The 103,876-nt window shown below is 38.4% G+C and overlaps 3 protein-coding genes and 1 pseudogene across 4 annotated transcripts; 2 read left to right on the forward strand and 2 right to left on the reverse strand.

Moving 5' to 3' along the window:
• The first annotated feature begins 375 nt into the window (after positions 1-375).
• LOC306852485 (receptor tyrosine-protein kinase erbB-2-like) lies at positions 376-43,624 on the forward strand. The gene is made up of 27 exons (XM_079389360.1): positions 376-632; positions 15,676-15,827; positions 16,551-16,740; positions 17,141-17,269; positions 17,357-17,428; positions 17,818-17,933; positions 18,026-18,167; positions 18,278-18,406; positions 18,590-18,716; positions 20,354-20,427; positions 20,598-20,688; positions 21,668-21,870; positions 23,758-23,890; positions 24,151-24,241; positions 25,135-25,289; positions 25,398-25,442; positions 25,917-26,055; positions 26,837-26,959; positions 32,143-32,241; positions 32,706-32,891; positions 33,211-33,366; positions 33,479-33,554; positions 33,647-33,793; positions 34,143-34,240; positions 35,192-35,380; positions 40,657-41,014; positions 42,336-43,624. Exons 1-27 carry the CDS (start codon positions 548-550, stop codon positions 42,662-42,664), a joined length of 3,834 nt encoding a protein of 1,277 aa, XP_079245486.1. The 5' UTR covers positions 376-547; the 3' UTR covers positions 42,665-43,624.
• Positions 43,625-49,637: 6,013 nt separating this feature from the next.
• LOC306852381 (voltage-gated inwardly rectifying potassium channel KCNH6-like) lies at positions 49,638-61,022 on the reverse strand (the record flags this gene model as incomplete). The annotated part of the gene is made up of 11 exons (XM_079389140.1): positions 49,638-50,348; positions 53,133-53,340; positions 53,564-53,735; positions 54,857-55,135; positions 55,483-55,579; positions 56,461-56,654; positions 56,778-57,030; positions 57,146-57,345; positions 58,344-58,740; positions 58,948-59,373; positions 60,876-61,022. 11 exons carry the CDS (start codon positions 61,020-61,022, stop codon positions 50,082-50,084), a joined length of 2,640 nt encoding a protein of 879 aa, XP_079245266.1. The 3' UTR covers positions 49,638-50,081.
• A 3,994-nt stretch (positions 61,023-65,016) lies between these two features.
• LOC306852382 (translational activator of cytochrome c oxidase 1-like) lies at positions 65,017-77,975 on the reverse strand (annotated as a pseudogene). Its single transcript has 5 exons — positions 77,972-77,975; positions 76,827-76,933; positions 67,465-67,595; positions 67,220-67,412; positions 65,017-65,192 (listed from the first exon to the last, which is right to left on the reverse strand). The product of its transcript is annotated as a translational activator of cytochrome c oxidase 1-like (transcript).
• Positions 77,976-78,549: 574 nt separating this feature from the next.
• LOC306851972 (parathyroid hormone/parathyroid hormone-related peptide receptor-like) lies at positions 78,550-97,888 on the forward strand (the record flags this gene model as incomplete). Its single annotated transcript, XM_079388521.1, has 13 exons — positions 78,550-78,615; positions 84,721-84,826; positions 85,560-85,670; positions 92,224-92,345; positions 92,779-92,873; positions 93,346-93,499; positions 93,599-93,752; positions 93,895-93,955; positions 95,882-95,948; positions 96,127-96,221; positions 96,336-96,477; positions 97,043-97,084; positions 97,451-97,888. The coding sequence occupies 13 exons, from the start codon at positions 78,550-78,552 to the stop codon at positions 97,886-97,888; spliced, it is 1,653 nt and encodes a 550-aa protein (XP_079244647.1).
• Between the last annotated feature and the right edge of the window lie 5,988 nt (positions 97,889-103,876).

Consider the following 103,876-nt stretch of genomic DNA (forward strand, 5'->3'; position numbering starts at 1 on the left):
TTATTCTATTTCTACTGTTATTCCTATGTCTGCATATCATGTACTTTCTTCTGCACTGGAAGCTCGTGTTGTCGAGTCAAATTCCTTGTGTGTGGAAGCATACTTGGTAATAAAACTCTTTCTGATTCTGATTCAGTGAAGAGTAGCCCTGGGCACAAACGCTGGAAATGTTCAGCTTTTTTGGTTATCAAGATAAATAGGATAAATATTTACATGAAGTCAAAAAATATGACAACTAGCGTTGGCCTTGTTAGAACTGCTCCCGACTCAATAATTGTTTTTCGTGAATGTTGCAGCAAAGCCGCTGTACTGCTGGAGTCAATCTGTACTGCCACTCCTCCGCGGGAGCGCGCGTATGATGACACACACACACACACACACACAGAGTGAGAGAGAGACTGGAGAGTCAGACGCACTCGCTCCTGCCATGAAGTTGTTGGTTTTCGGGAAATAACAAACGCATCGAAACTACACGAGGGGGATCCGTGTAACGTGTACGGGATCCGGGTATGAGCTGGAGGACTATTAACTAATGGAGTACTAATCGATGGAGGTAACGTTAGACAGAAGTTTTGGGTTCGTCTGGGTCCTGCTGCTGCTATTGGGTATTACAGGCGCTACAGGGAGAGAAGGTGGGTCATCTCCACACATTCCCACATTATCCCCAAACTCCCGTATGCTATTACATACTACATTTATGTAAAGTGACGGAGCAGATAGAAAGTTTAACCTCAAAAATAGCAGCTGAACACATGCTTGTGTTGTGTAGAAACTGTGCTACTCAAACACCTCATTTACTCGGCTAAAGTCGCAACGCGACCGGCGCGCGGGGCCCACTGCATTTTTACGCGACTGCTCGAGCGTTTGGTTTCGCCGTCTGAAATGTAGACGAAGTGTGGAAAAAAGTTGTTTTGGTATAGTAAACAGCTTTACTATTTTAGCCTGTATTCGTGTACCTAATTTAGACTAATATATAAAGCGAATATGTTCAGAAAATCCCGTCGGGGTGTTTTTTTCTCACACTGATGGCGCATTAGTCGTAGGTTGAAGTATGCCACACAAACTTGATTTGCAACTTCTGCATGATAATAGCGCTGAAACCCGACAGCCCAGAGTTCAGGAGTTTAACTCCTGATATCTTGGGATCAAACATAAAAAAGAGACTAGATTTAAATGTAATATTAATGACACAAAAATGTGATCTAAAATGTAATAATAGGCTACTATACCACACCTGTAATAATGTGCAATCATACAATAACATTTAACTGGGTCATGATCACAGAACAGTATCAACAACATGATAATGACTATGATTCACGTTATTATTTAAAAAACGTTCATAATAAAATAGCATGAATGCAGGACAACAACAACAACAACATAATTATAGTGATGATGATGATTTTAATATTAATAACAAGATATGTACTGAGTAATAGCTATTCACATGGGACTATAAGTGAAAGAATTACATGATGCTACCATGGCACATGCTCAAAAACAGTAGGCCTATACATAAAATACCAAAACATCATAGTACCATAGTAATAATAGTGTGTTATTATTATATAACATATGGCAGACACATCAGTATGTAAAACAGTGGACTCAGCGATCTCACACATTTACAAAATTGTGGACAAAATTGAATTGCTGTTATATTCCGGGTTAAGCTTTGTTAGTTTTTATTCTTTGCTTAACACAAAAATGCCACTATGTCATTTACGATCATTTGTTTTTGTTCAGATTTACACATTGAATTTCTTTTCACTCTTCTGTCTGTACAGTACATGCACTTATTTGGAGGAAGAATTCATGTTCTTAGAAAATCAAAAACTTATTCCTGCTCCCCGAATGAAGTTATTCCAAAGGTCATTTGTCTTAAAGTTCTGTGTAACTGTCTGCTTCCAGTTACACACGTAGCAAAATGAATGTGTATGTGTGTGAGTGTTTAATGCTTTCATGTTCCGTAAATGTTTTCAGCAAACTGTCTGTTGTCTTAAGCATTTATGGTGCACTCAGATTGTCAACAGCCTGGAGAAGCATTCCATCTTGTTGACAAGCAGAATCCATAAACAAGGGCATTGAGACATTTCCATGGGACATTGTTGACATGAGACCTATATAATGTGACTGCATCTGCCATTCTCAAAACTAATCAAGATCAGTCCCTGTCAATTTTGCCATCTGATTCTGCATATGCATAAGTACATGTTGTGTGTCCAAATAGTAAACTAACAGTCAGTTCATTGCTTTGCTCGGTGGGCTTGTCTTTGTTATCAGTGAGTGCGGGTGTGCAAATCTGTCTTAGATATGCTTTACATGTTTCATTGTTGAGTGTTTGGGAGCTGGTAATGGTGGCTTTTAGCAATGCTGTTAGCTGAAAGTGTCACCACACGTTTGCTGGTCCTCAATCTCACATGCAGTATGGACATTTAGTATCAGAGTAGAGGCCTATGCACACCAAATATAACAGCTATAACTATACAATTTTAATAATCATTCTAATTCTTTGAGAATAGAGACGTCCACACCACAATTATAATGATAACAATAACCTTCTTGGTGTGAACAGGCTTTAACAGTCAGATTTGTAACCCATCAGAACTACAACCCAAATTCCAGAAATGTTGGTACGTTTTTTAAGTTTGAATAAAATGAAAACTAAAACACTTTCAAATCACATGAGCCAATATTTTATTCACAATAGAATATAGAGAACATAACAAATGTTTAAACGGAGAAATTTTACACTTTTATCCACTAAATGAGCTTATTTCAAATTTGATGTCTCAGGTCTCAAAAAAATTGGCACGGGGGCAACAAAGGAATGAAACAAAGAAATTTTGAAATGTTTCAGCTAGGAGAGCATCTAGCAACTAATTAAGTTAATTGACTTCAGGTCTGTAACATGATTAGCTATAAAAGGGATGTCTTAGAGAGGCAGAGTCTCTGCATCATTCATCGGCATGATTCTGTCATTGCCATTACTAAATGGGCCCAGGAATGCTTCCAGAAACCACTCTCGGTAAACACAATCCGCCGTGCCATCTGCAGATGCCAACTAAATCTCTATCATGCAAAAAGGAAGCCATATGTGAACATGGGCCAGAAGCGCTGTCGTGTCCTGTGGGCCAAGGCTTGTTTAAAATGTACTGTTTCAAAGTGGAAAAGTGTTCTATGGTCAAACGAGTCTAAATTTTACATTCTTGTTGGAAATCACGGACGCCGTGTCCTCCGGGCTAAAGAGGAGGGAGACCTCCCAGCGTGTTATCAGCGTTCAGTTCAAAAGCCAGCATCTCTGATGGTATGGGGGTGCATAAGTGCATACAGTATGGGTAGCTTGCATGTTCTGGAAGACACTATGAATGCTGAAAGGTATATAAAGGTTTTAGAGCAACATATGCTCCCCTCCAGATGACGTGTATTTCAATGCAAATACAATGCAAAACGACATACTGCAGCTATTACAACAGCATGGCTTCGTAGTAGAAGAGCCTGGGTGCTGAACTGGAAACTGTAGCAGGTATCAAATTTGAAATGAGCTCATTTTGTGCATTAAATTGTAAATTGTTAAATTGTAAAATCTATGTTCTATTGTGAATAAAATATTGGCTCCTGTGATTTGAAATTCTTTTAGTTTTAATTTTATTCAAATAAAAAAAATGTCCCAACATTTCTGGAATTCGGGTTGTAGGAGAAAATTTGCTTGCCTATGTTTTGATATAACACCAGTGTGTGATGTTTCTGTTGATTTTGGTACAGGTTGCAATCAATTTTAGACTGTTGGCTTTGATACTGATAAAATTTTCGATACTGATACCGATTCTATTCTTCGATACTGATAAAAGTTTCGATACTGATACCGATTCTTTGGGTTCGATACCGGTTCCTGAATGATACTTTTTCGATACCAATTTTCTGAAATCAGTTTTAACAAGATTACATTATTGCAAAAAATTTTGGTTTCATTTTTTTCAGCTTGTTGACAACTATACAGACTCAAAGACTCATCTCCTGAGCCACTGCACAAAGGAACAAAATATATCCAACACAAATCAGTGCAAATAATTTTAATAAAGCTCAAATAGTTTTCAGTTTACACTAGTGCGTGTTCGTTTTAAAATGCCTAGCTCAGACAGAATCATCATTTCTATTCATTTATTCTAGGTTGTTAAAGACTTCAAGAAATTGAAAATCTTTATCCACTTTCATAAGTGGGTGTTTTATTTTCTTTCACCATATGTTGTATTGTTATTAAATTCTGTGTTGTAGTATGTCTAATTATTTGAATGCATAAAAACTACTTAGTTTATTAAAATTTATTCTTAAAATAGCCTTGTGAAATGTTATATTTTTCCTCAGAAATTCTGTTCTGCATCTGGTTTTCAAATGAAGGCATAAAACATTAATTTCATTTATATTTTAAATTATTTAAAATCAAACTTTATTTATTTATTTTGGCAAACAAAATTTTACTATTAAAATTAAAACATGGAAGAAATACTGTGTGATCATTACTTAAAAAAAAAAAAAAGTTTTAATAATTTTAATAGTAGCCTAGTAGTAGCAGTATGTACATTCTTCTGAACAGTAGTAATGTATTTCTGCCACAGTGTCTTCCAAGTTAAACCAAACTTTTATTTTGACGGGTTGCCGTGAATACCTTACAGTTGTGTGTGTATATATATATATATATATGACGCTAGTTTTACTCTAATCAAATGGTAAAATGCTCATGAATTGACTCTCAGACCAGTTCTGGAGATGCTGTTGTTCATGTGTTTATGTCCTCATTTAGTGAGACGGCAGATGCTGAAATCATAGCGAGCGTTTCAGTCTGTGTGATAAAAAAAAAAGTGCGATATAGAGAGCGAATCGAAAGCGCACGGCGCATCCGCGGATGTCAAAGACTGATCAATCAGTGCCGCGTTGCCTCACTGACACTGATGAAATTAACCCCTTAGGTATCGAAATTTGGTACCGAACGACAAGACAATTTTCGATACTATCGGTATCGGTCGGTGCCTAAAAAGTATCGAACTCGATACCCGGCCCTACTTATTTGTAAGGTGTATTTGAAAAGTGTATAGCCCAGTGTTGTTTTTTATTTTTTATTTTATTTACATTTTTTTACCAAGGGGGCCTTTGCAAACTTTCAAGGGGGCCTTAAAGGGTTACTTCACCCCAAAATGAAAATTTTGTCATTAATCACTTACCCCCATGTCGTTCCAAACCCGTTAAAGCTTTGTTTGTCTTCGGAACACAGCGCATGCTCTTCAATTGCACACACAAATTCGGCAGCACATGCTGTATACCATTTCATATTAATGCACAACAGAAACTATGAGCATGAAATGTAGTATTTTTGTCATCAGTTAAGTCATGAAGTTATCACAAAGGTGATTAAAGCCTTAAAACTGTGCATGTATGTAAATATTTGTTGTATAAGTCAGATTTAAGAACATTTCTCTGAAATGCAGTGGCTTTCCAAATTGTCCTGGAGCACCCCAGCACTGTCTCCCTCATCTAACATACCTGTTTCAGCTCGTCAGCTCATTAGCAAAGACTTTAAGACCTGAAGTGGGTCAAAAAAGGTAAAGAGTTGTGAGAAAATATGATGTGTGTCAGATCTGTGTCATGGTCACCGGCAGCAGCTCTTAAAGTAATAGCAGCAAAAAAAAAAAATCCTAATAACTCAGCTGCTGCAATGTCTGTTAATCAAAGAACAAAAGAGAAAATCAGTAGCTTTTTTAATGTTGGGTGGGATTAATCATGATTAAATATGCATTATTTATAATTAGTTATTTTTTTTAATCGATTGACAGCACTACTCTGAACCCATTTGATTTTTTGATTTCCATGGAACAGAAAAGAAGATGATTAGCAGAATGTTCATGCTGCTCTTTACAATACAATGAAAGTGAATGGTAAATACATGCTGTAAAGCTTCGAAAATGACAAAAAGCACCATAAAAGTGTCAGAATCTGGAAATACAATCATTATGGCAATCATACAATCATTATTATAAACAATACGATCATTATTTTCAGGAGGATGCTGAAAATTAGTGTGATGTGTAATGCAACAAAGACATATAGCCATAGTGGCGATGCTTTTAAAGAGACACCACCAATAAATATATGTATTACACATCTGATAATATTACATGATCTATACCCCAGATTTTATTTTCATTTTTCCTCCAAAGTAAATAAAACAGTCATCTATTTGTGTCTATTTGTGTCTTTTTTCCCAATCTGTTTGAATTGTGTCTGTTACCTATAAATACAGATCAGATACAAAAGTACAAAAACTCTATAATTGTCTGTCCACCATCACAGTGAATTTTTGATGCGTTTACATTCACAGGTCACTATGGTCTAAATATAAATATTGAATGTTGCAAAATGTTTAGACTTTAAAGAGCTTGAACATTAAAGCGTCAAATGGCATAACTGCAATTGTCATTGTTATAGTTATGGTGTAAACACTGGAGGAACCTTTTCAAAATTCCTAGAACTATTGGTGGAAGTTCCCACTTTTTGGTGTGCTCACACCACAGGAACTAGGAACGTAGGCTATGTAGTTCTAGGAACTCCGTTTGGGGGAACTAATTTAGCTCCTACTTCAGAGTAGGGTCTAAAACTGTTCTATAGGAAGAACTACCAGTGACGAAAGTGTATGCAGATTTGTCAAACACATACGAAACATCGGCTACCTGGCATTTTTAAAAAGCCATGTGAAAATATTTACTCCATAAGCATGGAGTGTTGTGTTCTTTTCTCAGCCTCGATGATAACACTGCAAGTTGTCATAGGAGATTTAGTCACGATTTTCACTCTCTTTTAATCACAAAAATTGTGCTTTTACATTCCATCTCTGTTATCACGAAACCCACGACACATAGATTTTTGATGTATTTACTCTGTAGAAGCTCTAAACCTATAACTAGATAAAAATTTAACCTTGCCAAAATCAGTTTACCAAAAGGGTTTTACTGTCCAAACTGAACAGCTTAAGCATTGGCAATATCAAAACTCCATAAGAAAAAATCTAGATAATCAAGTCAAACACATTAATGCACTTTTCAACTGTGGTGCAAGGCTGCAAGCAGTAAACAGTGGTGTAACTATGGCTGTTGTTGTGTTTGGTTACCTGCAGGAAGGTTTTTGTATGTTAAGTATGTGCAAGGCCATTCTCTCGTCAGCAATGCTTGCATGCATTAGTCCAGCATATGCATGCGTGCGTCCCATCAGTATTTAGCAGTGGGGATTTCTTTAAGACTGCAAGGGAAGCTCGGCTTCCCCTATAATGTCAAAAAATTCATGGTCAAATATGTACTATTGTGTTAACATTTTATTGATTAAAAATGCGTTAGAACACGTTCATCTCAGAGACGAGTTCGTTCAGAATCAGCTACATATAGCAGGTGACTCGATTTCCTTCTCATATATTCCCGTAGCATCAGTGTATTTCCCTGTTGAAGCCCAGCGTCCATTGACTTCTATGGAGCTGCTTTGAACAGTTTTTTTTCAGTGCTTCAAAGCTAGACTGTCATTGGATAAATGCTGTGATTATGTCCCGCCCCCGGACGCTCAGCGTCTCTGGGGGTGAATGGAGGAGTGGGCGGGGCTGGACTCCGGGCTTCTGCGTGATGATTGGAGGGTCTGTCGAAAGACTGCATCTCCTTTTGATTGACAGCGATTTTGTCCTATAAGAAGTCGCTGATGCTGAAGTTATTCGAGCTCAGTCCCATAGCAGATTTTTGCAAGTGTAGTCGAAAGACAAACTGCTGCAACCTATTTCTTGGTATTTGCCTAGCGAAATTGCCAGTTTTCATCATAACAGGAGAAAGCTGTGTGATTACTTGGTGTTCCTTAACCCACCGGTGCGGGCTGTCTCGTTATTTTGTGTGATAGCTAAATATATTCTTAATAAACTACAAAAAATATATATATTATTTTTTCCTCATATTCTTTCTTGTAACTTTTCCTCTCAGTCACATACTTGACTAAATGGCTCATTATGAAGCTCATTATGAAGCTCATTGTGCAGGCCTGTCTTCTCAGGTGTGAATGTGAAGGTTGACGCCTTCTCGCATACACCCTTTTTACTCAAAAAGTGTCTTAGGAAATTTAAATCAATATATTGTTTTTCTGTGAGCAAATAAACAAGATGATTTTCATGTTATTTTGAAGCTAAAATGCTAGGCTACAAGATCCAGTTCTCAGAAGTCTTGTGAATAAATGTTTCGTATGTGTTTTATGGCCTTATTTCAGTGACTTCAAAATTGTAGTTTTTCACTAACCACACATAAACGTTGCTTTCTCGAAAACAAAATCAAGTACATAAATGCTGCTAACATATTATTGCAGCCCAGTTTGTGCTGTTTACAGTGTTATTAGACTTTAGCCATTTATATATTTATAAGCAACTGAAAAAAGCACAAATGTCAGGGCATGTCAAAAAATCTCCAGGCCCCCAAAACACCCTCAGAACCCAGGGGGTTAAAGACATGGAGCTGGACAGTGTTCTTTACAAACTGTTGTCATTAGTGGCAACAATTGGAGCTACATCTGCAGGTGTAGAAAGGAGCTTCTCCTGTTTAAAGCGGCTCAAGTCCTACACCCGTAACACAATGGGCCAAGACCGTTTAAGCAGCCTAGGTCTGCTGGCCATTGAGAGGACACTGGTCAAGTCACTGGAAAAGACGCCTAGTTGGTACGACAGCGTCACAGAGCATTTTCATGAAAAGGAATGAATTTACGTATAAATGAATGGACAATTTGTAAGATGTAGGCCGAAAATGAGCTTCCCCTCTTTGAAAGACCAGCAGCCGTCACTGGTATTTAGGTATGCATGTAGCAGTTTGTTAGAACAGAGTAATACACGCTTCACAAACACAGAGGCATAAGGTCTGGTCCAAATCCTGTTCTTCTTGTCAGTTGAGTAATTCTTGTTTGTTGTGTGACTATGTTCAAGAGAGCAAGAATAGAAATTGCACTGATATGTTTTGTAAAAAGCTGAGAATTATGAAATTCAAGTATTTTCTATGCCCTATTTTGTTTATGCCCTTGATTCATTGAATTCAAAATCATTATGTGCACTTAAATGTTCCCTTTAGTTGTGTTCTTGTCATTGCTGTGTTTGTTTTATTGATTTTAATGCACTGTCTAGTGCATTAAGCAGCATTTGAGGTCAGTGACCAAAGGACATGAGCAAAGTAATAACACCCCTTAGTGACTCTGTTCCTGTGGCCACTGATAAAGGATCATAAGGGACGTGTTTGGGACAAGCTTTGGTGTTTCTTCTTATTATAGCTGAGCACAGGAGCTGGTAGGCAGCAGTTAAACTTTGGTCGCTGTAAATGTTAAGCTTGTACTCTGTTGTTTGTATTGTTGATGTCTGTGAGATCAGTCTCCGTGGCAGCAGCGGTTAACAGAAGTTGGCATCTGAAAACCTATTGAAAGTACACGCTAGTGAAGTACACACTCCACTTCCTGTCTGGCCACACACCAAGAGTAGGTGTGGTGAATTTGCTCACTGCACAGGTGAAGAGCACTGATTTATATTCAGTCTGTCTCTCCTGTGCTGTGCCTTGTGACACAACAAGTATCCAATGACAAGGAATGTGTCTACACTGGCGTGTGGGCGATGGTCTCTTGTTTTACTACACACATAAGGACTCTATGAAATCCGATTTATTTTTTTCCCATATTTTGTATTATTTTTGCCCAATTTTATTTATTTTTTTGCTCTACAACTTGAAATATTAATACTGTAATTTTATAATTACTGAAACAACGTTATTATTATTACTTTTTTATTATTACTAATTTCTCTGAATTCAGTTTTACTGGTTAAATTAAATTGTAATAATCAAAAGCATGTCTTATTAATTGAAATAATAAAACTTAGAAAATTTAACAACAGTTTATTAAATGTTTAACAAAAGTAACATTTAGGGCCCTAAGAAATCTGTTTCAATGTACCCAAATTCAGTGTTTTCCATTCATTCTTTTCTGGATTTTGAGTTAATGGAATTGTAATAATCAAAAAGCATGCCAATTGAATTCATAAATCTTTAATAATTTAATAATTTATATAATAATAGGGTCTTATGAGTTCTTTTAATTTTTAAGTAACTCTGTGTGGTCTTTTAATTTGTCTGGACTTATGATTTAAAGGTGCCATAGAATGAAAAACTGTCTTTACCCTGGCATATTTAAATAATAACAGTTCTGTACATGGAAATGACATACATTGAGCCTCAAACACCATAGTTTTCTCCTTCATATGTAAATCTCGTGATTAAAAAAGACCACTGAAAAACAGGCGAATCAGAACATAACACCGACTGTGACGCAACAGTCGGGATCACTACACCCCCAACATTTGCATAAACCCGCCCTTGTTCTAAGCCGGCCGAACCATCAGAAGCTCTGCAGGTATTGTAAATAAACAAGCGCGGACAACAGCGAAAATAACAAAATAAATGTTATGTTCCAGGCCGTGCAGGGGGTGTGAAGTGCAGGGATGGGTTGGTGTCTGTATTCAGAAAGGCACAGAAAGCAAATAACGCGAGCCACTAAAGGGACATGGTTAGCTCCTTGCTAGCGGTAGCCTGTGACAGTACATAAGATTTCACTCTCAGTAAGGAGAGATGAGGATGATGGCGAATGACTTACAGATCCTGAGCACCACTGACAAGCATCTGATCTTGTGAAATGTGTGGTAAGTACTGTTGCTCCATAATGTAAACATAGTTTGTGTGATCGCGTCTCTTGAAAGTGAACTATAACGCGATCGATGGATCGTTCAAAAGCAGTTTCAATGCCTTGCATATTAATAACGGCTCCCTGATGCCCGCGTTTTATATACAGTATAATTACCCGACGATATAACTGCGAGAGAAAGTATTTAAATATATATTTTCCTCCCTGTGCTTCCTTCTTGCTGATGAGCCGTACTGTGAAACAGCCAATCAGAGCAGAGCTCATTATTATTCATGACCCTGCCAAATAAGACAATAACAGACCGTTTCATTCTAGGGAGAAATCCTAGGGTTGTAAATGGACATGTAAAATCGTTTCTGGAGATTTTTTGCCCTTACTTAAACCACATACCTTCTGTGTAGATATCAGAGAACAATTTAAAATACTGTATCAATGCATTCTATGGCACCTTTAATACAAATGCATTATCAGTTGAAGACTCACTACTTATCAGTATACATAGTGAAGACTTTAAGTATTTGATGATAGTTTTTATCAAATGAAAATGTTAAGATGTTTATGTAGTGACTCTCAGAGCAGCTGTGGAGAAGTTGTTCATGTTTTCACATTCTCAGACTGAAAACACCTATAGCTTCATGTGTTCTTAAGCATCTGTAGTAGATGAAAATGCACCACTCGTTCACACACAGAACAAATAGACATATTTTAATATATTTTTTGTGGCATTTACAGAGGCTAGTTCATATTCCGATTTGATTAAGTGTACAGCCCTGCTTTTATTTATCCAAATTTAGCCAACTTCTGTGACATTCTGTGTGTAAATTCCATTTGTAAATTCCTGGATTCCCCAATTTTGTCCACGTTTTCTGCATCACAGAAATCATAGGGCCCTAAATACTTGTCAGCGTGTTATTGGAGGTTTTAAAGCACAACAGAAGTGACAAAAAAAGTACATCTTCACCAGAATCAAAAGATTTTTAAATGGAGTTTGACTGATATTTTATAGGAGTACCTTAATTAACTGAACTTTACATGTACGCCACATGATGTGTGTCATTGATGATATCAGTCAAACTGAAAGTTCAGTGCAGATTTGTATATGTGTCTGCATATGTGCCGTCTTCAAATTTGGAATGATCAAAATTAATATATATTCGCTGTGTCTTTCAAAGTGTAGCGCAGCACTGTGTTCTTTTACACACAAGCAGCTCATGATGCAGTTTTCTCGGAGTGACTCGTATCACAGTAAATGCTGAACTCATCTTTGTACCTGGTCTTGAGTTTGGGTCACTTATAACATGTATTTGGGAACGCGATATGAATTTGTATTGAGAAGCACCCTATTTAAGCTTTAAGCTGTGCGGTTTTTAACCAAAATAACATCTCGATGGTTTTACCTTTGAAAATGATTTGGTAACACTTTTAGTGTCTCTTAACTAGTTGCTTATTAGCATGCATATTACTAGAATATTAGCCATTTATTAGTAGTAATTAAACACATATTAATGCCTTATTCTACATCCCTAATCTTACCCAATACCTAAACTTAACAACTACCTTACTAACTATTAATAAGCAGCAAATTAGGAGTTTATTGAGGGAAAAGTCGTAGTTAATAGTAAATAAGTGTTCCCTATTCTAAAGTGTTACCAATGATTCCAGCTATAAATATTAGTATTAGTTTTACTGTAAAATAATAATTATTTTATTTTTCTCAAATAGTTGATTTTTTTATTTTAAGTGAAATATTACCATAGTTAAAGTTTTAAAATATATTGATTAAATAATAATAATATCATTTTGATATATATTTGATATATATTTTGCAATTAGATTTTTCCCCCAGACTGTGCAGCCCTAATTTTATCTGTAATATTATTTACTTATAAAAATAGTTTATTTATTATAAGTCAGCTGAGGAGAATCCATTCACCTACTAAAAACACTGAACAACTTTAAGGCATTTTTTTCCATTTTGTTTCTTTTTTGTTTTGAGTAGTGAAATTAATTAGTTATAAGTTATTAGTAAGTAGCACATTTTTCTTGATTTCTTGGTGTTTTATGTAGTCTTATCCCTCTATTTGTTGGTCATTGTTAAGAATGTCTATGCAGAAGTCCACTAAAACAATTTCTCCATGCGGATAAATAAAGAATAGAGTAGGAGTTAAAAAATGATTATGTAGAAACAGAAATACAATGAGACAGAAAGAGAAAGAGAAAGGGCCCAGAGACGTGGACTAATAAGAGTTGTTTTCTATTCAAGACCACCAGCTGCCCCTCACACACTCATGCACACAGATGAGGAACAGTTAGGATGAGGAAAGAGGAGCAACGGAACTTGGAAAGGAAGTGTGAACTGGAGAAAACAGTGACTTATTATTCAGTCCCCATCAGCATGCATACATATGTCACTTCTGTTAGTGCACAAAAACAGCTCTTTCAATAATGCTTCAACACGTTAAAGCAATAGCTTATTCAAAAAAAATAAAAAACCACCCTTATTTAAACATTTTCATCAATGTAGCTCTGACATTTCAGCAGAATTAAGTCTGTGTAATAATGTGTACAGATTTATGAATTATGTACAGGACAACCTGGAATTCACTTACTTTTGTTTAAATGTTATAAAAAAATAAATCAATAGACTAATGAACCTACAGAGAGAAGTTTTTAATCATTTTAGTTTACAGTCCAGTACAGTCAGATGTTACCCTGAAGTTTACAGTACACAGAATCTACAGTGACCGTACAGCAAATCATCTGTGAATGAGAGCAACGACTGGCCAAATATCTCCACGCACATACACAAATCTCAATACAGCACTGCACATGCACACACTCTGTCATGACATGGACACTCAGAGAGAGTGCCAAACACATCTATTTACAGTATCCTGCACAGAGTAGCAGTGTGATAAAGTGAAGACAGGAGGACAGTAGGTGTATTTTCTTCTATAAGTCAAATGAATACATTTGAATTGATATTAATAGTTAATAGGCAGTACTCTGAGCTTGGTTTCAATTATTTTATTTTATAGAACATAAGGGGCCAGTTTTACTAACAGCTTGTGCCAGCGCAAACCATCTTGTGGTACTGTCAGGATTTACTAAAGACACAGTGGGAAATTAGCGCTGAAAAGGCATGCACACAGTTATTTTTGTGCCTGACCTTATTGAATATGCATTTGTAGGAATTTCCCTTTCAGATGCAAAATTTATGAGAGGAGAGTATTCTAATGAATCACGCAACATGATTTACTAACGTTTATGCTCGTCAAATTACTGGTATTTGCACCATTATTTAACGCCCAAAAAAGCGTGTCTTAAAGCAGGTGGTAATTTGCGCTGCTCTTGGTGGATTGCCCTGGTCATTATGGAAATGATCTCGATGTGTCTGTGTTCTTTAATGTGTACCTTGTCAGTAAATCACCTGTAGAATTTTCCCCTCCCATCGGCACTTTTATGGAATTGCGCTCTAACGCTAATTTGGCCTGTTTAGTAAACCTGGTCCAAGACGTTCTTTTTTTGTGGAGGATAGTTCAGATAAGTGATATTTGTAATAAAATTGCCTGAAGATGATTTCACAAAGTTTATGTTGACGCATAGATGACACAGACATAATCTGTAACTGTAGAATTCCACAGAAAAACCATGGAGATTTCCATAGCAGTCAAACGACTGTTATTTACAAGGCTTTACACATGGTTATGCTATAAAAAACGTATAAATATCATGGAATTTTAAAATTGCTACATGGAAAGATAATGTAATATCAATTTCTATTGTGAATATGAAGTTCTGAGTTTTATTTCTTTAAATTCAATAATCGCTAGTGCAATATCATGGAAATTAATTGATTAAAAATGATGAGAACCTGATTCACATTACCTGATTTAAACAAATGAATTAATTTCAACATAATCTCATGACAATCTGTAATTAATTTTACGTTTTTGCAAATCCATTAAATTAATCTCTTCACACAGGGTTGAGTTTAGCATTGCAGCTTCTTGCGTACTTCGTTTAAATACAAATTCTTTGTTTCCGTACAAATCACATTGTACAAATTGATATGAAATAGCAGTTATGTTTTGTTGTAAGATTAGGTTGGTTCATTTGTCGATAATGCTTTCTGTTTCCATTAAGAGACATGGTACATTCTTACATAATTTAACCAAAAATATCAGTTAAAAATGTTCAAGGACATGTTATTTGTCAAATACCTATGAGAAGCTTTCATAAATTAATGGGTTATTTCAAAAAGCAGTAGATTTTAAGTATTTTAAAGGCACACTATTTTCCAGTAATCAGTTATTAAAAGATTTATTTTGCATGGAGCAAGTTGCCTCCTGAGGGCCAATATATACCGAGCTCACATAATCAAATCACTGCCTGCTTTGTCTGGGAAATAGGGCTGCAACTAATAGTTATTTTGATTTTCAACTAATAAAATGTTTATTAATCAAATATTTATATGTTCAAAGCTGTAATTGAAAACCTTTGTGTAATGTTGCTTCCGCACGGCTAGATGTCAGTATGTCCAAGATGCCTTCCATATAGGCCAGTGTGACAACAACAAAAATTAATGATGCACCTTTAATAGGCCTTATCTGGGAAAGAAAAATAATGTGGTAACACTTTAGAATAGGGAACACTTATTAACAATTAACTACGACTTTTCCCTCATTAAACTCCTAATTTGCTGCTTATTAATAGTTAGTAAGGTAGTTGTTAAGTTTAGGTATTGGGTAAGATTAGGGATGCAGAATAAGGCATTAATGTGTGCTTAATTACTACTAATAAGTGGCTAATATTCTATTAATATGCATGCTAATTAGCAACTAGTTAAGAGACCCTAAAATAAAGTGTTACCAATAATCCTTATAATTTTATACAGCCCTGCTGATGTGTGCATCTTTGTTTTTTTTTCAGTATGTCTTGGGACCGATATGAAGTTGGCTTTACCCTCCAGTCTTGAGAATCATTATGAAATGCTCAGGCTGCTATACACGGGCTGCCAGGTGGTTCATGGTAACCTGGAGATCACACACCTGCAGGGAAATCCAGATCTCTCCTTCCTGCAGGTAGGGGTTTTCAGTCCTGTGTCTTGTTTCCCCCTCCTCTCGTGTCCATATTTGGCCTTCCTGTTCCTGTCCTCGTTCCCTGTCATCATTAGTTAATTAGTCCCTAGCCCTGTTTAATTTCTCCGCACCTGTTTCTGTTCTTCCTCTTTGATTTCCCTGTGTTCTTAAGCCCTGTGTTTCCGTGCCTCTGTGTCCGGTCTGATCGTCATTCCTTAACGTCAACCTGTGTGTAGCTGTATCTCCAGCGATCCCTGAGCTTTGTAAATAAAAGTCTTGAGTATTCAAGACGTTCCTCGCCTCCTCGTTTCCCTGCTCCTATGTGTGACGTGACAGGGGCATTTCTACAGTGCTCTTTATTACACAGCAGATATATATTGGAGCACAACTCTTCTACATTCCTGTTCATTTTCTTTGCCACTGTGTAAATAATCACAGTGTAATTAATAATGTGTATGTGCCTGAGTTTGACCGTAGCATAATTCTGAAAGTCTACAATACTGTTTTATATAGATGCATAATTATGCATAATTGCTATGTAGAGGCATAATTATTTTAAAAAGCTTACAGGGTTGTGCATTACATGAATGACCCATCTTAACATGCTACTCATGTAAAACTTATTGGAATAATAGAATTGCTATTTATTTAAGCTACTCACAATGAGTCTCAATGTCAGTCAAATTTGAAAATGAAAAGATGTGCTTGTGTTTTGTTTGTCTGTAGGAGATTGTGGAGGTTCAGGGGTATGTACTGATAGCTCACGTCTCAGTGCGTACGATTCCTCTGGACAATCTGCGGATAATACGAGGCAGTCAGCTTTATAACTCTAGCTATGCTCTCGCTGTACATAACAACATCCACCACAGTCAGACGGAAGTTGGCCTGAGAGAACTACACCTTAGGAGTCTTACAGGTAAGGAGTGTGGGTCAAATTTATATTTATTTAAATGTATAGGCCTATACATTTTTTGATTTATGCACGAAAGGGTATTACTTACTACTCTAATTTCCTCAGTCACTTGAGATTAAATGGATGGTGACCGCTCTAGTTAGGCGATGCCACAGATAAGTTTATAGTCGCTCTGTAAATGAATACAATTTTATAAGTAAATTGTTTTCCTCCTCATTCAAAACTTTCTATTGCACATCTTCCAATTTAAATGACTAGATTTAAAATGTGAAAATTCGCAAAGCAAATATAAATGTGAACGCACTTTTATGCTCAGCTCAGAAATATTTCACTGAAATACTGAAATTGCTCTTAGTTAAGGAAGTGGAACCCTGTGAGTAAAATTATTGCTTTCGTTTCACAGAAATCTTGCTTGGCGGGGTTTATATTTGGGGAAATCCTCAACTGTGCTTTCCTCAGAAAATTAACTGGGAAGACACTGTAACTAAATTTGAAAACAAACTGCTGCACCTGCAAGACATCCCAAAGAACTGTGAGATAAATTCTAGAGAACTACCATCATACATCAGACTGTTTAATGCATCACTGTTATTTCTCAATAATACTTATCTTTTTTCAGGTCCTCAATGTTCTTCAGCTTGTCCTTCAGACGGTGGATGCTGGGGAGAAAAAAATCAGGACTGCCAATCATGTGAGTGTCACTGGAATATTGGCCTGTTTTTTTGGGTTTGATTAAAAAGTGCTTAGAATCATGTCCCAGAATGCTCTAATTTATACAGTATATTACATAATCATATAATTTTGTTGTCAATGTTATAAGTAATTTCTTATTAGTTAATGGGCATTTTTGGTGCTTTATGGCAAAATTGATGTATGTTTTGACTACTGTGTTAATTTTTTTGACAGTATTAAATCTTGTTTAGACGAGAGAAAATTTCTGATCAGTTCAATGCCACATCTCCTATCAGGGATTAAATAGAGGCAATCTGACCACATTAATTATGTAATTATTTGTGTTTTGTCGTGAAACGTAATGAAATTCCTCTTTTGAGACAATTACATGTACATCTTTCTCTACAGTGACCTTTGTGCATTGCTCATCTGGCTGTTTGCGCTGTAAGGGTCCGAAACCCAACGATTGCTGTCATGTGCAGTGTGCTGCTGGGTGTACAGGGCCAAAAGACACCGACTGTCTGGTAAAAATATCATAATTATTGCATTATATTATTCACATGTAACTGAAATGAAAAAATATCTGTTTTGTCCCATTTTGTTATTGCATCTTTAGGCCTGTCGTCACTTCAATGACAGCGGCACATGTAAAGACAACTGTCCCCCACCCAGCATCTACGACCCCAACACATTTCAGTCCAAACCCAACAAGGACAAAAAGTTCAACTTTGGAGCCACATGTGTAAAACAGTGTCCCCGTAAGTCAAACTTTTAATTTACTAACTAAATACCGTGCTGTATGTCCACAGGCCTTGATTTTTTTCTCTCTCTGTGTGTATGATATATGTTGTACTCTCTATGTCTTTAGATAACTATTTGGCAATGGAAGTGGCATGTACAATGGTCTGTCCCAAAGCGAACAAGGAAGTCATTATTGTTGAGCCAGATGGTAAAGAAACACAGAAATGTGAAAAGTGTGAAGGAGAGTGTCCAAAAGGTGTGTGCATATGCTTCTACGTGATGGTTCATGCTGCAATTTAAAGTGGCATTGAGTTCTAAAATGTTTGAAAAGGCATTTCATAACAGTTGATGTGTATATATTTGCATATACTCTATATGTTAGCATCATTTCTCCTATTTTTATCTTATTATATTTATTTACATATGTGATGTCTGTTAGTGTGCTATGGACTAGGAATGGGAAACCTTCAAGGGGTGTCAGTGGTGGATACCACCAACATTGGCATGTTCGTTGGCTGTGAGAAAATCTACGGCAGTTTGGCTTTTCTTTCAGACTCATTCAGAGTGTAAGCAAGGATGGTTGTTCACCTAAAAATTCCAATACTGGTTCTCATGTTGCCTGTCTTCTTGCTTCTGTGGAAAACAAAAGGAAGATATTAAGAACATTTAGCTACACAAAGGCCACGTACACACTGTTCACCTTTTACTCCTTAATCACGTTCTGTACACACATAATTCACTAAAATATGGGAGTGACAACCGTATTCCACAACCGCACTAACTCCTGAAAAATACAGGTAGTGACAACCGCATTTAGAGAAATTCTACGCAGTGTGTACGGAACTGAACTGAACAACTAGTTGTTAATGACATATTTGAACATGTATCAGTGTATTCGTCTGTATGTGAGATGCAAGAAAACAGTGAACGAAGTCTTAACTTAGCACGGGGCTAGCTGCGCTCATGAGCCGTGCGGTAAAGTGACAGTGTTGCCAGATCTTCATAGAACAAAAAACAAACAAACAAGGACAAGCAAAAAAAAAAAACACTAAAACCACCAAATGCTTTATGTTTTATAACACAAAATATAACACAAAATATATCTATAACACAGATATATATCTTATATCTGTGACAGACTTCATAAAGTGCCTTTATGAGCTAAGACCAAACATGCCTGAAAGCACTTCTAAATGTGAGGACATGGCAACATGGCAAGACAGCGTTCTCTAAAGCAGTCTCCCGAGCATAAACAACACACAGCACGTCTATCAGCGGTAGTTTAGTTAAAATCGACGGCCAAAAAGCGTCTTTAGTCAAAAAATGGCACATAACAAACAGCTAAACTTTTATTCACTCCTGCAAGAAGACAGAATGTTGCTATGGCTACAAATGCAGGACTGCTGTTCTGTACACACATGGAATGATAATTTATGTGACTCACTCCCGCATTTAAATGCGGTTGTCACTCCTGAAACTTGTAGTGTGTACGTGGCCAATACGTATTATAAAATGACTGAAATTTAAGAGTTTTCCCCTTTGCTTTAGCTCTCAAACTGTTGTTCAATTTTAGTAATTGTTTTATTCCATAAGGAAATGTGCATCAACTTCGCTGGAAGCATTTACAGAATAGACTGCATAAAACTCACATGAATTTGCCTCAAGAGATCGCGTAATTGAGTAACTGGCCTAACCAGCAGATCAATTCCATTGCACACCATCTATTGTTGTCATCCTGAAATGCCTGAACCAAAGTGATCAAAATGATTTGGTAAATCATTCAAAATGTACAAAATTTTCATTCAAAGTCATCATGTAGAGTGTTTCTTCTGCTCTGTTCTGAGGAGCAAGTATTGTTTAAAAGACACAGGTGTACCTGGTTGCAAGATCTTTTTTTATTATTTTATTACTCATGATTTGTGCAAGAGTCCCAGAAGTAAAGATTTTCTGCTCTTAAACACATCGGATAGAAACAGTGCTTTATATTTGCAAATGTTTGATGCAAAATTTATTTATTTTTAATTTTTTTTACCTTTTGTGTTTCACAGAAGAAATATAGTCATATGGGTTTGCAATGACATGAGAATGAATAACTAGCTGACTTTAAATCGTTTCTTCTAATCGAAATATTCTGTCCATGACTGTGGTATTGTTATACCTATTGTTACACATTGTTTTAAAATCTCTTGTGTTGTTAATACAGAAATGCAGCTACCAATTCATCTGGACTGCAGTTGAGTGACCTGGAAATGTTAAAGACAATAGAAGAAATCACAGGTGAAGATCACAGTTCATATGGACTCACATCATAAAGATTATAAAGGAAATACAAGTCTATACCATAGCTCCAACGTCTGAACTAAAATCTACATAACAATGCTACTAGTTGTACCAGTCATTCATTAAATGAAATTTCCATTTGCAGTAACATTATACTTGTATTTCAGGATATCTGTACATAGATGCATGGCCAGATTATTTGGTTGATCTGAATGTTTTTGAGAACTTGAAGGTGATCAGAGGAAGAATGCTTTACAAGTAAGTATATGTTTGTCTGTTTTTGGTTCTTACTTTAAATGTATCTCTTCTTTTGCTTTTTGTTCCTTATTTCCTGTTTCCTAATTCTGTCTTTAAAAACATGTGATTTGCTAGACTGGTTACCCACTTTTCTTGTTTGACTAATGTCTGGTTAGACTTATCAAACCTGCAGTTTCCTGTTAGTTGTAAAGGTTAATGATTATCCTACACCTGCCTCGTGTTATATCAGTTTTCTTTCCTTTCATTGCTTCAAGTCAATTTTATGGAAGCCTGTTTCTGCCACTGAATAATAAAAAAAAAAGGTTATTGGGACTTTTTATCTCACAATTCTGTGAAGAAAAGTCGCAATTACTAGTTATAAAGTCAGAATTATGATTTATAAAGTCACAATTGCGAGATAAAAACAATTCTAAATTTTCTCAGAATTGTGAGATATAAACTCACAATTCTGCCTTTTTTTCACAGAATTGCGTGATATAAACTCAAAATTACGATTTATAATGTCACAATTGCGAGATAAAAACTCACAATTCTGACTTTTTTCTCGCAATTGCAAGTTTATACCTCGCAATTATGACTTTCTAACTTGCAATTGCGAGTTTATATCATGCAGTTATGAGAAAAAAAGGCAGACTTGTGAGATAAAAAGTCACAATTACCTTTTTCATTTTTTATTCAATAGCGGAAACGGGCTTCCATACAATTCTAACCACACAGACTGAGAAAGGAATGTAAGTAGTTAATTTATGAACGTGTAGGTCATATGTCACACTTTAGAACTCCAAAAAGAATTTGACACACAAATGGGGCTATGATAGATTAGTAGCTTTACCACCTGAAACCCACCAAGAACAATTCAGCATTATAGCAAGGACATTTGCACAAGCAAGCTGGTCAGTTTTTCTGCTTAAATGTATACATCTAGTAATCTACGTAGTGATCTAGTCAATGTATTTAAATCAATGTTCTCCCTCTGCAGGGGTGTTTTCTCTTTGGGAGTTCAGTCTTTGCAGATCAAGTCTCTCGGGTTGCGTTCCTTGCGCAGTGTCAGTGGAGGCATAGTACTGATTCATAATAACTCCAGACTGTGCTACACCTCCTCTCTGCCCTGGAACTCACTGCTCCACCCCACACAGGGACCCAACCTCATCAGCAACAACAACCAAGACCAGCAAACATGTGGTAAGAACCCATTCTTATGTTTGTCTGACTGGAGCGATAACTTGTCTTTTTTTCAAAACAGTTACAACATAATTAAAATATCGGAGTGTCTATTTACACTAAGTGCAAATAGCCCATCTTGTTGGCAAAGGCTATTTACACTAACTCCGCCCACTACCGTGTGATTGGGTTAGTCAACATTAAAAAAAGAAGCATGTTTAACATCAGTTTCAGTGGCGTAGATGGTAAGGCGCATGCTTTTTGACGCGATCGACCCGAATTCGAGCCCACCTTTTGCCAAACATTTTTTTCTCCCTTTTCAAATCTCATATCGCATCAGAAAGGCATTTATTTTCAATAAAAATTAAGGAAATAATCAAAAAGTTGAAAATAAAGTATTGGGTAGGGTTAGGTTAGGGTAGGTGTAGGGAGGGCTTTATTGTCCCAATAATAAATTTGAATTAAAATTATAATTTACACTCAGTACGTTATTATTGCGTACTGTTTTATAATGTACTACAATACTGAGGTGCAGATAATTGCCACGATTTACAATAAGTAGTATAAATAGCAGAAAATCTTGCTATTTTAACAGTGTAAATAGAATCTATAGCTATTTGCACTTAGTGTAAATAGCATATCGTTAAAAAATACTGCTATTTTCACTTGGTGTAAATAGAATCCATTGTTATTTGGACTTAGTGTAAATAGCATCTGTCACTAAAAAAATATGCTATTTGCACTTAGGGTAAATAGTGTCTATCGCTATACACACTTCGTGCAAATAGCCGCTGCCTTAAAATATTATGTAGGCAAATGTCCTTTAAATACCAGCATATTAACCCTATAAAGCCTACTGTATCATATTTGTTATGCAGATTTCTAAGGCCTCTGAATGAACTATTATCACTGAAAAACAGCTAAGGTTTACTTGATATCCATGCACCATTTTTAGAAAAAATGTGAGTATCAAATATGATACATCAGGCTTTTGAGGATGTCCATCTCGCAAATATCACCTTATATCTAAAATATATTATTGTGAGATATAGAGTTCTAAAGATTATAAAGATATAAAAAGTTATAAAGATCTCAGTGGTTAACATTGCAAGCTATTAATTTAATATTATTTTGGCCATATGCATATCAGCAACTAAACCAAATGGTTAGTTTAGGCCTCTGAGTAAAATTAAGGTGTTTTTTTCTGTATCATTCTATATAAGGCTTCAGAGTCTGATATATCAAATAAGATGCTAAAAATAAAAATGCTAACTTGATTGTCTGATACTTGATTTCAAACATTATTTAGTTTACAACTGGTTTAAAAATTCTTAATTCAGTAATTCTTACTGGTTCAAAACTTATCAAAACAATTCAAAATATACTAAAATGTATTTGAAATATTTTTATTTCATGCTCATTCATCAAGTATACTACAAATACATTTAAATATTTATGTACTTAATAAAAAAAAGTCTGCAATTGTAATTTTGGTAAATACACTTTAAATATCTTGCATTTAAAGACTAATATTATTCAAAGATCATACAATCCTAATCAGTAGTGATATTAAAACACATTTTAGGCTTAATATTAAAAATGTGCATTGTGCACAAGTAGTACTCCAAATAAAGTTTAATTATAATTTTTATATCAGTAAGTCTCGAGCAAAATGTAAGTAAATATGTTAATAGATTTGAACTACTGTATACCTAGCATGGCATAAATTTATTTTAAATATGTTACTTTTTACCAGGGTATGCATTGTCTGAATTTATTTTTCAACTTGTGTTAAAAAAATGTGTTTGTTCCAACTTTTTAATTTCTCATAATGAGAATATTACATGTATTTGCATTACATGCTTCACTATGGAATCGAACACAGGGCATTCTTCTCTCTCTGTGTAGTTTCAGAGGGGAGAGTATGTGACCCCCTGTGTGCAGATGCAGTCTGCTGGGGGCCGGGACCCAGTCAGTGTGTGTCATGTGTGAATTACAAACATGGGACGGAGTGCGTGCAGCAGTGTAATGTCCTGCAGGGGTGAGTACTGTATGAATAAGCAGATTTTTCCTTTTCTTGTTTTTTTGTGCTTTGTTATGTTTACTTACTAAAATACATATAGGAATCATATAGATTATTAGAATGTTGAATATTATGAACAGAGCTTTTAGTTTCAGTTTCAGACTTTGTATATACAGTATCAATAACTGCTAAGTCATACAATAGAATGTAGATTTATATGCTGTTGTGGTTTTTAAACTTTTACTGGTTTTTCTGTACTTCAAATGCATTTGCCACAGGTCAGTGCGGGAGTTTGAGGATGGATTAAACTGTGTCCCTTGCCATCCAGAGTGTAAACCAGTCAATGACTCTGCCTCCTGTACAGGCCCAGTAAGATGTTAATGCAGAAACAAATATATTACCCTAACCCCACCTCTAAACCTACCCCTCACACAAAACTTTCTGTGTTTTTAGATGTTCAGAAAACATTCTATGATTTATAAGCTTGTTTCCGCATGGGGACCCAAAAAATGTCCCCACAAGATAAAAAAAAACAGATAGACACACACACACACACACACACACACACACATTCAGACACCAGATAAAATGTTTGATATTTTTTTTTTACTAGTGGGTGCAGGACACTAAAGTTAATTTATGTAAGTGAGGAAAATAAAGTAAACTGTGACATATTATACCCAAACATTCTTCATCCAGTGGACTACCAGTAAAATTCATAAAAATGTGGGACCAAAAATTATTCAGACTCTTTGACCTGACCATGTTTTCCTTAAGTGTTTTTTCTTTAATTGCTAATGCAACCTCTTTACACCACAGACTGAACAAAATTAACTATTGCTTGGTAATTGGTTGACCTAAATTGATATTGTCTAATTGTGTTCTTAAATTTAACAGCTGGCAGCTGTTCAACCTAATTCATTACATACCTCTCTATCAAAGGTATCTGACATTATCAAGATGATTTTGTTCTGATACAGTTTAACTCTTGAGTTCTTGTCATATTTTATTACCATTTTCTAAACTATGAATAAACTGAAAATGTGAGAAATGTTGAAGGTGTCTGAATAAATTCTGGTTTGACTATGTGTATTGTTTGGTATTTGCATTGGAAAATAGTCATATAGGTAGAACAACATATGGTTGAGTTGAATTAGAATTTAATTTTTCTTTAGTATGCACTAGTTTTATTTTGACATGAAGGTTTTTTACATCTTAGCAATCTTATATTAATTAAGGTTTAAATTGTGTTTCTTTTGCAGGGTCCTGAACACTGTAAGGAGTGTTTGCACTTTCAAGATGGAGATGTGTGTGTCGACCGCTGTCCCAGTGGGGTGAAAGAGGACCAGCACACTGTGTGGAAGTACTTCAATGCAACGGGACACTGTCTGCCCTGTGAGACCAACTGCACCGTCTCGTGAGTCCCTTCGCTGAGCCCATGGACTGTGATCCCACCTTTTTATATCAGCTCATGTACAACAGTTTAAGATTTGATATTAATTTTCTATTTTGTCTTTACTGTCAGGTGTCCACTGGATGACAGAGGGTGCCCCATCCAAAAGAAAACTGGGTAAGACTTTATCAAAAATGTGTATTTGTAATAATTACATGCATTAGTAGTGTCTACATCACATTTAATTCTGCTCACGGTTTGAACAAACCTCTAATCTCAAGTATTAATCTGCGTAACTCTAACTTTCTTCTGGTGGACAATAAAACAAGGCAGAAAAAATGTATTTACTTTGAAGGAGGGACCTGAGAAATATTTACAGACCTGAATATCATAGGTTTACACATGATTTTAGGGTTTCGTGACATTCGGGGTGGATTTTTAGCCTTGACTATCACCCACAACCCTAGCAACAATATAGAAATCCAACCGCCTAAAACATTTTAGACTTGTTGTGATGTGTTTTGCACAGGCAAACACCATTCAAATTTAGAAAATGTAAAAATCTAGTTACTAATCATATCTGCAGCATATCTTTAGCTATAGATTGCACAGTCTTGCTTAAATCGAATTGTTTGTTGCAAACCCCTGCAGGCCTGGAACAACAGTCGCAATCACAGTTGGTGGAGTGTTTCTTTTTCTCATTTTGCTGGCGCTGCTGGTGTTTTACCTGCGACGACAGAAACACCACAAAAGGAAAGAAACCATGAGGAGAATTCTACAGGAGCATGAGGTCAGAACTCTGCAGTGTGTTTCATTTGCATGTAGATTGCTTTTCGATCCTTATTTTATAAGGATTTTATAAGGATAAGAAAGCTTACTGTAACTTTCGTAACAAACTCATTACAAAAGAGCATTTATTGAAACTAAACAGCAAAAAACACTCATTCTCAACTTGTCAAACTTTCTTTTGTCAACTAGATCAATGCATTAGGATTTGTCTGCCATCATTTAAACAACAAAGGACCTATTCTATATTTAGAAACACAGCTGATTTTGAGTTTGTCATCAGCATGTTGCAAGCTATTAACTCTAATAAGCATAAACGTAGCACATGCAAATACCGCATAAAATATTGCATTATAATAAGAATTTAGATATATTTTCATACTAAATCAGTTTTTAAATTATGTCATTTACACTGTACAAAATATTTACTTGAAGTTTTCATCATATTTGGTGGATATTTTCACTGAGCTTGTAACAGTGCATTATGGAATTTCCTTTTCAGCAAAAGGATGGAAATGGACAAATAAGGCATCATCAAAGGCAGCAGAATTATGCTGCTTACCTTTTACATTTCGCAAAATGCCTATGATTCGATAAAAGCGAGAACTACGAACTACCAATTATAGTAAAATGTGGAGCTGTCTATCAAACATTGCAGTTTTCCTGGCCCTGTTAAATGTAGTGAATATTGGTTGGTTATTTCTTCTGTTTATGCAGCCTGTTTGATTTGATTGCTTCACATGTTGAGTACTGTAGTCTTAAGGCATCTTATTTTTTTCCTGAAGCTGGTGGAGCCCCTGACCCCGAGTGGAGCGGTGCCAAACCAGGCTCAGATGCGTATTCTCAAGGAGACAGAGCTGAAGAAACTCAGAGTGCTGGGTTCTGGAGCCTTCGGCACGGTCTATAAGGTCGGCTATCTGTTACCATTCCTCAACATTTCAATATTAGTTGTTCAGCTGACACTCATAGCTCCGAGAATATGTGACCAGCATATTGCTATCTTAGCTCATAAACATTTTTTTTTATCCAGTCACCTGAGCAAAGAATGCAATTTGACTAATGCCTCTGGAGCTGCTGGAAAATGACTTTGTGACAGTGCTGACTGGCTGATGGCACCACAAAACCTCATAGTCTCAACACTAGTGCCTATTTAGTCAGCAGACGGGGAAAATATTAATACTTTCGGACAACTTCTTTATGTTTACAAGACATGAGACAAAAACACCAAGATGGCGGCGAGAACACATCGCGAGGCTCAGCGTCTTACCAGATTTAGGAAAATAGTGTTAATTTACCTGGTTATTTCACTCGTGTTCGCGCGATTCAGCTATGCGAACTACAGCTATACTAAACAGTCACTTTTGGACATCAACAAACAGTGTTCCAACATAGTTTTAGATCATCCTTTCGACTTCAGCGAACTCCCGCCGGAGCTACTGAGATCACCGCGGACAAGCGGATCACTCGTACCGGCCGGAAGTGCTCGGCGTCGGCGTCGAGACCGTAAACAAAGACGGGGAAAGCGTGGAGGGCTGCGTGCTAAGCTAAGGCTAAACCCACATCGACCAGCTCTGCCCAGCATCTTCCTTGCCAATGTACGGTCTCTGATGAACAAGATGGACGAACTAAAGATCTGGACCCTCACACAGAAATGGCTTATGGACTGTAATGTTATGTTCTTCACTGAAACATGGCTCTGCAACGATGTCCCAAACAGCGTGGTGCATATGGATGGACGCTCTCTCTTCAGGGCCAACAGAGTAGCAGCAACCTAAAACAAGGGTGGTGGAGTGTGCATTTATGTAAACAAATCATGGTGTAAAGACTCTGTCATTGTTGATACCTACTGCTCTGCTGAGCTGGAGTTCCTGATTATCAAGTGCAGGCCATTCTATCTACCACGTGAGTTTACTTGCATTGTTGCTGCTGTAGTTTATGTACCTCCGGACGCTAATGCTAACGTGGCTATGAAAGAACTCTGTGCTGCTATTAGCAAATTACAAACCCTGCACCCGGATGGAGCCTTTATCGTTGCTGGGGACTTCAATCACTGCACTTTTAGATCTGTTCTCCCTAAATTTCATCAAAATGTCTCCTGCACTACAAGGGGACATAAAACTTTGGACCACGTTTATACTAATGTGAGTGATGCCTACAAAGTCACACCCCTCCCCCACCTAGGTCAGTCTGATCACCTCTCTTTGTTCCTGCTCCCCAAGTATACCCCAGTCATCAAATGTGTGAAACCTACAATAAGGACTGTTAAAATCTTGCTGGAAGTTGCTGACTCCACTCTTCAACATCAATTCCAGCACACAGACTGGAGTGAGTTTGCTGCCCAGGCCACCACAAACTCTCAGATTAACATTGACATTTATACCAACTCTGTCATGGAGCACATCAACAGCTGTGTGAGCAGAGTGACCACACACAAAAAAATAAAAATTTTCCCCAATCAGAAGCCCTGGATGAACAGAGAGGTTCGCCTCCTGCTCAAAGCAAGAGATGCAGCCTTCAGGTCTGGAGACCAGGAGGCTTACAGCTCAGCCAGAGCCAACCTGAGGAAGGGTATCTGCCAGGCCAAACTCACACAGAAACAGAAGATTGAAGATCACTTCAATTCTTCAGACCCCCGGCGTATGTGGCAAGGCATACAATCTATCACAGATTACAAACCACCTAACTCTGTGCCCCCCTCCAGCTCTGCCTCCCTCCCAGACGAGCTCAATCACTTTTATGCTCGTTTTGATCAAAATAATAAGGAGATCTCACTCAAAGCTGAGCATCAACCCAGTGAACTGCCTCTCACACTCTCCACATCAGATGTCTACTCCACTCTGCGTAAGGTGAATGCACGGAAGGCAGCTGGCCCTGACGGAATACCTGGTTGTGTGCTTAAAGCCTGTGCGGAGCAGCTAGCTGAGGTCTTCACGGACATTTTCAATCTGTCCCTGGCCCAAACAACTGTCCCCACTATCTTCAAAACCTCCACCATCGTACCAGTACCGAAACACTCCACTGCCTCGGTCCCTAACGACTTCCGTCCTGTTGCACTCACCCCCATCATTGCCAAGTGTTTTGAGAAACTGGTTGGGTCCCACTTTATATTAGGTGGCCTTAACTACTATGTACTTACATTTAAATTAATCATTTGATACAATGCACTTATTGTGTAAATACATGTTTTTACATTGTACTTATATTTTAAAAAATACCTATATGTAGTTACATCTGTAATTAATTTCTGTAATTACATTTATAATGACACTGACCTATCCCTTACACCTTAACCCACCCTTAAATCTACCCATACCACCAAACCTGTCCCTAGCCTTACCCGTATCCCACCTCAATAGCAGCAAAAGTGTTGTACAATACAATATGACCACAATAAGTCCATTGTACTTATTTTTTTATGTAAGTACATAGTAGTTAAGGCCACCTAATATAAAGTGTGACCACTGGTTGCATCCCACTTAAAATCCTGTCTCCCTGCTACACTAGACCCATTCCAATTTGCCTATCGCTACAATAGGCCAACAGAGGACGCCATCTCAACAGCACTTCACTCTGCCCTCACCCACCTGGACAGTCAAAACACACATGTGAGAATGCTGTTCATAGACTTCAGTTCTGCATTTAATACAGTAATCCCCTCCAAGCTGATCTCCAAGCTCAGCCAGCTTGGAATCAGCACACCCATCTGCAATTGGATTCTAGATTTTCTGACTAACAGACCTCAGTCCGTTAAGTTAGATAACCTCTCCTCCTCCATCATCACCCTGAACACCGGCGTGCCACAGGGCTGCGTACTGAGCCCTCTCCTGTACTCCCTCTTCACCCATGACTGTGTTCCTGTTTATGGCTCCAACACCATAATTAAATTTGCAGATGACACCACGGTGGTAGGTCTGATCAAGGATGACGATGAATCAGCCTACAGGGATGAGGTGCAGCACCTGGCTGTGTGGTGTGCCACCAATAATCTACAACTAAACACCCAGAAGACAAAGGAGATCATTGTGGACTTCAGGCGGACTAGGAGTCATGCACACACACCCATCTACATCAACGGAGCTGTAGTGGAGCGTGTGTCGAGTTTCAAGTTCCTTGGCATCCACATCTCTGATGACCTCACCTGGCCCCATAACACCTCCACTCTGGTCAAAAAGGCACAGCAGCGGAGCCTTAAGAAAGTTCACCTTAATCCCAGGATCCTTGTGGAATTCTACCGCTGTACCATTGAGAGCATACTCACGAACTGCATCTCAGTATGGTACAGCAATTGCTCCGCATCTGACCGCAAAGCACTCCAGCGGGTGGTGAAAACTGCTCAACGGATCACCGGCACCCAGTTAACTTCCATTGAGAACATTTATCATAAGCGCTGTCTGGGCAGGGCAAGAAACATCATCAAGGATGCCTCTCACCCTAACCATGGACTTTTCACCCTCCTTCCATCCGGCAGGCGTTACAGGTGCCTACGCTCTCGCACTAGTAGGCTCAGGAAGAGCTTCTTCCCCGAAGCTGTGACACTTCTGAACGCCACACCACCAATCTAACCTGCACCTGCTTATTACTGCACTGGTCACAGTACTTTACACACATGCATTTGCACTACTCATATTTTGCACAGACTGCACATTGTTAAAGTTATTACACTATAAACTGTATAAAGTTGTTACTATACAAAGCACAGTAAACTATTTCTATAAAATATTGCACTACTGCTATTTTGCATAGAATACATTGTTCTATCAATATTTTGCACACTCATCCAGCTGTATTTATTTATTACCACTGTTCTCACGTTTCTGCTGTTCATAATGTGTATATATAATCCTACATTGCTCTGTTCATAATGTACATACAATCCCTACATTGCATTCCTATTTATATTCTGTATATACTCTGCTCAATACTGTATATAGCAATTCCACTGTACATTCTGTAAATCTTATCTTCATTTACTCTGCACTTATATGTATATAAAACACTATATTCTTGCACTTCTGGTTAGATGCTAACTGCATTTCATTAGCTCTGTACTTGTACTCTGCATAAATGACAATAAAGTTGAATCTAATCTAATCTAATTTAATGACGTAATGATGCGGCTGCATGCTCGAATTTCCAGCGAAAACTTACCAGTACCACTCAAATTAGAAAATATTATTATAAGTTTACCGTTGTGAATCAAGCTTTGGTAAGGAGACAGTTTTGAACACTGGCTGGTTATGTACTTGCTCAAAAATTGATTTTGGAAAATTTTTTACCAAAAAAAGTTACGGACTGCAGCTTTAACAACACATTTACATGTTCATAGTCCTTTAACGTTGTATAATGGTCACATGACATGCAAGTAGCTAGATAAAATTATTAATTTTTTTTAGCAAGGGTTTTAATTTGACTTTGTTAGTGGACTTTAACGTCGAGTCAAAAATCTTTTAGTTGTGATAGTGTCGCAGTCCATATTACTTTCATTCTGGTATTTTAGGAACATAATCAAATTATATTATTAATATTGCATTTGATTGGATAATATGATATCATTTTTATCTAATATTTTAAAATATTATATATTATATATTAAAGTAAAATAATATTATAATTTTGTATTATTATAATGTAATATTATTATTAAATTACTATTATTAGTATAACTCTAATGATTAAAATGAAGACAAGTATATGTCTGTTTAAAATTACTACTTTAAAGTACTTTAAAATAAAACGTGAATATTTATTAATAGTCATTATAATAATTGTATTATTATTTGCTGGGAATCAAGCCACTCTGAGACACTAAAAAAACACTACATTGTAAGCTTCTCGTGTGTCTCGTGTGTAATGAACATTACCGTGCTTCACTCTGAAATATGTAGTGCATCAGACTGTACATTATTTAATTCAATTGTTGCCTTTGATTTGATAATAATCACATTTGTTATAATTAATTATTAGCTTCTCATCAACTTAACAAACCCCCAGCATCTCCCTTTGTGCACCCCTGTCTGGGAAACCTTGCTCTACATTATCATTCTTAATGTAGTTTTACCGCATTCATGCAGAGTTTCTCTCATTTCACCAGGGTATCTGGGCTCCTGATGGAGAGAATGTCAAGATCCCAGTGGCCATCAAAGTTTTGCGTGAGAACACCTCGCCCAAAGCCAACAAAGAAATCTTGGATGTAAATGTTCCTTACATTCCCATATTTTACTGTAATATTAATTTCCTTTTAACAATTTTTTTTCATCTGTGTTACAACGATTAAGAGGACTCTTCTTCCTAATGTTATTAAGTGTTTATTTCATATGAGAATATGTGTGACTTTGGTAACACTTTAGAATAGGTAACACTTGTTAACTCTTAACTACGACTTTTCCCTCAATAAATTCTTAATTTGCTGCTTATTAATAGTTAGTAAGGTAGTTGTTAAGTTTAGGTATTGGGCAGGATTAGGGATGTAGAATAAGGTCATGTAGAATAAGGCATTAATATGTGCTTAATTAGCATTAACACATGGCTAATATTCTAGTAATATGCATGCTAATAAGCAACTAATAGGTATAACCGTAAAATAAATTGTTACCGTGACTTTTTGTGCATTAAAGACTATAGAATACTTAAAGAGTGTTGTGCATCTCTCCACAGGAGGCATATGTGATGGCGGGTGTAGCGAGCCCATATGTTTGCCGTTTGTTGGGTATCTGTCTGACATCAACAGTTCAGCTGGTTACTCAGCTCATGCCGTACGGGTGCTTATTGGACTATGTCAAAGAGAACAAAGACCGCATCGGCTCTCAGTACCTTCTCAACTGGTGTGTACAGATTGCTAAGGTAAGAATGTCACCTTCGCTGATGGTGGCAGACTGTACTTATTTGATTCGCAGACTTTTGCAATTTAATACACAAACTGAGCCACATCACGATTTCAGTTTTAGATGGATTGACAGATGCTTTGCCAAAGAAATGATACAAAGTACAACATACAGATCTTTTGTAAAAATATTTTAGGAGTCAATATGAAAGACTGAGATGCCATAATCTAGGTAATTCATTGGAAACACTGCAGTTACTTGCATTCATTTGCAGACTCTTCTCAGCTATATGTCCATTTTGTGCTCATGTTCTCATTTCTGTTTCTTTGTGTACCTAGGGAATGAGTTACCTTGAAGATGTCAGGCTGGTTCACAGAGACCTTGCAGCTAGGAATGTTCTGGTCAAAAACCCGAACCATGTAAAGATCACAGACTTTGGGCTTGCCAGACTGCTGGACATAGATGAGAAGGAGTACCACGCTGATGGGGGAAAGGTGTGTCTATATGTTGCTTTGGTTGAACTGCTGAAAGTGAATTTGGAAACGGTGTCTGGAAATCCACTACCTGTGTTTATTGAGAATATGATTATGTGTATGTGTTGAATAGGTGCCAATCAAATGGATGGCGCTTGAGTCCATATTACACCGCAAGTTTACTCACCAAAGTGACGTATGGAGCTACGGTCTGTATCCGCATGGGTTTACAGTTTCTCTGCTGTAATTGATAACCCTCTGGTTTAAAATAACCTTTGAGGCTTGGCTCTTTCCATCTCAGGGGTGACTGTGTGGGAGTTGATGACCTTTGGCATGAAGCCATATGACCTCATACCAGCACGGGAAATTCCAGACCTACTGGAGAGGGGAGATAGACTCTCCCAGCCATTCATCTGTACCGAGGATGTATACATGATCATGGTCAATTGTTAGTGTTAATTTCTAATGATAATAAGGATTAGCATAGACATTTGTGTGTATATTTGATTCAAAGATTCAGAGTTTTCCTTTTACTTCTCTATCAAATTGTCGATTACCACACAAAAAAATCTTGACATGTTTTAGATTACACTTTCCTCGAAAAGTGTAAATACTGTCAGGAAATTTCTGAAAAAGAGTCTCTCAACATCATAACTTCTGCATAGTGACTTTTGTTTTGAGAGACAAGTCAAAATAATTTTTTGTGTTAATTGACAAGATGGCACAGAAGATTTTCTTAGGATTTAATATATATTGAATATGTAGGGAAATCTTTTGATCGTATGATCCTATGCCAGGTTGGATGATCGATCCTGACAGTCGACCACGATTTAAGGAGCTGGTGGAGGATTTCACCATCATGGCACGTGATCCCCCACGTTATGTAGTCATTTTGGTGCGTGCATTTTTAATATTTTGCCTTTATGAACAATCGGAATAATGAAGGGCTGCAACTAACAGCTACATTGAAAAGCAAATATATATAATCTGTATATAATAATAAATATTCTATTGATAATATTTGAGAAAAACTGGATATTCCACATCTTGCCCAATGATCTCCTTCAAAAAAAAAAGAAATTATAAATAATATATATTAATTGAATATATAAAGTATGTTGTACAAAAATGGTTTAAAAAAACATAGTTTGAAGTGCTGATATTCTCTTGCATATCTAAGTAAAAATAACATATGCCATAATTTACTTAAAATACATTTATTTCATACTAAGTATGCATCAGATCCATTAACATTTATTGACATATCACTTAAGACTCAATGATATAAAATTATAATTAAACATTATTTGGAGTATTTCTTTATCGCACAATGCACATTTCTTAAAAGTATGCCTAAAATGTGTTTTAATATCACTATTAATAAGGACTGTATGATCTCTGATTGTATGATAATACCAGTCTTTAAATTTTAAATGAAAGTGTACCTGAGGTATAATTGCAATAGTTCCACTTGAGCACAATCAAATGTACTTCAGTATATCTTTAATTCGACCTCAGCACTACTTCCGTACAACTAAAAGTGCATTAAGCACAAAATTAGTAGTTCCAATTTAGCAGACTTTAAGTATACCAGTATACCAAAAGTACAATTGTAGGGTATTTTTATTAAGCACATAGATATGTAAATGTATTTTTTAGTACATTTAGAAAAAATAAATATATTTCAAATACATTTTAGTACGTTTTTTCCACTAGGGTAGTGCAAACCGAGTAATAATGTGGTTTGTTGTTGATCATTTGTATTTCATAATCCTGTCTTTTGCAGTGATGTTTTGACATAGACATAGATTGTGGTGGTTTTCATTTTTTTCCTGCTTTTTTTCAGAATGATGATCAAATGAGTCTGTCAAGTCCTGTTGATAGTGAGTTCTTCCGCACACTGCTGGCAGAAGAAGGGGGAGATGTGAAAGAGTTACTGGATGCAGAAAAATACCTGGTGCCTCAGCCCGGTGGCATCTCCAACACACAAGGAGAAATGAGAGCCAACGGACCCAGCAGACACCACTCTCACCGGGTCAGAGATGATTAATAGAATAATAATAGATCATAATTATGTATGCCCTCTTATTGTAACTCATTTTTCTTCTGTGGTACAAACTGAGAAGGTTTAAAGAATGTTCATGCTGCTCTCTGTAGTGACCAGGGGCTGGGAATGGAAAATCAGCAGTTGAAACTCTTTCAGGAAATTATAATATTCAAATAGAACTGCATATTTTTTAGGTAGCAACACCTATGGTAACATCCAAAACTGTAAAATGACCATAAGAGGGGTGGTTTAAAGGGGTGGTTGACTGGTGTTTTTCTAGGCTTGATTGTGTTTATGGGGTGCAGTCTAACATGCGTTAATGCTTCGTTTTAAAAAAAAAAAAGCATTATTTTTCAGATAATTTACCTTTATTCTACACCGCTCTGTCCCTTCTCCTTTGAACGCTCTGATTATTTCCTGGTTTTATGAAGCTCCTCCCTCTGAAATACGTGATGGGCTCAGATTGGTTAGCTGGCCCAGTGTGTTGTGATTCGTTAAACCACCAGTGCACGTCTAAACATCACGCCCCTCACCTCAGCTGCATGCTGTATTGTACAGCATGTTGTATTGTAAACAATGGCATCATCAGTATTGCTTATCAATTTGAGCCCGAATGAGATGCAGAGAAAAACTAGGGAAGAGGGTCGTGCAGAACCTGTGCAAGTACGGCTCTTAATGGTATGTTTTTTTGTTGTCTCATACTTTTAGATATGCTGTTATTTGTAAATGCTACAGCTTATGTTAGCAGGATATGCTTTTTTTCCTGATTAAAGCTTTAATACAGCATGGCAACCGCATATGCTTCCATGTTTAACGCTCGTCATAGCTATGTGAAAAATGTATGTCTGTCTATACACAAAGTGTATAATTGGAACACAGATTATTAGAGCTGATGATCAGGTGAGAGAGAGATGCAGAGCAGAGCGTGTGCAGAGGAGGGGATGTGAGGAACAGGATCAAGAACAACTGCTTTAAAACACTGATTTTGAAACTTGTGAATCCAATTGAATCGTTAGAAGACAGAATTGTGATTCATATATGAATAGATTTTTTCATGCACCCCTAGTTTTGACATCATGGCAACAGCTCTTCCTCTTCTCTAAAGCAGCGCAGCATGGCCTCGCCCCCTTCGTTGCATGTTCCCTGGGGCGGGGTTTATCAGGGTTTGTGACGTCACAAACCCGGGAAATACCTCGTTGTAGTCCCTACGAGCCATTTTTGTAGGCATTAAACTGCCATAATTTTAAAAGGCAATATCTTCCTTTGAATTGAACTCTGTGTCGTAACTTTGCAGATATTGTTTATGCTCAAACAGCAACATTACACACTAACTAACGTTAAAGGGGGCATAACACACACAGTTTCACCCAATCTCATGTTAATCTTGAGTACCTATAGAGTAGTACTGCATCCTTCATATCTCCAAAAAGTCTTTAGTTTTATCATATTTCTAAAAGAAAGATACAGCTTTACGATTCTGTCCAAAAACAGCCGAGCTCCTGGAGGCGCGCCATGGGCGGAGCTAAAGAGTGATGAGCATTTGAGCGCTGATTGCCAACGAAACACAGACATTTGATGCGTTTCACTTACCGTCTGTGGTTACAAATCATGACCGGGATCTTTTATAGCTGGGACCTCTCCATCTTTCAGTATCAAACAATGTGCAATTCCACTGGGCCTTGTTTATAAAACGTTCACCAACAAACACACTAACGAAACTCCTACTAGCGAATTGCTGCCCCAAAAAACAAACTGCATCCACTGTTCTCGTAACGCTGGGTTCTTTTGGGAAACTGAACAAGGTTCCCTTACAGCCAAAAACACACTTCTTTAGAGACATTCTTCCCAAGCGAGTCCCATGCCGCGCTGCCGGATGAAGCTCGTTGATGTGTGCGCTCTGGTCGATGTGTGCGCGGGTGTGCTCTTCCGGGAGAAATGCCCATATAAGGAGTTCCACCCTTCATTACATCAGGACAAGCCATGATTGAAAAAAACATTGGCCATGCTTAGCATGAGAATACAACTCTTTAACAGTGTAAACAACTCTGAATGCATGAAACAGCATTGTACCCCCCCTTTAAAAAAGTGAAATCAGAATCAACCACCCCTTTAAACAACTTTACCATTCAAATAATAGAAGTCTTGACAAATATAAAATGTATTATTAAAATGATAAACCACACATTTCAGCCTAATAAATTATTATGTATGTTATATATAATAAGGCAGACAGGCTGAATGAAAATGCCAATTCACTCTGACAGTAGGTGGCGCTTATGGAATAGCAGAAATACAGTGTTAACCATGGCTACATCTGTACACCAATCAGTGCTGCACTTATAAACACTATTTTATTAGATGTGATACAGAGGTAAGATTAAAAGAAAGTGCAATTGGAACTTAGACAGTCTGTTGCAGTACATTTAGATATAAATACCTATAACCCCCAAACAGCCCCCGCTCAAAAAAAAGAAAATGGTCAATGGCCTTTCAATGTTGCTGAAAATTTGCTGAAAGGTGACAGGTTTGAGAAGAAGAACTCATGACAAGACTGAAATGAGGGAAAAGTTGCCAAAGCTTATGTTGTTTCCATAGCTATGTGTAGCAGCTGCAACTCTGCATATCTTTCCCAGGAATCTTAACATTAGTAAAGAGTGTTTAAAGTAGATTCAATACATTTAAGATTAATTTATATATTACTGTGGTGTAATGTTTAAAGTTTCCTTTAAATATCTGAGTGCTTAAACAAGAAATTTTATTCAGGTAACTAGAAATAAACTAAGTAAAACTTACCATATGTCAACGGCGTGTGTGGTGAGAAAGGGCACGACCAGAAGAGAATAAATCTCAAAACACGTGTAATGACAACAGAGAACAGGGTATACACACAACTAAAGACACAGAGGGCTTGAAATAGACAGGGTAATCAACTCAAAGGCAAGACAGGTGTGCAAATTAACTAATTGACAGGAACACAAGGAAAACTAGGTCACAGGACAAAAAAAATCAACATTAAAAAAGAACTAAACTGTGACAGATCACCCCCCTCCAGAAAGGCGCAACCTCGCATCAATAGAGAGTCCAAAAAGGAGGCAGGAGTGGGTGAAGGGATGGCAGAAAAGTAGGGCAGACAGAAGACAGGATTGGCGAAGGGACATAGAATGGAACAAATGGGACCAGGAAGGAACCGAAGGAGGAAGGAGCCAGGGAACAGCTGGGCGTCGCAGAGGGAGGATGAAGAGCTTGAGGAGGATGAGATGAGTAGAAGACAACCAGAGCCCAGCCAGGATGAGGGCCCACAGCGGAGTCGCTGGAGGGAGGAGCCATAGTGGAGGCCTGGGAGGTGGAACCAGGGACTCGAGCTCCTTCGATGACACTGGCATTGGAGACACAGACGAAGCTGAGCAGACACAGAGCCTAGGCGACACAAAGGATCCGGAGGGCCAAGGCGAAGACGTGGTTCCGGAATAACATGGTGGAGCTGGAGTGATTGAGGACGAAGGTGAAGCCAGAGGAAAGGAGGAGCTTGACAGAGCCGGAGGGATGAGGTGAAGTCAGAGAAGGTTAATCCTGAGATGGTCGACTAATGACCAAGGTGGAGCCGTAGGGACGGTGGAATGATGGGCCATGGTGGAGACGAGGGAGCTAGGAGCCAAGGCGGAGTCAATGGGTCGCAGGGCCGAGGATCCAGTGGCTAGAGGCAGAGACAGGATCCTCACGCCTCAGCAGAGCTTGTGACTGGAAGACCTGATGCGAACCCACATAGGTGATGGCGTTTGAGGGACTTAAGTGGTTCAGGGCAGGACACATAGAAGACACCGAAGATTTAGGGCTGGACGGAACCAGCAGAGACACAGAAGGTTTAGGGCTGCTTGGAACCAGCAGAGACACCGAAGGTTTAGGGCTGGATGTAACCAGCGGAGACAGAGAAGATTTAGGGCTGGATGGAACCAGCGGAGAGGCAGGAGATTTTGGGCTGGAGGGAAACAGAGAAGACAGAAGGCAAGGGCTGGATAAAGTCAGTGAAGACAGACAGACAGGACTAGAAGGAAGAGAGGGTTTAGGAAAGAGGGGATCAAATAATTCCAGCAAATTTCCAGAGGCCAGCGAGAACTCACCCTCAGCGGTGGGAATGTGGGCGGGGCTATCATCCATGCCCTCGTACTCCACTAAGATTCCCACTGGCACGATCGATGTATCCGGCTCGCACACCTGTTCTGCTCGTCTGCGAGAAGTCTGCACGTTGGGGCTGGACGCTAATGTAATCCTCGATATCCGCTTCGTCGACTGTGAATGCGGATCCTCCACAGTGCGAAGTTGATGTAACTCTTTATAGTCCAGCATAGGTCTCCGTGGGGCATGACGAAGCGAATGTCGTCATCCAGTCCGTAACAAAATCCCTCCATCAAGCAGACCTCATCGCAGTGGGCAAGATGGCAGGCGTCCAAAAACTCCTCTACATAGTCCTCCAAACGCCAGCCACTCTGAAAGATGAACGCGACGGTCCCTCACGGATCTAGGTTGGATGGTGGCATGTTGATGGCTGTGAGGGTGCCATAACGTTTCCTGTCCTTCATCGTTCTTTTGGGTTTGGTCTTCTGTCACGGCATGTCTGGGGAGAAAGAGCACGACCAGAAGAGAATAAATCTCAGAACACATTTAATGACTACAGCAAACAGGGTATACACACAACCACAGGTAGCGACGAGACCAAACCCCAACTAAAGACACAGAGTGCTTGAAATAGACAGGGTAATCAGTTGACCTGAAAAAGAAAACTGACATTAGAAGAGTTTCTATAATTGTTGTTTATTAGTGTTTTTGGCAAGCTAAATATATTCAGCAGCATATATTTTGTGTTTGAATTGAGACGCGTTTCAGAATGCAGTGGGCTTGTGTAGTTAGAAATATTAGTATTTGTGTATTTCTCTGTAGAATTTCTGTTTCATGTCATGCCCCTGTTGAAAAAAACAGTATATGTTGGGTAGGTATGTTTTGAAGCATGGCTGCTGGTTTGAGCTGGTTTAAGCTGGTGCTTAGCTGGTCATGAGCTGGTTTAAGCTGGTCATGTGCTAGTCCTGAGCAGGAGCTAGTTGCTTAGGACCTGCACATGACCAGCTAACCTAACCTTAACCCAGCTTAAACCAGCTCAAACCAGCAGCCATGCTTCAAAACATACCTAACCAGCATATGCTGTTTTTTTAACAGGTGCAGTCCCTGAACTACTAACAATCATGTAACTGTTTTTTGTTTTTCTTCTCCAGAGTACAGATCAAGGCTTAGAGGTGGATGGAATGCCAAGCGGGAGGGAATTGTACTCTTCCGTCAGCATGCTGGGGCAAAGTCAGTACCCAACTCTTCCTATGAGGGCAACAGCCAATGGCATGTGGCCTGGTACACAATACCCATCTCTGGTACGGAGCATATCGCACCGTTCAGCTGGAGGCCAATCAGACTCAGTGTTCTTGGACGGTTATGTGGAGGACAATGGCCCTCCATCCAGTCCTTGTCGCTATTCTAAAGACCCCACCTTCCCCAACGGCATAGATGGAGAGCTGGAGACTGATGGTCCTATCAGTTTCCTTTCAAACACACTGCCACGTGGAGCACACACACAACCTGGTGAGTGAAATATATAATTTGCAGTAGGCAACTCATTTTACTTCCATAGTGACATATTTTTGATTAAAATAATATTTTGCAAAATAAGAGGTACTGAATACTGAATTTCAAGGGAAATCAAGTTTTGATTAAATATTATAACAACATAACGACAAATATTTTTGCATATGAAAATTCATAAACATTCCTCTCAAATTGGCCAATAACCAATAAATGGCAGATGTTAAAATGCTATATATTATTATTATATTTATTTTGATTAATTATAAATTAATAATATATGTATTTATTATTAATAATACTTACTAATAATACATAATACTTAATAATACTTATTATATTATATTATTTTATATCATCTACAGTGTTGGCGATTAACTAGTTGCATGTAACAGAATTACGTAATTTAATTACAAAATAAATGTAACTGTAATCTGTTACAGTTACTGAGAAAAAATGTGTAATTACATTAGTTACTTATGAAAATGTTAACGATTACAAGGGGGGTTGTGTTTTCCTTGTTTTATGGGGACATTCCGTAAGCGTAATGGTTTTTATACTGTACAAACTGTATTTTCTATCGAGCTACACCAACCCTACACCTAAACCTACCCCTCACAGAAAACTTTCTGCATTTTTAGATTTTCAAAAAACTTTATTCTGTATGATTTATAAGCTTGTTTCCTCATGGGAACCTAAAAAATGTCCCCTCAATGTCAAAATTTACTTGTTTTACTATACTTGTGGGGACATTTGGTCCCCATAACGTGATAAATACCAGGTACATATACACACACACACACACAGATTTCATTTATTTCTTTCCCAAATTGCATTGACTTTTTTAAAATATGAGACACCAATGTTTCAGGAGTTCAGGACACAGAATAACATATACTTATTCGATAACTGTTTTATTTCCTGTTTGGGTTTATGTATATGATTAAAAATAATCAAATGTAATCAGTTACATTACTTTAATAAAGTAATTGGAATATTTACACTACTTATTACATTTTCAATCTGTAACCTATTACATTTCCGAAGGAACCTTCCCAACACTGATCGTCTAAATTAAAAATAATACACTAAATGTCTATTATCGGCCATTTACTGATACTGTACCAATATACTGTGCATTTCAACAATGCAAACACTTAACTCAACTTAACTTAACTCACCCACATTGTTGTTGATGAATATCTTTTCCCGAATAAGCACATTACATTAGAGAAGTAAAAGCTGCCATTTCACACTCACTGCAACACTTTTAATGCCAAGATTTCAATGCAGTGTTTTTAAATATTCTCTTTGATTGCAGAGTATGTGAACCAGGACGTCCCATGTGAGCGTCCCAGCACCCTTCCACGCAAAGCGAGCGAGACGAGATTCATTAACGGTCTTTATACAGGGAACAGTGTGGAGAACCCAGAGTACCTGGTGCCAATGCGCAACATCTCCCCCATTTCACCTGCCTTTGACAACCCCTACTATCATGATATCACAGCTAAAGCTCAGGCAGTCGCCAGAGCATCCATAAACGGAGGTACGACTCACAGGCAGCCCAATGGTTACATGACCCCCACAGCAGAAAACCCAGAGTACCTGGGCTTAGCAGAGACATGGAGCGGTCAGATGGAGTATACTTGAGAGGAAGCATTCGGTACAGTTTGAGTGCAAGCGTGAGTGGTGAGGTTGTGTGCATGAGTGAATGAGTAAAAAACGTATTTTGTGAAGGACATTCTCAGTCGGAATGGTTTCTCATAGCTTTCTAACTAGATCATTATAATTATGTAGCATTCTGTACTGGATTTGGAACTTGAAGATGGATGCATTTCCAGTCTTTGCCAAAAAGTCAGCCATCTGACAAAAACATGGTATGTTGTTTTTTTTAAGACTGCTTGAATGATGTTAACACTGGATAATGTACACAACACTAAGGACTTTTTTAGGGATTTTTTTGCTTTTGGTCATCTCATAAAAACATGAACTTTTCTGGAGATTCAATTCAATTCCAAACCAGGACCGTACACACTGCTTTCCAGAGCGCTGCGTGAGAGCCGGACGGGAGCTGGACACAATCAAAGCCACTCTGTTCTGTGTGTAAAGGCCCTGGGTGAGCAGCTACAGTGCCAGCGAATGAAAGACTGACATTATTGCCATACGAAATGGGCATTGTGTGTTCAGCGATGCAACTGGCTCTGAAGATTCATCAACATTTCTTATCTGTGACATATCCAGGTTTTCTGATTTGTTTGGGTATTTTTTTAAATTCCTTGTGTTTGAGCATTGAGTATCTTCATTATGGGCTGGGTAACAGTTGTACAGATGTATATGTAGAGCAACAGGTGTCCAGGTCATATTGCACCCTGATTTTAAATATTGTGCGTAAAGAAAATTCTCATGCCTATGTTAAGATGTTTGCTTAAGATTATTTCTATAATTAATTGCATTTCCTCCCCAGTATCTCATTAGTGTACATATGAACTGCTGTTCAAAAGTTTGGATTGATACTTTCATTCAGCAAAGTTGCATTTTATTAATTTATAAAAAAGTAACTGTAAAGACTATTTAGACTGTTTTAAATAAATGTTGCTCTTTTGAACTTTCTATTCATCAAATAATTGTGAAAAAATGCATCATGGCTTCCACAAAAATATTATTTTATATGATTATTTAATTATAAAAAATGTTTCTTGAGCAGCAAATCAGCATATTAGAATGATTTCTGAAGGATCATGTCATGGACTCTGAAGACTGGAGAAATGGCTGCTGAAAATTCAACGTCGCCATCACAGGAATAAATTACGTTTGTAAATTAGTGCTCTTAAACGATTAATCGCGATTAATCACATACAAAATAAAAGTTTTTGTTTGCATAATATATGTGTGTTCTGTGTATATTTATTATGCATATATGAATACATACACATACAGTATATATTTTGAAAATATTTACATTTTATGTTCATATAATTTATATTATAAATATATTTAATATATAAACATAACATATTATTCTGAAATATATCAATCATGTGTGTGTATTTATATATGCAAAATAACTGTACACAGCACACATACATATATTATGTAAACAAAAACTTTTATTTTGGATGAGATTAATCGCGATTAATTGTTTGACAGCACTAATTAAAACAGAACACAGTTCTTTTAAACTGTAATAATATTTCACAGTATTACAGTTTTACTGTATTTTTGATCAAATAAATTAAGCCTAATTAAATCTTGATTATTTCAAACTTTTGAACGGAAGTGTTTGTGTATATATATATATATATATATATATATATATATATATATATATATATATATATATATACAGTATCATTTTCATCGTGCATGAATGGAGGAGTTCTTAATTAAAATAAATGTCATTATGCAAGACGTCTTACTGGTACTGGTAGAATTAATTTACTTTAGGCAAAAATATGGTTTGTTTTGGTCCCTTTGATTTTGGGTTGAAATATGACCTGGATATATCTCGAGGTAAATATGTTTATCTCCCTGTATGTTTTTTATTATGATGTTATCTAATGGAATTTATTTGCAGTGATGAATACAATGTGGTATTAACTGATACGAAGGGGCCTTGCTATCAGAATGACTGGTTTATCTGTAATAAGATGTTGAAATCAAAGTTTAACCCTAGATGTGATCATTGGAAGTTCATAATGTAGAACTTCTTTTAGGCACGACACATCCTACTCATTTAAATTTGCCGCACATGTACGCAGAAAGACGGCTAACACTAAACACAGTGTTGTGGAGTAAATACTTCATGTTTAAGAATGTGGTCTGATTTCCATATATTAGCAGCTGTGGCCTCCGGCTGGACGAACACCCCTTCAATGCCGCCATTGTTCCAAATGACAATGTGTGCCTTTTGTTAACTACCCGACACCAGTGTCCAAGTTAATATGTCACTATTTTGAGGAAAGACGTGAATGTTTTGTCCTTGCCATGTCAATACGAATTGCCATTTCATACATTATGCAGTTATTTTCACTAAACCACATCTTAAATTCCAGATGTTTGAAAATCTATCAGGCTCTCGCAGTAGATTGTTGATTTTCCTGAATATGAAATGAGAAATTTGGCTTTGGGAGTATGTGAAGCAGTTGTCACAGATGATGAACTGGGAGTGAACGGAGGCGCGAGAGAGTGATATTATGTGTGCTAATAGCTCTCCAGTGTGTTTTGACATCAGCTCAAACAATGGCGTGATTGTTTTTCACAGTAAGAGATGGGGAAGAAAAAATGTTTGTTGAATTTCTTCCATGTCTCTGCATAGCCAACACAGTCTACATAGTTTTTTGGTCCAGGCTATTGGTTCAGTTTGAAAAATTTGTAGAAATAGATACAAAATCATATATGTAGCAATCCGTTTGAACTTCCTGAGCATTGGGGAGCTTTAAGTAGTTTTCCAACCAACCTGTTTTAGCAATTGCGTTTGATACCACTACTGATGCAGAAATAACACACCTCCCCTTTGACAGTCTTTCAGTTGCCTTCTTTTGCTATGTTTATTTTTCCCAAGATGCTTAAGAAGATTTTCCATATTTTCTTTTTAGAAAAATCTCATGTAGCTTCCGAGTTTTAGTTCCAGCCCTTTTTGTAATGCCGTATATTAACACTGATGCCGGCCAAAATTATTTCAGGATCCAAAGTCTATACAACCACATCGAAGGAACTTTAAAATCTGTTATTGCCATGATTTTAACACAATATATACACTTTGAATGTTTAATATTGAATGTTGTACTTTTTATATGCATAATTGTCCAAATCTCAGCTTGTGGTTGAATGGTAGACTCGAGTTTGATGTAATATTGCTATTTTTCTTGTGAGCCAACAAGTTTTATTGTACAATATACTGTATACAATAATTGACTCGATGCACTGTGATCTGCACACTCTACTTTGAGAACTCTAATGGTGCCAGTTTGCAAAAATCTTTTGAGAGATATTTTAAACAATGGTTCTGGGTAACCAGACTTGTGCCAAGTGGCTTATTAGTGGTTTCTATATTACTGGTAAGGAGGTACATTTTGATGCCTACAACTGGGGTGAACAATCTCATCTGCTCTTTATGTTATTCTACAAAAAGTCTTTTGTGAGATAATAAAATTAAATGAAATCAGAGACAAGCTCCAATCCATGTGATTTCATGGCATCTGTAGCACCTACTCATCTGCTTCATGGAGTTTAGGTAACATGACTGGATGCTTTATGAAGTTCATGAATTAATGTCAGTATAACCTGTCCTATTTCATATTCATAAACTATATTCATTCTTCTGTTAGTGTTATATATGCTTAGCATGAGCTTAAGTTTTCAGAAGGTTATTGTTCATAATTTGCCAGTTCTACATATAAATGATCTTGTGTTAAAAATGAACTTTAAAATTTGTTTTAATTCATCTTGTGATATACAGAAGAATATACCGATGCTGTATCAGAACTCAAAACTAAAAAAAGTCCAAAAATAAAATGTATTGATCTGACATATCTCGATCTGAAATCTGTGACCTGTGATGAACACATGAACACATGGCCATCGAGTCACAAATTGAGGGAGTAAAGACCAAGAAGATAACGTTCATGTTTAATGATAAGAGTAAGTCAAGGAATGCTGGGCAAATATTGTGCTGTTCCAGTCGTATATCATCAGCAAACAGTGCCACACAGAGGTCAGTGTTCTGCAGACACACTGATAACATATTTCTGTAAAAATTTAAAGCTTAAAAATAGTTTTGCAGATAAATGTAGATTTTAAATGGCATAAATATTTCTCATTGTTTCATAGCTGAACTGGAGCTCAATGCTGCTTACGTTACTGCCAGTGAAATAATAAGAATGTGTCATGTTAATTTTATTTTTATTGGTGTGATCAGATCAAGGTGCAACTATCCAAAACAACCATATAACAGCACCTTAGCAACCATCTACAACATATTAGCAACCACTTAGTAATCACCCAGATCACCCTAGCAAACACTCAGAACATCAAAGCAGCTACTAAGTACAGTCTACTAACTGCCAAACAACTTCATAGCAACACCCTATCAACCAACCAGAACACCAGAGCAATACCCTAGGAACCACCCATAACATTCTAACACCTTAGCAACCACCCAGAACACCTTAATATGTAACAATGCATAGCAACAGCTTAGTAACCACCCTAAAAAGTAGCAACTGCATAACAACAACTTAGCAACCACCCAGAACACCCTATCAAGTAGCAACTGCATAGCAACCACCCAGAACACCCAAGTAGCAACTGCATAGCAATAACTCAGCAACCACCCCGAACACCCTAACATGTAGCATTGCATAGCAACACCTTAGAAACCACCCAGAACACCCAAGCAACAGCATAGCAACACCCTAGCAACCATCAAAAACACCCCAACAAGTAGCAACTGCATAACAACCATCCAGAACACCCAAGCAACAGCATAGAAACACTCTAGCAACCACCCTGAACATCCTAACAAGTAGCAACTGCATAGCAATACCTTAGCAACCATCCAAAACATCCTATCATGTAGCAACACCTTAGCAACCACCCAGAACACCTTAACAAGTAGCAACGCCTTAGCAACCATCCAAAACATCCTATCATGTAGCAACACCTTAGCAACCACCCAGAACACCCTAACAAGTAGCAATGCCTTAGCAACCACCCAGAACATCCTAACATGTAGCAACACCTTAGCAATCACCCAGAACACCCTAACAAGTAGCAACTGCATAACAACCATCCAGAACACCCAAGCAACAGCAATAGAAACACTCTAGCAACCACCCTGAACATCCTAACAAGTAGCAACTGCATAGCAATACCTTAGCAACCATCCAAAACATCCTATTATGTAGCAACACCTTAGCAACCACCCAGAACACCCTAACAAGTAACAACGCCTTAGCAACCATCCAAAACATCCTATCATGTAGCAACACCTTAGCAACCACCCAGAACACCCTAACAAGTAGCAATGCCTTAGCAACCACCCAGAACACCCTAACATGTAGCAACACCTTAGCAATCACCCATAACACCCTAACAAGTAGCAACTGCATAACAACCATCCAGAACACCCAAGCAACAGCAATAGAAACACTCTAGCAACCACCCTGAACATCCTAACAAGTAGCAACTGAATAGCAATACCTTAGCAACCATGCAAAGCATTCTATCACCTTATCAACCACCCAGAACATCCTAACATGTTGCAACTGCATAGCAACACCTTAGCAACCACCCAGATTAACTAAAATTACTTGAAACGTGAAACACTTTTTCAGAAAAGATTGTCTACAAATTTTGGTAACACTTTCTATGAAGCTCGTATTTATAATACATTATAAAGGTATTCTTAAGGCATTATAATGAATGCATAATGCATTATCAATAACTATAATATGCTGTATCATCTCAGGAATATTCATAAGAACAGTTTTAATGTATTATAATAGTTACTTATTTGTGGTTATAGCTTTTTAGAGTATGATGATTTATAACACACAATGAATCCGATCCATCCGCTTAAATTACAATGGATTATATTTCTCAATAGTTATAATGTATTATAAGTCTCATATCTTGCCACGTTACTAATGTTACTATACTTAAAGCAGACAAAGACCACTTATAAGAAATAATAATAACAATAATATAATTTTTTTTTTCTCAAACAGCCATAAGATCAGATCAGATGAATTTGTAAAATGACACATTTGCTTTGAGGTCATTTTTTTTAAAAATATAATATCAGTTTGATTATTTTGATGGCACCCTTTAGACAGCTGTTAATAAGTAACTCTGCAACTACATGTCATGAGAGTATTAGTAGTGTGTCTGCTGAATATATTGTATGCTAACACTTTATTTTGATGGTTCCTCAACAGACATACTGAGTTTAGGATACTTTGCAAGTATGTGAACATTCTACCTACCCTACCTAAGTCTACTAATTCAATTAGTTTGATATATATAAACATTGCACTCAATAGATGTATTAAGGTACTGTGCAGATCTTAAATAAACAATGTCAAGCTATGATATAGCCCATGGTAAATGAAGTAGATTTAATATGGTGTTCATTGTGTGTTATAAATAATCATACTCTTAAAAGTTATAACCACAAATACGTTAAGTACTATAATGTATTATAATTGTAGTACTTAACGTATTTGTGGTTATAACTTTTAAGAGTATGATTATTTATAACACAAATACGTTAAGTACTATAATGTATTATAATTGTTATGATTATTCATGATATTTTATAAGAGATTGTAAGGTATTGTATAATGCATTATGCATTTAGATTTTTGACTGATAAAATATTATTTGAAATATTATCTGATAAACCAATAAATGGCCCTTTAAAAAAAACAGCACCCAAAATAGCCTTATTTCTCTTTTAATTTGAAGCTTTTTCAGTAATTTAAGGCAACATTTAATTTGAAATAATGAAAATACTCAAATATCTAAACCGCTATTCTAAATGCATATTTTTTTACTCCTGCAAATGATTCTCTTTGGACTTTTTAAAAACACTTTCTGTAAAGACAAGTCTTGACTACAAAAAGGGGATTGAACATTGTTTTAATTACAGTAAATACACAGAATACTCCCGACATACAGAGGCATTCTTTGGTTAGGTTTACTGTATCATTATAAAACATTATCATCTACAGTACTGTGACTGTTTCCTGAGTCTCACTGCATGTAGAACATATCATTGATGGTCACGGACATTCATCTTGAGGTTTGAGATGCTTATGTTGTGGCTTTTGTAGTATTTTGTCCTGTAGTGTTTGTATTTAAATGTTTGTTACATTGCTTTGTTTGCTGAAAAGCTCGAGTTTTATGCTGATTTAGGGCATGTTTAACCAAGATGGTCGATTTGCATGATCTTCCTAACATCCACAAGACAATAAAGCTGGTGATATCAGGAGGGTTGATTGTGATTGTGGTTTTATGTGTTCTCATTGTTCTGTTACGATAAGCCTATTGATGGTGTGTTGTGATTTTAGCTGACTGGTAAGGCAGGGTCAGACATGTGTTTGGGAATTTCTTCCAGGTGTGAAGTGTCCAGGTTGCCAGGCAATGAGGGAAAGTGGAGGGACGAACAGAGGCGCGGTGCATCTATCAAAATGTGCTGAAGGGCTGGGGCTGAAACAGCATTAGTTTCCAGTTCATCAGGTTCACAGTCGTCTGACGCAGCTCCCATGTGAACACCACTGGACAGAGAACCCTGGGAATTTGACTTGATTGTAGAATCTGGCTGGGCTGAACACTGGAAAGACAGAGTTAAAGAAAGTTAAGTTGTTTTATAACCAATAACACTGTTGATTGTCATCAGTTTAGTGAATACAGCTGAATAATAATTATTCTATTATCTTTAAATTATGGTTAAAAATGTCCTGACAAGCATTTACGGTAAACTAAAATATATATTTTTTCTTTGCAATTTTATTGTTTTTAATAGAAGAATGTGCCAACAGAACTACTGTGCTACTGTCCATGGCAATCAGCCCAACATTTTAATGTTTTATCTATTGAAACTTGCGTGTTATGCACTTAAAAATATTTGTAATTACACATTTGTAATAAAGTTGCAATTTACTATATATTCACTTTAGTATGTTAGTCAACACATCAAAATAAGTGTACTTCTTTAAAGCATGACAAAATATTATTAAAATAAAGATTAAAAATGTACTTTAGTGTAAACTTTAGCATACTAATTGTAGTAATTATAACAAATTAAATTGTAAATATAGCTGCAAGCAGCAATGATGGGGCCAAGAACATCAGCGGCAAAATGAGGAGCTAAGCATAGCATGGAGCATCAGACCAACTGCAGAAATGAGTAATTGAAGCCATTTTAAGATTATTGTAGTCCAAATGGCTGAAAAATCATTTAAAACTACTAGTAATATGATTGAATGACTATTAACTTTTGACCAACAGGTGGCACCGTTATCAGATCGATGTGGTGTGTTCTGTGTGAGTTGACAATGGCACAAACAAAGTTTGGTGTCAATATGCCAAAGCATTGCAAAGATAAGGCCTCAAGTGTCATTTTGGCATCATGCCTCAAATTCGATGTTGTGGTATGTGAAGACTGTTTTTTCTATCAACACCAAATCCATAACTTTTTGTCAGCATGGTCTGAAGATGATATGATTCGATTTTGGTGAAAATTGGACCAACGGTCTAGGAGGAGTTTGAAAAAGTAGGTTTTTATAGAAAATCAAAAGGGCAGAGAGGAAGTTTGACTGACTACGGCAACACTGGTATTACTGTTCTCAGCATGACCCAAGGAATCTTTTAATACCAGTCTATTACAATAAGCAAAATTCACAGAAAGCTATTAGCATTTATTTGACATTTCATACAACTTTTGACCACAAGATGGCACTGTCTCAAAACTTTTTGAGTACTTTCAGGTCATGGTCTCCATGGTACATATAAAGTTTCGTAATGGTACACCAATGCATTCGTAAAATATAGCATTTTTTATCATAATACCCTATTGTAGTCAATGGCAATTTCATGTTTTGTTCAATTATAGCACCACCAAGAGGCACAATCCCACCAAATTTTTTGTGTGTCCTTAGAGTGTGCCCATACATATGTGTGTAAAATGTGGTAAAAATATCTAATTTTGTTTTGGAGTTATAGACATATTTGTTGACTTTGTTTGCATTTTCGTGCCACTTACTATCAAAAATTTGGCAATTGGGCATTTGTGTATGGCCGGGACGCTATGTTTTCGAATTTCCTACGGTGGTTTCGTGTCGATCGGAGTAACGGTTTCTAAGATATTGGCAAATGTTTTTTAAGAGCTAAAATGAAACATAGCACAAACCATAAGGCAAAACTTGGCAAGTTTGGTATCGCTGGACTCGGCAAGGATTCAGGAGTCTAAAAAGGTGAAAATAAGTCAACCCCACCCAAAGTTATAAGCATTTGAATATTTGATTTTAACACTAGGTGGCGCTGCCACTTCTCAGGCTCCTTCAGGGCATCGTGCTGATGACCCATACCAAGTTTCGTAACGATACGTTAATGCGTTCGTAAAATATAGCATTTTACTACAAAATTCAACATGGTCGACGCCCAAAATGGCTGACATGGAAAAAATTGGATATGGCTGGACTTGGCATGATGCACCCAATCTAAAGAGACCATTTTTATGAATGGCCAATCCATTCACAAGTTATAAGCAAAAATATGCATTTTTCATATCTCCTGACCACTAGGTGGCACAGCGCCGAAACACTGCAGGTAGCCTCAGGTCATGCTTGTTATAACACACACCAAGTTTCGTCTCAATACGTCAAACCCTTACAGATAAATAGCCTCAGATCCATTTTTGCGTGCTTTTCGGCAAATTCGTTAGTGTGGTATTCGAGAAAGCTTTGACGAATTGACTTGAATTCCATAACTTTTTGCCAGCATGGTCTGTAGATGATCTGAGCCAATTTTGGTTAGAATCGGATGAACCGTCTAGGACAAGTTTGACAAAGTAGGTTTTACGAACAATTGAAGATAGCGAAAAAACTCAACCTTACAATTTTTTAATTTTCATTCATTCAGCTCGGCTTGAGCCATGGATTCAGAGGATAAAAACCTTTTAATTTTGTGGCTTATGGTTCAAAAGTTATTAACATAAACATGAGTGAAAATTTGGACAAGTGGTGGCGCTAGAGAGTTTGAGTTAGAGACTCCAAATTTGGTGTGGTTACTATTGACAGTATCATCTATCAGTGCGCCAAATTTTTCTTTCCCAAAAGCGGTTCTATGGGCTGCCATTGACTTTCGAGCGGAAGAAACGGAAGAAGAAGAACGGCAACGGATACAATAGGTGCCTACACACCTTCGGTGCTTGGCCCCTAAAAATTTGACTTTATTACAAAGGACACTATTTAAAAGTGTACTTATGTGAGTTACGAAACAGTCATACAAACCATAAAAAGGTTTATTATCTGCAAATACAGTAAGATATGAAGTACACTACAAAAGCACATTCAATATAATTAAACAGGTCTTTTTGTAAGGACTGCATTTTTACCTGAATAATGGTATTTCTACTGTCCAGCTGAATGTTTGGGATCGGGTACATGCTGTGAAGTACTGGTGTGCTGTTTCCGTACAGTATAGCAGGGTCAGGAGTGTGGTTCTCAGGTAATACAGAGCTATATGCTGGGGGCACTGGAGCAATCTGTCGCTGGAGAAGCTGAAGAATCACATTGATGTCTGCTGTCATTCTGGTCTCCAGTCTGGGAGAAACAGAAGAGATAACTGCAGCATTTGAGTAGCTATTTGCTAGACACCTTCATCCATTCAAATATCACCAAGTGACAGCCCCTGGTCATAATATGTGTCAACGGAATGAAGAAAGCCAACGTAAACAAAACATTCTTCATTCTCAATCTTCATGATGGGCAATAAATGACAACAGAACTGTCCGTTTTCATTAGTTTAAGTGTTTGCATCACCTACCTATTGAGTTGGCTCTGTAGGAGCTCCAGTCTGGACTCAAGTTCATTGGGTTGATGCTCAAAGAGCGGTGGTGGGAATGAGGTCCAGACAGATAGGGGGCACCGATTCTGTTCAGCGAAATGAGCTGCCTGGTGGTCAGGCCAATAATGGTACAATCCAGATTGTGGAGGAGCTTGTGTTAGAAGAAGATATTGAATAATAACAATCCAACAACTGAAGAAATGCATTTGGATTTACAGTATGCCATTTAAAGTTCAAGTTTATGAGATTTTAAAGGTGCACTTTGTGCACTTAATAATCAAAATGTTATTACTAAACAGTAGTTGAAATGACCTAAAATTACCCAGTTGCAGTGATGTAATTTTTAGGCCAACCTGGAAATTTTCATCACCCTGGTTCCCTCAACAATAGCCTATTAGGATTTTCTCACTGGCTTTTGAATTATTGTAGAAATTGAGCTCTGTGATTTAATTGAATTACAAAATATATTTAATCTCCAGCTTTCTGTATGCTTGTTATGCAGTTGCTATTTGTTAGGGTGTTCTGGGTGGTTGCTAAGTTATTGCTATGAAGTTGCTACTTGTTGGGGTGTTCTGGATGGTTGCTAGGGTGTTGCTATGCTGTTGCTTGGGTGTTCTGGGTAGTTGCTAATTATTGAATTAAATATTTCTTAGCTCTGTAACCAATAAGAGTTTATGATTCTTACATGTTATGTTCACCATCAATGTCAAATTTTATGAATTTTGACGCCCAATTCAATCGTCAGAGTTAAAAAGCTAAAATAAAGGCTTGAAATGAACTACACCATGGTCACATTATATTAACATCACCACGATTAAACTTCCAACTACTCTTTCAGACGTTATAAAAAAATTAATTAAAAATACATTTTCCACGAGAGCAGCTTTTTCAAGAAAAGTGAAGGTTTTAAAATTCACAAGGGGGTATTACTGATATATTTTATGCTGCAGAATAAAATGCAAAGATTTCCTGAGCTTGTGTTAACAAAGGACCTTTGAGTTCAGGATGACGGAACAAGAAGTACTAAAATGCTAACTTGTTTCTGGGATTTGGCCTACAGCAGTATTTCATCCTTGCAGCACACCATGATTTGGCTTCAGGATTGAGATTGTACATTTTTGTAATGCTGCATTCACACAGATAGATATCAGTATAATATCCAAGATCAGAGAAAAATGTAAATAAAAAAACTGCACAGTGCACCTTTAAATATATCTTGAAGCCTTTGAGCATCCCTTAATGCTAATATTCAAATAAATACTCTATACCCACCCAAATGCCCCATATGCATGCCAGGTTCTCTGCTGACCCCAGAGGCACCTTGCGGTGGTATTAGTCTCACAACAGGAGAGGGGTAGTCCAGATGATCTGTGTCCGAGGTGTACAGCTCACAGTGGCTGATGGAAGACTTGCTGAGGTTTTCACTGGACTGCAGTGTAGAGCTTCCACAGCTACACAGCTCCTCCCAGTGCATGTGAGCGCTTGGAGAATGATGCCGACACAGGGCTGAACACATCCGAGATGGGTATGAGTCATTCTGGTCCATTCCATCTTGAATAGCAAGACAAGTGCAATTTTAAGCAAAAAGTTGTGTGCTCTCATGATCTATTTCCGGAATTCATAATTTTTTTAAATTAAGAACTAAACTGACTGATTTGGTTTTAGCATGATCTTTCATATGTTCTCTGCAAATCTATTCCCTGTCCTGTAGTCAAACATCTGACTCAAAAACAAGGCTAGATGTGAATTACAGCAGACTGTGAATTAAATTAAACTGAAATATGTCATGGTTCAGTTTTTTGCTACAGTTAAAGTCCTTTTACTTTAAAAACTACTGGACGCAACCTATGAAGTCTCAAAAGATCTCAGTTGTGTTTGTTTGTGAGTGTTCTACTCACCTGGCCTGTTGCGTCTGTCTAGTGAGTTTTGGTGGTATCGTATGCCATGCACATGGTATCCACAGCCCAAATTTTCACTGGTCATTATCTGTTCAGCCTGATTACACATCAGTTAAAACAATGATTACTGTACAGAGAGCTTGAATTTGTTAATTACACAATTGTTATGGTGACTAGAATGTGTGATTCTTGAGATATGCAACAAATATGCAAGATATGCAGCATTTTCAGGCATTTAACCAAAAATATACCATCTATGCATGCAGCACTGTATGGTTTGGATTCTAGAATCAGATATTACATTTTTGTAATGCTGCATCCACGCCAATAGATGCCAGTATAAGTCCAAGAAAAGAGCACTAAACAACAAACTATATAGTGCACCTTTAGATAACTCAAAAAGCTTTTGAGCATACCTTTATGCTATTATCCTGCATACTATAAGCATCCACATGATCTGAGATAAACACTTGAATGGTCTTCATCTAAATGCATTCTGTTTGATTTACTCTTAATTTTATCAAAATGATCGCATTATTACTCACTACCCCTAAACCAACCTATCAGATCGACACTCAATACTTCACATGAATTCAACTGTACAATAATATGATGCTATTAAATTACCTTTAAAACAAACATTACTACAGAAGTAATGGGTTCACAATCAGTCACAGTCACAATCATTATATGTCAGGTCCATCTCACAAACCGCAAATAAATTGTTTGGGGTATTTATTCTTAGCTATCCACATGCTAAGAATTGATTTGAAAACATCCTGTATTCTCAGTCCATTCATATTATGCATCAATGTTAGATTTGTCAGTGTTTACAATATTGAACCTCTTTAGCATTAATTAATTCAAATGAATAATTTATAAGCCAATTCCTTGATACATAGAGGTCTATTTTATCTCAGTGTTCAAGAATCAGTGAGGGATATGTATAAATGTGTGTGGGATGTGAGGTTTACACACGTCTCGTAGGTTAAAGGTGATTTCTAGGTTCCTCCAAAAGCTCTCGCCAAATGCAGGGTACATGTCCAGCACCTCTAGAAGGTCGTCTCTTTGGATACGGTGAAGGTCACAGTAGGTTAGTGCTGTAACATCAGCATTACTGAGACCAGGATCTGTATACAGATTTATAAGCTCGCCAAAGACATCATTCTTCCCTGTATGAGAAACAGGGAGTCGTTTTTATTAGGCCTTAAAAAAGACGATAAATCTAAAAAATAAAACCCTCAAACAGTCAGTGGATCAGACAGTGGTTTGCTGAGGTTTAATATTAATCTCACCCAGGATGGCCAGCACAATGTTATGTTTTGACACTTGAATGGATCCGCGGGAGATGAAGTGGAGAGCTTTGATCACGTCGCCACTGTGATAGAGGGTGTCTCCAGGTGGCGAGTGGGTGGTTTTGAAGCACATGGCGAGAGCTCTCAGACATGCTTTACTCGCCCCACGGAATACCTTACAGTTCTGCAGCAGACTACGATTCAGATGCAAGCAAATATCAGCTTGCAAACACTCAGGAAAACCTTTCAGGACCTATAATTAGAAGATGAAAAGACACACGATTGGGTTTCTGTTGTACAGATTAATCTATAATATAGACAGGAATGATATTTGAGCTACTCATTTTTGGCTCAGGTATGTCACCTACTGCATTCATATTAATGCCATTGGTGTAGGACCAGGCGTGCTGGAAATATTCCTCCAGTCTCTGCCTCAGTTCTTCAGGTATCTGATGGAAGCAGATGAACTCTTTAACCCGCAGCATCTGTGTGTGATAGCGCGCTGTTCCCAAATAAAGCCTCTGAATTATTGCAGAGACATTCCCGAATATGCTGGCATACATGAGAGCTAAGACAAAGTCAATAGAGAATATTTAGTCAACAGCACAATTTTTTAACATGGAGGTAAGAGGAGGATTAGTATAATTCATTAAAACTAAAACAATTTTAAAAGAAATGTTACTTGAATTTTTTTTTTATATGAAATAAAATATTTTTAAAACTTTTTAAAATTTCAGTAGCCAAGGTACAATTTCTTATTTGCATTTAGTTGAACTTGATGTGCAATACATACTAATAAATACTATTAATACAACTGAAAATAAATAAATACTACTAAAAATTACAAAAGCACAACAAAATTACTCAAACTTTAAATTTTAAATGGAAATATAAAAATAGAAAAACTATAATAGTATCTCAATGATATTAAAATAATTTTAATTTGAATAAACTGTTTTATTTTAACAATTTTACTAAACTGTATAAGGATTAGAAGTGGGGTTAGGGTTAGTGGATCTTCATGTTTAGATTTTTCTAAAAAACATGTTTCATAAAAAAACATGAAATTGCCACCTCGTAAAATAGTTATGTTTCTCAAGAGATTGGGTTGCGTATTCATAAATAGTGGGGAAAAGAGACGTTATTTAACTGAGATTGTAGATCACGTGACATTGTTTACATGTTGAATGTAGCATGTCTGGACTGTGTTCATGCAAAGAACATACAGTATTTGAAATGTGTTCATATGTACCATATAATCATATGGTATTTCAAGTTATTTATATGGTATTTCAAGCTCTTCATCAAATGTAGTACATGATTTTAGATGGAGCATATGTTCCACTTTGCTATAAACAAATTACTATGGCTGAAATCAAAATGAATCACTTAAGAGAATAGTTCAGTTTCCTCATCTCTGGGTAGGTCACCAACATTAGCTTTTTAGGTCTTTTTAGGTCTAAATGTTACTAGCCAGAAGGATCAGAAGGAATGTTCAGGACAATGGCACAGAAATGAAATATTTCAGCCTTAAACTAAGAAAACAATCTTTATGCAGTGACTCACAGCCAATGAGCATGACACAGATTGAAAAAATCTTCTCCAAGTTGGTGTTTGGAGAGATGTTCCCAAAGCCCACGCTGGTCAGACTACTAAAGGTGAAATAGAGTGCAGTGACGTATTTATCCTGAACGGAGGGTCCCGAGCTGGCATCACTGTCGTTGTAATGCTTGCCCAGTTGATCGGCCAGGTTATCCAGCCAACCCGTCTTCATGTAAGGCCTCTCCATATGACCAATGACAAACCAGATACACGCCAACCAATGAGCAATCAGCACAAAGGTGCACATAAGCAAGAAGAGCACTGCAGCTCCATACTCTGAGTATCGATCTAATTTTCTGGCAACCCGGACCAAGCGCAGCAGACGGGCTGTCTTCAGCAGGCCAATGAGAGTGGCCGTCGTCTGCAGATTGGATGATGGGAGGACAAAGAAAGAATAGTATCAGATAAGTTTCAGTCTGATATGGTCAATTTTTAAATGTCATAACTCTCAGCATAAAATCTCAACAGAACATTCTGAGTATATTGCCTGATAGCTGGGAATCCTAGCTTTTTAGGGTCTAATATTACTAGCCACATAGTCCAAAGAAGGGTCTGTGGTTCATTATACCTCATCTGATCCAGACCTGAAGATGAGCAGATCAAATGGAATTGCGGCCACCATGTCTATGAGAAACCAGCCTTTGATATAGTGGATGGCAATGAGCTTGGGATGGGTCACCACGTCATCGTTATGATTCACATATGTCGTCCTGAAAGTAATAATGATGTCTATGATGAACAGAACATCCACTATCACGTCTACTACATTTAAAGGGTTACAAGAGTAACCACAGGTGTGCCTTTTCTCCTGCTCCAGCTCATTGAGGAGGAAAGCAGCCGAGTACGGAGTGAAGACTGCTGTGTAGAGCACTAGCAGAAGAATGATCCAGTCCCACATGGATTTGAAAAGACTGTAGTGCAGCATGATCCACTTGTGGATGTCTGGAGCCTGGAGCTTGTACTCGGGCAAAACATCGGCACCTAGAGACGGGACCTGGGCATGGAAAGAGATTATTACAAGATGACTAGCAAGAATTTATAACAAATGGAAATAAGTCAGGTGGGATTTCATGGAGTCTTAGCAGATATGTGTTTTTATCAGGTATAGCCACAAGACATTAAAAAAATATGCAAGTTAACATGGTTTTTAGGTTTGTAAAAACAACTTTAGCAACTTTATCCTTTTCTAACTCTTTCTGTTTAAAGTTATATCCAAAATCCAAACTTTGTCGCCAAATAATGCACAGTAAATGTGCATCACATTTACTGCTGTTCTGCAATATTTAGGGGCGAATTCCATTAATTTCAATAGGAATCCGTGCAATTGGGAGCTTCACACAAAGGCAAAAAAAAGTTCCCCATGCAGATTTCACTCAAGTCAGTCATGCAAAATTGTCTCTCTAATCGATAGAAAACTGCTTGGTTTGAAAGTGGCTATTGTGTGAGCAGTGCTTCATAAATCACTACACTACTGATAATGGAAAATGAACTGTTTTTTGCCCGTGAAATTTCACAAATGTGAGCACACCTTAACACTATTGAAACCTAATGCTTAAAGTTACACCATGTAACTTTTATTGTAAAACAACTAATGACAGAGAGCAAAGTTTTTATATACACTTTGGTAAACCTATAATAATGGTTTATATTTTAGAGATGTCTGGACAGATTTTGCAGGAAAGTATAAGTCACAGTGCAACTTTAGCGATTGAAAAGTTAGATTTGTAAACAGTTTTACAGCTCAAATAATACAGTTTTAACAGAAGAAATGCTTTTATAAAATTCTAAACTTCACATCTTAAAGTTGGCATTAAAAAAACGTTGTAGAGATTATTGTCTTACCTTTGCGCTGGTGGATTAAACTGAACTGACATGGAATAAAATTCCACAAATTAACATTAACTTTATGTGATGTTTTCAATTTTTCAACAACAGATGCATGTCAATGGGAAAAAGGCAAACTTATTACAATCTATGCATGTGCAGATCAGATCAGATGAAGCTCCCCCAAGCTATGACAGCAGCCTAACTTCCAAAAAGTGGTGAAATAATCAACTGAACACTTGGGAATGTGACCCATTTATGTTGTCTTTGAAAACAGAGATGAAAATAAGCAATGATTAGGGTAAGGTGATCAGAGTTTGGATAGACTGGCACATTAAGGTTTCACGAAATAACCATCAAAACAACATGTGGTTTGGACCAAGGGCCACAGGGGTTATGGATTTTTGGCATCGCACTGAGTGTTCATGTCTCTGTCCTAACGATCTTTCCACAAGTTTTTGGCCACATGTTTTCCCCCATGTGACACCTGCCATGATTATTCTCACATAGTTTGGATGTGAGATGACCTGAATGTTTTTAACAGTACAATAGCTGGAAGTTTTCACACAAAAATGTAAGGATCAATTAAACACAAACAAAATTATTTGTGATTGTACTTGTAATCTAGCCACAAATCTACATCTAAGATGGAAGCCCAACAATGTATCTTACCTGTGTGACCTTCTCTGTCACTTTCTGTGTGCGCTCCTTCACTCTTGGAGTAACAAGCTCAATGTTGCAGGCTTCTGTGGAGTGATTGGATGGCCTGGGTCGATGTAGATTTAGACCGAATGAAGAAAATCGGTTTAAAGCTTTCATCCGCTCAGATCTGGAGTTCCACAAACTGGACTTCAAGTCTTTATAATAGAAGAAAAAAATGGATTACAATTCAGAGCATTACATTTTATTAGGTCAGGACAGGAGACAAAATGAGTTCACAGTTGTTTCATTTAAGTATCACGTCTCAGATGTTTCTCCAGAAGTAACAATACAGTAGACATATGGGTCAATTGCTAAACACTTGTACAGTATGGAGTAACATTAATGTAGATTGCATGGCTCAGATAATATGATCTTGGAACGATTTGATGAGACATGCTTGAAATCTCTTTGGGCTTTGGTATCTTGGCAATCTAAGCACAATTTGATTAATTATTTTAACCTTCTGAAACATTATAGGACACACATGTGATTACTGGGGTCTTATTCTTAGGAAAACCATCTTTTTAATCTTTTAATCTCATTACTGTCTAGGAGAAACAACCGAGACATTAAGGAGATATCTTAGTTATTTTTATTTCCTATAGATATGAAATTACCTATAGACTCATAAATAATCTTCCTCATTCATATGAAGATCCAGGCTGCTCCTCTTTAACCAAGAAAATCTGTACTGCTTTGTAACCCAAATAGTTACTGTTTGTCCAGTATAGTGTTATTTAACAGTACCTTGTCATCGTATAATATCAGAACTATAGCATCATCCAATCATGAAAGCAAATCCTTTAACGCAAATGGTATCCAAACATGAAGTAGCTTCCAAAATCCATCCAGAAAAATTCACAAAATCACAGACAAATTTCACAAAAAACAAGTATCAAATGAACCTTCGACAGTTTCTGTGGTTTGTGACAGTTTTTTGTAAATATCCTGTCCTGAAGTGATTAAAATTCCTTGAGTAGTCTTGTTGTTAATCAGCTCTCCTGATGTTCTGATGCAGATCTTTGCCAAAATGAATGTTTCTGTCACTTTCATTCATCAATTTTTATATCCACATATTGCACATTTTCTATTTGTGGTATCGTATCAATGCTCTGGAGATTTCTTGCTATACGTTTTCAAAACACCTAAAATCCACTGTAAATCCTTTAAAGAAACATTGTCTTGACATGTGAAAGCTTCTCTTACATCACTGTTGGGGTCTCCATCCTTGCTTTTGTTCTACATCTGACCTTAATTGAGAGACACTGCACACTACAGTATGTTATCTAACAAATTCTCTCTTACCATGTAAGTGCTGCATTCTGTCCGTTCTGGCCGAGTCACCCGCCAGGGCAATCTGTTACAGGCCCATCTTTATATGGTACATAATCCAAATGCCCTTCCTGTACAAACACATTGAAATGTCTGATAGGGTCATCCTCTTATGACTCGACCCAGAACATTGACAAACAAACCCTCACGTGGACAAAATCCTGTCAGTGTGAACCAGACAGCTGCCGCAGTGGAGGAAACTCTTAAAACAAATCAATTACATCACAATCAAACGCGTTCATGAAGGCACAATTATTTCTTATTGGTGTTTTCAGACTGTTGAATCAACAGAGTGCTTTTGCCCTCAGGACTAATCTCTTACCAGAAAAAAATTAATATGTCAATGGGAAAAAAGTCAGAGGTGGATAAATTTTCACATCGCATATAAACTGAACTCGAGGCCTGTACATAGAATTATGATGAGTTATCCATATAGGTCAATGACTAAAGACAGGAAGTGGGCTTGATCTATCAAACAGGCTTTTATGAGAACTGACTGACCTAAAGCAACGACACTGGCTATGTATGAGTCTGTATACACATGTATTACTATATCCATAGTTATGTCTGATAAATAAGCAGCCCAAACCAAGGTTTTATTTATAACATAAAATCTGATAACTAAATAGATGGTGATGTACTTTTTCCCACCAAAAAAATAAAAATACTTCTTATTGTGAATAAAAATAATAAAAATAATTTCCATAACACTTTAGTATAGGGACCGATTCTCACTATTAACTAGTTGCTTATTAGCATGCCGATTATTAACATATTGGCTGCTTATTAGTACTTATAAAACATATTCTGCATGACCATATTCTACATCCCTAATCCTACCCAATACCTAAACCTAACAACTACCTTACTAACTATTAATACACAGCAAATTAGGAGTTTATTGAAGCAAAAGTCGTAGTTAATATTTTGTTAATAGCGAGAATTGGACCTTAAAAAAATTGTGATCATAATTTAATTTAAACATATTTGCCATTAATACAGATGCTGTGTTCCCCATATGATCTCACTGACATGCTCCCATCTGTGGACTTTCCCACTTGTAATTATGACATTGTGCTGTTCATGTGCATTCAATTTGTAAATACGATCTAATTAGCATTGGTGAGTTCTTTTAAAACACAGCTGGTATGTAATAATAAAACAGTTAGTTTGTCAGTAAATAGTTTAGCACCTTAAAAGTACATGACATTTCTCACAAACGAAGCGAGGTAACAACGGCACTGTTTGTGAGGAAAATGAACTTAAATTTTCACTAGTAGGGACACTGCTGCCAAACACTGATGAGATAACGTTAGGCTAATTCACGCACGTTCAATATATATATATATATATATATATATATATATATATATATATATATATATATATAATTGGATAAGGAGCAAGATTTGACCTGATCTCAATTTTTTCTAACCTTATCAAAACACAAAGATTTAATGTCAATTACTTCAGTTGAATTATTTCAAATAATATCTACTGAACAACTACAAAAATTATGTCTGACTAATAATGAAACTAACATCACACAAAAGTTGCTGAAAAGATATATAATGGTAAACTGCCTGGTGACAATGTTAGGTTTTCATTGCATTTTAAAAACTTTCAGAGGGATTTTTTCACCTACGTTCAATGGTTTAATGCCGATAATACACAGGGCAAATTTTTTTGAGCAATGTTTCTTGGGCACTTCCCACAGAGAATGGGTAACAAATTTCGATCACACTCTATATTAGGTGGCCTTAACTACTATGTACTTACATCAAAAATAAGTACAATGTATTTATTGTGGTCATATTGTATTGCAAAACACTTTTGCTGCTATTGAGGTGGGATATGGGTAAGCTTAGGGACAGGTTTGGTGGTATGGGTAGGTTTAAGGGTGGGTCAACAGTGTAATTATAAATGTAATTACAGAAATTACAGATGTAACTACATATAGTATTTTAAAAATATAAGTACAATGTAAATACATGTATGTACACAATAAGTACATTGTATCAAATTATTAATTTAAATGTAAGTACGTAGTAGTTAAGGCCACCTAATATAAAGTGGGACCCAAATTTCTATCTGGATACTTTAGATCAGTCATGGACACTTTGTCTCACCTGGTTGCCCGTTGATGGCAACATTAACCAAAGTGCCTAGAGATTCTACAAAGAGATTCTACAAGAAGTGCCTAACCCCTCACGTCACTTTCACTTTCACTAGAATAAACAACCGATATTGTCCTCTGGTGTGGACGCTAATATTGTTATATTAATAGTTATCTTTATAGTTACTGTCCTTTGTGAATGGGGCTTAATTCAGACTGAGGACATTTTGCCCCCACACTAATCTCGGGTAGTTTTTTTTTTTACTTTCGGTGTCACTTTTTCTCTGAGCCACAATGGATACCTCACCTTGATTCTCACTGTTCAATAAACATTTGCATTGAGCAGCTATGTTTTTTTCAGGATGTGGGAAAAAGTCCTTGCAAGTTGCCTTTCTATCTCTTTTTATCCAGATCTGCATCAAAAAAGGTGTTTATGATCTCAACATTCAGTGCATGATCTATGACTAACCTATCTTCTTTATTGCCACGATGAAGGTATATCATTATTTATTTATTTACCAACACACAAAAAATCCAAGTGGAGTCCAATACATTTTGGCCAAGCAGGTCCATTTCTTCCAGTTGCTCTTAAGGCATGTAGATCATTAATTAGTCCATCTAGTCGGTGTGTTCTTCCATTTGTCAATTAACTTATTGTGAACTCTAGGTCTGTGCATGGATGTTATTCCATACCCGGACCACATCAGGGCAGTCATTGAGAGCCTCCAGCAGGGTGGACACGGTCTCTAGCTGAGTTTGAGTCAGGAGAGACGGGGTTTGAGAAACAGACTTTCATGAGCGTTCCGCACAGCCTTCATGGACGCAATGTCACAGATAAACTGAAAGGGAAAGAAGGGTTAACAATTTAGAGAGTTTCTTATAATGAATTTTATGCACAAAGAGATTCTACAAGTAAAATTCTACACAGACCTCTAACTTCTGATGATTACAACACAGGAGTAATTATAATTAACTGGAACATGTGCCTCATTCAGATTCCTGATTTTAAAATTAATGCATGCTGTAAACAGGTTGCAGAAAGGACTTTCACCCTGATAGAGGTCTATTTGACATCTGCAAGATGTATTTTTTGAGTGTTTATTCATCTGCAATACTTCTATAGGACGTTCCCAATCAGATGTCAAATAGACGTTTAGACAATGTCTTTAAGATGATTATGATTTAGAAAGTATGTGAAACTGACATCTTAAAGACGTCTGTCAGATGTTTGTACACAGCAGATGCTTTCCAGATGAAGATCTTGCGGACCTACATGTGCTAATTGGTCTTTATTTGTATTTTTTTATCTGCTTGAGCTTGAATTCTTTTGTTATTTTATAATTTAAATACACAAATATTTAAATATTCCTTTTTTATGAGCCCAAATATTTTTAAAAAATGTGGTTATAGCTTAATTCAGTGGTTCTCAAACTTTTTACAGTCACGTATCCCCCCAGACATTTAACGTCCTTCTGCATACACCCCCCCCCACACACACTAGTCACAAAGTATTTTAAAAACATGCACATGTAACACATATACCTTTGTAAAATAACTCCCTTTTATCAAACTCATCATTTGTTTCCAACCAATCGTCTATTCTTAAATAAGTTTAAAGAGATGGGTGTGCTTGATCTGATAACGCTGCAATGTTGAGAGTCTGAGACTTAAATTGTTCTCTGTGGACAGTCTGTGCCGATATTGTTTATACCAGTAAGTGCTGAGAATGCAAAGGTATGTTGTTGCGAAAGGGCATAAAAAGTATTTACAGCGCTATTTGCAGTCAGGGAAAAAATCTCTGCGAGGCAGCAGCCATAAACCTGCCACCCAGAGGCAATCCAGGATGCATGCAATGCAACCCGGCTCTCCTTCTATTCTTATTTACCTCTCTGGCAAGTTACACAATATATAACCTGCCATTTTTTTGGTTAAGGCTAGAAGGGATACAGCTAATCCGCACATCAATATAGCGTAATTTTTTTTCACACTGTACAATAATAACTGTTTTTGCATTATTGTAAGGGGTAGGTTTATAGACGTTAATAAAACACATTCTTATAGGTAGAACATTTAATTTATTGTTAACTTCCGGTTTTAGCTCTATCCCTTCTAGCCACAACTCCAGTGAGAGCCACAACTGTACACATTAACCACACGCTTTTCACCTGCCAAAGATATCTTGCTGCTACTGGACCAATTGATGCACATGTTAAAACTGACAATGCAACCCACGTTCCCTTCTTCACTGTTAAGCCTACCTATTTGCCACGTTACCTTAAACATTTTTCCTCTCTTCTAAATCATAATGGAGCGTGCGTCCCATGGTACGTAAGCGTTGTGCATGCCTTAACATCTCACACTGGCTGTATCCAAAATCGCCCCTTATACCCTCACTCACTATTCCCTACTTTAGTTCATTACTTCAGTTCACTTTAAGGAGTGAATGAAAACGAGTGAATGAATTCAGAAACTTGTTTTTGCCTGATGAGATTTTTATTTTATTTATTATTTATCCTTTATTTTATCAGGACTTATCCCAGATATAGATCTCTTCTACCAGGGAGTCCTCACCAAAATTATGTATTTCATTAAACCATGTATTCTACATTTCAGGGAATAAATATGCATAATAATTAGTCAAATTCATTGACCATATTTTTTGTCACAAAACTACAAAATATGAAATTCCTCTGTTGTGTGAATTAATAAATTTGAGCAAAATCCTCTTCAATTTAAGTTACATGCTTTCAGAGCATGTTTGCCAAGTCAATTCAAAATCATACTCTAAAAACCAAAAGGCATAATTAAATGCTTTTATTTTAAATTTTGCACGATGCCAAAAAAAAAAAAAGAAGATTGCTCAGACTTGTAGTATGGGTCGCTCCTCCTCATCCTCTGTCTCCTCTTCAGCTCCTGCCTCAATGGCCAGCTCTAGAGCTTTCTCAGAAGAGATCCCATCTCTAGATGCTGCCACAACTCCTTTTCTTTCAAAGTTCCTGCGTGCTCCTTCGCACAGCGCCCCATGGACAAACAGAGAAAAGTAGTACACTGAGTTGTGCCTAAATACTATTACTACATCTTGATTTTGATCTAGTACAAATCAGTACTAACCCATGTTTCATCAAGATACGTTTGATTTCTTGATGGGACCGCGTGTTGTTGTCAGTCAAAACCTCAATGAGCAGTGTGCACCCGCCCGGTCCCCTGGCCTCATACACATACTGTACTCCTGGCTTGGACTTCTATTAAACATAGAAAAAAGTGTTACTATTAATACTGATATCTCACCAATACATAAATAACAGAATAGAGGAGCATTTTCCAAGATTTTTTTTCAGGGACAGTTTATAGTGACTACACCTGTCAAGCTGCTAAAATGACATGAAAATATTTAAGGAATAAAAAAAGTCATATGTCTCCGGAAATCATATGATATGAGTGTGTATGTGTTGAAAAGACTGATATGTCAGTCATAATTCACTGCTCTCCTTCCCCTCCACTGAGATACAATTTGTATGGACTGCATTTACTATACTTTTATAGTCTTTGTGTCATTTATGGAGCTGACAGACATGATGAACACTGCAAACTATTGTTGTTTGGAAAAACACAAAATAACGTATGCAGGTGAGTGAATAATGACAGTCTTCAGTGTCACATGATCCCTCAGAAATCATTCTGATTCATTACCAACATGCTTATTTATTATCAAAGTCGGAAACAGTTATGCTGCTTACAATTTTTTGGAGGATTTTTTCAGGATTCTTTAATGAAAAAAGCATTTATTCAAAATACAAATATTTTCTAACAATATAAGTCTTTTACTATCACTTTTACAAATCCTTGCTGAATAAAAGTATTAATTTCTTTAAAAAAAATAAAAAATACTGACTCCAAACTTTTGAAGGGTAGTGTATGGTGTTATTTTACTGCCAAATGTCGAGAGCGCATTTTTGTAGCGCGAGAGTAGATTAATATAATGCGCGAGCGCGAATCTCCCCGCTCTTACGCGGTTCCCTTCCAGGAACTTCGAGCTGCGTCAAAACGCATATGGGAACGCCATCAGCGTAACCGATGCTCTGAATATCGTCTACAACAAGTCCAATAGAAGGGCGAGGCGTCACGGGCGGGGTGACGTCACGGCCAGGAAGTATATAAGCACGTGAGGCAGAGCCCGCGTCAGCTTTTTGTCATTCAGCAAGCGCTCTGTGTATTGTCAGTCCATATCTGTTTTGTGAGTCTTATTTACTGTTGTTTGTCTGAGAAAGAGTCTAGACATGCCAAAGCCAAGACTAAACAGGGGGCGATTTCGGATCGCGCTTCAGATTGTGTGCCAGTCCTTGCCCTCGCTTTATTACTGGGGAGGACACACATAGTCTGTGCGTGGTCTGCCTGGGTGCGCTGTGAGCTGCTCTCGCTGCGCACACTCCGCACCCGGAGGGCTCTCTTCGAGGAGAGAGCCTTTGTGAGCACCCCGCGCGGTGCTGGTCCCGCTCGTGCCAAGGCAGAGCGGCAGCTGCACTCGTGGGGCTCGCAAATGGATCATCAGATCCAGCGCCCGCTCTCTGTGTTCGGAAGCCGCGTTCTTCCCCCAGAGAGAGGGCTCAACGCCCTGCTTGTCTTCCAAGCTTTGTAAGCTGCAGTGTTTGCACAAGCATAAGAGAAAATAAAGCCGGTCCCGCTTCTGCCGTAAAGAAAGAGAGAGAAAGGCAGAGCGGAGGCTGCGCTCGCGGGGCTCGCAGGCTGATCTGGCTGGTGAGAGTGAGACGGGTATGTCCTTATCTCCTCCCGTATCCGCCAGATCTGACGCCCCGTCTCTCGGTTTGGAAGCGGTACTCTTCCCCCCGAGACAAGGGCTCAACGCTTCGTCTCTCTTCCTCCGAGGAGGTTGATGTGACGAGCATTGACGAGGTTTCGCCGCCTCGTTCGCTCTCGAGCTCTCCGCGCGGTTTCTCTGCCAAGGCAGAGCGGCGGCTGCGCTCACGGGGCTCGCAGGCTGATCTGGTATCCGCCAGATCTGGCGCCCCGTCTCTCGTTTGGAAGCGGTCTCTTCCCCCGAGACGAGGGCTTGACGCTGCGTCTTTCTTCCTCCGAGGAGGTTGATGTGACGAGCGTTCACGAGGGTTCGCCGCCTCCGCCCCAGTATGAGGTGTTTTTAGAGGTGGTTACACGGGCAGTGGCCAAACTTCCTGTGCCGTGCGGTAGTTTACTCGATGAGCGTTTTCTGCGCATGCGGCCACCTCTACGTAGGAGCCTCTCGTTTTCCCCGATCTCCACATCGAGGTGTCGAGATCGTGGGTGAACCTTTTTCATCCCGCCCGCTCATTCCCGCCTCTCATTATTATGGTAATGTGCGGGAGTTGGACGCGCGCGGGTACAGAGCGATGCCCCGGGTCGAACAGACGCTCGCGAGCGATCTGTCACCCGCGGGGGCGTCGGCTCTGGAGGCTCCTACCCTGCCCACTAAGCCTCTGCGCACCTCATCATCCCTAGTGGGCAGGGGGTATGCGGCAGCAGGTCAGGCCGGTGCGCGTCTGCACACTATGGCAGTGTTGCAGGCGTACCAGGCCAAACTGCTGAGAGAGTTAGATGAGGGCGGTGATTTTAGGCCAGAAGATATTTCAGAGCTTAGGAGAACCGCTGATCTTGTGCCACCTAGGAGTTGGCCCGCTCTATCGGTCGCTCCATGGCAACAATAGTGGCAACAGAGAGGCATTTATGGTTGAACTTGTCAGATATAAAGACAAATCCTGCCTCCTGGACGCCCCGCTGCAGCCTTCTGGTCTGTTCGGCGATGCAGTGAGCCTGGTCGCCGACAGATTTCAGGAGGCTCGCAGCAGCCAGAGGCGTTTCAGCGGTTCCTCCCCCGCCGCTCTCTAACTCTGGGGGCTGCTGGGCGGGAGCAGTCCCCTCCGCATACCAGCTCCTCGCATCGGGCTGCGCAGAAGCAGAGTGTAGCCGCTCGTGCTCCCCTGCGACAGAGCCGGGTCAGGCGACACGCTGCGTCGGGGGCCTCACGGCCTAGGGCAGACCTGAGGGATGTCCTGTTGGCCAAGAGGTCCTCGACGAAGAAGTCCTGATGAGCGAGCCCCAGGACGTCAGAGGGCGTCCCCTACTGAGGTGGAGCGGCTTACACCGTGGTACACGGTGACCATCTCCCCTCGGTGCCCTCTGGGGATTTGTCTGTTAAACCCTGCAGTTCCAGGGCACAGCAGGTCCCAGCGAGTGCTTTCTCAGAATTCCCTGCCGGTGGTTACGGCAGGCCTGAGAAACTCGCCTCGTTTACCAGATTTCGTGTCTCCCTCCTGAGCTCCGCAGCGACACAGCGGTCTGGTCATTTCTCTAACACCAGAGGTCAGTCTCGAGTGACTGATTCCCTTAGTAGATCATCTAGCAGCCTGGCAGCAACTGCCAGAGGTGTCTCTTTGGGTCCTGCAGACAGTAGAGCGTGGTTATTCCATCCAGTTCGATGGGCCACCGCCGCTATTCAACGGGGTTTGCGTGACTACGGTCCGCCCGAGCAGGCTCTGGTTCTGGAACAGGAAGTCGATATTTTGCAGAGGAAGGAAGCCATCGAGTGGTTCCTCCTCATGAGACTCATTCCGGCTGCTATAGCTGGTACTTCATTGTTCCAAGGAAGGATGGGGGGCTGAGGCCCATACTGGTTTTGAGTTTCTGAACCTCTCAGCCAGAAAGCTGAAGTTCAAGATGCTCACAGTTAGGCAGATCGTGTTCCAAATCGGGTCCAAGGACTGATTTGTCACGACAGACCTCTAGGACGTTTGTCCCATGTACCCATCTTTCCCTCTCACAGGGAATTCCTGAGGTTCGCTTTTGGGGGCAAAGTGTGTCAGTATCGGGTTCTTCCCTTTGGCCTAGCACTCTCACCCCGCACTTTCACCAAGTGTGTGGATGCGGCACTGGTCCCGTTGCGACTGCAGGGCATCCGCATACTCAATTTTATAGACGATTGGTTGATTCTCGCTCAATCAGAGTGGTTGGCGGTTCGGCATCGAGATGTTGTTCTCGCCCACATGAAAGATCTGGGGTTAAGACTAAACGCCAAGAAGAGTGTGCTTTCTCCAGTTCAGAGAACCACTTATCTAGGCGTGGTGTGGGATTCGACCATGACGCAGGCGCGGTTATCCCCTGCTCGGATCGAGTCAATCCTCACGGCAGTCGAGAGAGTGCGGAAAGGCCAGCCATTCACTGACAAGCAGTTTCAGAGACTGCTCGGGCTCATGGCAGCTGCGTCCAGCGTGATTCCTTCTGGCCTGCTGTACATGAGGCCCCTACAGTGGTGGCTCAAGACCAAGGGGGTCTCCCTGAGGGGAGACTCGCTTCGCATTGTCAAGGATCACGCCATTGTATGGAGAAACCGTGCCTTAAACTTGTGGAGGAAACCTTGGTTCTTGTCCTAGGGCCTGGTGCCGGGAGCTCCTTGTCGCTGTGTTTCCTTAGCGACGGACGTCTCCCTCACCGGTTGGGGTGCGGTCATGAGTGGCCACCCTGCCCGCGGTCTGTGGAGTGGTTGCCACTTGACGTGGCATGTCAACCAGCTAGTGATCCTAGCTGTGTTCCGTGCGCTCAAGCACTTCCTCCCGGACCTGAGAGATCACCACGTGCTGGTCCGCACCGACAGCACAGCAGTGGTCTCTTACATCAACCACCAAGGAGGTCTGCGGTCGCGCCCCTTGTAGAAGCTGGTACACCAGACCCTTGTGTGGTCCCAGGGCCAGCTCCGATCTCTGAGAGCTGTGCACATTCCTGGGCATCTCTATGTAGGAGCAGACGTTCTGTCGAGACAGGGGCTGAGGCCCGGGGAATGGATGCTTCACCCAGGTGTGGTGAAGCAGATTTGGAAGGTTTTGGCCAGGCACGGGTGGACCTGTTCGCGACTCGAGAGTCAGCGTAATGTCCCCTCTGGTTTTCTCTAGTTCCTCCAGCTCCTCCGGGACTGGATACTATGGTACAGATGCAGCCGAGGCTCCGTCTGTACGCGTCCCCCCCCCGATCGCTCTGCTCCCGGGAGTTCTGGCGAGAGTGCGCCAGGACGCGGTCAGTCTACTGTTAGTAGCACCGTTCTGGCCGGGCCGAGTTTGGTTCTCGGACCTGATTTCTCTCCTTGACGGCACCCCGTGGCCAGTACCGATCAGGAGAGATCTCCTCTCACAGGCCGGGGGCACCATTGTGCACCCTCGCCCGGAGCTATGGAAGCTGTGGGTTTGGCCTCTGAGCAGGCGCAACTCATAGCTTCCGGTCTATCGACTGAGGTTGTCGAGACCCTCCTTCAATCCAGAGCTCCCTCCACGAGGAAACTGTACGTTGAAGTGTGGAGACCGCCACCTTGACCCAATCAACTGCCCAGTTAGTGCAGTTCTGGAGTTCCTGCAGGCCCGTTTCTCCGCAGGGTTAACCCACTCCACTACTAAGGTCTACGTGGCAGCTATTTGTCATACCACGCCCTTATCGGTGGCCAGTCAGTGGGCAGATACCCCCTAGTTACATGTTTCCTCCAGTGCGCGGAGGCTGAGGCCTCCTGTACGATCACGTCCCCACATGGGACCTGGCTGCGGTTCCGAGGCTCGGTGTGAGCACCTTTGAGCATGTCGAGGAGATAACAGATAGACTCCTCACCTCCAAGACCGTCTTCTGGTTAGCCATCATTCTCTGAGGAGGGTGGTCACCTTCAGGCCCTGTCTGCGGCCCCTTCGATGTTGACTGTGTGCCCGGATCGGCGAAAGTCTTTCTCTACCCCTGAAAAATGGGGTACGTACCGAAGGCTCTAACGGTCATACCACAGCTGGTCGTACTCCAGGCCTCTGTCCTCCTCCCTTCGGCCAGGAGAAGCACAACCGTATGTGTCCAGTGTGAGCACTGGGCACGTACATCCACAGAGCTGCTCTGTGGAGGAAGTCGGACCAACTGCTCGAGTGCCTTGGTCCGCCTAAGAGGGTAAGGGCTAGGTAGCCCACTCTTAGTAAGTGATGGTGGATGCTGTCAATCTTGCTTATGAGGCCTCTGGACTTGCCCATCCGTGGGAGTCAGAGTGCACTCAACCAGAGGTATGGCGGCCTCCAAGGCCTTTCTGGACAGGTGTACCGATACAGGACATCTGCGACGCTGCTGGGTGGTCCACGCCCCTGACATTCTCCAGGTTTTACGACCTCGACATCCGAGCCACTCCAGGCTCCTCTGTCCTCTTGGCCTGACATCAGGCAGGGACTTGTCAGTCTGGCGGCGTTGGTATAGCGTTCCCATATGCGTTTTGACGCAGCTCGAAGTTCCTGGAAGGGAACGTACCAGGTTACGTATGTAACCCAGGTTCCCTGAAGGGAACGAGAGCTGCGTCTCGAAGCCATACTTCCGGCATCCCTGCCAGCGCTTGCTTCATGACCTGAAGCTGACGCGGGCTCTGCCTCACGTGCTTATATACTTCCTGGCCGTGACGTCACCCCGCCCGTGACGCCTCGCCCTTCTATTGGACTTGTTGTAGACGATATTCAGAGCGTCGGTTACGCTGATGGCGTTCCCATATGCGTTTTGACGCAGCTCTCGTTCCCTTCAGGGAACCTGGGTTACATACGTAACCTGGTACGATTTCCTTTGCTCTCGCACAAAACCGGACGAGCGCTCTCCGATATACGCAGCTCTCGCGCAGAGAGAGTGTGCGCACTTAAAACGTGGCCGTTCCTCAATATGAGTTCTTGTCTGTACTTGTGTTCTTGTATGGCAAGGCGTTTTAACTTTTATTCCTTCTCAGGATATGAATTCTTGATATCAACAATAAACTTTTTACTAGTTAAAATGCTAATTCTTGATATCAAGAATTAAATTGTATTTTCACTAGTTAAATGTCACCATAGGCTGCCATTCAAAATCAATTGTTGATATCAAGATATAATTTCTTACTAGTTGAAATTCCAATTTCACATACTAGTTAAAATGTCTATTCTTGATATCAACAATTTTATTATGCAGAATTACTTGTGTCCTCCCGTCCTACGAAGGCCATCTCGTTTTTTAATTCTGGGTTGAGGACACTTCGTTACGCATCCTACAGAGGATTTGACCTACAGAGGATTTGACCTCCGGTATGTCTATTACCACAGCAATAGACATACTAGATGCCTCATTAGTGACTGTTTCTATGGGCCGCTATACGTAAGTCGTCTGCCATATTGTAGCAGTATACTTGACATCATTCACCATAGTAATCACTGAATATTCGAAAGATGCCACAATCCTGCACAGAACAGCTCAACGGCTCTGTGCGAACCTACAGTATGGTGAATGATGTCAAAAATACCGTTCCAAGATGGCGGCCACTTCTACGTGCCTGGAGCGGTCGAATAGGGCGTCTATGTCTATGCTAGGAATCGGGTGCTTGGATTTATAAAAAATAAAAATAGTTTGTCTAATCGTTTGGTCAAACCCCACGGAGCGATTTATCTAAACAAACAAACAAGTATATGATTCTTAAAGTTCATGTGGCAATACATATATTGTGTACTTGAGATGAAATATATATATATTGCTCTGTTTGCTGTGGAGTCAAGACATTTGCAAATATGATTAAAAGATGAATATGAGACAAAACTACAGAATGTCACATTTTATTATTAGCCGTTTCAACACATTTTTTTACCAAATAAAAAGAACAGCACTTTTAGAGTTCATCCCACTCACTACTGTTCTTTATTTATTTTTTTTACTTAAAAGAATGCTGAAAAAACTATCACGTTTTCAACATTAATAATAAATTAGCATATTAGAATGATTTCTAAAGGATTGTGCGACAATGAAGACTGGAATAATGGCTGCTGAAAATTCAGCTTACCAAACTTTTGAAAGGCAATGTGTACAGTGCCTTGTGAAAGTTTTCTTTCCCTTTGGTTTTTTTTTTCACATTTTGTTATGTTGCTGCCTTATGTTAAAATACTGTAAAATACGTTTTTCCACAATCTACACTCCATATACCATCATTACAAAGGAAAAAAAAAACTGATTTGTGACAACTTTGCTAATTTATTAAGAAGAAAAAACTGGAATAGTACACTGCATAAGTATTCACACCCTTAACTCAGTACTTAGTTGAAGCACCTTTACAGCCTTAAGACTTTTTGGGTACGATGAGACAAGCTTTGCATACCTGCGATTGGCAATATTTGACATTCTTCTCCTCACCTCTTCACCTCTCAAGCTCTGTCAGTTTGGAAGAGGGCCAACAGACATTTTCAGCTTTCTTCAAAAATGTTTGATTGGGTTCAAGCCCAGGCTATCAAGGACATTCACAGAGTTGTCCATAAGCCACTCTTGAATTGTTCATTGTCCAACCCAATCCGAGATTCTGAATGCTCTGGACTAGGTTTTCATTAAGGCTATCTCTGTATACGTATTGCTGCATAGAGCTTTCCTTCTTCTCTGAAGAGTCCCTTCTGTAAGTTTCTCCCATCTCCATATATGATCATGGAGCTCAACTGAAGTGACCATCAGCTTCTTGGTCACCCCTCTAACCCCTAAGCACCTTCCCCATCGATTGCTCAGTTTGGGCAGGAGGCCAGAAACGCAGCCCTGGTTGTTCCAAACTTCTTTCATCTGTGAACCTTCAATTCAGCAGAATTTTTTTCTGAACTCTTTCCCAGATCTGTAGTTAAAATTCTGTCTCTGAGCTCTACAAGCAGTTCTTTTGACCAGCATATGCTGTTTTTTTTCCCAACAGGGTCATGGCTAGGCTTTGGCTCTGCTTTGCATTTTCAGCTGTTAGACCTTTTATTGAGAGGTGTGTGCCTTTCAATTCGATTGCATTTGCCACAGGTTTACTCCACTCAAAGTGTAATGACATATACAAGCGATATTTTGCTCCTCAGCTAAATGTATGAATATTCATAGAATGTAATTATTTGTATTTTTAATACATTTTCAACATTCAAAAATCTGTTGTATTTTGTTGCTTTGTCATTCTGGTGTATGGAGTGTAGTGTAGACTGATGTGAAAAAGTAAAGTATTTTAAAATAAGGCCCATAAAAAAAAAAAAAAACATAAAATGTGGGGGAAAAAAATAATTAATTGACATTTGGCGTGACTACCCTTTGCACTTAAAACAGCTTTTGCCCTAGGAACATTTGCGCTTAATTTTTCAGCAGGTTTTGCACACAAGTTCTGACATTGCTACAGTTCTTCTGGATTTAGTCGGACTCAGTTTGTTCTGTTTCTTCATGTCATTCAGACAGACTGGATGATGATCAGATCTCTGTGTGGAGCGCTGGGTGTTGTCAGACTCCTTGTGCAAGCAAAAATCTTACTGGATTATTAAAATTAATTCCAAAAGGAATGTTTGCCAGCGTTTCAGTTTCATTTCCCAACCCCTGTGTGTGTGTGTATAAGTAGAGTAAATGAATTGTTAATTGTGTGAAAATGACCGTTTCTTTAGCAGTAGATAGGCTGTTTAGCACTGTAAAATCTGTCTTAAGGCTCCTTTTATAGCTCCTTCTATGGTGGCTTTGGGTAGATTCTTGTTCTGACACTGCTCTAGAAGTTGTGCCAAAGCAACATTAAATTCTGGATTGGGTCCTCCCTCTGAAACATAAGCACAGGGTATCAGATTTTTAGCATGGTAAATACTTGGTGTAAAAAAAAACATGGTGATTGTTACTTGTGAAAATGAACAACAAAAAAGCCAATTTATACCATAGCTCTTCTGTGATCCAGAGCTAATTAATCACACACGAGCACAAGAAGCAGCAACACTACAAGCGTCACTACCGCTGAACAAACCATGCCAAAATAAAAGTCCTCAGGCGCGATCGTTCTGACGTTTTGAATGTATTTTGAATAAATACATGTATATTGTGGACTGCATCCGTGGATTTCATTTGTTACCGTATGCATTTCATTCAAGGCTAGCTTATTATGTGTTAGACAAATTTACCTCTTGATTAAAAATTATGCACAGTATATAGTGATCCAGGGATGTAGTTAACTAAAACGAAAACAAAACCCATAAAAAAACAAAAAAACAAAACAACAACAAAAAAAAAAAACTGAATTTGTTTCTTTTAATTTCAGATTAAAGAAAAATATAAAATATAAAAATTTATTCAAATATTATTATAAGTATTTGGGTATGGGCAGTATTTCAAATACATGTATTTGAAATACAAAATAATATTTTGTTTTTAAATACCTTTTTGCATTTAAATACATTTAATCTTAGTGTTTTTGTATTTTCAAAAAACAAAAGGTACTTTGCCAATCAACCTCCTTATTAGACTGCTGATTTCCTGCAGGGATGGTCAGTATTTCAAATACATGTATTTGAAATACTATGTAAAAAAACTAAGCTTAAATGTATTTAAATGCAAAAAGGATATATACATATGGTATGTCACTTCACTTCACTTCATGTGGTTTCATGTGTCACACTGTTTTTCCTACTTATTACACTGCAGCATATACCAAATTCATGCATAGACGTTCATGAAATCGAACTGAATTTGTAGTGTTTGTAATGTGTGTGCATGAATTGGCTTAGAAAATAGCAACTCTGGAAAGGAGTAGAGTCAGTCTTCGTCTTTTTGTATTTTCGTGACAATAAAGGGTTAACATTTTTCATACCCATCCCACACAATAATCAGTGGTGGAGCCCAACAGCCAAGGGCCAATGATGACCACCACACTATTAACCTCACTGAGCACTCTCACAACGCACATACTCACTCACAGGAGATCATGTCTCTACAATGACAGATGAGTCTCTCCTTAACAGGTCTCCAAATGGATCAACAAGTTTCATCTTCAGTCAAGAGACCAAGAATCTGAGAAATGGAAGAATATCATCTGTGATGGGTAAATAATATTCAATTGTCATCTTTCCCTTGTTTTTTCACTTTAAACATTTTCTTAAGCAGTGGATTTTACTCTTTTGAAATATGTCTATATATTCAAATGTAAGGGTATCCAGGTAGTCCATAAATGAACCGCAGCTAAAACAAACTATTGATCACACTCCAACAGATGAATAGCTGGTGGACGCAACGACATCAGAATAGCAACAGCTTTTAACACAATACAGCAGTATAATGGCTCCAAACGTCACTTCTCTGCACATCAATTAGACCACTATGTCCTGAAGAGAAACAGGAGCTCTCTGGTGAGCTGAAGTTCTGGAAAAGGTCAAAGGTCTTGGGTTAAGCATGGTGTCAGTGGAGGTCTCCGTGGCTTTTGTGTTGTGCTGTGTGCTGATGAAAGCCAGAGCTCTGGTGAGTATTTCACTACTGACATGTGCTTACTTCCCTGCGTTAACACTAATGCATCTACTGTGGGTTCAGTTTGCACACATTTGTGTAGACTTAACCTTGAGAAAAAGAATGTGCTTAACTGTGTTGAATGTGCATGTGACGTGTACTTCAGATCTGAAGTGTGTGTGTGTGTGTGATTATATTAGTACAGATAATATATTACTTAAATAAAAGAGAGTACACTAACGTACACTTTTAAAAAGAACATTTTGTAATGTCAAAATATTTACAAAAGTTTTACTTCAAAGAACATTTTAAATCACGTTTTATCATCTTTTCTCCTGCTTTAAAGAAGTACACTTTTTGATGAGTTAATATACTTTAATTGTACAAAATTGCAACGTCATTATTAAAAATGTGCAAGTATCAATAGAAATTACATTAAAAACATATTTAGGTTTGCTATTAATGTTTGTCAGTACATTCGGCAGTAACCATATCTATTTCCATTCTGCCTATTTTTCTTTTTATTTATTTAAAAATGACATTCTAACACTAGCATTCTCTATAGCTTACTTTTTCTATTCTATTTACTTGTTTTCTTGTTATTTATTTAAAAAAAGTTACCCTTTAACACTGTGGCCCGGTTTCATAGACAGGGTTTAGCCTAAGCCAGGATTAGGCCATAGTTCAATTAAGACATTTTAGTAATTTTTATAAATGTGCCTTAGAAAAAAACATTACTGGTGTGCATCTTGAGATACAACAAAGGCACTGATATATTTTAAGATCAGTCAGTGCAAGTTTCTTTCAGTTGAAACAGCTCAGAATTTCATTTTAGTCTAGGACTAGGCTTAAGCCTTGTCTGTGAAACCGTTGTTTTTCTATTCTATTTTCTTGTTTTCTTTTTACTTATTATATAAAAAATACCCTCTAACAATAGCATTCTTTATTCTTTTTTCTATTTGATCTACTTGTTTTCTTTTTATCTTATAAGGGGAAACAAACTGCTACATTTACTGCATTAGACTAAGGTGGACTTGTCACAGCACTTACATAATATTGCTCTTTTGTTGGTTTGATTGTGTATAGTGGGTAAAACACTCTGACACACTCTTTGCACATATAAGATATAGTTATATAGATACAGTTATAGTATATACGATATAGTTATATATTTATAGATTATAGTTTAATGGTTCCTTCCTAATTGTGCTTGTCTCTATAACAATTTTGATTCATAGAATTGCCTAAAAAGCATATAAATTTATGTGAAATTAATCACATTTGTTATGATAAAGAATGAGACCATATGAAGTGCAAATATACTGTGAATCTGCAAACATAACTATCAGATCAATATAAATGAATATAAAAAAAATACATAACTTAATCAATGAATGACTGTGCATGCTCTTTTAGAGATATCTCGCTCCCACTGTATATTAAGTGGCCTTAACTGCTATGTACTTACATAAAAAAAATAAGTACAATGTTCATATTGTTCATATTGTGTTGCAAAATAAATTCTGCTGCTATACAGGTAAGGTTAGGGACAAGTTTGGTGGTATGGGTAGGTTAAGGGTGGCTTAAGGGATAAGGGATGGGCCAACAGTGTAATTATAGAAATTAATTACATGCAGGTAATTTTTAAAATATAAGTACAATGTAAAACATGTACACAATAAGTGTGTCACGGTGCACACACGAGGGAGGAACCAGGAACACGCAGACGAGGATATAAACTCAAATAACATTCTTTACTGACATCAAGGCAGGGCAAGACAAGGCAAGGCAGGGTAAGACACAGACATCCAACACCGGGGATAACGAGTAGACCAGACGAAACGCAACTGAACAGACAGAACTAATATACACAGGTAAATCATAGATGAGACGTACACGGCTGGACAAGAATTAGCTAATGATAACATTTAACAAGAACAGGAAACAAACCAAATAAGGAAACATTAGGCGGGAACACATGACAGACACGACAGAACCCTGACAGTACTCCCCCCTCCCGAAAGACTCGTCCCGAGCCTTAACAGTTCCATCGGGGAGGGGGGGGGGGCGCAACAGACAGACAGGACCCATGGCGGAGCAGGGAGCTCAGGAGGCCATGGCAGGTGGTAACTGTGGCCGTGGCATCCTTCTTCGGCCCACACACTCCACCCAGAGCTCTACTACCCCCCCCCAAAATTTCCATGGGGAATCCAGGGGGTATCAGGAGCCCTCCGGGGCTAGACAGACAAAACAGTACAAGACACGACAGAAACCCTCCAGGGTCAGACAAACAGGACATCCCACAGGAACCAGACGCCCTCCTGGGCTGGCTAGGAAGCTGAGTCTTCCTCTGGGCATGACGAGGAGTCAGGGGCCCTCACAGGGTCCCTCAGCAACCTCCTCCACTTCTGCGACAGGGGGGCAAGCGGCTGCGACTGGCCTCCATGGCCACAACTCAAGGAGCCGCCTGCCCCAGACGAGTCTCCATGGACAAGACAAGACATGACATGGTAAGTTTAAAATGTTCCTGTGGGCACAACGAGACATACATACGGCACTCCTGGCCGTGACGTGTGGACTTGATCCACGGAGAGGGTCAGAGGCGGCGGCCGGCAGGCTTGAGTCAGCGGCAATCCGGTGGGCTTGAGTCAGCGGCAATCCGGCGGGCATTGAGTCAGAGGCGGACCGGCGGGCATTGAGTCAGAGGCGGACCGGCGGGCATTGAGTCAGAGGCGGACTGGCGGCGTGCACAGGGGGAGCCGCCGACGGTGGGTGGTCTTTCCCCACGGACGGCGGCGTGATCTCCCGCGAACGGCGGGGTCGGTGAGCCGCGGAAAGCGGCGTGAACTCTCGCGAACGGCGGGCTCGGGGTGAGCGGCGAGGTTGGGAGCCACGGACGGCGGCGGATATCTCCCACGATCGCCGTGTTTGATGAGCCTCGGACAACCGCGAACTTCTCCCCCAATGGGCAGACTAGAGGGCTCCCTGCCAGACAATCCTGCCGAACTCCCACGCCGACTTGCAGTGGGCTAAGGCGGGATGCCGAGCAGCGACTTCCATGCCACGAGGGACAGACAAAACCGGAACAAACAAAAGACTTTTCAAAAACGGAAAACAAAACGAGGTGAAGGGGCGCCGCTTACGGATTTGGTCTGGTCTTCTGTCACGGTGCACACACGAGGGAGGAACCAGGAACACGCAGACGAGGATATAAACTCAAATAACATTCTTTACTGACATCAAGGCAGGGCAAGACAAGGCAAGGCAAGACAAGACAAGGCAAGGCAAGGCAAGGTAAGACACAGACATCCAACACCGGGGATAACGAGTAGACCAGACGAAACGCAACTGAACAGACAGAACTAATATACACAGGTAACGTTAAATCATAGATAATGAGACGAACACGGCTGGACAAGAATTAACTAATGATAACATTTAACAAGAACAGGAAACAAACCAAATAAGGAAACATTAGGCGGGAACACATGACAGACACGACAGAACCCTGACAAAGTGCACTGTACCAAATGATTAATTTAAATGGAGGTAGTAGTTAAGACCTCTTAATATAAAGTGGGACCGATAGCTCTAGTGCTTTTAATCTTCTCTAATGTGACTAAATTATAATGGATTTTTTGCTTTAAATCTAGCTTTGAATCCAATTTAGAATTCAGAGTTATTGAATATTAGTTGAACACAGATGATCATCTTCAGTTAAACAGTTTTCCAAATTGTCTATTTGGATCGATGTCTCATCAGCCACATACATTTTTATTGGTCCATGAGAAGCCTGCAGACACTGTGTGTGTGTGTGTGTGTGTGTGTGTGTGAGAGAGAGAGAGAGAAAGAAATTCCCCAGCCAAGAAACAACTCGGGCATAAGGAAAATCACCCTTTTCACCTTTCACGCTTTCATGATGGTTTTTTTTTTTCATATTTTTGTTAGGTATTATATGTAGAAAGTATATTTTGCTTAAAGTGGTATCAGTAAACTACAAATGTGGAGGCTCAATTAAAAAAAAAAAAAAAAAAAAATCTGTTCTGAAATTTAGCTTCATGGCTGTGCATATGTCTGACTATTGAGGAAATGAAAGTGTCTCTTTGTTTGTCCTGTCAACCTGAATTACTGGCTAATGCATGTACATGTTCAATGAAGCAGAAAATGAGTCTGTCAGAGAGAGATGAACGCTCGATAAACAGACAATTTAGAAACAGTATAAACATGACCCCGAGAAGCACTATTGATCAAGCACACTGCCATGCCACTAATTGCACCTTCAAATTTTCTATGTCTTCCTGGGGTAAACAAAAACACAAATCAAATGAGACAAATGGTTAATTGACTTTTTGCAGTTTTAGTTTTAATCGATTAAGGACTGTGAACTGTAATGATGTGATTATAATGTTGTCTGTGTGTGTATGAAATTTCAAAGCATTATAGAATGGCATTTTTAATTAGAAATTTTTGTGATGCTATTACAAAACAAAACAAACTAAAAAAATTAGAAATACATTCACAATGTCATATGTTACCACTATTATTAATATATTCATTATAATTAAATGCAAGCATTACTGTTACTATTGCTCAAATTAAGGGTTAGAGATCATTTTTGGCTAGTAGCTTTTTTCCCAGTTCTGTGTGCTTCAACTGTGCTGTGAACTATTCCTGAAATCATGTGGCTTGTTGAGGGATGATATTCTATTGTTTGTCTAAGTGACCGGACAATTTGGTGCAAAGCATAAACTCTATATAAACAAGTCATACAGAGACCAAAATATCATAAAGAATTGGATGTGGATTTCTTTTTCAGTAAGAAAACAAACAGGGTCATTTTGGATTTCATGGCGACTTAAATTGTAATTTGTTTAGCGCCCTTTTCTTTCTTTCTTTCTTTCTTTCTTTGTTCTCATGGTCAGAGCTTGAAGTTTTGTTGTGAATGTATTCAGGGCACAAATGCTTCTGTGTTTCTCTACTCGTGAGGATTCATAATGTGCTACAGTGGTGAGGGATGGCCATGGGTGTGGGGTATGTAAGGTTGGATATGCTCTCTCATCCTGAAGAGAGCTTGTCACATACCAGAGGACTGTGCAAATATTTCACAACACTGAGAGACAGCACATCAGCCTAAAAGAAGGTGCGCCAGATAGTGATAGATGGATGATATGTCAATGAGTTCAGCTGAGATTGAGGAAAACCATAAACCATATGCATGAAAACTAAGGGAGGTTGTTGTCAGTCTTTTGTAATCTCACATGTGTAGATGAAATGGTAAAACAACCATTTTTTTCCCCCTACATGTTTATGTATATTATTGTATTCTTTGTTGAGATCATATATTTAAACATGTGAAATTGATTTTTATTATGTATTTTAATAGTTTAAGTTTGAAATTCTTGAAAGAACGTCAGGAACAATAAAAACAATATATAAACATAGAAGGCTTTTAAAATAATGATTAAAGTTTTTTATGTGACATTCATGCATTCATGAATCTACTGACAAACATAACTTTAAAAACTTTAAATATTTAAAATATGTTAACTCTAAATGTAATACTAATCAAGTATTTTATACTTTAGTATGCTAGTTATAAGTGTACGTCATGAAAGCATGACAAATGGTTATTTAAAATGTTTTAAAAAGTGATTTAAAATGTACTTTAAAGCAAAACTTTTTGGATTATAAAATGTCATTTATTGAATTAATTATTATTATCTGCAATTAAAGGTTTTTTCTTTTTTTTTTTACATTTTAAAGATATTAAGAACACTACAGTCGCACATTCAGTACAGTTTAATGCACTTGTTTTTGGGATAACCAAAAGAAAACCACACCATGGGACATAAATGAAAGTGCCCAAATAAAAAGAAGAAAAAATAAATAAATAATGCACATGCATTTAGAAATATAATTTTATCTACCATGTAAAAAATGCATGATAACATTAAGAAAAAAAAATACATTTACCACTATCTTTCAGAATCAAGATATGTTGATTATGATGATACTGTGCTGTTAGTATTCATCATGGTGTGGTGACTAGAATTGTGTAAAGTGAAAAAATGTGGAAGTGAGAGAGTAATGTCCTCTCTTTCTATGTTGCTGTTTTTACAGATCGATTCTGATGATGTCATCACCAGAGATGAACAGATCTTTCTTCTGATTGATGCACGGGCGAGGTGTGAGAGAAGCATCCGTGCACAGTTAGATGGTGTCACAGGTATTATAGTGTATTTCTGCTTGATTTGTGCACTTAATTGTAAGATTGCTTCAGTGAGAAATGTGCATGTAATTGTTGTGTGAGTAAATGACTGTTGTACAATGTCAGAAACACCCCTAACTCTAAGTATAGCCTCTCAAATTATACGGCCTGAGGACAAGCATGCAAATACTTGTTATGATTTTCAATTGAAGAGGAGAAAAAAATATGACTCATATTCTGATATCTACCCTATCTACCATCTCTAATTAAATTAAATGTGTAGTTTGGCATGATATTAAGCAAGAGTTGTTGCGACAAATGGACAAATATACGGAAACAATCAAAAGATGGTATCTTCCTACCTCCACAGATCCAATTTCCTGAAGACAGCGAGATCTATGATTATGGCAAATTAGACTGTGGCCCTGTTTATATGAAGATTTTAAGATAAGAAATATTGATTTGAGCTCAGGTTCCTTTGTTATTCACAGTGATCAGTCACTTTATAGCAGGATATAGAATTGCTTAATTGTGTGATGAATGCAGATCCACTGCTGTTGGGTTATATAAAAAATACACTGGATTTACTTTTGGGTTACTACAGTATATTTTGAGAGATTAATTTGACTTGTCTCCTTCAAACACTTTGTTGGAGAATACTTTGAATGCATGTTTTAGTTAAATATAGATGCATTTCATGTTATACTTTTGGTAAAAATAAAATAAAAATTATATTTGTGTATATTGTCAGAAGATCACTGTGTTCCTGAATGGGATGGGATCATTTGCTGGCCCATGGGAAAGCCCAATCAGACGGTTGCAGTTCTCTGTCCTGAGTACATCTATGACTTCAACCACAAAGGTCTGCTAAACCCCCCTGAACAAAATGAAATGAAACCTGAAGTATGTAACTTCTCCAGCTTTCAAGAAAATGGACCTATGAATGCCTTACTTATATTACTCTGTATTTTAAGCTGGGAGTGTAAAATGTGTTTTAAAGAAAAGTAAAAAAAAAAAAAAAACTGAAAAGTTAACCCTTACAAAAAATGAAAAAGAAAAGAGAAGTATATTTCAAATTTATTTAAGTAAACTTCGGTAAACATACTTATTGCATAAAGTATACAAAAACCATAAAAAATCGATGTACTAGTAGTATACTTTATACTAGTAATATAGTTTCAGTACTTGGAACTAAATGGGCCCACATTTTATTTTATAGAAACAGATTTTTAAGTAAACAAAACGTGATTTTTACCCTCACTAGGCACCCGCTAAGCGCCACTTGGCAGTGTAAGCAAAAACTACACCAAAAGAGGGGGAGAGAGTGCCAGGACCCCTGGATGAATTTCATGGAGGGACCTGAGGAGGAGGACACACTGGAGAAGCCGGTGGAAGTAGAACTCACATTGGAGCTGATGGATGGAGGAGCCAGGGTGGAGATTTGGCTGTGGATCGAGGTTAACAAGGCGATCAATTGAGCGAGGCGAAGCTGGGAGAGTTAGAGACCTAGGCGGAAACAAGGAGATGAAAACCCAGGGTGACAGCAGAGCCATGAAGCGGGATGTAGCAGTAAAAGGGGAGGAGCCTAGCAGCTGGACAGGACCAGTGAGGATGACTAGGTTTAGGATTACCTCCATGGTCAGGACAAGGAAACATGGTATGGCCTCCATGGTTGCGATGCAGGACCTTGAAGGCTGGATGGAACCAGCGGAGATTAAGTTTCCAGACAGGACAGGCGGACAGGACCAGAAGAGAAGGAAGAGCTTCAAGGGTGAGGACACGGGTAGGATGTCCACTTCAGGATGTCAAACTGGATTAGTGCTCCCTCTGGGCCAGACATGGCTGCTGGCGCTGGCTCTAGTTCTGAAACAGATATGGCAACAGGTTCAGGGTCTGAGACAAACATGTCCTCCACTTCTAGCTCCATGACGAACATCTCCACTGGCAAGAAATCAGTGGTGAGTGTGAGCTCTAGGTCTGTGGCGGGTGAGTTGCAATCAAAGCCCTCCTCCACTGCATCCATGGTGAAAGAAAAAAAAATCAATACATTTCACTCGCGTATCATCAAAAGGAAAAGGGATGTTGGTTTTTAACTGTTCATGAAATCCAGTGCAATAAAATGAAATTAACAAACTGACAAGATAACAAGAGTTATTTATGGGCATGTTCCAAAAAAATATGTGGTATGGTCTTCAAGGGAGTGATCATCCTGGGTGAGAAAGAGGAGGTGGACAGCTGCTAGATCCATCTCCTTTTCAGGTCTGGTATTCTGTCACATTGTGAGCATGGCAAGTAGAAGAGATGTGAATCTAAATGCAGCTTTCTCCTTTACTGACACAAAAACCCAAATGATACTAGTATAAACACAGAGAGAGATTACAGGCAAAGTAAACTCAAGATTTTGACACAGACAGTACTTATTGTTCTTATTTAGGTATTATTTTTTATACTTGATATAATCCATTCATTTAAATTGACTTCAACCTAGCTCTTTCCCCTCAGTGGATTTTTTTGATAATCATTTATTTATTATGAGTTACTATTCACTGCAAAGCTGACTTGTTTTTATAAACTTTAATAAGTTTATCAAATAGTATATAAATCATGCTGGAATACTACTGTACCTCTAAGCTGTTAATTTTTGTAAAGGTATGTAATAAGCTGCTATATCAAAAGAGTAAACACAACTACAAGCCAAGTATACTTAGAATATTTAATTATACTTTTCTTAAGTATAACTAGATCAAGGGTGTCAAACCCAGGTCCTGGAAGTCCTGGCCTGCATCCCAATGTGCACACTATCCATCCTAAATTCTATGTGATATTAGTAATTTTCAGTACTATTTAGGGCAGATAGGGTAGATAGTATGCACATTGGGACGCAGGGCTGGAGAGTTTAGCCCCAACGCTAATTAAACACACCTGGACCAACTAATCAAGGTCTTCTAGATTACTAGAAACTTTTAAGGAAGTTATTTTGGAGCTGGTTGGAGCTACACACGGCAGGATAGTGGCCTTCCAGGAGCAGAGTTTGATACATGTGATCCAGATCCAAAGATAAGTTCAAGCACTGGCCAAATATTCTTTGACTTTTCTGGATGTCAGTACAAGCCAAATGTACTTAAGTATAAATTTGTATATATCTGATATGTACGTACATAAAAAGTAGACTGAAAGTACATGCTCTAATTTTTATTAGTATACTAATTAGTGTTGGTATACTTTCTTTTTTGTAAAGGTTGGGACATACCAAGCCGATTTCAAAGAACTAGTGGCAACAAAAGCTGACGATGTTGTCCTCTCTCTTTGGCAGCATCTGGATAAAAACTCTTCACTTGAACACACAGCGCCAGTGTTCTGTGCCTGTGTGAGAGGAATTAGCTGTCTATATTAGCATCTATCAATTAATATTCGTCATTTAAAAGGAGAAACTGAAAATGGATGTACGACATATATGCAGATAAATGTAAACAAAGCAGTGCTTGCTTACCATTTTGAATATAATTTATTTTGATAACTTTCTTCATTTTAAGCTGCTCACGTTGTTATGAAAATATTTCCATATTGGAATGTTTGGGAAAGATCATGTAACATTAGAACAGCCTTCTGTCTGTGCCACCTTAATTTATGTACTAGTTTTCATCACTTTTGCTTGAATTCTCGGACACTGACTTGTTCGCTAAACTGAACATCCAATCAGCTGACCAAATGTCCATCGACTTTTCTTCTACTTTTCTACTTACTACTTTTACTGAAGATGATTGTGTGTTGACCATCTGTGTTGAGATTGTGTGTTTGCGGCAGTTTGCAAATTGGCTTGCTGAAGACATACTCAGCTACACAGCCGTGGCTATGCACGTTGTATTAGCGCTGGCATATCTGCCTATAACAAGTCATATGACATATAGCCTATAACAAGCTCTCACACGTTTACTTTATTAACACAGAGGAGTAAAATTTAAATATGTGGTTTCAACAGTCGATGCATTTACACTTGTCCAGTTTCATCCCAGACCACCTCCTGAACTGTTTTGAGCAGTCGGATTTATGTCTGTCTCTAAAGCATTTCAGAGGCCATTCACAGTTGGTCTTTTCACAATCAGATAGCTATCTGATCAGAGAAAACGTATGAAGTGACCAGATGTAAATAGTCCACAAGTGTATGCTGCCACACTAGCACCAACAACCCCCAGAATTCACAGATCTACATATCCAGTTCATCAGGGGTGCAAATTCTGCCTACCACTCTTGTACGGGTCACCTGCCATGGGCTATTACCAGGAAAAGCTTGAGCAACAAACTGGCCAGATTTGATAACAGCGGTAGGTGCCATGGCCACCTCAGTTGGCTGATCCAGGTCTCTGTGAGCTAGATTAAGGTGTTCAGTTGAGACACATTCTGAACTCCCACCTACATCAATTACGAATGTCTTATCTTTGGACTCCAGAACCTTGAATGGCCCATCGTATGGTGGTTTCAATGGCCCTCTGTGTCATGATCGGCTGAAGGGAAGAGGAAACAAGATGCAAGTGAAATGACAGGGTTTATTGATGAAATGAAGTGAGACACCGACAGGACTGTGGTACTGGAGTGACACAGGAACTGGATGGGCTACACGGTGGAGTGGTGGTGAAGACAGACCCAACGACAACAGGGGAACTCCAGACACGAGACGAGGACGCGACGACACCAACACGAACTCCGATCCACGAACACCAGACGGGACACCAGACGAGAAGACTGGAACACTGTACGTGGGTAGACATCAAGAACAATCTGGCAGAGGAGAGGAATGAGAGAGAGGTATTTATGGTAGAGGAAATGGGCTACAGCTGGCTCAGTGATGAGACACAGCTGAAGGGAGTGAGTGGATGACGGCTCGGCCACGCCCCTGCACGTACAACACGCACGCACATGACAAACCACGGGACGAGGTGAGACCGTGGGTAAGTGAACCGTGACACTCTGTGTGCATAATGTCGAACAAACACAAATTTTGCAGAAGACAGATCATTGGGAACCCAAGCCTTGTTAAGTTTATGCTGGGAGGTGGGCACTGGAACGAAAGAGTCATGGCTTCGCAGAGTGGGATTGTGTTCTGATCCAGACCACAAAGTGTTCATACCAGTAACAAAGTTGCCATGCACCCTAAGTGTCTACCCATAAACAAGCTCTGCTTAACATGCCAGTAAATTCTCCTTAAGGGCCATCTGAAGTCCCAGCAACACCAAAGGGAACTAGTCATTCTTCATGGAGCGGTGAAAATGTTCACACAGGCCGTTTGCTTGTGGATGATAAGATGTTGTGTGATGACGCTTAATGCCCAGATTATGCACAACTGTCACCCAAAGCGCAGACATGAACTGCAAACTGCGATCTGAAGAGATGTCTAACGGGGTGCCAAATCTGGCAATCCAGGTGCCAGTAAAGGCACGTGCAATGTCCGCACATGATGTTGAGAAAAAGGGCACAACTTCTGGCCACCAGTGTGAGCAGGTGAGCGTACCCCCGAGACAGAGGAAGAGGACCAATAAAGTTAAATTATCGAAACTATGTTCCAGTACCTCAAAATTAATCAGCGGTGCTTTAACGTGACCCTGCATTTTCGCTCTTTGGCAGGCGATGCATTAAACAGACCATGCTCTCATTGCATCATTTAAAAGACCATGCTGGACTATTTTTTTTAAACATTGATTTTTGCATTTTTTCCTTTATTAAGATAGGACAGTGTAATGACAGGAAGTAAAGTGGGAGAGAGAGGTGGGGTGGGATCGGGAAAGGTCCGCAAGCCAGGTTTTGATCTCGGGATGCCCGTAGCGCAATGGTGCTTTATGTCAGGGGACAGCCCCAACAGTGAAATCAGAAGCATCTGTAGTAAGAGCAATTGGAATATCTGGAAGTGGATGCACCAACATAGCTGCCTCTGCTAGACCCTGTAACACAGTCCAAAAGGTGTGACAGCAGCAGTTTTTGGAATACCATCCGGGTGGACTAGCACTTGTTGGTCACCTTGCACAAAGTCAACTTTGGAGAAAATGTTTTGCAGGCTAGCCACGCTCAGAAATCTTGAACAAGCAGAACAAGGTAGTGAATAGGAATTGTGGCATCATAATCGTCACACGGTCCGTAACTGCAATCCAACTTAGGCACCATGTGCAAGGGAGAAGCCCAAGGACTATTTGAGAATTGTACAATATCTAATTCTTCCATGTATGCAAACTCAGCTTTAACAACAGCTAATTTAAATTATTCAAGACGGCGAGCGTGAGCATATACAAGCAGACCTGTAGTAAAAATATGATGTTCCACACCATGTTTCTTTGTTGCCAAGGACAGAGTTGACTGAGTTGTCAGAAAACTCAGCGACCATTTGCAAAAACTGCAACTAGACTCTGAAGCATTTGACAAGTTTGTAGTAGAAAAGACGCTGAGCATACATGGAAAAGAATTGAAATCTTTTGCATGGAATAAGCGGCTGTTTTGTGCATCAACAAACCAATTGCACAAAGAAAATCAGCACCCATCAAAGGACGAGCCAACTTAGTCACAACAAAATCCCAAGTGAAACACCGTCCATTAAAACATGGCTTAACTTGCTGCTTACCGTATATTGGGATTTTGCTGCTTTAGCAGCCTCCAGTAAGGGGTTGTCAAGTGGACACGCGTTGAGTGGTGTCACTGGCAGTACACTCACCTGGGCTCCAGTATAATTTCACCCCGATATATTGTCAGTAATGACATGAAGGCAACCAGTATGGACAGTATCCAGAGTATTCACAGACTGCTGACCCCCATGGTAATTGTACCACACACAGTACATGGCAAGCAACGCTTCTTGGCCCTGTCCCCAAAGCAATCATGATAAAAGCATAAACCAGAGTCGTTTTGCTGTGTAGCGCTTGTGCAGTTTGATTTGTTGCAGTTTGATTTGCTAATTGCTGATTTTGACATTTAACAGGGTTACTGCTTACGATTTTGTGGAGCTGCTGAGCAAAACTATTACGAAGTAATACGTTGTGTCATCTGCAGTGATGTCTCACAGCGTGAACTGCGCCTCCACCTGTGCAAACCATGACGCAGCTTGCTGTTCCCAAAACTCTGGTAACTTGAGAGCAAATGCACTGGCTTTCATCCTGTCAAATCACAGCAACAAAAGACTCTGGAATCGTTCAAGAGTATCAGGGTCACTACATGTAGGTGAAGGTGCGATTAAATTAACAAAGACAACATTAAAATTGGATGAAAACCTGTGAACTGGCTATTGCTTTTATGAATTGTGGTGGAAACCCCCCACCACAGGCATCTAAACATCCTTAAATGGGAAACATATCAAGCACCGTATGTGAATTCTGTCACATCTTTGTAGCCACACTATATACTTAAGTATAAGCATTATGGTTTTATGTGCATTTTAGGATACGCATATCGCCACTGTGATTCATCAGGTAATTGGGAGCAGGTGTCCACTATAAACCGGACATGGGCTAACTACATAGAATGCACCACCTACCTGCACACAAACCACAGCGATCGGGAGGTGTGTATTTTTCATAATTCATAGGCAGCTCTTATCCAATTTATGGCATGTATTACATTTCTATTACTCATATTATTGCTCATAGCCATATTATATAAATTTAAGTATGTAACTCATTGGCAGAGTCAAGTAATTGACATCACCTGGAAGATGGCTTAACAAAATTGAAACAAAATGGTTATAATTTCAATACTCAGAATTTAATAGATTAAATTGAAAGAGGGACCTGAACCATTTCTTTAGACCAGAATATCATAGATAGTTTGAAGTGTACTCTTTTTACATGGTTCAGTCACCAAACACCTAAAGCAACACACACACAAAAAATGTCCAAAAGGAATAAAATAAGAGCATGGACTAAAATGGACAGGCATTTACAGTCACATGTACATACACTCAATAATATGTGTACTATTTTGCTGTATTTATTTAGGAGATCTTTGAGCGACTCTATCTCATGTACACTATTGGATACTCCATATCACTGGCGGCATTACTGGTGGCTGTGTTTATCCTTTGCTATTTTAAGTAAGTGCAAATTAACATTTAGACAAGATAAATATCAAGTTTTTAATGTAAGAGTAGCATTGAATATGATATCCACGTGTTCAGATACAGACTTATGATATATCTTTGCTATGATCTGATCAGACAGTCAGCAGGTCCTCTGCTCACTGAGGAAGCAGGGAATAGTTGTAATTTACCCATGCAGAACCAAAACTTTACATTGTTCACACTAGTAATTAATAACAAGAATCAAGTAATTGTAAAATTACATAAAAAGATGTACTTAAGTCATACTTTAAGTGGGTCAAAAACACCCGTAAGTTCAATTAATTGCACTTACAAAAAAAGTTACAATTCATCATGAAAGCAATCTGGATATACTACATCTGCATTGTCATGTGTACAGTATGAGACAATGAAATTAATCATTTTATACAACTACTTCAAAGTCAATTTGATTATTCTCCTTTCTCTGTTTCTATTTTTTCTATAGACGTCTCCATTGCACCCGTAACTACATCCACATACACCTCTTCACCTCATTCATATGCCGAGCAATCAGTATATTTGTGAAAGATGCCGTTCTTTATACTGTCACAGATGAAGGCAAATTAGAAGATGGGGCCATTGGACAAAGACCCTACATGGTACTCACAAAAACACATTTGCACATGAATACATAAATACATTACATAAATAACACAAAGTGTCTGCAGAACCCAACATTGGTTTTATTGTTCTAACAGGTGGGCTGCAAGGTTGCTGTGACCCTCTTCCTGTATCTCTTGGCAACCAATCATTATTGGATCCTGGTGGAGGGTCTGTATTTGCATAGTCTGATCTTCATGGCCTTCCTGTCTGATAAAAACTGTCTGTGGGCTTTAACAATCATAGGCTGGGGTGAGTTGCCACTTTTGATTTGAAGATAGCATTTGATAGTAACATTTTGTAGAGCAATACATTATGGCTTCGAGGGTGCAAAACGTAGATAGTATTCTCCTTTAAAATCCTGCTTCAGTCTCACTTGCTTCCTCTTTCATAGGAATACCTGCAGTGTTTGTATCCATATGGGTCAGTGCCCGGGTGTCTCTGGCAGACACACAGTAGGTATACACACACAAACAGTGCCTACATACAAAGGTTTCTGTTAAAGCTCTTAATGTTAACACCTTGGAATATGATCTCCTGAGTTCACTGCCTTTGGCTCGAGGCTCTGGGATTGGCCCTAACATCCCCACAACCCTACATAGCACATGCAGTTTGGAGAGTAAATGTATTATCTTCTGGGTGTTGAGCTTTGTTTGGCTTGCACTTTTAGGCCAAATAGGTCCCATTAAACCACAAAACTTTTTTCCAAAAGGTTTAGGTTTTGTCACATAGTTTTTAGCAAATTCCGGGCAAGACCTAATATTGGCCATTCTAAAAATAGTCTCTGGCTGAACCTGTGAAGTCAAGATATTTATGGTGCGTTCAAGCAGTTGTTTAAGTACTTCATGTTTTTATCCATATATTTATTCATCAGCTATATTAAGCAGTGGTTTGCTGCAGGGTTCTATTCTTTGATCAAAATTATTTTCACTGTATTTGTTTCCATTTGTTTACTTTTTTTATTTTTTTAAACACAATATTTCCTATAACTTATATGCTGATAATGCACAACTTTATATTATACTCATTCCATGTGGTTCTTCATTATTTAGTTTCTTTGTTGGGCCTACATTGTTTAGGTAAGACTAAAGCCTGGATGTCTAGTAACTTCCACCATGTTAGCACAAATAAGGCTTTTCTGAGGTAAGAATTTTGGTAACAATTTACAATGAGGTTTCATTTGTTAAAATCAGTTATCTATATTAGTTAACATACACAATAGTTATACAAAAGTTGTATCTTTTATTATTAGTTAATGCAATGTGAACTAATAACCCTACGGTGGCCAAGAAGTGCAAAACAAATCACGATTCTGAAAACAAAATAACAAATTACAAACGCAAATGCAAATCTAAAAAACAATAACAATTCAGAAAACACAATGACAAATCTGAAAACAAATTAACAAATCCGAAATATTCCCAAACCAATACTTTATTTTCAACTTTTGGATTATTTCCTTAATTTTCATTGAAAATAAATGCCTTTCGATGCGATACGAGATTTGAAAAGGAAGAAAAAAAAAAAGTTTAGCAAAAGGCAGACTCGAACCCAGGTCGATCATGTCCATAGACTCAACAACACACACTCTACCATCTGCACCACTAGAGCTGACGCTTTAAATAATTGACTCTGCTGTTCTTCTTCTCGTTCTTCCTGTACACCTTGATTGACAGATATCTTGTCCAATCAGCGATGAGTAATCTATTCCCAAACCAATGGCGCTGTCTCAAACTATACCTACCTCTTCCGTTTTGTCTGATTTGTTCATTTGTTTTCGGATTTGTCATTGTGTTTTCTTATTGTTATAATGTTTTCGGAATTATTGTTGTGTTTTCTGAATTGTTATTTTGTTTTCAGATTCGTGATTTGTTTTGCACTTCTCGGCCACCGTAAATAACTAATAACATTAATATCATTTTTATTAACTAACATTAGCAAAGGTTAATAAATGCTGTATAAATATATTATTAATTGTTAGTTCATGTTAGCTAATGCATTAACTAAATGTAATAAAGTAAACCTTATTGTAAATGGTTTCCAGAAATGCAAATGGTAGATCAGTGTAGTCAAAAACACACACGGTCCTGCGATTAAAATATCCTCAGTCACAGACATCTGCATTCGGAAGGGATTAGATTTCTCAAAGAACCATTGAGTTTATTGAAAAAGTAAGTCATTTGCTCTGGACTTTTTATAGAGGATGTGTGAGGAAAATATTCAAGAAAAACTCTTGAATTTTGTTTTATACTGAACTGTGTAATGAGTGTCCAAGTGTAAAACAAGTTTTAAATAATTAATATTAATTTCACACTGGAACACAGTAACATAAAGATAATATGCTTTCTAAAGCATTGAAGGTTGGGTTTCTTCATCTCTAGGTGCTGGGATATAAGCGCCGGCAATCTCAAATGGATCTATCAAGTACCTATCCTGGCAGCCATTGTTGTAAGAAAATATATATTTTTAATTAATACTAATAATAATTCAAATCTTTAAATTAAATATAACAAAAATATGTACTTTATAAAATGGAAAATATATTATCCATATTTTATAAACACTAAACGCTTCCCATCAGAAAATCCCTACTTAAGTCACTTATTTTTGTGTTTTATTTATCTAGGTAAACTTCTTTCTCTTCCTCAATATCATCAGGGTTCTGGCCTCTAAGTTGTGGGAAACAAACACTGGAAAACTAGATCCTAGACAGCAGTACAGGTTAGAAATTACCACACACACACACACACACACACACACACACTCACACGTGCATGATTACGCATGTAAACACACATGTGATTTGTAGTGATTTGTTTGCTGTTTGTTGTATAGGAAACTGCTGAAGTCAACCCTGGTGTTGATGCCACTGTTTGGAGTTCATTACATGCTGTTCATGGCTCTTCCATACACTGAGGTCACAGGTCTGCTGTGGCAGATTCAGATGCATTATGAGATGCTCTTCAACTCTTCACAGGTTTAGTATAGTTTTCAAAAAAAAAAGAAAAAAAAAATCAGATCCACTCAGCTGGGGTCAGGGGTCTCCTTTGACCTGGCAAGTTTTCCCCAAGGACATTTTTAAACCTATAATCTGCAAGTAAATTACTTTGGGATTCGATTTCTAAAAATGGAATCATCATTGAAACAGTTATGTTCACAGTGACAATGATTTACACTTTCCATAGAAGTTTAATTAACTGATTAATTTTCAGTAAAAATTTATTAATTAAAATGACAGGGTTACACTTTACATGCATTAACTGACATTAACTAACAGTGAACAATTAATTGCATATGGATTTATTAATATTTGTTTACATTAGTCAATAAAATACTAATTTTTATTGTTACTGTAGTTCATGTTAACTCAGGTCCTTAAAATAAAACATATTTTAAACATACAAATGACTTGTCAATGGAGCTTTTCATGTTGCTTTAATTTGGTTAGGGAACATGAAGCATCATTCATGGTTGCTGCCCTGACAAATTGCATGCTTTTTCTCGTTATGATTTCACTGGAATTTTTCATTACATTTCCACAGGGTTTCTTTGTGGCATTTATTTACTGCTTCTGCAATGGGGAGGTGAGTGTTTCACACTTTAGATTTATACGTGTGTATTGTACTTACTGTATTTACCCAGTGTGACTTGATGGTGTGAACTTGAACAATTCAATAAGCTTTCTTTGAAAATGCAGGTTTAAATGATAAGTTCACCTTTTTCAGTCGAAAATAAATTAGTTCTTTTGAGGAAAACATTCCAGGATTTTTCTCCATGGACTCCAATGCCGCATGACAAAATAACCTTCATACACTAGATAGTATAGAATAAATGGTTTTCATTTGGGACACAACTTGTATATTGTATATGACTATATTTTAGCATGTGTGTGCCAGTGTCTTAGCCCTTTTTCTCCTTTCTTTCTTTTTTTGTCTCTCCATCATGAACAGGTGCAGGCAGAGGTTAAGAAGGCTTGGCTGAGGCGCAGTCTTGCAATAGACCTGAAGCAGAAAGCTCGTGTCAACAGCAGCGCGGGATGTGGGAGTGGCTACTCTGGAGGTATGATGTCACACACCACAACGCACAGTGTGTGTCTCAGTGTCAGCGGCACCAAAGGCCTGCCTCTGGGGACCATGGGGGTCAAAGGACGATCACGTCTCCACAATTCAGGAAACTTACCTGGGTATGCGCCTCACGACACAGAGACTGTGCTTTTTACAGTGCGGCAGCATGAGCTGGTTCTGAGGCAGAATGATGGGAAAAGGTCTCCATGCAAGCAGACCAGCAGGAATGCAGAGGAAAGCGAGCATGATTTTGAGCCATATTTTGTAGCAGATGATGAACATTCAGGATCCATGTCTTGGAAAGAACTGGAAACAATGCTTTGATGGTCTCCTGGCTGAATGTTAGTGATGTTTACTATGGTTAGGCAAGGCAAGGCAAGTTTATTTATATAGCACATTTCATACACAGTGGTAATTCAAAGTGCTTTTACATAAAAGAAAGTGAAATAGACATTAAAATCAATAAAAACATGGAAATAAAAATAATAAAAACAAGGAATTTTAAAATGATATAGAAAATGATTTAAAATAAATTTAAAGAAAATGATTAAACCTAAAATTTATTGCAGTCAGTTCGGACATATAGCACAGTGCTCATTCAACAAATGCACAGTTAAACAGATGAGTTTTGAGTCTTGATTTAAATGTGGCTAATGTTTTAGCACATCTGATCTCTTCTGGAAACTGGTTCCAACTGTGGGCGGCATAATAGCTAAAAGCAGACTCCCCTTGTTTTGTGTGAACCCTTGGTATTTCTAACTGACTCGATCCTAATGATCTGAGTGGTCTGTTCGGTTTATATTCAGTGAGCATATCAGCAATATATTTAGGTCCTAGGCCATTGAGTGACTTATAAACGAGTAAAAGTACTTTAAAATCAATCCTAAATGTAACTGGAAGCCAGTGTAAGGACCTGAGGACTGGTGTGATATGCTCAGATTTTCTGGTTCTAGTCAGAATCCTGGCAGCAGCGTTCTGGATGAGCTGCAGTTGTCTAATGGTCTTCTTGGGAAGGCCGGTGAGGAGACCATTACAGTAATCCACCCTGCTGGTGATAAAGGCATGAACAAGTTTCTCCAAGTCTTGATTGGAAACAAAACATCTAATTCTTGCAATATTTTTGAGATGATAGTATGCTGATTTAGTTACTGCTTTGACATGACTACTGAAACTAAGGTCTGTCTCTAGAATCACCCCAAGATTTCTGACTTGATTTTTAGTTGTTTGACCCCTAGAGTCAAGGTATGCATTCACCTTGAGAACTTCATCTTTCTTTCCAAATGCAATGATTTCAGTTTTCTCCTTGTTTAACTGAAGAAAGTTCTGGCTCATCCAACTGTTAATTTCATCAATGCATTGGCAGAGGGAGTCAATGGGGCTGTAGTCATTTGGAGATAAGGCTAGATAAATCTGGGTATCATCAGCATAGCTGTGATAGGCAATTTGGTTCTTCCTCATTATCTGACTTAGTGGGAGCATATACAGGTTAAACAAGAGCGGTGCAAGAATTGAGCCTTGTGGGACTCCACATGTCATGGCCGTCCACTTAGACTTATGCTCTCCTATACTCACATAATAACCTCTCCCTTCTAAGTATGACCTGAACCATTTGAGTGCCATCCCAGAAAGCCCGACCCAGTTTTCCAGTCTCTCTAGAAGTATGTTATGATCGACAGTGTCAAACGCAGCACTAAGATCTAGTAGTACCAGCACTGATATTTTGCCAGAATCAGAATTGACGCGAATATCATTTATTATCTTAATGAGTGCTGTCTCTGTGCTGTGATGTGCTCGGAAACCAGATTGAAAATTGTCCAGGTATCCATTTGAGTTTAAGTAGTTGTTCAGCTGATTAAAAACTACCTTTTCAATAATCTTACCTATGAAAGGAAGATTTGATATGGGTCTATAGTTGCTCAACATGGTGTTATCAAGATTACGCTTTTTCAGAAGGGGCTTAACAACTGCAGTTTTAAGGGAGTTTGGAAAAGTCCCAGAAAGAAGTGAGGCGTTCACCACTTCTAAGAGATCAGCTTCTAAACAGTTAAGCACATTTTTGAAAAAGGATGTGGGAAGTGTGTCAAGATAGCAGGTTGAAGATTTAAGGTGCTGTACTATTTCTTCCAAAATTTTGTTGTCAATTTCTTTAAAAACACACATAGTCACTTCTTTTATAAATTGCGGTCGAATCTGTGTGACCTCTGCATAACTTGAGGATGTGCCAATCTCCTTTCTGATATTATTGATCTTCTCAGAAAAGAAGGAAGCAAACTCATTGCATTTGCTGTCGGAGAGCATTTCACTGGGAATCTGACTTGGGGGGTTTGTCAGTCTCTCAACAGTCGCAAAAAGAGTGCGAGTGTTGTTTAAGTTACTGTTTATAAGGTTTGAAAAGAAAGTCTGTCTAGCTGTGGCTAGTTCCACATTGAAAGCATGAAGGCTGTCTTTATAGATGCTATAGTGGATTTCGAGTTTCGTCTTCCGCCACATCCGCTCAGCTTTTCTGCATTGTCTTTTCATGCTCTGAACTGCTGTTGATTTTCTCCAAATTGATTTCTGTTTCCCCGTCTTCTTGCTGACCTTTATCGGGGCAATATCATCAATAACATTCTTAACTTTTGAGTTAAATGACTCAAGGAGAAGATCAACAGAGTCTGCAGAAATGCTTGGTGTTAATGATATTGCCTCCATAAATAGCGCACCAGTGTTCTCGGTAATGCATCTCTTTCTGATAGAGACAGATCTAGATTCAGTGGTGACTGAGATCAATATATCAAAGAAAATACAGAAGTGATCAGATAGTGCTACATCCTTGATTACAATGGATGAGGTGTTTAGACCTCTACTGATGAGTAAATCTAAGGTGTGTCCACGATTGTGTGTGGGTCCGTGCACATGCTGACTCAGGTCAAAAGTGTTTAAAACAGTTATAATTTCTTTTGTAGTTTTGATTTCTGCATTATCTATGTGAATATTAAAATCCCCTGCAATAGCAAAACAGTCAAACTCTGAGGAAATCATTGATAACAGTTCAGTGAAATCATCAACAAAGGCTGGAGAATATTTTGGAGGCCTGTAAATAATGATAAACAGGGTGCGTGGAGCACCTTTCAGCACAATACCTAGGTATTCAAAAGATGAATACTGACCAAATGACATTTGCTTGCACTGATAAAAGTCCTTAGTATTAAATAGTATAGAAGTTAAGCTCAGTCAACAGCACTTGTGGCATATTGTTGACCACAGGTATGAATTTAAACTCCTTTCTCATTTTCTTAAAAAAAAAAAAGGTTACATGCAAATGTAAATGTTGAAATACTCATTGTGTTTCAATAGTATAGCCACATGATGTAAACAATGTTAACATGAATTTAGTGTGAAAAATCACTTGCAAACCTGTTGTGTGTGTGTGTGTGTGTGTGTGTGTGTGTGTGTGTAAAATTATATTTAGTTTCACAACATTCACAGTTCAGTTTCACAACCATACACTCAGATCCTAAAAAAACAAATTACTGTAAAAAAAAATTGTAATCAAATTTACCTCTCAAATAATACATTTGAACAGAAGGATTAATGTATTAATAAAATAAAATGGATCAATTAATTTATAAATAAATTAAGAGAATTTAAATCTTCCAAAAACTGGCCTCATTCACCATAACTTTTGATTTTGCTTTATTTATTTATTTTATTTTATTTTCAGAAAATGAGAACTGAATCTAAATGAATTTTTATGGTACATTATGCCACAAAATAATGTACTTTATAATGTATGCCACATTATTACCTCATGGAGGAGTGCAATTTTGACTATGGCTAATAAGCAACCATCTAGCAACGCCCTAGCAACCACCCTTAACACCCTACTAACTACATAGCAACATGTTGAAAACATTTAGAAAACACTGTAGTAACCAACCAACACACTAACATTGTTGCAGTGAGTTTCTAAAAGTGCAAGCACCACTAATGTTCTTGAGAAAATGTTGAGTTTTTAGTATTGTAATTATGGATGTCTGAATCTGAGATGTCAAGCAAATATGTATATTTGTCTGTCATGCCTGTTGTGCATATAGAGAAAATGTTTTATGACACAGGATTTTACTGGACATCTATGGATAGTATGCTCTCCTCCTGATACTTTCCTTAGTTGAAAGGTTTGTACATAACTTAAAGATCAATATGGATTTAAAGGGGCACAGTGGGTCATTTAAGTATTTCTTTTAGTTCCTGTGCCATTCCTTTGTGAGTCTGAAAATGAACCCTAAGTGAAGTAATGAACCTGTAGGCAACTACAAATTTGCATGATAAAAGTTTCACATTTGAACTGTAAAAGGAATGCTTACTTATCAGTTGTCTCTCTTTATCGTTTCAAATATTTGTTGAATGTTCAGTAAGAATCTTAAAATAATGTCCTGCATTAAAAACCTGCATTAGTATTTATGAGACAGTCCATGTTGTGCCATCTCTTCAAATCTCTGCCCAAGCCATTATGATATTATGATGCTTACTTTAATCTGCATTTAGAATATGAGCTCTAATTTTGGAGATATTATGTGTTGTTGCTGTTAAATGCATTATTAACCAAAATCATAAGATCGTGATGGTTGTAATGATAATGATATTTTGTGATTTTGTATTTAGAAATCCACCTGCCAACTGACAAAAAAGGACTATGTGGTGTTTAATGTAAAATTATTATTTTTTGATGTGTGTTGAATAAAATCTGTACTGTCTGTACTGTAAAATCTGTACTGTAACAAGTTTACTACTTATTTTAATTATTCATTAAATATGTATGTCACTGTAATATGCGCTTCATTAATGGCAGTCATTACAATGTTAATGATGAACACAGTAAACCGTTTCACCAGGACACAAGGAAACCATGTAAGGTTTAAAAAAATGGATATGAAAGAATGCATGTGTTTGTGTTTGACTGGCAGATATTTTTACTTCTAATACAATTCAATACAAAAAAAAAATAATTCCTTCTGTTATGGATCCGCTCTTTCCCTCAGCCTTTCTTCTACTCTAGCCTGCCCTAGATGCCCTCTCACTGCAGTCAGGAATTTCACAGCAGAGCTTCAGGTCTAAACCTAGCCCTGGACATAAACAGCCTTGGTCACATTAAAATGTGCAAGAACGTTAAACTTAACATTAGCATTGTTGTTTATATTTAGGCCATTATGAATCTGTGTTACACATCCATTGAGCAATTGACACCTTTTCATATTTACATTTCACAGTGCAACAAAATAATAGTGGGTGTTGCATGTCTTAGCAATTCAAATGATGCTGACAAAAGGACCTCTAGTGAATATATGGGTAACTGCATCTCAATCAAGCTTTTGGTATGGAAAACATGTGGGCTATGCATTAGTATTAAAAGAAATAGCTCACCCAAAAATTAAAAATCATTGGAAATTTACTCACTCTTAGGCCAACCAAGATGTAGATGAGTTTGTTTCCTCATTGGAACATATTTTGCGAAATTTATTATAACATCACTTTTTCACCAATGGATCTTCTGCAGTGAATGGGTGCCGTTTGAAATATGGACATTTTTCTTACAAAAAGACATGGATTCGCTACAGGAGGACTTTATTCACCCCCCAGAGGCATGTGAGGCACATTTTATTATGGATGCGTGCACTTTATTTGACATCTTTTGGACTGTTCAACAGAAACACCCCCCTACTGAAAGTATAACGCTTAGAATAGCCAGGAGTCAGGACAATTTTTAATATAACTCTGATATGATTCGTCTGAAAGAAGAAAGTCATATACACCTAGTATGTCTCGAGGGTGAGTAAACACTAATTTTCATTTTTGGGTGAACTAAGCCTTTAAATACATATTAATGATGGTATTGTTTATTATAGCTGGTATGATAGAATTGTTTATGCACAGCTTTTCATTTCACAAGATGTTAATTGATGGACTGGAGTCATGTGGATTATTGGGATGGTTTTACAAGCTGTTTGGACTCTCATTCTGATGGCACCCATTCAATGCAGAAAATTCATTGGTGAGAAAGTGATGTAAATTTCTCCAAATCTGTTCTGATGAAGAAACAAATTCAGCTATATCTTCTATGGCCTGAGGGTCAGTATATTTTCAGCAAATTTTAAATTTTGGGGGTAAACTATTCCTGTAAAGACGCATAAAATTAGTAAGACAATCTCTTTAGTTCAATTTAGCACTTGTCTCACAAACAAATACTTAAAAAACACAAGGGATAGTACTCTTGTATTTTATGTCGTAGAATAAAATGTGAATATATCTTGAGCTTGTGTGAACCACAAACAT

This window comes from Barbus barbus (genome assembly GCF_936440315.1).
Source record: "Barbus barbus genome assembly, chromosome: 32".
Taxonomy (NCBI): domain Eukaryota; kingdom Metazoa; phylum Chordata; class Actinopteri; order Cypriniformes; family Cyprinidae; genus Barbus; species Barbus barbus.

Bases quoted from the DNA above. Each gene is read 5' to 3' on its own strand.
- LOC306852485 (XM_079389360.1), top strand. From the start codon at position 548: ATGGAGGTAACGTTAGACAGAAGTTTTGGGTTCGTCTGGGTCCTGCTG. The intron at 25,443-25,916 runs GTAAGACTTTAT...AAACCCCTGCAG, and splicing joins CCCATCCAAAAGAAAACTGG to GCCTGGAACAACAGTCGCAA. The intron at 33,794-34,142 runs GTTAGTGTTAAT...ATCCTATGCCAG, and splicing joins ATACATGATCATGGTCAATT to GTTGGATGATCGATCCTGAC.